The sequence below is a fragment of the Haliotis rubra genome, unplaced genomic scaffold, assembly GCF_003918875.1.
Source record: "Haliotis rubra isolate DU_JTF1 unplaced genomic scaffold, ASM391887v1 Scf176, whole genome shotgun sequence".
Classification (NCBI taxonomy): Eukaryota; Metazoa; Mollusca; class Gastropoda; order Lepetellida; family Haliotidae; genus Haliotis; species Haliotis rubra.
In genome coordinates, this window is record NW_025765736.1 from 621,878 (window position 1) to 766,056 (window position 144,179).

Sequence of the window (144,179 nt, forward strand, 5' to 3'; positions counted from 1 at the left end):
GTAACATAGACCCCGACTCCCGTACTGTAACATAGACTCACGACTCCCGTACTGTAACATAGACTCACGACTCCCGTACTGTAACATTGACTCACGACTCAGGTACTGTAACATAGACTCACGGCTCCCGTACTGTAACATAGACTCACGACTCAGGTACTGTAACATAGACTCACGACTCAGGTACTGTAACATTGACTCACGACTCCCGTACTGTAACATTGACTCACTACTCCCGTACTGTAACATTGACTCATGACTCCCGTACTGTAACATAAACTCACGGCCCCCGTACTGTAACATTGACTCCCGACTCCCGTACTGTAACATAGATTCACGGCTCCCGTACTGTAACATTGACTCATGACTCCCGTACTGTAACATTGACTCCCGACTACCGTACTGTAACATAGACCCCGACTCCCGTACTGTAACATAGACTCACGACTCCCGTACTGTAACATAGACTCACGACTCAGGTACTGTAACATAGACTCACGACTCAGGTACTGTAACATAGACTCACGGCTCCCGTACTGTAACATAGACTCACGACTCAGGTACTGTAACATTGACTCACGACTCAGGTACTGTAACATAGACTCACGGCTCCCTCCCGTAACATAGACTCTGTAACATTGACTCACGACTCCCGTACTGTAACATTGACTCACGGCTCCCGTACTGTAACATTGACTCATGACTCCCGTACTGTAGCATTGACTCACGACTCAGGTACTGTAACATTGACTCACGACTCAGGTACTGTAACATTGACTCACGACTCCCGTACTGTAACATAGACTCTCGACTCCCGTACTGTAGCACTGACTCACGACTCCCGTACTGTAGCATAGACTCACGACTCAGGTACTGTAACATAGACTCACGACTCCCGTACTGTAACATAGACTCACGACTCAGGTACTGTAACATAAACTCACGACTCAGGTACTGTAACATTGATTCACGACTCAGGTACTGTAACATAGACTCACGACTCAGGTACTGTAACATTGACTCACGACTCCCGTACTGTAACATTGACTCTCGACTCCCGTACTGTAGCATAGACTCACGACTCCCGTACTGTAGCATAGACTCACGACTCCCGTACTGTAACATAGACTCACGACTCCCGTACTGTAACATTGACTCACGACTCCCGTACTGTAACATAGACTCACGGCTCCCGTACTGTAACATAGACTCACTACTCCCTTAATGTAACATAGACTCACGACTCAGGTACTGTAACATAGACTCACGACTCCCGGACTGTAACGTTGACTCTCGATAGTCCAAGAGCGCTAAGGTCACTTTGTGCAATCCACCCCCGACAGAGATATCTTACTGACACCCTTTAATTCAGGGGGCAGTGGGGTAGCCTAGTGGTTAAAGCGTTCCCTCGTCACGCCGAAGACCCGGGTTCCATTCCCCACTTGGGTCAATGTATGAAGCCCATTTCTGGTGTCCCCCCACCGTGATACTGCTGGAATGTTGCTAAAAGCGGTGTAAAACCATACTCACTCACTCACTCAACTATAATTCAGCATACCTGTATCTGCGCAGTTCGGGCAAATAACTAGCATGATTCAATCTGTTCAAACATCACTTATGCATTCTTTAATGATATGTCTCATGTCACATAAGGCACTTTTATAAGGCCTTCACTGCCAATGGTTAAAAAACTGTGAAGCAGAATATCCCTTTAAATGACGTCTTGCCCGAGCTTCCTGTCTGACGCCACATGCGAAACATAACTATAAATACTGTTGGTTGAGATAACGCTCCACCCTGTGCAGGACATATCACTTCCTGGTAGAAGCGGTCGTCAGATGTCGGACAGAGCTCACCCTGACAGTAAGTATGTCATTACATCTAACTGCACAGCTAGCTACCTTCGGTCAGTCATACTCATATAGGTAACTGATGGTACTAGAAGCAATATGTCTTATTCGCGTCTACTCTGTGTTCAGTTCATAGTTTTATCTGTGGGTTAGCGTGCAGCCATAACAGACTGTCTGCAGCAGACCGTGTATCTGCCGGGAGTTGTGTAACATAGTCTACATGTCGATCGTCAGGTTATTACACAACTACAGGTATGGGATAAAACACGGGTAACTAACATAATCCTGCTTGGGGGCACAGATTCATTTAGGACGCGCATTTGACATGCTATCAAGCTGTCATATGGGGCTGAATATCAGCGGTCTTTCAGCAAGTGTTCCATTACGAGAAAGCTTTCTTCGACAGTTTAGCAGTAATAATGGGTACTGACAAGCTCTGTTGTGTCACTCGTCGAAGGGCGTGTTCTCAATCCAGCGTTTCCAGGAAGTCAGGATTTTTAATGCGAGAGTCGTTGTCAGCTGAGTGTGATATTGACATTGCTATGTTTGGTGGATGAAAACAACGTTACATCACAAATACTAGCTATTAAATAATTTGAAGGCTCTGAAATAGGCCTCGGGGGTGGTGGTGGTGGTGTGTGTGCACACTTCATTGTTGCCTTTAATAAACTTCCAGGACAAGGTGCATGTGTGTGGGTGGGGTGGGTGGGGGTGGGGGTGTTGTGGCGGTTGCGCACCCCCTGCAACACCCCACCCCCCTCTGGATCCGCCTACAGCTAGGTCTATGTTCGTGTGTGTTCGAATATGGTTATTTATTATTTATTGGTTTCCTCATTCATATATTGCAGCGAAATGCTAGATTATGTAGGTAGTTAGGGAAGTCTAGTGGTTGTAAGTTGTATACGGTAGTTCTCGGTATTACATGGTAATTCCGTTAATAATCGAATAATGGCCAGTGGCAAACGAATGCTTGCTAGCATGATCAAATATCCAAAATGTCGGATATTTTAATCTTCACATCTAATCGTCACTGACATCAAATACTAATGTCTGTCCCGTCATCAACGCGGAAAGAGTCATAACCATGTTATCGTTTTGGATAAACTCTACTAAGTGCGCAATTCTTCGTGGCGTTTGCAATGTCGGTCACGGTCATTGCGAAAGAAAACCCCAAAGATATTGTGTTAAATGCACTATAGGTGTCGTCATTAAAGCGGACAGGGTGTACATTGTTTCTGTACATACAGTTACAGTTTCCTGTTTGTCTTTAGTTATTAAGTGTTCCGGATTCCCTCCGTGTACTGCCGACCTGTATCACGCCTTTGTAACGTCACCTATATTCTAAATATAGTCAAAATATAATTCTGAAAATATGAGATAGTGAGTTGAAATTTACTAGTGTAAGAATTATGCAATATCATAGCATATTTTTAAAACAAAGTTGTTTTTTCAAATCAAATGTGATATATGTGCTTATTTCATTTTTGCTTGACATAGGGATACTATATGTGATGACATAAAATAAAAGTATACAAATAATGTTTGTATATATTTTATCATAATGTATTTGTGATCATCGCGTGTGCTGGAATGTCAGCTGAAGACGGGGCATGCATTCACAGGCACATTTCAGAGTTTGGTCGACTGGACATTAAACAAAGCAAAAGTATTACCATTTTATTTCAAGTGAAGTATCAGTTGTCCATTTTTATAACTTTATACCAGTATTTAGATGTTATATTTCTATAGCCGCCATATAGCTGGAATATTCCTGAATGCGACGTAAAACTTACCTCACTCACTCACATATATTTCTATAATTATAGCATGTGTGTGGTAGGTCAATTTCATATCTATTCACGTCTTTTCCGCGTTTGCTTCAAAGTTGAACAAATCCTCTAAATTTGGTCATAAATGCAAAGCAAACAAAATTTATTTGACGTCTTTTTTACTTTTACATGAACCAGGCATCCAAAAATGCTGTAATTTAAAAGCTGGCTACAGTCACATGTATGCTCCCCTTTTTATGTTGTCTTCATTTGTAACTTACAAATTCAATTCATTAGTGAAAAAACACATGTGGACACCATGTACGAGCACAGGCCCCCACTGCGGGTCAGAAAATCGATAAACTAGGCCCCGGTTTAGTATCAACACCCCCTACTATACCCCACTGCGGGTCAGAAAATCGATAAACTAGGCCCCGGTTTAGTATCAACACCCCCTACTTAGAAAACCGATAAACTAGGCCCCTACTAGTAGGGGGTGTTGATACTAAACCGGGGCCTAGTTTATCGAACACATGACCCAAAACATCGCTTAAATCAATCACATGTTGTGTTCACAATGCTCCGTTTTCAGTGCGCATGTTTCTCACTCGCGGAATGTGTTTTGATGTCATTGTAATGTCTTTGTGGCCTATATATAGTATGACCAGAAATTTTTGAGAATTTTAGGAATATGTTTAATTGGATTTTTAATATAAACAACCTTGACCAGCTATCAAGTGCTTGGTTTCATTCAAGAGAGACAACTCCGTTAATCCTTTTTCATTAGTTTGTGAAGAGTTATCCCCCTTTGTTTACTTGCTTGCAGACGACATTTTCAGTGATCCTCAGTATGGATGATTTAGAGAAGAGGAAGTTGATTTTAGAGTATTATAACCTGGACATCAGATCCGCTAAAGTGATTTCAAGTAGAACAGGCATCCCTTTGTCCACTGTTTATCGTGTTTTAAAAAATATTGCAAATGGATATGGCATTGAGCACCAGGGAGGCGCAGGTAGGCCCAGAAAATTGACTGTCGGTGACAGGAGGCGGCTTGGTATTCTTGTTTCTAAAAACAAACGAAGGACTTTAGAAAACGTAAGGCTGGATATGATTGATTGAGGAACTGTGGCTGTCTGTAAGGAGACAATTAGAACTGAGCTGCATGCAATGGGTTGGCAGAAAAGTCGAGGAATTCCATCACCGATCATGAAACCTGAACAAAAGGAGCGAAGGTTGAACTGGTGTTTACAGCATAGAAATTTTAACTGGGACAATGTGATTTTCTCAGATGAAAGTTGTGTGTGGCTGTTTCCTAATACACTGAAATTCTGGACCCAACAAACTGAAAAACATTTGTATCAGCGCCCAAAGTGCAGTCCGAAATTTAACGTGTGGGGTGGCATATCTGTGTTAGGGGCAACGTCCCTCTGTGTATTTGAAGGGAATATGAACAGTGAGCGGTACAAAGATATCCTCGAGGGACATTTACTTCCATCTGCTAATGTGTTAAATGGAAAGTTTTGGATTTTCCAGCAGGACAATGACCCAAAACATCGTTCAAAGCATTCACAGGCCTGGTTTCGGACCCAACATATGACATTATTAGATTGGCCAAGCTATAGCCCTGACCTAAATCCAATAGAAAATGTTTTGGGACTTATGAAGGAAAGCGTCAATAAGAAAAATCTGACAAATATTGCTGAAATGAAAGAAGAGGTGGTCCGATACTGGGACAGCATGGACCACGACTTTCTAACTTCTTTGATCAGTAGTATGCCCCGCCGCATTGAAGCCTGCATTGCTGCCCATGGTGACTTGACAAAATACTGTCACCTGTCTTTGAATCTGGAGTTATGTTCTGCTAATATTCACATTTAATACGTGAGTAATGTGTGAAATTAAAAAAAAAATTACAATCTTAAATTCTCAATAATTTCTGGTTGTACTGTACTATCTTGTAATTAAAGAAGTTTGTACGAGTGAGTATTGTTTAACGCCTCTTTTAGCAATATTCCAGCAATATCACGGCGGGGGACACCAGAAATGGGCTTCACACACTGTGCCCATGTGGGGAATCGAACCCGGGTCTTTGGCGTGACGAGCGAACGCTTTAACCACTAGGCGACCCCACCGCCCAGAAGTTTGTATGAAAAACCTGTCCCTCTGACTTCATATCCCGAGCAATTAAAGCATGGGCAAAGCTTACTCAAGTCTGTGCATCAGTCGCTGTTCCTGTAGGGTTTGAGCCGGATGGGCAGAACACGTCATGCGCTTCTGACTAATGTGGAAATAATGGATATTGAAACGAAACGTGATATATACGACCATGTATTTCAGCACATGGGTCACTGGCAGAGTTTGCAATGGCCTCCATACGCTGTATGTGCAGTAAGGTAGCTTCTGACAGCCAAGACACTGTTGACACAGTCCACACCCGGGACGTCATTTTGACGTCGATCAGTTTACACAGATTAACGCTGATCGGTTTGTGCCATGTACGCACACGGTTTCATGTCATGTAGGCACACGGTGTCATGCCATGTACTCAAACGACGTCATGCCATGGACGTACACGATTAGTTACACGGTGTTTTGAAAAGATGTAGGGACTGTAAGACCCCTGTAAATTCCGTATTCCCTCAGGCGCAGCCCTTTCAAAACACCGTCGGCTGCGTGTCAGGAAATACGGAATTTACTAGGGTCTTACAGTCCCGTACACCCTTTCAAAACACAGTGTAACTAATATTGTCATGTACGTACACGGTGTCATGCCATGTACGTACATGTTTTCATGCTGTAGGCACTCGGTGTAATGCCATGTACGTACAAGTTGTTGTCTCATGTTGGCACTCGGGATCGTGCCATGTACTCATACGGCGTCATGTCATGTATGTACACGGTGTCGTGTCATGTACGTACACGGTGTCAAGCCATGTACTCATACGGCGTCATGCTATGTATGTGGATGATGTTATGTCATGTACGTGCACGGTGTTACGTCATGTAAGTGCACGGTGTCTTACTGTACGAATACGGTGTTATGTCATGTAAGTGCACGGGATGTTATGTCATGTAAGTGCACGGCGCTTGTCATGTACGAACACGGTGTTATGTCATGTAAGTGCATGGTGTCATGTCATGTAAGTGCACGGCGTCATGTCATGTACGAACACGGTGTTATGTCATGTAAGTGCACGGTGTGATGTCATGTACGAACACGGTGTTATGTCATGTATGCACAGACTTACTGACGAGGAACTTAGTAAAGTCGTCGTGACACTAAAATGAAGTCCAGATGCCAGCTGAGAAAATCGTATACCAGGCGAACGACATTGTAAAGGGATCTCATACTCACTTCAAGTGCAGTCATACATAGATAAGGGATCAGATGGGATCAATATCAACAAGAGACATGGGTAAACATATTATTGGACTGATCAAATATTGAGCTGGTAACAGTTCTAACGTATGATTGAACAGAGGACATATGTTCGTAGTTATGTCTCAAGTCAGGAAGGAGGCCTCATTTCCTGTTGTTTAATGGATGTCAATCCAGAGTCCGCCGTTTTCTCTGGGAACAGTTATGAAACACAATGCCAGTGTGGTTATCAACATGCCAGATGCCAACGCCGCAGAATGACCAGTCTTTGTTATCCGGACACACAGGTTTCACAGGACGTAAAAGGGAAAATAGTGGCGAAATTTATGTGAATTGATCACGCAAAACTGGTGACGACACAGTGTGATAAGTAGACATAAATGCAGTCCTGGGGGTGAATTAAGTAATGACAGTAGTACATAATCACAATATTTGCTTTCAAGAAATATTGCGTTTCGCGAACACCCGATATACGGTATTTTGTCTCTTTTCCTTCAAACACAGGCATATTGAAGGGCAAATAGAGTTGCGCAACAAAGAGAAAATGACCAGTCTTCCCATATGCGAGCGAACCTAAGCGAGGGAAGTACGTTGCCAACCTTTGCTCGCTTCGCTCGCATATGGGAAGACTGGTCATTTTCTCTTAGTTAGGTGTTATGATATGGACCACATTGCTGGTTGTTCCGGATACTGCCTCTTATCTTACCTTCATGTAAAATGCTTTAATTGGTCAATGACGCTTTAACAATATAAGTTGTTACCACCAATATAACCCATCAATATGGGTGGGTTGATGTACGCTCGATGTTTGTTTATATTCCCTGACCCCGAAGGGCGAGGGCGAGGGAACATAAACAAACATCGAGGGTACATCAACCCATGGGCCCCGAGGGACCCATGAACCACGTATTTATCTTACCGAACACCACGAAGTACCAAATGAGTTGCCATTGACAGCGGGGTACATTGAAATGTTACTCGCTTGTAAGCGGGGTAAAAATAATAGCATTTCATGTGTGATGTGAGGTAAGATAAGTTTCCGTGTCACCCCTCCCAGGAGGGTGACAACTGGAAAAAATATTACCCGCTGCCACGGTAACCGCCAAACTCTCCGCCGAGCAGCTGTATCGCTTACAATCGTATGACGTCATAATATGACGCATGCAGTGCCCGGAGTTCGAAAACCGTTCGATCAGCTGTTTTTTAGTTCACTTTGTACAGATTTATTTTACCGACTTTCACTGCTAGATTTGAACTATGTTCTACATTGAGTGGTTTGCTTATCTTTATTTATTTCAGTTGATATTCAGGCCAACGGCCCATTACAACATAGAATGCATATACAATATAATAGCCTAATGCGCATGCGTAAAATATGCATATTCATACGTGTAGTAACATATTGGTACAATGATTCATATCTGTGGGGATAATATAGAAGTTCTCAAATTCATTGCATGATGTAAATACATTGATACATTTCTAATAATGCTTTCATTTTTATTTGACATTAGGTAAATAAACTGATCTATAGAAATCGTCCCGACATCGATATATTGTTTTCTAATGTGTGAAAGTGATCGGCAACCCAAAAGAAAATGGTATTCATCCTCTATATCTCCCGATTTACATAATTTACACAGTCTGTTTTCGCTCGATACCGTTCATCCTACCAATTTCTATTTCTAGTGGGAGTGTACCGCAACGAAAGTTTGCCAAAATACTCCTGAATTTATTTATTTGTATTGAATTGATATACTCTTCAGTTTCAAATTTATACTTAAACAATTTGTATCTATGTAGTTTAGATGTACTATTTATTGAATTAAACCACTCTGATATGAATACATCTTTCATTCTTTGTTTGAATTCCTGGATAAATAAGTTTATGTTTTGCACCCCTTGATTTACCCATACATACATAAATCCATTAGAGCATAAAATGTTTCTTAACTTGGTAACCCAGTTTACTTTTCCGTTAGTATCATAAAGAAGTGACATTCTGTAACATTTTTTGGCATATCTATGGTCAGGCATCCTGTTTATTTTAAGCCAGTATTTAATGACTCTTACTAAAGTGTTAACAAATAGAGGGAAGCGGCCACATTCACCAAGGACAGCATAATTTGGTGTCTTAACTGCCAGTTGTAAATATCTCTTACAAGCTGTTAACTGAATTCTTTCTGGTTCATCGTATTGTTTATATCCCCAAATTTCACATCCGTATGTTAGGATTGGTAATATTTTGGTATAAAAAATACCGAAGAATATCTTGCTATTTATAGTGCAGTTCATATTCAATGTCTGTAGAACACTATTTAAAGCTTGCTTCCCTTCCTGGGCTCTTCTACTAATAGCATATTTCCATGATAACTGAGGAGTGAAATATATACCAAGGTATTTATAATTATTCACAACTTTTAACTCGACTCCTTCAAAGTTCCATTTCTCATTTGTACCTAACACACCTCCCTTTCTGAATACCATTATATTTGATTTTGCCATATTAACTTTCAATCCAAATTCGATCGAAAATGAAGAAAGAATGTTTAACTGTTTTTGGAGGTCCTTACCCACATAAGAAAACAGCACAATGTCGTCAGCAAAAAGAAGTAAATATATATGTACAAGATCAGGCATAAGTTGTATCCCATAGCAGTCTGAACATTCAATACTAGTTGCTAATTCGTTTATGTATATTGAAAATATCAAAGGGCTCATAATGCATCCCTGTTTTAAACCGACATGACATTTGAAGAATTCTGAATACGTGCTGTTATTTCTTACACAAGCAGAGACATCATTATACAGATTATGTATTATTTGAAATAACTTGCCTTTTATTCCGATGCGATTGAATAATTTCCACAGATTTGGTCTCCTTACCGTATCAAAAGCCTTCTTAAAGTCTATGAACGCTGCATATAATTTCCCTCTTTTCTTCGTTATTTGTTTCTCTATCAATGCAATCAAAATAAATATGTTGTCAATAGTAGAATACTCACGTCTAAATCCACCTTGTGATTCAACAATTTTATCAAATATCTCTGTCCACATTCTTAGTCGGTTACATATGATTGAAGTAAATATTTTACTAAATATGCTTAAAAGTGATATCCCTCGATAGTTGTTTCGGATCATTTGACGGTCAACTCTTATGTAATGGAATAATAATGGACTTTGACCATTCATATGGTATGCATCCCGTGTCAAAAATCTTGTTGAATAGCTTACGGAGAGTTGGGGTTAAGACACCAGCACCATGTATGAAAAATTCAGCAATTAATTTATCATGACCAGCTGACTTATTCCTCTTCAAACCATTGATAGCCTTAGTTATTTCTGCCTCAGTTATTTCATTGTTTAAAATCATATTCGAAACTTCATCAATATCATTATAATCACTACTATCGTCCGTCTCCAGTGGAGTGGAAGTATTCTCGATTCCATCATTGAACAATTTACAAAAGTGTTCCTTCCATGTATATATGGATATGTTATTTTTATGTGGTAGTTTTTCGACTGTTTAATATGTCCTTTACTGTTTTCCAGAAACGATTTGGCTCATTAAGATTTTCCATCAAGTTATCCATGGATGCTGTGTCCCTCTGGATTTGCTTTTGTTGGCAAATGGATCTAAAATTTATTTTACTATCTAAATACCTGCTTAAATCATCATCATCATGCGTTCTCCTAAATTTCTTAAGATTAGCATATTTTTGTCTCTTGGCTTTATGGCAATCGTTATCGAACCAAACAGGTTGTTTAACCACTCTCTGTTGTATCCGCCGTTTCATTAACTGAACAGAATTCAGAATTAAATCATTCAATGAACTAACGGCTTGGTTAATATTCACATCTCTAATATTTTCTAGAATATCTCCTCCATAGATTTCAACATTTTCACTTAATGATTTTATAAAAATATCTTTAGCTGATACACACCATCTATATTTATATAACTCCGGGGCTACACATGGATCACCAACCTCACTGGCATATCCCTCTGATGCTAATGTTAAAGACAGAGGGAGGTGGTCAGATTCTGTTCGTTCATCGATAGTAAAATCTGCAATGCTTTCAAACATATTTGGGGAAACAATAAAATAATCAATAACACTTTTTCCAATATGCGATATAAACGTATACCCCCCAGGTGTCTTCTCACTTCCAGCTCTACCATTTACAACATGTAAGTCATTGCTAATGCACAATTTCACAAGATAACGCCCATAGTTATTCAGTGTGTCGTCAACGGTCACTCTTGGTATATCAAATAGTTTTCCATAATAGCTGGGTATATGCTTGTCATCATCTGAGTCATCAAAAACTATATAATCGTTTTCATTTCCCAAACGGGCATTAAAATCCCCGCATAATATTATTTCACATGTTTGATATCGATTGCTGAGTTCAAACACTTCTTGATCTAGTTCCTCATACCCTCCATACCGACCTCCTGGTACATTAAATGCAGGTGATGATTGAGGCTGGTATGTAAATTCCACCTAAGATAACATCACAATTCATAGGAAATACTTCCTTTGAAATTTTAAAGAACATAAAGTTATCATATTTACAGTTGAGTAATATTACATGTTTGAGGATAGTGTTTTTGATTAACAAACAGATGCCACCCATATACCTACCTGAACGTGCCATTTTTACACCAACTTTATCAAAATGTGTATATTCAGTTAATCCAATATCAAAGTCGCCGTTACCAATCCATGTTTCTAAAAGAAATATAACATCAAATGTACACAAGTAGGATTTGAAGTCCGGAAAAATAAGTTTAGACATAAGTCCAGAAACATTCCAAGTTCCTATTTTAATGTTGGAAGTACACACATTAGAACAAGACTGGCCGTGGCCTCCCCGCTATTTTCTTATCAGTGATGTTTGCCTGAGAGTTTTCCGCCTGCCCCGTGTCGCGTCAAGCGACCCAGCGACAGCATTGTGTGCACTGCCCTGTGGCGTATCCACGTTAGAGTTATCTGTCCCTTGTGAGGCGTCCCTAGCGACCGATCTCATCTCGTCATCAACAGACTTTTGACTCACAGCTTGCAAATCATGGAACGAGTCATTTACAAGTACACAACACCTGTCAGTAGCAGGTATGGGATCCACAAGATGAAATGACATACTGAAACCTACAATAAGCTTAGATCTTTAAACCAAATGTGACCCCACATGATAGTTTTCTGTTGAATCCATGATTTGATCCTTAGCAAAGTGTGAATAGCATATGTTTTATGTGTTTCGCCTAAATGGTGGCGAAATTACAACCAGAACTAATAGTTCTATACGTAAATGTAATCGGAACATGATTATTAGTCACACACAAAGTTCTCCACATAAATGATTAATCTACATACAAAGTTCTCGACATAAATGATTAATCTACATACAAAGTTTTTGACATACATCATTAATCTACATACAAATTTCTCCGCATGAATGATCAATCTACATACAAAGTTCTCCACATAAATGATTCCTATGTATACAAAATTCTTGAAATATATGATTGATATGCATGCAAAGTTCTCGACATGAATGATTAATCTACGTACAAAATTATCCACATAAACTATTGATATGCATTCAAGGTTAGAGCGTCCGCCCGGAGAGCGGAAGGTCGCGGGTTCGATCCCCGGCCGCGTCATACCAACAGACGTTAAAATATGGCGCTCTGCATTAATGGGCACAACAAGGACTGGTCGGCTGTGAGTCAGTATAATGTGTCTGAGTGGGGTATTCGTGCTTCACTGCGGCATGATATCTCAGTGAGCTAGCACTATAAAACCAGCGTAAGTCTTGGCTAGTACAAGAAGCCGCACATACATATACACACGCATGCACATCGTCATATGAGCGAAATATTCTCAAGCACGACGTTAAACCCAATTTCACCTCACCTCACCACATAAATGATTGATATGCATACAAGGTTCTCCACATGAATGATTGATATGCATACAAGGTTCTCCACATGAGTGGTTGATATGCATACAAGGTTCTCCACATGAGTGGTTGATATGCATACAAGGTTCTCCACATGAATGATTGATATGCATACAAGGTTCTCCACATGAATGATTGATATGCATACAAGGTTCTCCACATGAGTGGTTGATATGCATACAAGGTTCTCCACATGAATGATTGATATGCATACAAGGTTCTCCACATGAGTGGTTGATATGCATACAAGGTTCTCCACATGAGTGGTTGATATGCATACAAGGTTCTCCACATGAGTGGTTGATATGCATACAAGGTTCTCCACATGAGTGGTTGATATGCATACAAGGTTCTCCACATGAGTGGTTGATATGCATACAAGGTTCTCCACATGAATGATAGGTTCTCCACATGAGTGGTTGATATGCATACAAGGTTCTCCACATGAGTGGTTGATATGCATACAAGGTTCTCCACATGAGTGGTTGATATGCATACAAGGTTCTCCACATGAGTGGTTGATATGCATACAAGGTTCTCCACATGAGTGGTTGATATGCATACAAGGTTCTCCACATGAGTGGTTGATATGCATACAAGGTTCTCCACATGAGTGGTTGATATGCATACAAGGTTCTCCACATGAGTGGTTGATATGCATACAAGGTTCTCCACATGATTGATATGCATACAAGGTTCTCCACATGAGTGGTTGATATGCATACAAGGTTCTCCACATGAGTGGTTGATATGCATACAAGGTTCTCCACATGAGTGGTTGATATGCATACAAGGTTCTCCACATGAGTGGTTGATATGCATACAAGGTTCTCCACATGAGTGGTTGATATGCATACAAGGTTCTCCACATGAGTGGTTGATATGCATACAAGGTTCTCCACATGAGTGGTTGATATGCATACAAGGTTCTCCACATGAGTGGTTGATATGCATACAAGGTTCTCTCCACATGAATGGTTGATATGCATACAAGGTTCTCCACATGAGTGGTTGATATGCATACAAGGTTCTCCACATGAGTGATTGATATGCATACAAGGTTCTCCACATGAGTGGTTGATATGCATACAAGGTTCTCCACATGAGTGGTTGATATGCATACAAGGTTCTCCACATGAGTGGTTGATATGCATACAAGGTTCTCCACACATGAGTGGTTGATATGCATACAAGGTTCTCCACATGAGTGGTTGATATGCATACAAGGTTCTCCACATGAGTGGTGAGTGATATGCATACAAGGTTCTCCACATGATATGTGGTTGATATGCATACAAGGTTCTCCACATGAGTGGTTGATATGCATACAAGGTTCTCCACATGAGTGGTTGATATGCATACAAGGTTCTCCACATGAGTGGTTGATATGCATACAAGGTTCTCCACATGAGTGGTTGATATGCATACAAGGTTCTCCACATGAGTGGTTGATATGCATACAAGGTTCTCCACATGAGTGGTTGATATGCATACAAGGTTCTCCACATGAGTGGTTGATATGCATACAAGGTTCTCCACATGAGTGGTTGATATGCATACAAGGTTCTCCACATGAGTGGTTGATATGAGTGGTTGATATGCATACAAGGTTCTCCACATGAGTGGTTGATATGCATACAAGGTTCTCCACATGAGTGGTTGATATGCATACAAGGTTCTCCACATGAGTGGTTGATATGCATACAAGGTTCTCCACATGAGTGGTTGATATGCATACAAGGTTCTCCACATGAGTGGTTGATATGCATACAAGGTTCTCCACATGAGTGGTTGATATGCATACAAGGTTCTCCACATGAGTGGTTGATATGCATACAAGGTTCTCCACATGAGTGGTTGATATGCATACAAGGTTCTCCACATGAGTGGTTGATATGCATACAAGGTTCTCCACATGAGTGGTTGATATGCATACAAGGTTCTCCACATGAGTGGTTGATATGCATCCAAAGGTTCTCCACATGAGTGGTTGATATGCATACAAGGTTCTCCACATGAGTGGTTGATATGCATACAAGGTTCTCCACATGAGTGGTTGATATGCATACAAGGTTCTCCACATGAGTGGTTGATATGCATACAAGGTTCTCCACATGAGTGGTTGATATGCATACAAGGTTCTCCACATGAGTGGTTGATATGCATACAAGGTTCTCCACATGAGTGGTTGATATGCATACTCCAAGGTTGATATCCACATGAGTGGTTGATATGCATACAAGGTTCTCCACATGAGTGGTTGATATGCATACAAGGTTCTCCACATGAGATATGCATGGGTTGATATGCATACATGGGTCTCCACATGAGTGGTTGATATGCATACAAGGTTCTCCACATGAGTGGTTGATATGCATACAAGGTTCTCCACATGAGTGGTTGATATGCATACAAGGTTCTCCACATGAGTGGTTGATATGCATACAAGGTTCTCCACATGAGTGGTTGATATGCATACAAGGTTCTCCACATGAGTGGTTGATATGCATACAAGGTTCTCCACATGAGTTTGATATGCATACAAGGTTCTCCACATGAGTGGTTGATATGCATACAAGGTTCTCCACATGAGTGGTTGATATGCATACAAGGTTCTCCACATGAGTGGTTGATATGCATTCTCCACAAGGTTCTCCACATGAGTGGTTGATATGCATACAAGGTTCTCCACATGAGTGGTTGATATGCATACAAGGTTCTCCACATGAGTGGTTGATATGCATACAAGGTTCTCCACATGAGTGGTTGATATGCATACAAGGTTCTCCACATGAGTGGTTGATATGCATACAAGGTTCTCCACATGAGTGGTTGATATGCATACAAGGTTCTCCACATGAGTGGTTGATATGCATACAAGGTTCTCCACATGAGTGGTTGATATGCATACAAGGTTCTCCACATGAGTGGTTGATATGCATACAAGGTTCTCCACATGAGTGATTGATATGCATACAAGGTTCTCCACATGAATGGTTGATATGCATACAAGGTTCTCCACATGAGTGGTTGATATGCATACAAGGTTCTCCACATGAGTGGTTGATATGCATACAAGGTTCTCCACATGAATGATTGATATGCATACAAGGTTCTCCACATGAATGATTGATATGCATACAAGGTTCTCCACATGAGTGGTTGATATGCATACAAGGTTCTCCACATGAGTGATTGATATGCATACAAGGTTCTCCACATGAGTGGTTGATATGCATACAAGGTTCTCCACATGAGTGGTTGATATGCATACAAGGTTCTCCACATGAGTGGTTGATATGCATACAAGGTTCTCCACATGAGTGGTTGATATGCATACAAGGTTCTCCACATGAGTGGTTGATATGCATACAAGGTTCTCCACATGAGTGGTTGATATGCATACAAGGTTCTCCACATGAGTGGTTGATATGCATACAAGGTTCTCCACATGAGTGAGTGGTTGATGCATACAAGGTTCTCCATGAGTGGTTGATATGCATACAAGGTTCTCCACATGAGTGGTTGATATGCATACAAGGTTCTCCACATGAGTGATTGATATGCATACAAGGTTCTCCACATGAGTGGTTGATATGCATACAAGGTTCTCCACAGGTTCTCCATATGCATTGATATGCATACAAGGTTCTCCACATGAGTGGTTGATATGCATACAAGGTTCTCCACATGAGTGGTTGATATGCATACAAGGTTCTCCACATGAGTGGTTGATATGCATACAAGGTTCTCCACATGAGTGGTTGATATGCATACAAGGTTCTCCACATGAGTGGTTGATATGCATACAAGGTTCTCCACATGAGTGGTTGATATGCATACAAGGTTCTCCACATGAGTGGTTGATATGCATACAAGGTTCTCCACATGAGTGGTTGATATGCATACAAGGTTCTCCACATGAGTGGTTGATATGCATACAAGGTTCTCCACATGAGTGGTTGATATGCATACAAGGTTCTCCACATGAGTGGTTGATATGCATACAAGGTTCTCCACATGAGTGGTTGATATGCATACAAGGTTCTCCACATGAGTGGTTGATATGCATACAAGGTTCTCCACATGAGTGGTTGATATGCATACAAGGTTCTCCACATGAATGATTGATATGCATACAAGGTTCTCCACATGAGTGGTTGATATGCATACAAGGTTCTCCACATGAGTGGTTGATATGCATACAAGGTTCTCCACATGAGTGGTTGATATGCATACAAGGTTCTCCACATGAGTGGTTGATATGCATACAAGGTTCTCCACATGAGTGGTTGATATGCATACAAGGTTCTCCACATGAGTGGTTGATATGCATACAAGGTTCTCCACATGAGTGGTTGATATGCATACAAGGTTCTCCACATGAGTGGTTGATATGCATACAAGGTTCTCCACATGAGTGGTTGATATGCATACAAGGTTCTCCACATGAGTGGTTGATATGCATACAAGGTTCTCCACATGAGTGGTTGATATGCATACAAGGTTCTCCACATGAGTGGTTGATATGCATACAAGGTTCTCCACATGAGTGGTTGATATGCATACAAGGTTCTCCACATGAGTGGTTGATATGCATACAAGGTTCTCCACATGAGTGGTTGATATGCATACAAGGTTCTCCACATGAGTGGTTGATATGCATACAAGGTTCTCCACATGAGTGGTTGATATGCATACAAGGTTCTCCACATGAGTGGTTGATATGCATACAAGGTTCTCCACATGAGTGGTTGATATGCATACAAGGTTGCATCTCCCACATGAATGATTGATATGCATACAAGGTTCTCCACATGAGTGGTTGATATGTGGTTGATATGCATCAAGGTTCTCCACATGAGTGGTTGATATGCATACAAGGTTCTCCACATGAGTGGTTGATATGCATACAAGGTTCTCCACATGAGTGGTTGATATGCATACAAGGTTCTCCACATGAGTGGTTGATATGCATACAAGGTTCTCCACATGAGTGGTTGATATGCATACAAGGTTCTCCACATGAGTGGTTGATATGCATACAAGGTTCTCCACATGAGTGGTTGATATGCATACAAGGTTCTCCACATGAGTGGTTGATATGCATACAAGGTTCTCCACATGAGTGGTTGATATGCATACAAGGTTCTCCACATGAATGATAGGTTCTCCACATGAGTGGTTGATATGCATACAAGGTTCTCCACATGAGTGGTTGATATGCATACAAGGTTCTCCACATGAGTGGTTGATATGCATACAAGGTTCTCCACATGAGTGGTTGATATGCATACAAGGTTCTCCACATGAGTGGTTGATATGCATACAAGGTTCTCCACATATGCATACATGACATGAGTGGTTGATATGCATACAAGGTTCTCCACACGAGTCCACATGAGAGTGGTTGATATGCATACAAGGTTCTCCACATGAGTGGTTGATATGCATACAAGGTTCTCCACATGAGTGGTTGATATGCATACAAGGTTCTCCACATGAGTGGTTGATATGCATACAAGGTTCTCCACATGAGTGGTTGATATGCATACAAGGTTCTCCACATGAGTGGTTGATATGCATACAAGGTTCTCCACATGAGTGGTTGATATGCATACAAGGTTCTCCACATGAGTGGTTGATATGCATACAAGGTTCTCCACATGAGTGGTTGATATGCATACAAGGTTCTCCACATGAGTGGTTGATATGCATACAAGGTTCTCCACATGAGTGGTTGATGAGTGGTTCTCCACATGATATGCATACAAGGTTCTCCACATGAGTGGTTGATATGCATACAAGGTTCTCCACATGAGTGGTTGATATGCATACAAGGTTCTCCACATGAGTGGTTGATATGCATACAAGGTTCTCCACATGAGTGGTTGATATGCATACAAGGTTCTCCACATGAGTGGTTGATATGCATACAAGGTTCTCCACATGAGTGGTTGATATGCATACAAGGTTCTCCACATGAAGTGGTTGATATGCATACAAGGTTCTCCACATGAGTGGTTGATATGCATACAAGGTTCTCCACATGAGTGGTTGATATGCATACAAGGTTCTCCACATGAGTGGTTGATATGCATACAAGGTTCTCCACATGAGTGGTTGATATGCATACAAGGTTCTCCACATGAGTGGTTGATATGCATACAAGGTTCTCCACATGAGTGGTTGATATGCATACAAGGTTCTCCACATGAGTGGTTGATATGCATACAAGGTTCTCCACATGAGTGGTTGATATGCATACAAGGTTCTCCACATGAGTGGTTGATATGCATACAAGGTTCTCCACATGAGTGGTTGATATGCATACAAGGTTCTCCACATGAGTGGTTGATATGCATACAAGGTTCTCCACATGAGTGGTTGATATGCATACAAGGTTCTCCACATGAGTGGTTGATATGCATACAAGGTTCTCCACATGAGTGGTTGATATGCATACAAGGTTCTCCACATGAATGATTGATATGCATACAAGGTTCTCCACATGAGTGGTTGATATGCATACAAGGTTCTCCACATGAGTGGTTGATATGCATACAAGGTTCTCCACATGAGTGGTTGATATGCATACAAGGTTCTCCACATGAGTGGTTGATATGCATACAAGGTTCTCCACATGAGTGGTTGATATGCATACAAGGTTCTCCCACATGAGTGGTTGATATGCATACAAGGTTCTCCACATGAGTGGTTGATATGCATATGCATACATGAGTGGTTGATATCCATACAAGGTTGATATGGTTGATATGCATACAAGGTTCTCCATGAGTGAGTGGTTGATATGCATACAAGGTTCTCCACATGAGTGGTTGATATGCATACAAGGTTCTCCACATGAGTGGTTGATATGCATACAAGGTTCTCCACATGAGTGGTTGATATGCATACAAGGTTCTCCACATGAGTGGTTGATATGCATACAAGGTTCTCCACATGAGTGGTTGATATGCATACAAGGTTCTCCACATGAGTGGTTGATATGCATACAAGGTTCTCCACATGAGTGGTTGATATGCATACAAGGTTCTCCACATGAGTGGTTGATATGCATACAAGGTTCTCCACATGAGTGGTTGATATGCATACAAGGTTCTCCACATGAGTGGTTGATATGCATACAAGGTTCTCCACATGAGTGGTTGATATGCATACAAGGTTCTCCACATGAGTGGTTGATATGCATACAAGGTTCTCCACATGAGTGGTTGATATGCATACAAGGTTCTCCACATGAGTGGTTGATATGCATACAAGGTTCTCCACATGAGTGGTTGATATGCATACAAGGTTCTCCACATGAGTGGTTGATATGCATACAAGGTTCTCCACATGAGATGGTTCTCCATATGATATGCATACAAGGTTCTCCACATGAGTGGTTGATATGCATACAAGGTTCTCCACATGAGTGGTTGATATGCATACAAGGTTCTCCACATGAGTGGTTGATATGCATACAAGGTTCTCCACATGAGTGGATTGATATGCATACAAGGTTCTCCACATGAGTGGTTGATATGCATACAAGGTTCTCCACATGAGTGGTTGATATGCATACAAGGTTCTCCACATGAGTGGTTGATATGCATACAAGGTTCTCCACATGATATGGTTGATATGCATGCACAAGGTTCTCCACATGAATGGTTGATATGCATACAAGGTTCTCCACATGAGTGGTTGATATGCATACAAGGTTCTCCACATGAGTGGTTGATATGCATACAAGGTTCTCCACATGAGTGGTTGATATGCATACAAGGTTCTCCACATGAGTGGTTGATATGCATACAAGGTTCTCCACATGAGTGGTTGATATGCATACAAGGTTCTCCACATGAGTGGTTGATATGCATACAAGGTTCTCCACATGAGTGGTTGATATGCATACAAGGTTCTCCACATGAGTGGTTGATATGCATACAAGGTTCTCCACATGAGTGGTTGATATGCATACAAGGTTCTCCACATGAGTGGTTGATATGCATACAACATGAGGTTCTCCATACACTCCACATGAGTGGTTGATATGCATACAAGGTTCTCCACATGAGTGGTTGATATGCATACAAGGTTCTCCACATGAGTGGTTGATATGCATACAAGGTTCTCCACATGAGTGGTTGATATGCATACAAGGTTCTCCACATGAGTGGTTGATATGCATACAAGGTTCTCCACATGAGTGGTTGATATGCATACAAGGTTCTCCACATGAGTGGTTGATATGCATACAAGGTTCTCCACATGAGTGGTTGATATGCATACAAGGTTCTCCACATGAATGATTGATATGCATACAAGGTTCTCCACATGAGTGGTTGATATGCATACAAGGTTCTCCACATGAGTGGTTGATATGCATACAAGGTTCTCCACATGAGTGGTTGATATGCATACAAGGTTCTCCACATGAGTGGTTGATATGCATACAAGGTTCTCCACATGAGTGGTTGATATGCATACAAGGTTCTCCACATGAGTGGTTGATATGCATACAAGTGGTTGATATGCTCCACATGAGTGGTTGATATGCATACAAGGTTCTCCACATGAGTGGTTGATATGCATACAAGGTTCTCCACATGAGTGGTTGATATGCATACAAGGTTCTCCACATGAGTGGTTGATATGCATACAAGGTTCTCCACATGAATGATTGATATGCATACAAGGTTCTCCACATGAGTGGTTGATATGCATACAAGGTTCTCCACATGAGTGGTTGATATGCATACAAGGTTCTCCACATGAGTGGTTGATATGCATACAAGGTTCTCCACATGAGTGGTTGATATGCATACAAGGTTCTCCACATGAGTGGTTGATATGCATACAAGGTTCTCCACATGAGTGGTTGATATGCATACAAGGTTCTCCACATGAGTGGTTGATATGCATACAAGGTTCTCCACATGAATGGTTGATATGCATACAAGGTTCTCCACGTGAGTGGTTGATATGCATACAAGGTTCTCCATATGGTTGATATGCATACAAGGTTCTCCACATGAGTGGTTGATATGCATACAAGGTTCTCCACATGAATGATTGATATGCATACAAGGTTCTCCACATGAATGATTGATATGCATACAAGGTTCTCCACATGAATGATTGATATGCATACAAGGTTCTCCACATGAGTGGTTGATATGCATACAAGGTTCTCCACATGAGTGATTGATATGCATACAAGGTTCTCCACATGAGTGGTTGATATGCATACAAGGTTCTCCACATGAATGATTGATATGCATACAAGGTTCTCCACATGAGTGGTTGATATGCATACAAGGTTCTCCACATGAATGATTGATATGCATACAAGGTTCTCCACATGAGTGGTTGATCAGCTTACAATGTCCAGACATTTGTTCACGACGAAAGGTCGGATATTCCTTATGATTTGCCTTTGCTTCAGTATCAGTTCATAGACGAACACAACTCATTGTACGAAACTTCATGACATTAAGGACAAAGTATATCGACGAATACTTTTTTTTTTAAAATTACAATCACTGTCGACATGTTGTGTGACTCTCCAAAGAACAGTCGTTTCAGAATTATGTGATGCCTTGTGAATGATCACTCCGTCCAGGCAGTTAGTTCTACCTGTTTAGTTTCCCACGTTGAAATATAAGGGATAGATTTGTTCAAGCGTTGCCTATTGGTCGCTCTAGTTACACCTTTATGTTTTCAAACCTTGATATATTTTCACTTTAAAATGAAATTGTTCATGAAACATATTTTTTTCTTTTTGCAACGTAAACACAACTTTGCAGATTCTGATACCTTTCGGTATGGACTTACAGTAACAAATTACCAAAGATACAAATTCAACTTAATTCAACCGCGAAATCGGAGTTCAAACGATTCACTAAATTCACCCCAGCTGGGGTGAAAAGCGGTTTCAACAGCTGTGCTGCGCTGCGCTGCACTGCGCTCATTGCGCATGCGCAGCGACTAGGTTCGCGCAGCTTGAAGCGGGGATTCCCAGCTTCCCCCAGTCGTGAGCAGGAGTAGTCTAATCCACAGGCCCTCGTGTCTTTGCGAGGATTAATTAATAATTATTGTTTTTGAGATGACCCCCGACTCTAAATGTTTCACAGTACAATACATCATGACAAGGCCGGACACTTCGGTGCACCCCACCCGACTGCTTTGCCGATCGCTACGCTACCATCGCATGCAATCCATTAAAACTGAATGGAAACATAATCATGGATGATTGGCCTATCGAGCACCACTCATGACAACTACCAATTCTTTATGTTATTTCTGCAAGTCGATTGAAACCCGAGTTTGACTCTCAACTAACCGATCTTGACACAAATGGTTGACGATATATCCGCACAAAACGGGTGTGTGGTCGAAGCAAAGCCCTCTGGGCAGCAGTCTGGCCAACAAAAGGGTACTAATGTTCTGTGACAACCAGGCCGTGGTGAGTATTATCAATAGGCACACTGCCAAAGGGGAAAGGGTAATGAAACTGCTCAGGCGAATGGTCCTCATATGCTTTCAAAACAACATACACTTCAAAGCACGGTATATACCTACTCCCACCCACCCTTCCCTGCTAGAGTACATTATCCGGGGGGTGGGGGTGCTGGGCGCTGAGGTCGTTAAATGCACGACTTATATTAAGTCTTCACTGTACAGTCCACAGTAGGCATAACCTGGACCATAACCTTTGTGTTTTGCTTCTTTCTTAATAAACAGGTGCGGCGGTCATGGTGCCGACGGGACTAAACACTAAATCGGCTTAAAAAGGGGGATACTTGGCTTTTGCTTTCACAGTGGCAGCCCAAACCTTCCTGCCTGCTGTCTCCGCGGGAGGAAGTACAAAAAATTTCCAATGCCTGATCAGCCTGCTTTTCCTGCCTGCTGTCTCCGCGGTAGGAAGTACAAACTTGCCTATGCTTTGCCCGTCTGCTTTTACTTTTACGGCGGAGGGCTGCAAATAGCTAATATATATATCCGGTCCCGTCGGCGCCATCCACACCGCACACCGCTGCGTTGTGTAGTCTTTCATCTGGTAGACATACCATCCTAATGCCATCCCCATCATCCGCATCTTATCGTTATTACAGGCTAAAGGTCTGTATATAATAGGGACATAAGCCTTATCGGTAGGGACGCAAGCCCCAGGAGTAAGGACCTAAGTCCTAAAGTAGCCTTCATTACCTTTGATTTATGTTTGACAAACGTCGCTTCATATTTTTACTAGACGGAAGAATCAGTTGGCGCCATAATATATTTCCCCACAGAATATCACGCCATTTATCACGTACACGGTCCAGTCAACACTGGCTATATAGGATCTGTTCCTGATACTTCCTGAAACACCTGTGTGTAGACCGTCAATGTATTCAACGGTTGTTCGAATGATATCATTTACTTATATCAGTATGTGAATGCTGATACCGATCTCCACAGAATGTGACATAATGTTACGAGTGAAGTGACAAAGCTATTCTCATAATTTATGACTTTTCTAATAAAAGGAAAAACCTTTGAAGAAGAAGAATTTATTCAGGATAAAGCCAACAGGCCCAAGTACAATATGAATACAAGATATATACATTGTACATACAACGTGCTCAGGTTCTCAACGTATGTATAACATATATTCACAGCATATACGTTGAAGATATGTACAGATATATTTACATTAATGAACACAGAACACAAACGCTTCTTTGGTAAACTTTGCATGAAGAGTTATAGATTTAGGGTTGGCATTTTGAAGAGGACTTCCGTGATGAAATACTATGTAGTAACAGGGGACCTTATCGGTCTGCCAGCGTTGACACGATTGTCGTCATTTCAGTATTCCCATGGCGCCTTGTCAGTGTTTTACGTATGTTCCCATAACATTAGTGCAGACGGGAAACTAAATGGGAAATGAGTATATACAATAATATTTCCCTTTTCAGTGATGTGAGGCCTTCTCCACAAACTCCACACACTGTGTCAGCTGACCCGCGCCATCATGACTGACGACAAGCCGCCGGAAATTGTGCCAAGGTAGGAAGGATTGATGGATGGATTGACCAATTGTTGGAGTCACGTCGGGAGTGATTGAATTGGTGGAGGAGTACGTGACCTCATGGGCGATTATGTGGATGTGTGGGGAAGAGAGTGTGTCTGGAGGAAGGGTTCAGGAAGAGAGTGTGTCTGGAGTAAGGGGTGAGGACGAGAGTGTGTCTGGAGGAAGGGTTCAGGAAGACAGTGTGTCTGGAGTAAGGGGTGAGGACGAGAGCGTGTCTGGAGGAAGGGTTCAGGAAGACAGTGTGTCTGGAGGAAGGGGTGAGGACGAGAGCGTGTCTGGAGGAAGGGTTCAGGAAGACAGTGTGTCTGGAGGAAGGGGCGAGGACGAGAGCGTGTCTGGAGGAAGGGGTGAGGAAAACAGTGTGTCTGGGAGAAGGAATAAGGAAGAGAGTGAGTCTGGAGGAAGGGGCGAGGAAGACAGTGTGTCTGGAGGAAGGGGTGAGGAAGACAGTGTGTCTGGAGAAAGGGGTGAAGAAGACAGTGTGTCTAGAGGAAGGGGTGAGGACGAGAGTGCGTGTGGATGAAGGGGTGAGGACGAGAGTATGTTTGGAGGAAGGGGTGAGGAAGACAGTGTGTCTGGGAGAAGGGGTGAGGAAACAGTGTGTCTGGGAGAAGGAATAAGGAAGAGAGTGAGTCTGGAGGAAGGGGTGAGGAAAACAGTGTGTCTGGGAGAAGGAATAAGGAAGAGAGTGAGTCTGGAAGAAGGGGTGAGGAAGACAGTGTGTCTGGGAGAAGGAATAAGGAAGAGAGTGAGTCTGGAGGAAGGGGTGAGGAACACAGTGTGTCTGGGAGAAGGGGGAGGAAAACAGTGTGTCTGGGAGAAGGAATAAGGAAGAGAGTGAGTCTGGAAGAAGGGGTGAGGAAGACAGTGTGTCTGGGAGAAGGAATAAGGAAGAGAGTGAGTCTGGAAGAAGGGGTGAGGAAAACAGTGTGTCTGGGAGAAGGGGTGAGAGAAACAGTGTGTCTCGTCATCAGGCGTCGGCGTCAGGCGCGTCGCGTCGTGTCGGCGGCGCGTCGGTTTCCGGGCGTCAGGACAAGTCGGCGTCGTCGTCGGGCGGAGTGTGTATGGGAGAAGGGGAGTGGGGACGAGGTATGTGTGGAGGGAAGGGGTGGGAAGGGGTGTGTCTGTGAGAAGGGGTTAAGACGAGGTGTGTCTGGGAGAAGAGTGCAAGGGAGAGACAGTGTGTCTGGAAGAGAAGGGGTGAGGACGAGAGTATGTGTGGAGGGGAGGGTGGGGAAGAGGTGTGTCTCGGAGAGGGGTGTGGAGACAGTGAGTCCTGGAAGAAGGGGGTGGGGACGAGGGCATGTGTGGGAGGAAGGGGTGAAAGGGAGGGCAACTCTGGGAGAAGGGGTGAGGGAGGGAGGAACAGTGTCTGGAAGGGGGTGGGGAAGAGAGTATGTCTGGAAGAAGGGTTGAGGGAAGAGAGTGCTGTCTGGAGAGAAGGGGTGAGGATGAGAGTGTGTCTGGGGGAGAAGGGGTGAGGACGAGTGTGTCTGGGAGAAGGGGTGAGGAAGAGAGTGTGTCTGGGAGGAGGGTGGGTGAAGACAGTGTGTCTGGGAGAAGGGGTGAGGAAGACAGTGTGGGAGAAAGGGGTGAGGTCGAGAGTGTGTGTGTCTGGGAGAAGGGGTGGGAAGACAGAGTGTGTCTGGGAGAAGGGTGTGAGGAAGACAGTGTGTCTGTGGAGGAAGGGGTGAGGGAAGAGAGTGGGTGTGGGAGAAAGGGGTAGGGAGAGAGAGGTGTCTGGGGAGAAGGGGTGAGGACGAGAAGTGTGTCTGGGAGAGAGGTGAGGAAGACAGGGGTGTGTGTCTGGGAGAAAGGGTGAGGACGAGAGTGTGTCTGGAGAGAGTGGGTCTGAGGAAGGACGTGGAAGAGAGTGTGTCTGGGAGAAGGGGTGAAGACGAGAGTATGTCTTGAGGAGAAGGGGTGAGGAAGAGAGTGTGTCTGGGAGAAGGGGGTGAGGAGGGCAGGGTGTCTGGAGAAGGGGTGGTGGAGAAGAGAGTGTGTGGGGAGGAAGGGGTGGGGAAGAGAGTGTGTGTCTGGGAGAAGGTGAGGGAAGACAGTGTGTCTGGGAGAAGAGGGGTGAGGGAAGAGAGTATGTCACAGGAGAGAAGGGTTGAGGTCGAGGAGTGTCTGGTAATGGGGAGAAGGGGTGAAGACGAGAGTGTGTCTGGGAGAAGAGGTGAGGAAGGGAGTGAGGGAAAGGAGTGAGGTATAATGAGGAGAAGACAGTGAGGTCTGCAGAGAGATGTCTGAGAGAAGGGGTGAGGTCGAGAGTGTGTCTGGGAGAAGGGAGGTGAGACAGGTATGTCTGGAGGAAGGGGTGAGGACGAGAGTGTGTGTGGGAGAAGGGGTGAGGGACGAGTGTGTCTGGGAGAAAGGGGGTGAAGACGAGAGTGTGTCTGGGGAAAGGCAGAGGAAGGGTCTAGAAGAAGAAGGGAAGACAGTGTGTCTGGGAGAAAGCGGTTGAGGAAGAGAGAGTATGTCTGGGAGAGAAGGGTGAGGAAGAGGTGTCTGGGAGAATGGGTGAAAAGCAGAGTGTGTCTGGAGGAAGGGGTGAGGAAGAGAGTGTGTGTGTGAGGAAGGGGTGAGGTCGAGAGTGTGTGTGGGAGAAGGGGTGAAGACGAGAGTGTGTCTGGGAGAAGGGGTGAGGAAGACAGTGTGTCTGGAAGAAGGGGTGAGGACGAGAGTATGTGTGGAGGAAGGGGTGAGGAAGAGAGTGTGTCTGGGAGAAGGGGTGAAGACGAGAGTGTGTCTGGAGAAAGGGGTGAGGAAGGGAGTGTGTCTGGAAGAAGATGTGAGGAAGACAGTGTGTCTGGAGGAAGGGGTGAAGAAGGATAGGAGCCTAGAGGAATAGGTGAGGAAGGAAGTGTGTCTGGAGGAAGGGGTGAAGAAGAGAGTGAGTCTGGAAGAAGGGTTGAGGAAGAGAGTGTGTCTGGAGGAATGTGTGAGGACTGTTTTAGTTCAGTAATAAATAGTATCGCCGTTTGCACCGGTAAAGCCACTAGCTTACCTTGTCAAGAGGAGGCCAGTCCATGGTTACATGACTGAATGTGTTATCACAGATAACGATTCAGTTGCCATCTGTGTACAGACTTTCTTTAGTCAGGTATAATAATAGCCAGGAAGAGAATCGAGATCGATTCCATCTCGTCCAGTCAAGTCAGAACGCGGTCTCCGTCCTGGCGGCATCTACAGCTGGAGTACATGACTGTCACAGTAACCATGACAACGATGACCCCATTGCTGTATGGATGAACGTACTCGATGTACCTTGCATACACAGTTTACAGCTAGTTCAATAGTTGGGTAGACAAGAGAAATAAGAACATGATAACCAATATATGTCAAACGGATAACACGATAAGGGAGACAATCGATGTACATGTATGCAGTGGTGAACGACGATGGACAGAAGTGATTCTACTTGGAGATTTGGAAATTTTATTTTTGAAGTATTTACCAACACTTTTTCTTTACTCGTGCAGGCTATAAAAGACAAAAAGCTTGACTTGCAGGACGATATGGCTGATAGTGAATAGCATGGATTGCAACTTGTGAACTCGTCCAGACAATTTTACGATATATATTTGAAACTTTATCTCATTGAAGTAGAGCAGAAGAAATGGCATGTGTTGTCTTTACAACAAAAGTACCCCAAAAAGAGTGTTATTATTTCATTTTGTCAACCAACAGAGGCCGATTTGTACCTCAAATATTGCTCAACTCCAATGTGATGTTAACGTATCAGGACAGTCACGAATATTCGTACATATTTGCGAACAACGCATTGTAATGCAAGTGTTCTTGGGCTGTTTGGAGTGTTATCTGATGAATACATCCTGCTGACCCCGCGCGGTCGCCATTTTCTACTATTTTCATCTGAAAGTGCTATAGTTAAGAGATGCAGCCAAACAGGAAATGACGTCTGATTTGCTCAGAGTAGACTATGATAAAAGAAGTTTGCTTGTACTTGTCATGGCTATTACAGCCTAATTTTACGGTGACTGAGAGATTGAGCATGAGTCGGATGAGAAGAACTCGAGTCGAGACGTCATGGACTCGACCAGGGGCGATAACTCACAGGCACACGGACAGCTCCACTTCCCACACACGTTCAGAAAGAGATGCTGTCCAAACATCCGACGCACACTAACTTAAACGACAATGAAAGGTCTTCATTGTTTAGCATGCATCGTGTGTTTCCTGGTTTCTTGGCCCACCAAACACTGCGAGTTGCGCTGGAAATAGAGGCAATCTTTCGTCCCCCAGCAAAAGTAAAATGATTTTTTGCTAGATTTCCATGTTCCACTCGTAACTCGTGTGTACCGGACACACGCTGTCTTAAACCCTGCAGAAAACATTTTCAGATCATAGTTTCAACAATAAGTGAAGAGATGAAGAAAATAGGGTTAATGTTGGAGGAGAAGAATTATTTACAATACTCGAGTGCATCTCTGCCTGTCATTAGCCTAGTTAAAGGGATATGAAATGTGAACAGGTTCCTCCCAATAAAAAAGTTTCCCTGGCCAGGTATATGAGTTACAGGAGTTATGTACTCGTGGTCCAGTTAGTGAGGGCTTTTATTATTATCTGCTCGCTGTTATATGCCTCTTATCCTGCTGTTGATATATGTTACCCAAGTGGGTACCATTTGCTATATTTGGGATTACACTTCCTCAGTGAAGTACAAATTCGAATAGTTTGGGGTTGAGTTCCATCCGTGATTCGGACCCTCACTTGCAGAGTTAGGCACCTATTCGCCAGCACAAAAAAAAACGTACTTTGCGTACCCCTCTGACAAGAATAATTGGACACGGCCATCTCGGCTGAAGGTTTGGTCCTAATATAGCCAGCTGTTATCATTGTCCCTGGTCTTGGTATTGATAGCTGTTATCCAAGTGCCCGGTCCTATTATTGATAGCTGATATCCAAGTGCGTAGTCCTAATATTGATAGCTGTTTTCCAAGTGCGTAGTCTTAATATTGACAGCTGTTATCCAAGCGCCTGGTCTTAGTATTGATAGATGTTGTTATCCGAGTGCGTGGTCCTAGTATTGATAGCTGGTATCCAAGTGCGTGGACCTAATATTGATATCTGTTATCCAAGTGCAGTGTACCTAGCATTGATAGCTGGTATCCAAGTGCGTAGTCCTAATTTTAATAGCTGGTATCAAAGTGCGTGGACCTAGTATTGATAGCTGTTATCCAAGTGCGTAGTCCTAATATTGATAGCTGGTATCCAAGTGCGTGGACCTAATATTGATATATGTTATCCAAGTGAGTGGTCCTAGTATTGATAGCTGGTATCCAAGTGCGTGGTCCTATTATTGATAGCTGGTATCCAAGTGCGTGGTCCTAGTATTGAAATCTGTTATCCAAGTGCGTGGACCTAGTATTTATAGCTGTTATCCAAGTGCGTGGACCTAGTATTGATAGCTGTTATCCAAGTGCGTGGACCTAGTATTGATAGCTGTTATCCAAGTGCGTGGACCTAGTATTGATAGCTGGTATCCAAGTGAGTGGTCCTAGTATTGATAGCTGGTATCCAAGTGCGTGGACCTAGTATTGATAGCTGTCATCCAAGTGAGTGGTCCTAGTATTGATAGCTGGTATCCAAGTGCGTGGACCTAGTATTGATAGCTGTTATCCAAGTGAGTGGTCCTAGTATTGATAGCTGGTATCCAAGTGCGTGGACCTAGTATTGATAGCTGGTATCCAAGTGCGTGGTCCTAGTATTGATAGCTGGTATCCAAGTATTGCGGCTGGTCCTAGTATTGATAGCTGGTATCAAAGTGCGTGGACCTAGCATAGCTGGTATCAAAGCGTGCGTGGTCCTAGTATTGATAGCTGTTACTGGATATTGATAGCTGGTATCCAAAGTGCGTGGTCCTAGTATTGATAGCTGTATCAAAGTGCGTGGACCTAGTATTGATAGCTGGTATCCGTGCGTGGTCCTAGTATTGATAGCTGTTATCCCAAGTGCGTGGACCTAGTATTGATAGCTGGTATCCAAGTGCGTGGTCCTAGTATTGATAGCTGGTATCAAAGTGCGTGGACCTAGTATTGATAGCTGTTATCCAAGTGCGTGGTCCTAGTATTGATAGCTGGTATCCAAGTGCGTGGACCTAGTATTGATAGCTGTTATCCAAGTGCGTGGTGATATTGTGCTGTCCAAGTGCGTGGACCTAGTATTGATAGCTGGTATCAAAGTGCGTGGACCTAGTATTGATAGATGTTATCCAAGTGCGTGGTCCTAGTATTTATAGCTGGTATCAAAGTGCGTGGACCTAGTATTGATAGCTGTTATCCAAGTGCGTAGTCCTAATATTGATAGCTGGTATCCAAGTGCGTGGACCTAGTATTGATAGCTGATATCCAAGTGGGTGGTCCTAGTATTGATAGATGTGCGTGGACCTATTGATAGCCGTTATCCAAGTGCGTAGTCCCAATATATCCAAGTGCGTGGTCCTAGTATTGATAGCTGATATCCAAGTGGGTCCTAGCTGATGTATCCAAGTGTGCGTGCTGGACCTAGTATTGATAGCTGTTATCCAAGTGCGTAGTCCTAATATTGATAGCTGGTATCCAAGTGCGTGGACCTAGTATTGATAGCTGATATCCAAGTGGGTGGTCCTAGTATTGATAGCTGTTATCCAAGTGCGTAGTCCTGATTGTTTCCCATGTGTCTCTACCTGGTATTCTTGTCTGTTGTCGGGTCCCGTTATTGATGGCTGTTATCCTCCACATAATGGCCGCTGTTCAAGTGTCTGGCCCTGTTAATGATACTCGTTATCCACATGTGGGTCCTTGTCGGGACAGATGTTCCCCGTGTCTGCTCCTGATACTTGTGTCAGTCATCAGTGTGTCTCGTCTTGATGTATGGTTGCTCCATTTCTCTTAGTGGCGGTTGCCGTTATCCAAATGCCTAGTCTTGTTACTGATAACCGTAATGTTTTCGCTGTGTCCTGTTATTGATGATTGTATCTGGTTCTGTTCTGCAGAAAGAGGCCGCCGAAGAGGGAACAGGAGGTACCTCTTCGCTTCATAGAGGGGGACGATGACTACACCATGAAGGAGTTTTATGAGCAGTTCAGAAACTCCCTCCCCAAAACCGTGGTGGCAACACAAGGCAGCCTTGGAGACATCGACCTTGAAACCTTCTGCTCCGGCCAAGTAAGCCTTTCCTATTTATCCACGTCTATCAGGGACCAGGCATAGAGGTAGGGGTGTACTCGAGGTAGGTGACGGTTGTCTGTATCTCCATGGGTGGAAGTAGATAGGGGTGTACTCGGGGTGGGTGACGGTTGTCTGTATCTCCATGTGGGTGGAAGTAGATAATGGTGTACTCGGGGTGGGTGACGGTTGTCTGTATCTCCATGGGTGGAAGTAGATAGGGGTGTACTCGGGGTGGGTGACGGTTGTCTGTATCTCCGTGGGTGGAAGTAGATAATGGTGTACTCGGGGTGGGTGACGGTTGTCTGTATCTCCATGGGTGGAAGTAGGTAGGGATATACTCGAGGTGGGTGACGGTTGTCTGTATCTCCGTGGGTGGAAGTAGATAATGGTACTCGGGGTACTTGTCGGGGTGTACTCGGGGTGGGTGACGGTTGTCTGTATCTCCATGGGTGGAAGTAGATAGGGGTATACTCGAGGTGGGTGACGGTTGACATCTCAATGTCTGGGTGTAGGGGACAGGCTGTACCAGAGGGCGATATAAGTCGATATGTAGACGACGTGGTTTGAGGGGGGTGTAGTTTGGGTGGGTTCACTTAACATTGATGTTCCTTGTGTGTGACCAGGTGATGTACATTCACACAACCACGCAACAGACGCGAGTGGTGGCCCGAGACAACCTCGGCAGGACCTTTAGCATCCCGAGAGACTACTCCATGAAGTTTCAGGTGGTCAAGTCCAGAGGCAAAGGTACGCTTACTGACCCAAGATGTGGTTTGAACAAAAGACTGACTGACTGACTGAGTTTGGTTTTACGCCGCTTTTAGCAATATTCCAGCAACATCACGGCGGGGGACACCAGAAATGGGCTTCACACATTGTGCCCATTGAACAAAAGAAAGATGCCACAACAATGTAGGTTTTGGTCTGTTCAAGCACTCGCTCTACCAGAAATTGAAGACGTTATATGATTTGGCAATAATTGAACTTTGTTTCGACCGGTTAAACATTTGTTTGGCGTGATTGATTTTAGGTATTGTTGTCATGTTACTTGTAAATGTGTGGTCCGTAAAGCGACCATATTGCTGTAAAGTATCTCCGACATTGACATTGTCCTACGAAGGTAGAGGCACTGAATCCGTTTTGTCCAACCCTTAAACGCATCCGTTACAGTAACCTAGGCTTATACCGAACTCACGGATATACGAACTGGATTTTGTCGAAAAACGTACAACGGACCTGCATCAATTGATTACTACAAAACTCACCAGAATATATCTGAAACACTCTGCTGATGACACAACGACTATATATATATGTAATTGCAATAATGTATTTTGCTTCCTAGTTGGACCCGCGCAAAGCCTGAAGGAGCTACTGGACGAGAATGAATTGCCCTTACAGGTAAAGTTTGCCGTCCCGAAAGACTACACGTTCCATATCGGCTGTGACCAACAGAAAGTCCAAAACATCAGCAACTGGGCGCTGGTGGAGGAGTACGAGGAGTCCTACATGATCGCTAACTGTATCAATACAAGTGAGTGGGAATAGAGCTCAGTCAACGAACCCATGGGCATGTAAGCAAGTGAGTAAGTATGGTTTTACACCGCTCTTAGCAATATTCCAGCAATATCACAGCGGGGGACATCAGAAATGGGCTTCACATATTGTACCCATGGGGAAGCGAACCCGGTTCACGGCGTGACGAGCGAACGCTTTATCCAATAGGCTACCACATAGGCCCCGGGCACCCTCAAAGTAAGATAGGCTACGTAGCAGTAAGGTCGCTTTGCCGAACGAGGAACTGAGCAAGTAGGAGAGTGAGTGTGTGAGTGAGTGAGTGAGTGGGTGGTTGGGTGAGTGAGTGAGTGTGAGTGAGTGGGTGGGTGGGTGAGTGAGTGGTTGGTTGGTTTGGTGAGTGAGTGGGTGGGTGTGTGAGTGAGTGGATGGGTGAGTGAGTGAGTGAATGAGTGGTTTGGTGAGTGAGTGAGTGGGTGGTTGGGTGAGTGAGTGGGTGGGTGATTGGGTGAGTGAGTTGGTGGGTGGGTGGGTGAGTGAGTGAGTGAGTGGGTGGGTGGGGTTTTTCGGTGAGTGAGTGGGTGGGTGGGTGCTCTTTAACGCCGCACCATGAAGTGTGTAATTTTCATTTCCATGTCCACGTTAAACCTATTTTCAGCCTTGCGGATGCATTTTTTCATAGTTGAGTGTCTGATGCTGGAATACATTAAAAATATTGAAGGTCTCCAGAAACTGCTACTTGTCTTACATCTTTCTGTATTGTTATGCGTGTGTTGCAGGAACTATTGACAAGAAGTCGGTTCTAGTTCCGGTGTATCTTAAAGACCTGTTGATTGCCTTCGCAACGGGCCTTGAGGGGAAGACCGAGGAAGAGTGGAAGGAGTACGAGCTCTTCCTCGCAGAGGAGATGAAGTCTGTTCAAGTGGATCTCAACGTCGGAAACAAAGGTAAGTGTCACCCAGTGTTAAATACTAACCCAAACCCCAGCTGCAATGTTTTGGAAACCTCTCCCGTTTACTTTAAATCTTGAAGGACAATGATGTAGTTAGGATTGTGTATAGTACTATCTCCACTTTCTAAATAACCGGGGGCGGTGGGGTAGCCTAATGGTTCAAGCGTTGGCTCGTCACGCCGAAGACCCACATGGGTACAATGTGTGAAGCCCATTTCTGGTGTTCCCCGCCGTGATGTTGCTGGAATATTGCTAAAAGCGGCGTAAAACCAAACTCAGTCAGTCAGTCAGTCTAAATAACCGCCTGAATTTATCGATATACGCACCATCAGTTTCTATTACCATGGATTTCAGGTGTAACTAAGTTATGTACATTGTCCCTGAGTATCTGCATCTGCTGTTTACAGGTGATGTGGAATGGAGTTTAACGTCGTAGTGCTTGTACTAGCCCAGACGTACGCTGTTTTGTTATAGTGCTAGCTCACAGAGATACCAGGCCGCAGTTAAGCATGAATACCCCACTCAGACACATTATACTGACTCACAGCCGACCAGTCCTTGTTGTACCCATTAATGCAGAGCGCCATATTTTAACTAGTCTGTCTCACAGTCCCTGAACCACAATATTTTCACCAATGCTTAGCCCTCCCTGCAATGCTGAAGCCCTAAATGAAGCAAGTCTAGATTTCCTCTGGTCTCACTGGGGCTCCTTTTCAATTTAAATGGCTTTATTTGCTACTATCAAAATTATATGTATTCAGGGACTAAACGTTAGTCTATATTTTAACGTATGTTGGTATGACGCGGCCGGGGATCGAAACCGCGATTTTCCGCTCTGCGGGCGGACGATCTAACCAGCACTACGGAGGCGGCCGGCTCTTTACAGCTGAAATTCTTGCACCGATATATTGTTTTGACTGACTCGACCAATGTCTACTTTCAGATATAGCTTTCTATTCTGATGAGTCCCTTGGGTTGTCGGACAACGTTTATGACTACATCGAACCAAAAGAATTTCTGACATTCAAACGTTTGTCGGCAACAGACGATGATGGATATGGTGTGGTCGATGACGATGACAACATCTATACACCCATCAATGAAGACGACGTCTACATTCCACGGCCGCCTATCCCAAAACGGGAACCGAAAACTGCTCCTATGAAATCCAAGTCAAAATCGGAGTCGCCCGAAAAAGACCAGAAAAATGAACCCTCGTCGCCTACCGGAAGTGAAACAGCTCATGGATACGTAAATGACATTCCTCGAAAAGAAGTAGCTCCTTTTCGACTGTTCAAGGGCCTTTTAAAGGGTAAGCAGGATGGGGCAAAGTCCAGCGTAAAGGGAAATCCAGGGAATGTGGCTGTGAAAGACTTATCAATCGCTGAACTTGGCAAGAAGATGAAGGAACTTAAGCTTGAAAAACACATTGCCGCCTTCAAGAAACAGCTGATTGACGGCACCATCGCTTTGGAGCTCACGAAAGAGATCCTTCAGAATGATTTTGGGTTCAGTGCAGTAGACGCCATCAAGATGATGGGATACATCCAGTCAGGTCACATCCCTAAATAAGCCTCATCTCTCAGAACCTGCCCACACAGTTCTATGATGAAGTCCTAGATATGTCTGGGCCTTTTCAAACAATTCAGTACTTTGATTACTGTATTGTTGCAGCTGATTCGGGCTGTTATCCTATTTATGGACTAAGCTGAGTATTCCTTGTGGCCTGTTGTAAGAGTCCACAATGGTATTTTCTGTTGCGGGAGTATATTTGGCTTAAAATACAAAGAAATAAAAAAAATGTTTTATGTCCAGAAGATATTAATATGACGAAGAAACTTGGGAGGGTGATAATGAACATTTCATCGATTGTTTTAAGGTGTTGGAAAGACAGAGTGTCATTGGATATGGCGTCAATTACAACGACAATACACGGGTGGGTGGCTGGAACATAATGGTCACTTTGATATGCAATCTCTGCTCTTAAACCACTAGGGAAAGTTATGCCCATTGTTCTTGGAAGAGTTTTATAAGCATAACTGAATAACTGCCCTAGGGCAATTATTTCCATTTAAAAACTATAAACTTGTAGTCATTTTGATAATCTTTATCATGCCTAATACATTACACGCGTATTAAATAAGTATGTCCTCGTGGTGTAAGGTACGGTAGTTACTTAAACAAACTACCTTGTTGGGGTGATTAACCTATACATACACTGCTAGCTGTATACAACTCTAAAATGTCTCCTTGTTTAAGCTTTTATTGCAGATTAAGGTAGGGAGTAAATGTTTAGTCTCTGGCTGATACTTATTAATTGATCATCTGTTTTGTTACAATTATGGATGATTGTACCTTTAATGAATCTGAGCCAAATGCTACATGTCATGGCGCTGCACACGTCATACTGCAGACTACATACCTTACAGGGCTGGTTGTGCCAGACCGACAGCGCGAGGATGTTCCATATGAATGTGATGTCTACATATACTGCAAGGGGTGGGGCATCATTAACGTTGTTTAATAGATTACGTTATATTTTGCATCACCATATTTTTCTTCTAAAGTAAAACTGTCGTATTTCTGTTCGGCAAGTGTTGGCAATGTTGGAAATTAGTCAGTTCCTGGTGTATGAGGACATCCATTTTCTGGTAGGAATTCGTATTTTTCTTATCGATATTTTCTAATATCGAGGAAACTTAATGGCATCTTGGCGATAAGGATGGTTTTCTTGAATTGCATATATATCAGTTTGAACCCAGAGTGTTTCAGCCAATCATAACAGTTGTTGGCGGTGACGGTCCTAGAGTCGTTGTAATGGTGAACTTTGACCTGGACCTTGTGTCACGTGGTTAGAGTATCGTTGTTGTTGTTAATTGTCTGTGTCATGAATGACGTTTGATCCTGTTGGATAAGTGTAAGTTGCCATTGCGTGAGTAGTATCGCTGTTTCAAATTCACTTAGCTACTTGCGGGTTTTTTGTTGTTTTGTTTTTTTAAAGATTAAAACACACTTATTCTTGGGATACACAATAAATTATGTCTTAAATCTCGAATGTGCGGTGGGGTGGCCTGATGGTTAAAGCGAATGCCCGGGTTCCATTCACCACATGGTGACAATGTGGGAAGCCCATTTCTGGTGTCCCCCGCCGTGACATTGCTGGAATATTGCCAAAAGTGGCGTAAAACCCAACTCACTCACTCTTAAATCTCGTGTGACGATTCCAGGGTAGAATCGATCCCTGGTAACCATGTTGCCGTACTAATCCACAGACCGGCGTCATATATCTGGAACATTGTACTGGGTTAAACAACAAACAAACAACGAAACTGAATTTCATGATAGTGTTGTCCCAGATTCCCTTAATGTTTGTCTGATCAGACATTACCAGGCATCCGTGATAAATCTGGAATATTGCTGACAACGGTGTACAACAACATTCTCTTATTTACTTTACAGCAAGAGCATGATTGGTTCAAATTGAAGTATCAATAATAATTGCTTGCCAGGTTACAATGACGAGCGTTAAGCAACCCTCTTACGTAGTCCGACCTAATTCACTTACGACACTTCATAAGCTTCTCGAGACTTTAGTCTTTAGTATTTATTCTTTACTCTAGGGGAATTTGAATGTTCACCGTGCACGCGAAGACGTCTTGTCCTAGTTGGTTTGTCATTTCTGTATGTGATTTATATGTTAGTGAAAATGATTGAATAAAATGTAATCCTTTGTGCGTTTATGATTGTTGTTATTTGTAGGGGTCTATGTATGGATCTACGTTTGTTTCATACATTAAATCAACGTTACTCTGAGACCATCCGATACACTCCTAGTGTCCACATGTTACGGGTTCCCGGATTTCCTTACATTATGGGATATTTATTTCTGACCACTGGATGCGTGAGCTAAACGTGGCTTTGACAGTACGTTCCTTATACTCACGGCCTGAGGCGTTTTTTGCTTTTGCCAAACTCCCCAGCACGGTCTTTGGTGACAAATAAAGGCGAATCTGGGATTCGAACACACGATTATCGATTACTGGCAGTCACAAGGGGCGTTAATTCGATATCACGTATTCAATCGAGTTTGGTTGGTCAGAAACCAAGAGCCAACCAACCAACAAAAACAATGAATGAATGAGGAGTTCTATAGGCTTTCTTTGTCAAAGCAATAACTTCTCAAAGTGCCTATGATGAAGAAGAAAAATTGTTATGGATAGACAACATCTTTAGATGCTTGCAACGTTATCAAACAGGTTTTACACAACATTAAGCACAAGGAGAAATACACACACACACACACATGAAGCATATTTTAGTTATTGGTTTATGCAACAAAGTCAACCTGCACTGAGAGTGACAAATTCATATATATCTGCTTATATCATCATCAATGACCCTGTTGAGGTACATGACCAGTGCACATATCACAAGCACCGACCCACGTGTGACAAATTCAGATACTAGTATCTCTGATTATTTGATATGCACAACTTAGTAAGAATTAGTAGGTGAAGTGAGAACTTATAAATTTAAGAATTTTCATAAAATCTAAACGGGTAGAAAATAGAACAACACATAATCCTATTGTATCAGAGTAGAACGATTAGATTTCCCATTATCTTCAAAGATTTGCATTTAATCATTTTACTTATATAGATAATATTAGGACTGGTCAGTTAGCCCAACAGGTACATCACGTATGTTAAGACTAGCCATCTTTGCTCCACTGCCTAACAAAGAGGGTATAGTATGACCAGACAATATTGAGAATTTTAGGAATATGTTTAATTGGATTTCTAGTATAAACAACCTTGACCAGCTATCAAGTGCTTGGTTTCATTCAAGAGAGAAAACTCCGTTAATCCTTTTTCATTAGTTTGTGAAGAGTTATCCCCCTTTGTTTACTTGCTAGCAGACGACATTTTCAGTGATCCTCAGTATGGATGATTTAGAGAAGCGGAAGTTGATTTTAGAGTATTATAACAAGGACATCAGATCAGCTAAAGTGATTTCAAGTAGAACAGGATCCCTTTGTCCACTGTTTATCGTGTTTTGAAAAATATTGCAAATGGATATGGCATTGAGCACCAGGGAGGCGCAGGTAGGCCCAGAAACTTGACTGTCGGTGACAGGAGGCGGCTTGGTATTCTTGTTTCTAAAAACAAACGAAGGACTTTAGAAAACTTAAGGCTGGATATGATTGATAGAGGAACTGTGGCTGTCTTTAAGGAGACAATTAGAACTGAGCTGCATGCAATGGGTTGGCAGAAAAGTCGAGGAATTCCATCACCGATCATGAAATCTGAACAAAAGGAGCGAAGGTGCTTACAGCATAGGAATCTTAAATGGGACAATGTGATTTTCTCAGATGAAAGTTCTGTGTGGCTGTTTCCTAATACACTGAAATTCTGGACCAAACAAACTGAAAAACCTTGTATCAGCGCCCAAAGTACAGTCCGAAATTTAACGTGTGGGGTGGCATATCTGTGTTAGGGGCAACGCCCCTCTGTGTATTTGAAGGGAATATGAACAGTTAGCGGTACACATGCAGCATAGGCGCTCGACTCTGATATATTTAAAAGTATGACTTTTACTAGCCACATAAAGAAACTGTGCATTGTCAAAATATTATCCCAGTTGATAAGTACGATAACAATGTCAAAGGTACATATAAACTTTAATGGATCATGAGACCATAACAAGTCGGGAGAATTTCAATGGAAAAGTCAATCACAATGACGTCACGAGTCCACAAGCGGGACAGGGGTCAAACGACCATGTCACAAGCTCAATAACGGGTATGCCCACCTTCGGCATTGAGAACAGCAGTGCATCGACGACGCATAGGGCCTATCAAACGTGCAAGGAAGGCTTGTGGGATGTCACGCCAGATTCTCTCAAGTTCTGTTGCAAGGTCAAGGACGTTATCTGGCGGATGAGGAAGACGGCGTAGACGTCGATCCATCTCGTCCCAACAAGCTCTATCGGGGAGAGATCCGGTGAATTTGTAGGCCAAGGCAGTAAGTCAACGTTGTGGTGTTGCAAGAAATCCATAGCAACCCTTGCCGTATGAGGGCAGGCATTGTCCTGTTGGAATGTTAACCCAGGGACATGACGTTGCAGAAAAGGAATTGCCAGAGGTCGAACAATCTGATACCAGTAGCCCACACCAGTTAAGTTGCCCTGAACAATCACCAAAGGAGTTCTTTGGCGTGCTGTTATTCCACCCCAAATCATCACAAAACCACCACCAAAGCGATTCCTCTCGAAGACACAGGCCTGTACATAACGTTCTCCCACGCGTCTATAGGCACGTTGACGTCCATCACTATGGAAAATATTAAACCTGGACTCATCTGTAAAAACAACATTTCTCCACCAAAACAAGGGTCTGCGGACATGATTTCAGCACCACATTCGGCGAGCTTGTCGATGACGTTGTGTCAGGATAGGCCGTATGGCGGGACGTCGTGGTCTGATCCCGTGAAAGTCCTGGGATGGTCCGGGCAGTCATCACTGCAGTCTGAAACCTGTGGCGAAGATGGGTCACCCTTATCCATATGTCCTGTCATGGCGTTGTTACAATTGGACGTCCAAAACGTGGCCGATCGATGACGTCATTTGTGTTCTGGTAGCGTCTCACCAGTGCAGAAATGGTGTTCCGGTGGCAGTGGAAATGTGCAGCCACTTGTCGTTGAGACATTCCCCCACGGACCATCCCAATGGCCTCATGACGTTGTGCAGACGTGAGCCTTGGCATGCTATGCGTTTCAATAGCCGTTTAATTTTTTGAACGATCGCAAGGGCAGGGGTTGAGCTTTCCAAAATGACAGTTGTGTCTACACAGGTTTGATAAATTTAGATTTTCAATTTTTGTATGCACAGTTTCTTTATGTGCCTAGTATATATTGTATAAGATTTAAGAATATCTTATACATATAGGTCATACTTATAAATATATCAGAGTCGGGCGCCTATGACATGCAAATATTGCTCAAAGGGGCCTAAAACTAAACTAAACTCATGAACTCATGTTAGCCGGGTCTCGTAAGAAGCCTGGTGTGCCTTGAACCCAGTTTACCGTGTAGTGAATGTCACCTGTCGGGATGAGTTAGTAGTTGAAAAGTATCAAATAACAATGTAAGTAAAACCTGTTTGAGAATTGCATATTCATAATCCTGGGTCAGCTCGACCTGGGTCTGATAGGAGACTGTAACACATGGCAATCACAATCAGATTTGTTAAGCAAGCATGATGTCATAAGATATTAGATACGAAGGTCTGATCATGCGATCTCTCTACGTCACATTCCAGCCATATAGTGATTATTTCATGTGAAATATTGCCGAAATCACCCATTCTCAGTTCACTACACTCGTGGTCTGTTAATTGAACAAATATCGTGAATTGCAAAAACAACTCTCTCTCTCTCTCTCTCTCTCTCTCTCTCTCTCTCTCTCTCTCTCTCTCTCTCTCTCTCTCTCTCTCTCTCTCTCTCTCTCTCTCTCTCTCTCTCTCTCTCTCTCTCTCTCTCTCTCTCTCTCTCTCTCTCTCAACGTAATTCAGTAACACACACACACACACCGCACACGCATACACGCATATGCACATGCACACATCTACACATCTAGCTACCTATATACGGCCAAATGAATGTATTACACCAGGAAAATTTCGTACTTATTTACCCTTACTAACATTTTATCGTTTTGTGGATTCAAAAGAAAGAGGGCGATGCTGCTGTGGCCGATTAGCATCTTATTAGAGAGCCGGTTCTTCTGTGAAAACGTTACCGTCGTCCTGCATAAATACCGGCACTCAAGTGGAGATCTGTAGAGACAATACGGTATGTATATATCAGCAGGTTGTGGTGAGCGGGCCCACATTCCGCACGGTACAGCAGCCAGGTAGGTCAATCCCTATGTTTCTATGGAATCTACGTCACCAGATCGCCTTGAATGTTTGAATTTATGTGTATATCGTCATTTATAGTAACCATGATATAAGCTTAATCTTCGTCAATGCATTTGGTAGCACGAGGTCACCTCGCCCCAAAAGTATCAATGTCCAGAGGGTATCCAGGTTGATACATATCTGTGTCGTGTTGAAGGTACACAAACATTCAATGTTAACCCCATAAACATTTGAAATTTACACAGCCATATCAGATTAGAACATTCGACTAAACCCAAACCTGCCGAAGAGTATACACGAGTTCAGATCTGGACATAATCCAACTGAACTACTTCTAAAATTCGCATTTTTAATCTAACTGTTCATATCATGCTTGAAAGATATACACACCCTTTGAGCCCGTATATGCATGACACCATGGTCTTCAGTGAAAACAAATTACTACGTGTGCCGATATGCTGCATCAGGTGCACCTCGTGCATGGTGCACCCAGACTTGAATACCTGCCTGTTTGTTCCCGTCTTCTCAAGGTACTCCATTATGTGGGACAAAGGGCCTCCAGCGCACAGACATAGATTAATGTGTTCACCACGGCTCTGACAGGTCACGTAATACTATAAAGAAAGCGCTATGCAAATGATGGCTGTTTCAGAAATGTTTCCTTCTTCACAATATGGATGTTGATGTTTCTTCACGATATGGACAAGCTGCTTCACAAAAAGTATACACTGTATAATTTAATAAGTTATCAAAACTTTACTAGGCTTTAAGCAGAGTACGAACCGCAACAAACGTAAGGTCCGACACTCAACTATGTCAACCGTATGGAACACATTGCCACTGCAAAACATTCCTTGTTATGCATGGGTGTCTATGTCTTTGTCCTACAGTATATTTTTATCATATTTCCTTTCGACGGGTGTTAAATGTGAATCTTTGTGTTCATGGAATACTTTCAAATTCACACTGCTGGCAATTATTCAGCTTAAGTGGTTGTGTTATGGAATATGGAGTATTTTAGAATTACCACTATTGACAAAATAAGTGTTCATTGATCTACCAGCCATGATTGACAACTGGTGTTCAACAGAAGGGAGATAATTGGCAAGGAAATCTGTGAAGCTTTTAAAAAAGCCAGTTACGTCATGCATACCGTCAAACACCATTGTGTCGAAGTTGAAGGTACCTACGTAAATATACTAACTTTATTTAAACGTAGATTTATAATGTGAAATTGTATCCATTTAAAAGTGGATAAATAATAATATGGCAACCCTTCTTTAAGCAGACACCCACTTCATTCTAACCTAAAGCACTTGATACATGAGTAACCATAAAAATGGTTTTCATGGCACCAATCGACCATTTTGCACATCGTGGAACGAGTCACTGACAAATAAACAACACCTGTCAATAGAAGGTATGGGATCCATAAGATGCAATGACATACTGAAATATAGGAACCATGCTAACAATAAGCTTAGATATTTAAACCAAATTTGACCCCACATCATAGTTTTCTGTTGAATCCATGATTTGATCCTTAGCAAAGTGTGAATAGTATATTTAGAGGTACCCGCGGTTCGACACAAATGTGATGTGACCACGACGTACTGATAAATATGATGACTGAGTGAGGAATCTGCAGAAACCGTTCCACGCATAACAGTTCGATACACCCATGTTTGACTATATTAGAAAGTATTCATAATATCTCAGAAGGTACTTCTGGATCTTGCTGATGAGGCTCGACCATGGACTCGGGGGATGCATTCTTCTCGGACAATGGCGAGAACTACACTCTGAGGGAATTCTATGATAAACACCAGGACGACCTGCCCAAACTGATCCTAATTACTCAGGGTCAGTGTGGCCTGACGGACATGGAGACAGTCCCGGCCTATCAGGTGAGGGAGGGAAGGGGCGTGACACAGGGTGTGAGAGTAAATGAGAACAATGAGAAGAGAAGGGGAGAGAGAGAGAGAGAGGAGAGAGAGAGAGAGACAGAGAGTGAGAGAGAGAGAGAGAGAGAGAGAGAGAGAGAGAGAGAGAGAGAGAGAGAGAGAGAGAGAGAGAGAGAGAGAGAGAGAGAGAGAGAGAGAGAGCATGATCAGACATTCGTATCTAATCTCTTATGACATCATGCTTGCTTAACAAATTTGATTGTGATTGCCATGTGTGACAGTCTCCTATCAGTCCCAGGTCGAGCTGACCCAGGATTATGAGAGAGAGAGAGATGTATCGCGACAAAGCAGGCTTGTCTTACCATGTCTGTTGTTTTTACAATTCACGATATTTTGTTCAATTAACAGACCACGTGTGTTGTGAACTGAGAATGGGTGATTTCGGCAATATTTCACATGAAATAATCACTATATTGCTGGAATGTGACGTAGAACTCAACTCAACAATCAAATGAATTAGTGGATCCTAGATCTTATAGGTGTCCATGACTCGGTATGAGTAAAATAAATATTGTTGTAGTTTTACGGTATACCTGCTGTCTGCAGGTCATCCGATGTCACAGGTTCAGTCGACAGACACGAGTGATGGCGAAGGCCAAAAAGAAGGTTACAGTCAGCATACCTGTCGATTCTCAACACCTGTTCAAACTGAACCAAGAATACACACGTAAGATTAATTCTTCTTTGTCTTTTAACTGATGTTAGCTGGGGATGAGTGAGTGAGCTGGGGTTTAAGCCATCCTCGACAGGGAAACCAGAAATTGGTTCAGACAGTGTTGCCATGTGGGTAATGGACGTGACGAGCAAACGCCATAGCTAGGATTGAACTGTCTGAAACACATTTCTCCTGTGAGATATTACCAGACAAACATTGATGAATTCGAATTTCGAGCTCTTGTGAATTTGAAGGACAAAGCCACAGTACACGTGACCCGCAAGACACAACTTAGATCGCCCAAATCTAAGGAACTGACCTCTGTCCAGTTATTATGAAAGTGAGAGTATGTCAAACTCAAATCGGAGGAATAATTGGCAAGCATTTCTTTTACCTAAACTTTTCATTCGGCGTTAGATAAGAGACCTCAAGAAATGGCATCAACCGGCAGCCTTTGATATAGCATGTGTAATCTTTCATATAATCTTTCATATATATCTATCAAAAACATTCTGCTTGTTATTTTCAGCTGGGGATAAACAAAGCCTTCGAGATATATTGAGGGACAATGCTCTACCGGTAGAAGTAGAATTCGCCGTCGACGACGACAAGTCGCTTGCTCTGAACGGAGAGAAGACCGACGTCCCTGACCTTGGTCCACTACAGCTCACGGATGTTTATGATGTTACATATCTCGTGGGGCATGGCGTCAATGAAAGTAAGTATACGTAGTAGTCTTGAACAAAGAATGAAGAGGCAGAGTTCTGTTATATTACCGAGGAAATCTAGAATGCGCTTCCCTTTGTGCACTGAATGGAGTAGGGTCTGAAGCGTGACGAGTGAACGCTTATATAATAGACTGCACATTGCCGATATTAAGCGTCAATATATTTTACAAGTTTTGAAGAAGTGAGTATACAGGCACTTTCATCCATTATTTCCGACTATCATTCAACTCTAATATATATTTGGGATTGCACTGTCTCAGTAAAAGTTCAGATTCTAGTGTTTTGGGAACGAGTCCCATCCGGGATTCGAACCCACTCTCAACCACTCTTACTCATAAACGGCGTTTGTTGATCATCATATCTATAGATCAGGATGTTTTCGTAAAAAATAAATATATTCCGCCTATGTTGTATATTTTCCTTCATGGTTACAAGTACCAATAGAGTATTATTATCGAAACAACTGGGAACTAACCTAATTAACAAACCATTGTGTTCTGTTCAACACAGCCCAGCTTGACGACACGCCTTTTGTGGTCCCCCTGTATCTGAACGATGTCCTCTTGTGTACCGTTAGTGGCGTTAAGGGAAAGCCTGCAGGGTACTTCACAAATCTCATGGCCTTCTTTGACTCACGGATGGCCGCCATGGAACTTGACACAGTGGCACATGAAGGTGTGTATGACAGGTATAACACCCTAAGGATTCCCGGCAGAGTAGGTCACTTTCAGGATGGCCGCCAAATCACAAAGAGCGGTTGGTTGAAATGTGTGGCTTGACTCACGGTCATGGCTGCGCATGGTAAAACCACTTGTATGCCTGGTCAAGGCTGGATTATTTACAAGCCGTAACTGTACTATTGCTGACAGGGACGGCGTAAAACAATAGGACCCAAAATAATATGAGAGGTCACTTCGAAAGGGGTGGTTGATAGATATACTTTATTTCCTCCATTGTCATGGGGAAGATGTCGATTTGTTCATCTGTTGGTGTAACTAACTGTGTAGTTCAGTGTTCACAGACATTGGTAATCTGAAAGGACAGTTCATCCGGATATACACACACTGCCGGGCATACGAAGGTATACTACCTTGGGTGATACCGTTGGCGGAGATTTGGGCAAATCCAATTTTTAAATGTATTCTCTATTCACCAGGCAGTTTGTGACTGTGACATTTGCTGTCAAACCACGTGGACCCGAAGTCGTGAGGTTATCCACAGATTGAGACAAACAGTGTGGCAATTGTTTACACACATACTGATGTCTTTGCAATTAGGACGACTAAGTAGTATCGTCTTAAACGAGTTTTCGACTTATTGGAGTCCTAGTTAACAACACGTCACTAACATCCTAAGTAATCTCACTGTTTTGTTCTTGTCTGTCGTTATCTCGAATATGGTTACTACTTATTATGACCCAGTACCAATCGCACATAACAGAGATCACCTCAAGCCTTCACAGATTACCCCGTTGTAAGTCGGCATTGGAATAGGTTCCATAAACCAGTACTGGGACGTGAATTATTGGTTTTAATATCAATCACTAGATTGTCTGATGAAGAAGCTATTATTTACATGCCCTCGTGATGCTGCTGAAATATTGCTGAGTGCGTTGTTAAACAACAAAACCAAGTTGGTTATCAAACAAACCACGAGCTCTGAAAATTGGTGAATACTTGAATTACGTTATTGTTGTATTGCAGATATTGCCGTGTACGCCAACGAATCAGTAACGGCATCAGGAACCCCGTACGAATACCTCGAACCTTACGACTATGTCAAACTGAAGATGAAGAGAGTGAAGGCATGTGCTGGATCATCGACAGGAGAAAACCCACAGACAAAGGCTGATGATGAAGTATACGAGGACGTAGCCGTACCAAGCGAAGACGGAGAATGGTATGCTTCAGTTGCAGAGTCTCATGATGAAGATGACTGTGTGAACACGAAAGAGAGGTCACCCAAGACAGGACTACTGAGACAGGCTAAGGGACATTTTATCACGCTCAGGAAAAAGATCATCCCCAAGCGTGCCTCTATACACGTGGACACTGTAAGCAGTGACAAGAAGGGGGTACCCCGGTCCTGGCATTGGCCTTTAGCACGGGGGACCCAAGCTAACCTATACACCAGGTTGCAACAAAAACGGAAGTCTTGGACTTCCAGCTGGCAGACTCAAGCTCAGAGCCAGGTTCAAGATCAGACTGAAACTGATTGTGATAGCCCTCATGCCTTGGTAGGCAGAACTGATCCTAATACTCTTCCTACAAGGGATCTGAGCATTGATGAACTTGCCTTGAAAATGGAAGATTTACACTTAAGTAAATACGTGTCTTTATTCAAAGAGAATCAGATTGATGGTCACATTGCTGTCACTCTTACTGACCATGTGTTAAAGAAGGAGTTCCATTTTTCGGCCATTGAAGCAATTAAATTTCAGCATTTCCTCAGAACTGGTCACATTCCAAAATGAAAGAAATGTTCGTAAATGTGTGCACTGTTTATTAACTACCTGTCATTTAGGAATGGTTGTGGAGACTTCCAAACATGCGACTGAGGTAGTGGTCAACTGACGATCAGAACACAAGACCGCCATGGGAAGACCTCAAATAAGGTTACAGAATGTACTGAACGGTTCTCATTGTGAACATACATACCTCGTTTGGTTAATTTCTAAATGACCACATGGCCCTATGTAAGTGTCACCACATGAATGACCCGCCGCCATCAACGAATGTAACGAGAACTTGGAATGTTCAAATTAACATTACTCACGGAGTTTGAGGATTCACCATTTGTTATTGACTCTGTTAAACAGATACCACCACACTGGTTGAGATCTACCAAGGGATAGTGGAAAGTTTTGAGCCTGGTGTATCTGTGTTGCTGTGCCGCGTACGGAGACATATCTCAGTATTGACCAGGGTGCCGTTATACAAAACGATCTTAGCGCTAAGGTGACCGTAACTCCCATACCTTAACATAGACTTAAGGTATCTTAGCGCTAAGGTGACCGTAACTCCCATACCTTAACATAGACTTAAGGTATCTTAGCGCTAAGGTTGTGTTGTACAACAGCACCCAGGGGCTCCTTTCACAAAGCAACCTTTATTTAGTATAACCTTAACTCACATTCTTTAACAGTGTACTCATTTTTTTCCTTAGTGACTTACGATCATCTTAGTCCTTTGTAGCATAAGTAGGCCCTGTGCGATAACACTGAGCCAGGTTTGACCTGAGAACAAATAGACCCTAAATTGCCAAGGGCCAAATCCACGAAGGACTCAACAAATGTCATTGCAGACATAATTTATCATTTTTAATGTAAACGTGCATTTCTAAATGACAACGTGATCCGAGTTAGTTGTAAATACACGTGATACTATCTCTTTGACCGCACCAAATGTTCGTGTTACGCAAACATCAACGTATCATAGAAACACAGCCAGGGCTTGTTGATTCTTGTTCTGGGTAAGATATGTCATGACGCTCTGTGTACAAGGTGGGCATACATAATTTTCACATATCAGTACTGTGCTACAAGTCCCTATTCAAAACGCTAGCGACGGGTCTGTAGCAAGAACATTAACTAGCACATTATATCCTTCCACAAAGGCTTTTGGATGTCAATGTTGTTAACATTTGATCCAGGAAGAAATAGCTCTATGGAGAGCTCCGGTATGGGGATCTTGTTTTTCGGCTTGTTCACACTTATTCACTCTGCACATGTGAATTTTAGCAGAGATTTCTTATGGATGTGGAAAGGGTTTTGTCAATTCTATTTGATGGTTACTCCGACATGGCAGGTGACACAAAATCTAAAGCAGCTCCTGATAAATCGTTTTCTCCAATGCTTATCTCATCCAGTGATTTCAGACCAACTATGAAGAGTTATGCTCAAGATTTCATGGAAAAATGATGATACACATATCTAGGATTGAAAAGTATTGTCAGGTCACAATGTGTATTCATAGTGGACTAGTGTAAATGTACGAAGAAAGCATGGACGACAAGACATACACAATCCTCGCTCTTCCCTTCTCGCTTCTGCTTATCAATGAGGGCGAGATTTGAATACCTTCGAGGTTGTTCATAACAGATTGCAATTGGTCACTTTTGCACACATTAAGTGTTTGATGATCGTATAGTGAAGATGGTCAAAACTCATGCTGAAAACAAGGCATTCCACAGGGTGTTTTAAAAACTAAGCCATGGATATAGAACAAATTGCCTATGTTATTGACAGTAGGAATACCTACTTTTAACCCAAATGTCTTCTCATATAAATGTTATCAATGATAAAGTTCAGCATTTTACACAATTTCTTTCTGAGTAAACTTCAGGTTTCCTTTAATTCAAACAGATTATCGTGAAGTTTTGAAGATGAATAGATGGAACGACGTTTGCCCTTTGTTGTGGGGGATAAAGGTGTTCAAGGTAGAAAAATGAGGTCAAACATAACTGAAATTGTTTCTTTTGTCTGTCTGCAGAAATTCAAGTTGATCCTTGGAACTTTTGAGAAAGCACATGTTTTTAATAATATTTGTCTCAAATACTTTCTGTGAATATACAAAAAGTCCTTTCTTAGTTGTATTAAAGAATTTGGTTGTTGTTTAAGTGATGATTTGGTGAGTACTATATTGAGCTTATAGTCTTTCATTTGCATCAAGCTTTGGAATTTAGTATAAACTTTCAATGGATATGTCTTTAGTTTTCAGAGACAAGAGGAAAGGTGATAGTACTGTTTGCTAGTTTTAACAGACTTCCACCTCAGTTAACATACTGACCTTCTATGAGGCATGTTTATATCTTGGCCTTATAAAAGGTTCTTCTATCAATCGACTCATGTCGCCATGGTAACACATAAAGGTTTTTATTTGAGGCCATGGCAGCGGGAACGACGTTTCAATTGGCTGACAGATCGTTGGGACAGACTGGGTTGGTTTCCTGATAACTAGCTTGTGCATTCTACCGATGGCAATACACAAGCACCGACTTAACCCTCTCGGAAAGATGCTCAGCAGGTTGATCGTCCCTTTTTGATCCTTTGTTTGGCATATGTTTCGACTGGCATCCACAATCCTTAAAGTTGTGATCCTTGTTTGGCTGACTCTCAGGACGCTGCTCATAACATTTGGGGCATATTGGAATAACTGACAAAAGCTGTATTGCCAAAGACAGAGACTACCTGCGTTGTATGGTAACTAACCGGACATGATCATACCAGACCTCAGCAGCCACGACCGCCTCCGTGGTGTGGTGGTTAGAGCGTCCGCCCGGAGTGCGGAAGGTCGCGGGTTCGATCCCCGACCGCGTCATACCAAAAGACGTTAAAATATGGTACTTGTTGGTCCCTGCCTGGCGCTCGGCATTAATGGGTACATCAAGGACTGGTCGGTTCGGAGTCAGTATAATGTGTCTGAGTGGGATATTCATGCTTCACTGCGGCATGGTATCTCAGTGGGCTAGCACTATAAAACCAGCTTAAGTCTGGGCTAGTACAAGCAGCCGCACATACACATACACACGCATGCACGTCGTCATATGAGCGAAATATTCTCAAGCACGACGTTAAACCCAATTTCACCTCACCTCACCTCACCCATTAATGCCGAGCGCCAGGCAGGGTAACGAGGAGTACCATTTTTAGCAGGGTGTCGAACCACCGATCTTCCGCTCTCATGACATAACGAATTGGAGTTTCGATAAACGAACGGTGGACAATTATCTTTGCTTGGGAACTCCTTGTGAAGTCGGGTTGTCACACTTCGTCACCCCTCATGATTGTGTGTTATCGTCACCTGATATTTGTTCAGTGACAGGTGCTTTGTTCCCAGGTGATCATGATTAAAGATATCCACTCTTAGCTGTCTTGTAATGTTACTGAGGGGCACGAAAACCCAAATACTCTAAGGAATGCATGTATAAAAGATGCGCCGAATATGTATGGATCTGATATTCAGTCTATATAGGTCACAACTGCACATTGTAAATTGATAAGCTGATAAACGTTTCTATATAGCGCTTACGCTGTCAATAGTACATTACGCTGGCTCAGTCCATTCCAAGAGGAGGGGGGAATAGGTTGTGCAATATAGTGGCGCAGTATGACTATTGTACATAAGAGGAAAAGGCAGTTTTACATAAGACGTGTGTAAAGTTCAAGGGTAAATCATATAGAATCAACATCCAGTCCCACACCCGACACCCGACACCCGACACCCTACACCCCTCATCCGAGATCTATATTTAGACACCTGAGGACTGATATGCCAGGTATGATGACTGGGTCACACTAGGACTTCGGCGAGTGTCATCGACGTAAAGGTAAACTGTTTGTTTCTTATCATTTCCCTGTGTGTAGGCTGTAAATGGTAATTGAATTTCATATCTGTCCGATGATACCAATAAGCTGAAACAGTCGTAAACTACGCTCCATATAACTATCTATGGTAGTGGTATGGTATTTATTAAGGTAGTGGTATCAGCCCTTTGTAAAAGAGATTTCGTACTTTCAATAGTATTTCATTTCTTCCAGCTGCTGTCCTTACATGTGCATACCATAGTGTCCACAATGCATATTTAGTTACGTGTGTATGCATGGACATACAGGCGACACACTTCAGTGGGTTGAGCTTGTATAGGCTCCATACCATACCGACATCGGTCTGTGAGAGTGATGCAAGGTCGCGTTCGCTCGTCATCACCAAGACTCGTGTTCGATTCCCCACATGTGTACAATGTGTGAAGTTCATTTCTGGTGTCCCCTGCGTGACATTGATGGAATATTGCTCAAAGCGGCGTAAAACTCAACTCACTCAATTCCTTACTGACTATGCTACATAAACAGTGATGCCGGTATACTTACTGACTATACTACATATACAGTGATGCAGGTATACTTACTGACTATACTACATATACAGTGATGCAGGTATACTTACTGACTGTACTACATATACAGTGATGCAGGTATACTTACTGACTATACTATATATACAGTGATGCTGGTATACTTACTGACTGTACTACATATACAGTGATGCAGGTATACTTACTGACTGTACTACATATACAGTGATGCTGGTATACTTACTGACTATACTACATATACAGTGATGCAGGTATACTTACTGACTGTACTACATATACAGTGATGCTGGTATACTTACTGACTATACTACATATACAGTGATGCTGGTATACTTACTGACTATACTACATATACAGTGATGCAGGTATACTTACTGACTGTACTACATATACAGTGATGCTGGTATACTTACTGACTATACTACATATACAGTGATGCTGGTATACTTACTGACTGTACTACATATACAGTGATGCAGGTATACTTACTGACTGTACTACATATACAGTGATGCTGGTATACTTACTGACTATACTACATATACAGTGATGCAGGTATACTTACTGACTGTACTACATATACAGTGATGCAGGTATACTTACTGACTATACTACATATACAGTGATGCTATACTACATATACAGTGATATACTTACTGACTATACTACATATACAGTGATGCAGGTATACTTACTGACTGTACTACATATACAGTGATGCAGGTATACTTACTGACTGTACTACATATACAGTGATGCAGGTATACTTACTGACTATACTACATATACAGTGATGCAGGTATACTTACTGACTATACTACATATACAGTGATGCAGGTATACTTACTGACTATACTACATATACAGTGATGCAGGTATACTTACTGACTATACTACATATACAGTGATGCAGGTATACTTACTGACTATACTACATATACAGTGATGCAGGTATACTTACTGACTATACTACATATACAGTGATGCAGGTATACTTACTGACTATACTACATATACAGTGATGCAGGTATACTTACTGACTATACTACATATACAGTGATGCAGGTATACTTACTGACTATACTACATATACAGTGATGCAGGTATACTTACTGACTATACTACATATACAGTGATGCAGGTATACTTACTGACTATACTACATATACAGTGATGCAGGTATACTTACTGACTGTACTACATATACAGTGATGCAGGTATACTTACTGACTATACTACATATACAGTGATGCAGGTATACTTACTGACTATACTACATATACAGTGATGCAGGTATACTTACTGACTATACTACATATACAGTGATGCAGGTATACTTACTGACTATACTACATATACAGTGATGCAGGTATACTTACTGACTATACTACATATACAGTGATGCAGGTATACTTACTGACTATACTACATATACAGTGATGCAGGTATACTTACTGACTATACTACATATACAGTGATGCAGGTATACTTACTGACTATACTACATATACAGTGATGCAGGTATACTTACTGACTATACTATATACGGTACAGTGATGCAGGTATACTTACTGACTGCTAGGTATACTTACTGACTATACTACATATACAGTGATGCAGGTATACTTACTGACTATACTACATATACAGTGATGCAGGTATACTTACTGACTATACTATATATACAGTGATGCAGGTATACTTACTGACTATACTACATATACAGTGATGCAGGTATACTTACTGACTATACTACATATACAGTGATGCAGGTATACTTACTGACTATACTACATATACAGTGATGCAGGTATACTTACTGACTATACTACATATACAGTGATGCAGGTATACTTACTGACTATACTACATATACAGTGATGCAGGTATACTTACTGACTGTACTACATATACAGTGATGCGGGTATACTTACTGACTATACTACATATACAGTGATGCAGGTATACTTACTGACTATACTACATATACAGTGATGCAGGTATACTTACTGACTATACTACATATACAGTGATGCAGGTATACTTACTGACTGTACTACATATACAGTGATGCAGGTATACTTACTGACTGTACTACATATACAGTGATGCAGGTATACTTACTGACTATACTACATATACAGTGATGCAGGTATACTTACTGACTGTACTACATATACAGTGATGCAGGTATACTTACTGACTGTACTACATATACAGTGATGCAGGTATACTTACTGACTATACTACATATACAGTGATGCAGGTATACTTACTGACTGACTGATGCATATGCTACATATACAGTGATGCAGGTATACTTACTGACTATACTACATATACAGTGATGCAGGTATACTTACTGACTATATACTACATATACAGTGATGCAGGTATACTTACTGACTATACTACATATACAGTGATGCAGGTATACTTACTGACTATACTACATATACAGTGATGCAGGTATACTTATTGACTATACTACATATACAGTGATGCAGGTATACTTATTTACTGACTATACTACATATACAGTGATGCAGGTATACTTACTGACTATACTACATATACAGTGATGCAGGTATACTTACTGACTATACTACATATACAGTGATGCAGGTATACTTACTGACTATACTACATATACAGTGATGCAGGTATACTTACTGACTATACTACATATACAGTGATGCAGGTATACTTACTGACTATACTACATATACAGTGATGCGGGTATACTTACTGACTGTACTACATATACAGTGATGCAGGTATACTTACTGACTATACTACATATACAGTGATGCAGGTATACTTACTGACTATACTACATATACAGTGATGCAGGTATACTTACTGACTGTACTACATATACAGTGATGCAGGTATACTTACTGACTATACTATATATACAGTGATGCAGGTATACTTACTGACTATACTACATATACAGTGATGCAGGTATACTTACTGACTATACTACATATACAGTGATGCAGGTATACTTACTGACTATACTACATATACAGTGATGCGGGTATACTTACTGACTATACTACATATACAGTGATGCAGGTATACTTACTGACTATACTACATATATACAGTGATGCAGGTATACTTACTGACTATACTACATATACAGTGATGCGGGTATGCTTACTGACTTATGTACTACATATACAGTGATGCAGGTATACTTACTGACTATACTACATATACAGTGATGCAGGTATACTTACTGACTATACTACATATATGCAGTGATGCAGGTATACTTACTGACTATACTACATATACAGTGATGCCGGTATACTTACTGACTATACTACATATACAGTGATGCAGGTATACTTACTGACTATACTATATATACAGTGATGCAGGTATACTTATTTACTGACTATACTACATATACAGTGATGCAGGTATACTTACTGACTATACTACATATACAGTGATGCAGGTATACTTACTGACTATACTACATATACAGTGATGCAGGTATACTTACTGACTGTACTACATATACAGTGATGCAGGTATACTTACTGACTATACTACATATACAGTGATGCAGGTATACTTACTGACTGTACTACATATACAGTGATGCCGGTATACTTACTGACTATACTACATATACAGTGATGCTGGTATACTTACTGACTATACTACATATACAGTGATGCCGGTATACTTACTGACTATACTACATATACAGTGATGCAGGTATACTTACTGACTATACTACATATACACAGTGATGCAGGTATACTTACTGACTATACTACATATACAGTGATGCAGGTATACTTACTGACTATACTACATATACAGTGATGCAGGTATACTTACTGACTGTACTACATATACAGTGATGCAGGTATACTTACTGACTGTACTACATATACAGTGATGCAGGTATACTTACTGACTATACTACATATACAGTGATGCTGGTATACTTACTGACTATACTACATATACAGTGATGCAGGTATACTTACTGACTGTACTACATATACAGTGATGCAGGTATACTTACTGACTGTACTACATATACAGTGATGCAGGTATACTTATTGACTATACTACATATACAGTGATGCCGGTATACTTACTGACTATACTATATATACAGTGATGCAGGTATACTTACTGACTATACTACATATACAGTGATGCCGGTATACTTACTGACTATACTATATATACAGTGATGCAGGTATACTTACTGACTATACTACATATACAGTGATGCCGGTATACTTACTGACTATACTATATATACAGTGATGCAGGTATACTTACTGACTGTACTACATATACAGTGATGCAGGTATACTTACTGACTATACTACATATACAGTGATGCAGGTATACTTACTGACTGTACTACATATACAGTGATGCAGGTATACTTACTGACTGTACTACATATACAGTGATGCAGGTATACTTATTGACTATACTATATATACAGTGATGCTGGTATACTTACTGACTATACTACATATACAGTGATGCCGGTATACTTACTGACTATACTATATATACAGTGATGCTGGTATACTTACTGACTATACTACATATACAGTGATGCAGGTATACTTACTGACTATACTATATATACAGTGATGCTGGTATACTTACTGACTATACTACACATATACAGTGATGCAGATATACTTACTGACTATACTACATATACAGTGATGCAGGTATACTTACTGACTGTACTACATATACAGTGATGCAGATATACTTACTGACTATACTACATATACAGTGATGCAGGTATACTTACTGACTGTACTACATATACAGTGATGCCGGTATACTTACTGACTATACTACATATACAGTGATGCTGGTATACTTACTGACTGTACTACATATACAGTGATGCCGGTATACTTACTGACTATACTACCTATACAGTGATGCAGGTATACTTACTGACTATACTACATATACAGTGATGCCGGTATACTTACTGACTATACTACATATACAGTGATGCAGGTATACTTACTGACTATACTACATATACAGTGATGCAGGTATACTTACTGACTGTACTACATATACAGTGATGCAGGTATACTTACTGACTGTACTACATATACAGTGATGCAGGTATACTTACTGACTGTACTACATATACAGTGATGCTGGTATACTTACTGACTATACTACATATACAGTGATGCAGGTATACTTACTGACTGTACTACATATACAGTGATGCAGGTATACTTACTGACTGTACTACATATACAGTGATGCAGGTATACTTATTGACTATACTACATATACAGTGATGCCGGTATACTTACTGACTATACTATATATACAGTGATGCAGGTATACTTACTGACTATACTACATATACAGTGATGCCGGTATACTTACTGACTATACTATATATACAGTGATGCTGGTATACTTACTGACTATACTACATATACAGTGATGCAGGTATACTTACTGACTATACTATATATACAGTGATGCTGGTATACTTACTGACTATACTACATATACAGTGATGCAGGTATACTTACTGACTATACTACATATACAGTGATGCAGGTATACTTACTGACTGTACTACATATACAGTGATGCAGGTATACTTACTGACTATACTACATATACAGTGATGCAGGTATACTTACTGACTGTACTACATATACAGTGATGCAGGTATATACTTACTGACTGTACTACATATACAGTGATGCAGGTATACTTATTGACTATACTATATATACAGTGATGCAGGTATACTTACTGACTGTACTACATATACAGTGATGCAGGTATACTTATTGACTATATTACATATACAGTGATGCAGGTATACTTACTGACTATACTACATATACAGTGATGCAGGTATACTTACTGACTATACTATATATACAGTGATGCAGGTATACTTACTGACTGTACTACATATACAGTGATGCAGGTATACTTACTGACTGTACTACATATACAGTGATGCAGGTATACTTACTGACTATACTACATATACAGTGATGCAGGTATACTTACTGACTATACTACATATACAGTGATGCAGGTATACTTACTGACTATACTACATATACAGTGATGCAGGTATACTTACTGACTATACTACATATACAGTGATGCAGGTATACTTACTGACTGTACTACATATACAGTGATGCAGGTATACTTACTGACTATACTACATATACAGTGATGCAGGTATACTTACTGACTATACTACATATACAGTGATGCAGGTATACTTACTGACTATACTACATATACAGTGATGCAGGTATACTTACTGACTATACTATATATACAGTGATGCTGGTATACTTACTGACTGTACTACATATACAGTGATGCAGGTATACTTATTGACTATACTACATATACAGTGATGCAGGTATACTTACTGACTATACTACATATACAGTGATGCAGGTATACTTATTGACTATACTATATATACAGTGATGCAGATATACTTACTGACTATACTACATATACAGTGATGCAGGTATACTTACTGACTATACTATATATACAGTGATGCAGGTAAACTTACTGACTGTACTACATATACAGTGATGCTGGTATACTTACTGACTGTACTACATATACAGTGATGCAGGTATACTTACTGACTATACTATATATACAGTGATGCTGGTATACTTACTGACTATACTATATATACAGTGATGCCGGTATACTTACTGACTATACTACATATACAGTGATGCAGATATACTTACTGACTATACTACATATACAGTGATGCAGGTATACTTATTGACTGTACTACATATACAGTGATGCAGGTATACTTATTGACTATACTACATATACAGTGATGCAGGTATACTTACTGACTATACTACATATACAGTGATGCAGGTATACTTACTGACTATACTATATATACAGTGATGCAGATATACTTACTGACTATACTACATATACAGTGATGCAGGTATACTTACTGACTATACTATATATATACAGTGATGCTGGTATACTTACTGACTGAACTACATATACAGTGATGCAGGTATACTTATTGACTATACTACATATACAGTGATGCAGGGTATACTTACTGACTATACTACATATACAGTGATGCCGGTATACTTTATTGACTATACTATATATACAGTGATGCAGATATACTTACTGATTATACTACATATACAGTGATGCAGGTATACTTACTGACTATACTACATATACAGTGATGCAGGTATATTCTTACTGACCATACTACATATGCAGTGATGCCGGTATACTTATTGACTATACTACATATACAGTGATGCCGGTATACTTACTGACTATACTACATATACAGTGATGCCGGTATACTTACTGACTATACTACATATACAGTGATGCCGGTATACTTACTGACTATACTACATATACAGTGATGCAGGTATACTTACTGACTGTACTACATATACAGTGATGCTGGTATACTTACTGACTGTACTACATATACAGTGATGCAGATATACTTACTGACTATACTACATATACAGTGATGCTGGTATACTTACTGACTGTACTACATATACAGTGATGCAGGTATACTTACTGACTATACTATATATATACAGTGATGCAGGTATACTTACTGACTGTACTACATATACAGTGATGCAGGTATACTTATTGACTATACTACATATACAGTGATGCAGATATACTTACTGACTATACTATATATACAGTGATGCAGGTATACTTACTGACTATACTATATATACAGTGATGCCGGTATAATTACTGACTATACTACCTATACAGTGATGCAGATATACTTACTGACTATACTACATATACAGTGATGCTGGTATACTTACTGACTGTACTACTACATATACAGTGATGCAGGTATACTTACTGACTATACTGTATATACAGTGATGCAGGTATACTTACTGACTATACTACATATACAGTGATGCAGGTATACTTACTGACTATACTGTGTATATACAGTGATGCAGGTATACTTACTGACTGTACTACATATACAGTGATGCAGGTATACTTACTGACTATACTATATATACAGTGATGCAGATATACTTACTGACTGTACTACCTATACAGTGATGCAGGTATACTTACTGACTGTACTACATATACAGTGATGCAGGTATACTTACTGACTATACTATATATACAGTGATGCAGGTATACTTACTGACTGATGCAGGTATACTTACTGACTATACTACATATACAGTGATGCAGGTATACTTACTGACTATACTACATATACAGTGATGCAGATATACTTACTGACTGTACTACATATACAGTGATGCAGATATACTTACTGACTATACTACATATACAGTGATGCCGGTATACTTACTGACTATACTACATATACAGTGATGCAGGTATACTTACTGACTGTACTACATATACAGTGATGCAGGTATACTTACTGACTATACTACATATACAGTGATGCAGGTATACTTATTGACTATACTACATATACAGTGATGCCGGTATACTTACTGACTGTACTACATATACAGTGATGCAGGTATACTTACTGACTATACTATATATACAGTGATGCAGGTATACTTACTGACTGTACTACATATACAGTGATGCAGGTATACTTATTGACTATACTACATATACAGTGATGCCGGTATACTTACTGACTGTACTACATATACAGTGATGCAGGTATACTTACTGACTATACTATATATACAGTGATGCAGGTATACTTACTGACTGATGCAGGTATACTTACTGACTATACTACATATACAGTGATGCAGGTATACTTATTGACTATACTACATATACAGTGATGCCGGTATACTTACTGACTATACTATATATACAGTGATGCAGGTATACTTACTGACTATACTACATATACAGTGATGCAGGTATACTTACTGACTATACTACATATACAGTGATGCAGGTATACTTACTGACTATACTACATATACAGTGATGCTGGTATACTTATTTACTGACGCTACTATGCATACAGTTATGTAGGTATAATACGTTACTGACTGTATTACATATACTGTAGCGATAATTACTTACTACATATCTGTGTAGGTACTATGTACATCATTGCCGCGTTCTTTACATAAAAGAATGAAATCTGTTTAATACGTCGACTGTTTTGCAGGGCCAGATGGAGAGGATTTTACAGTTTGAAACCAATGAAGAAGGCTATCCTATGCCGGAGTTCTTTGACCGGTACTCGAAAAGGATGCCAGTGTTTGCTGTAGTCACGCAGGGTTGCCTTGGGGTAACCGATCTAGAGACATTCGCCTCTGAGCAGGTGAGACGTACATACCCTCTGCTAATACGCCTACAACTGACCTTTTAACAGATTAAATATGAACATATGTAGGATGAAAAGCCGACGTTTGGGAGGAAATAAAATGTATTAGTTTCCCAGTTTCCTAGAATTTGTCATCTTTTCTCAAAACGTCGTGTATTAATTTGTAATACGTGTGTTGTATCTTCAAAGGTTCTGGACATTGTCAAACTCGAAAGCAAAGTTGATACGTTCAGCTCTTTAAAATTTGCAGATTATGCATTTAAGCAAGCATAAGGCATAAATTGTGTTCCTTTCACCCCCCCTGTGTCCCCTTGAGTTCAAGCCCTAAATCTGTCAACTTTTATTTACTCATTTCTATCCCATACAGCCTCTGTTCTGCCACAGCTACGTCAAACAGAGGCGAGTGGTCGCGCGGGACTCACGTGGCAGGACAATCAGCATCCCCGAGGAGTACCCCATGAAGTTCAAGATCGTCATATCCAGAAGTAAAGGTGTGAAAGTCACTCTTGAACAATGAAAACAAAAACAGCTCATGCCAATAATTCAAATCAATGATTTATATATGATTCTTAACTTTGTCAGTAGGGTGTGGTCACGTATAGACAGCCGATATCAATGTCGACTTAACCGATCAATAATCATTCAATTATCGGAGCAATCATTCCACTCCCATCTCCACCCGCCTTTCCAGCTAATTCTTCTTCAGGGTGCCGATCCACAAAGCGTTCGTAGCACTGCGACATTCGTAACCTTAAGATAAACTATAGAGTTACAACAGGTCGTAACGTTACGAATGCTTTGTGGATCGTAACCCTGCTCCAGCAAGAAAACCGCAACTGTTTCCGACCTCACATATACGTCCACGGCCGCATCTTGCCTCACGCCCACAAGAAAGCTTTGATCCAAGTAAAAGATCAAACAGACAGCAGTGTAACTTGCCGGTAGTAATAAATGTTTGTTTCTAAAAATATATAATACTTCATTCTTGAGAGGAGGATATTTTTATCTCAATACACATATGTCAAGTATACATTTGAAAAGAATGACATGTTTTATGATACCTATAAAACGTGGAGAAGTATGTATCTGTGATTTATGAGGCTTTTGTTTCTTGCCTATATCAGCTCAACATCTTGGGGAATACTTACAATGATGACAATATTGGAGGAATTTTGATTCTGTGAATTCTTTTCAACGTGATCGGTTCCTGACATACATGTACATGGAAGTTAGCGACTTATTTCAATGATTACCTGATTCTGTTAAGTAGGTAAGGTCTCTGATTCACTGACTGTCCTGGTTTTTTAATGATTCATATGAATTTGAAAGGATTGAAAAACAAAACATTTGCACCAGATCACAAATTGTTATTTTTCCCTGATCAGTAGTTAAGTTTACATAAGCTACAAGCAATAACTCAATTTCCATGATATGATATCATAGAAAAGGTGGTGAAAAAATAACTAAAGCTATTTCTCAAGCGTAATACAGATTTAAGAAGACTAGACAGTTCCTTGTGAAACTCTTGTTGTTTCAGTGGGGCCAGAACAGACAATGAAAGAGATCCTGCGTGAGAACAAACTGCCAGTGCAGGTTAAGTTTGCTGCTCCCTCCAATGTTGCCTTCTATGTGGGGTCTAATCGACAACAGGCCAAGGACCTCAGTAATCTCGCACTGTCACGTATCTACGAGGAGACGTACATCCTGGCTAGTGGCGTCTATGGGCGTACGTCTAATTACTGCCTGCTGAAGAAGTATAAAACAGTTCCTCGAATAACGATTTTACTATCTTACGTTGACCATTCACAACACAATTATATGTACCGATAAAAAGGATCGCAAAATTCTAGATGTAGCATTTAAAAGTTTGAAAATTTTAACTCTTTACCTGGTTTCTTATTCCCGGAATAATAGATGTTTTAGTTAATATATCTAAAGATAATACCATGTCCATACTTACTTCTACACCTGAAGCTGCGGTAGTGTGGGCTAGTGGTTAAAGCGTCGCTCGTCACGCTGAGGACCCAGGTGTCATTCCCCACATGGACACAATATCTGAAGCCCATTTCTGGTGTCCCCCGCCGTGGAATTGCTAGAATATTTCCAAAAGCAGCGAAAAACCCAACTCATTCACTCAAAATCTGACTTTTCAAAAGACAGAAGACAGTTTCAAGAGCTTTTATTTCAATTGATCTTAGTTAAATGTTTTGAATATAGAGCTATAATGCAGCCCTCTCACCTGTCCAGGTACCGTGGATAAGCAGGTGTTGGTGGTGCCCCTATACCTCGGTGACCTGCAGGTGTCCACAGTGAAGGGCGTGGTCGGTATGAAGGATGCGGAGTGGAAGACCATGTATGCTGAACTAACACAGTCTCTGAAAGATGTCAAAGTTCCTCCCAACTTGGGAAATAATGGTAAGATACTATAAGCCTTCACTGTCGGAGCTCCCCAGTTGGATAAAGTGAGTGAGTGGGTGAGTTTAGTTTTACGCCGCACTCAGCAATATTCCAGCTGTATGGCGGCGGTCTGTAAATAATCGAGTCTGGGCCAGACAATCAAGTGGTCGACAGCATGAGCATCGATCTGCGCAATTGGGAACCGATCACATATGTTAATCAAGCCAGCGAGCCTGACCACCCGATCCCGTTAGTCGCCTCTTACGACAAGCATGGGTTGCTGAAGGTTCATTCTAACCCGGACCTTCACGGGTCAATTGGATAAAGAGTGTTTGAATGTGTTTGTCTGTTTTAAGACGCTTTTAATGCCTATTCTTTGAGAAGTAAAGGAGTTTCACGTTAATATTAACAGTATTCTGTTACCTCACTGCGTGTCAGGGGCGGTAGGGTAGCCTAGTGGTAAAAGTGTTCGCTCGTCACGCCCTAGACACGAGTTTGGATTCACCACATGGGTACAACATCTGCTGACGTCCATTTCCTCTCCGAATATTGCTAAACCAATATTTACCCAACTCACAGTGTGTCATACCCGTGAAGGTCCGGGTTAGAATGAACCTTGAGTAACCCATGCTTGTCGTAAGAGGCGACTAACGGGATCGGGTGGTCATTCTCGCTGGCTTGGTTGACACATGTCATCGGTTCCCATGCAATTGCACAGATCGATGCTCATGCTGTTGATCACTGGATTGTCTGGCCCGGACTCGATCATTTACAGACCGCCGCCATATAGCTAGAATATCGCTGAGTGCAGCGTAAAAATAAACTCACTCACTCACAGTGTGTCAGTTTACAGGCAAGGTGAGGCAGGTCGAAGATCGCTTGATGTCCCAGCGATGGGGCAGACCCAGGAGCGATTCATGGCACAAGTAGGGGGACCAACAGAATAGATTTGCGTCTCTTCATGCCACTCTATGCGTTGCTCTGCACAATTCGTCATCAGGTTGCTAACATTGCTAACCTTGTGTCGATTCATCATCATTGTATGTGTAGTAAAGCCTGTTCGGGTGTACCCCTTGGCGGCGTACACTAAAGAGGGTTTGACTGAAAGTCCAAAACTTGTCCATCGGGGATAAACGGCAAGACATCGTTGCCAAAACATTCTGTTTATTCAGATTAAAATTCTCTGTAACGACTCTGTATCCCAATGTTCTGCGTGTGATTCACGTGCTTGACCAAGGCGTTTTTATAATGGACATGTGGGGGACATTTCCAAAATTTACGCATTGATCAGTGACACAGATTCCCTATTTTGACCGTGGTTCAGGAGGAAAATGGAGGTGATTGTTTCTGATAGATTGGGCACTGAACGCTCATCCTTTGGTCTCACACACCTGATATTATCACTATTCGATTCATAAACACGTGATAAAGCAAAGCTCTCCTCTTAACAGACATTTTTATTACTATTTTATTGATTGGAGGGGCGGTGGGGTAGACTAATGGTTAAAGCATTCGCTTGTAACGCCGAAACCCGGGTTCGATTCCCCACATTGGCACAGTGTGTGAAGCCCTTTTCTGGTCTCCCCGCCGTGATATTGCTGGAATATTGCTAAAAGCAGGATAAAACTAAACTCACTTGCTCACTTTATTGATTGGATATGAAGAGAATCTCACCCGAGTGTCTTTTGATATCAAATATATCACCACGAGTTGATAAAGTAACAAATATCCGAGGCTTGCCGAGGATATTTTTACTTTTATCAACGAGTGTTGATATTTGATATCAGAAGGCACGAGGGTGAGATTCTATTTATCATAAAAACTCACTCTTCATTAGTTTTCAATGAAAAATGTACATCTCTGAGCACAGTACTGCCATTAGATTTGCAGTGCAGCGATGTCATGACATTGTGACGTCAACAAGTTCATGACGTCATAGCATTGTCAGGGCATTGTACAAAATCTGTCAAAACGATATCTCCTAGGAGATATCGTCTGATCTCACACAAGAGATATCTACTGTGGAACACAGTTTTGGATGATAAATTCACACATCTGAGTTCATGTTTTTACTTCTTCGTGTGGTCTTGTGTGTGTCGTTTTAAATGTTTTTTTAAAACCACATTTCAGAGATAGCAGTGTTTTCGGACAGCTCCGTGGTAGATAAAGAGGACCACATCTATTGCTACGTGGAGCCTGCAGAATATATCACCTACTCTCTCTCCTGTCACAAGACGGCGCCAGTGATGCTGAAAAGTACGCTACTCCATACTTCCACAAGAGACATCCACTCAAAGGATCCATGATATCCGAGCTACAGAAGAAATTAATGACCACAAAAACCGAAGAAAATACACATAGATGGAGTGTAACAAAGGCCACAAGGAGTATCAGTTCAAGCAGTCAGGATACCAGCTGCAGACCGAAACTTCCCCCACGATCGATCTCAGTACCTGATGCAGGCGATGTTAATATGAGCCGGCCACAAGGGACAGTGAGTGGTAATACCCCAGTGCCTGAACTACCACGGCGTAAAGGTAGTACCAAACAGGTGCCCAATCACTTGAAAGACCTCACGATAGAGGGGTTTTCTAAGGCTCTCAAGGAACTGAAACTGGTCAAACATGTTTCAGCTTTTCGAAATCAGCAGGTAGATGGCACACTCGCAAACGAATTTACAAATGATGTATTAAAGACCGATTTCAAACTGACAGGGTTTGAATCCGTTAAGCTTATGAAATTTATCAAGACTGGACACATACCACGTGAATGAAACCTCAAACAGGTTAAAATAGTAACAGATGGACAGACCAATTGCAAACGTTTGTATTTATGCATTTTTTATATATTTTTTTTCACTTAGATTAACATTGTCAAGATGTTATACATAGAATGTCAGTGCAAAAATACCAAGTCAGGTAAAGGGAATATAGCTGTGAATAATACATGAATGGATAATGGACACCTGGTGTCAATGATGACACCAGGTGTTCGGGAAAATCCCAGTAATTATGACATCAATAGAAGACAATGGGAGCCTCGCCAAATCCAAAGTTGCGTGATCCGCGAGTCCGTCATTCTGTGAAGGTTTTTGTCACACAGTCCTGTCAAACAGTCTTTCCGCCTTCACCATCTGTTGCGTATGCCGTTTTATTACCCACGTGGTCAACATATGGGTAGTCGTAAAGACTTGACCTGAGATTCTAACGACTTGATTGGATGACCTCTCAGTTAGGTCACGTTGTGACGGAACTACTTGTTCATTCATAACAAACACGTGAATTCATTCATTCCACAACTTACATGCATTGTGGGAATGTAAACATTGCGAACGTTGCCGTATCGCTGAATAATTGTGAGTCGAACTGAGACATTATATCCGTCGAAAAACATAAACGCAATGTTTCCAACCAGTGATGTTAGCCGAGTGAAGCAATTGCAAACCAGGAAAAGGGGTGCTGCGGAGTAGTTTACTGTAGGAGGCTGTACGAGGCGAGGACAACTGACATGCATCGTGACGTCCGTTAGCAAGGGGACAGACGAGACTGGCGTAGTGACGTCATTACAGTGTGACGTCATGCAAAAGTGACTACAGTACAAAATTCTTCCGCAACCTCTTTATGAAACCGCACACTCCGGCACAGCGATGACTTAACATAATATCACTGCCACAGGCTTATTTGCATATCACGTGACCGGACTTTTCTCTTGTTTATAATCAAACGCGCATATTCATAATAAGCACTGTCCTCAAGGTATTGGATGGACATAATAATATTGAGACATATTATTGATTAATTGAAGCGCTTACTTCGTACAATGCATTTATGCACATGTCTAAAGATATTTTCATTGATAGTATTTGACAGAGCAGGGTTGCCGTAAAGAATGGTATCAATGTCTAACTGAACTTTTGATAGTTCAAAGTCTTTCTTCAGATCAAAACGGCAACTGACAAATTTTGGACATTTTAAGAAGAAATGGTTAGCATCTTCCACCGGAGCACCACAATTGCAAGCTCTACTCTCTGATAGATTAACACGAAACAGATCTGCTTGTAATGAACTACACGAATGTCTTAACTTCGTGTGTAGTATATTTGTCTTTCTTTCACCAAATAGAAAATATTTTGGAACCTTGTCATTATTTCCAGATAACTTTGATTTAAACGATGATAATGAATTTGTACATTGTGTTGTAGAGGAGAGAGCATTCCATAAACTTGCAGAATCATAGATAAATGACTTTTGGAGAATTGAGGTGCGAAATTTAGGAACAGCCAAATCTGATTTGTTACGCCAGTTTCAGTAAAAGGTGGAAGTAAATCTATCAGGTAATCAGGAGCTTGCATGTTAAATTTTTTGAAGAATGTACAGAGTTTCCTTTGTGTTCGTCTAACTTTCAATGGTAACCAACCAGTTTCACTGTATAAACTATATCTTGAAGCGAATTTAGGCAATCCGGTTACAATTCGTGCTGCTTCAAGTTGTAACATTTCAAGTTTATCACAAATATAGCTAGGGCAATTATCCCAGACCTCAGATGCATATTCTAAAATAGGCCTAATATACATTTCGCACATACTAGTAAGGATATATCTAGGTAATACGTACTTTAGCGTCCGTAATGAGGAAACAATTTTTGCGGCCTTTTCTATTACAGCAGATACATGATGAGACCATTTTGTATTATCTGAAAAGATGACACCGAGGTGTTTATGTTGATGTACACGTTCCAAATGTTCATTATTGAAAATCAAGTCAGGAACTTGTGGACAATTTCCATTTTTAAAAAGCATGAATCTGGTCTTGTTCGGAACTCTGAGTAGGAGAGTGATCAGTTTGAAACCATAACAATAACAAAAATACGTTATTTTGTCAATTTAATGCATGTAATACGTGGGTAATAAATAAAATACCACACTCGGTCTCATTACATACGAATTATACATAACTCGTGACCTTCGTATGGTTCCTGACCTCGCTTTCGCCCGGTCAGATACCATAGGAAGGACACGAGTTTCGTATAATTCGTATGTAATGAGACCTCGTGTAGTATTCTCTATGTAGAATGTATGTGAGTAGCTGGCTAGACCAGTGGTCTGAGGTATAGAGGTCTTGTGTAATGGGTTGACGCCCTTTGATGGTGCATCCGGAGTTACTGAACTATCGAGAACTAAGGAAAATTTGCCGGTGCGTGCTACAATTATTTAAGAGCTTTGAGTGATATTGTACCACTCTCTTCCGTTGTCTGTGCTGTTATGATTGTTGAAAGTTATTAATAATGTTGGCCTTTGCACATACAGACGACCTGCGTGTAGACACGTTATAATGGTCTGTCCCGTAACTCGTACTCCAGTAGTTTGATGGAAGTTTAAATAAATATAATTCGTCTTTCTAGTTCGATTTCGTCTTGTATCGGATCAATCGATTGTGTCTTCTTGTCGTTGATCATTTTTGTTTCTTAGTCTGCTAATTACAGACAAAAACATTAAACATATTGGTCACCCAGTCCGACTTCCAGTTTCCAGCGCTGATTTAGCCCCTTGGTTTGTAAAATTTACCGTCCGGGAACGGAAACCGCATATCCGTCATTGACAGTCACTTTTATAACGTAAGAGATTGGGGTTTTTTGAAAACTGACCGGAAGGTGAGGTTTCCGGATATTTGGGGTCCGGGTAAACGGGGTCGCACTGTATGTCAACATCCTGTTGACGTTCTGCATCGCTAGTTTATACACAAACCATGAATGGAATCAAGTAAAACATAACTATATAATAAGAAGAATCAGTACGAGTAACAGAAATAACGATAGAAGAGTTTAATCGATATACCTTGAAAGCGTCAAAATCAGAAATTATCACTCTTGTACTCAAATCCAACATTTTCACGCAACCATCTTTGCGTGTTGATTGGCTGACAAACAGAAAACTTTGTAACATAAGCAGACGAATTTCTTGAATTCGTCACGATGTGTAAGTCAAAATATTTCGTAAAATGTAAATGCAAAACCGTACACGTTTTTTCTTGTCATAAATACCATTTAATGACTTGCGTTCTTTATATTCAATCTGTAAACATTTGGACACCTTGTGCACGCGTGGCGAAACAAGTTCTTCTTGTAACTTGTTAATATGAATGAGTGAGTTTAGTTTTACGACCCTTTTAGCAATATTCCAGCAATATTACGGCGGGGGGACACCAGAAATGGGCTTCACACATTGTACCCATGTGGGGAATGGAACTCGGATCTTCGGCGTGACGAGCGAACGCTTTAACCATTAGGCTACCCCACCGCCCCTGTTTGTATATGAATCACTATGTGGTTATTCGGTGCAGGCAAGGCCGTCTAGCATGTCGGATCAGGGAGAGATAGTTTTGTTGTCTTCCTTATCAACAGGCCAGGTATACTCCACCCTCTGTACACACAAACACACTGGCGAGCAACTTCCGCGTTGCACTGTTACGTAATCCTCTTTGGGGCTGAGAAGTGATTTGAACGTGCCCCTATTGAGTGCATGTATGATAATGAGCCAGTCTCACGCTCTGTTGTGAATATGTCAAATGGGTTTTGAATGCATGCACCCAAGGTGTATATTTGAGCTGTCCTACCGGTATATGCAGTAAACAACAACCAGTGAGCCATGTAGGCCCAGCCAGCACACTGGGAGATATGATCTGACAAGGGCAGGGGAGATAAGCATACAGAATAAACTGACGTGCAAAAGAAAGTACACAGGTGTAATTGTTGTTGCAATCCCACATATGCGTTCTAACTAATAAAGTTATTGAAAAACATTGATTGTATAGAATGCAACCGTCATGTTTCATTTGCCAAAATGCAACCAAAAACATGTGTACGCGTTTTGCACGAATTTTTGCAAAATTGTGATTATTGTCCCATGCACCAGCACTTTTCTGACAGAGACTATAAAACCTGTTTGTCGTGAAGACTGAACAATCACTTGACAGAAATCTCACGAGGAAATAAGATCGATGTCGGCGCAACGAGAACGGGCCAAAGGAATGACACAAATGGGTGCTTTCAACAGCGATATTGCAAGGACATTGGGTTGCACAAGACAAACCATAATTCGGCTGTTTAACCGTTTCAGTACGACAGGCCAGACATGTGATCGACCCAGAAGTGGACGTTCCAGAATCACAACACCCCAAGAGGATCGCTATCTGCGGGTTATTCACCTACGCAACTGGATGTTGACGGTGGCGTCATCAGCAGCCACATCATTGGGTCATCGCGTAAGCCGATTCACAGTGACAAGACGACTTCGTCCTGCTGGCATGTATGGGCCTATCGACCGCTGCGTGGAATGGCCTTGACCTTCCAGCATCGTAGGAACCGTCTGCAGTGGTCATCACTACATCGCTGTTTATTGTTACAATGTCATTTTGCTGATAAAACACGTGTATTGCAGTGTGGTTCAACATACATTTTCCATTTCATCAAAATGTTTTGTTATTTTTATCTTATTGGAAGAAACACAACCTGTGTGCTTTCTTTGCACATCAGTTTATATGGGCTAAGTGTACAGCTGTAGTTGTCGCTTCAATAGCATCCTGTAGTACAAGGTAATACTCCGTAACTGGAAATAATGTTGATGAGCATTTTAAAATGTGTTAACAACTGGAAAATTCTAAAACCTTTTAGAATGTATAATTTGATCTACATTACCTGGATAATGACCACATCCAACCTCAGATGTATCCAGGCCAACAACCATAATACCATGACTTCAGTATATACTGGATTGTGACAAGTTCATTAAAGTCATTCAGTGGTATATAATCACGTTATATACCCTCTGAGTTTCCAACACAGTACGTTTATCTCCTAATTGTAAGTATAATTGTATGAAGAGGCAGTTTTTATCACATGGAAGAAATTGTAAAGAGAAACAGTGCAACAGATTGGTCAGCTGACCTAGATTAAATCTTGTTAACTGTAGGCATCAAAACATCCTCCACGATAAACTTTTCTTCATCTCGGAGATGATTCAGATTGATAAACTATACACGCAAAGGACGACGCCTTGAAGGCGGGTCACTTTCCCTGAAGGGGAGGTAACTCGTGGAATGCTGTTATTAGGTCATCTTCTACCGTGTCAGTTTGAGATCTCAGATAAAGATAATCGATTTACTGAGTTTCTTTTCTCTTGTTTTAGTAATCCTCAAAATAAGCAAAAATGCCAAATGACTATCTTCGTTTCATTACTAATCTAATTAATACATTCGTCACAGTATCCACTCTTTCAAGTATTACATGCCCCTTTGTATTTATGTTCCGTGGATTGACTTCCCGTGTCTTCTCGGTTATTTCAAAACGGACGGTTGTTTGGGGCACAGGGAGATGGAGTTAGGTACTCGTATACTATGATCGGGGGTAAGAATCTTAGGTTTAACCCGGCTGTTAGGTTTCAAACTCTCTCACTCATGTAAATGTAAATTAACGCACGACTGCAGAGCTAAATAAATAATGGTACAAGAAAACAGCCTCTCGGCACTGACCAGTATGTTCCAGGAATGCCAGGTATACGGATAATGATACACGAGAGGAGATGATGGTGAATAACCTAATGGGGGCAAATACGGTGCAGTCCTCCCATAACGTAGAGGAATGAATATATGAGATGTGCCTGTACGTTTTTGTGTTGACATCTGTCGATTTGTGTATGGATGTGTCTCTGGCAGTCTTTGAATGTGTCTGTGTTTCTGTTGATGTGCACATTGATGTACCTATGGATTTGTGTATGGATGTGTCTCTGGCCGTCTTTGAATGTGTCTGTGTTTCTGCTAATGTGCACATTGATGTACCTATGGATTTGTGTATGGATGTGTCTCTGGCGGTCTTTGAATGTGTCTGTGTTTCTGTTGATGTGCACATTGATGTACCTATGGATTTGTGTATGGATGTGTCTCTGGCGGTCTTTGAATGTGTGTGTGTTTCTGCTAATGTGCACATTGATGTACCTATGGATTTGTGTATGTATATAATTATTCATAAATGTCTACACTGGTGAGTCTGTGAATGTGTCTGGGATATGGCTACCGATGTGCCTATGAATTGTTTAATGTGGCGGTGGATATATCCCTCAGTCTTTCTACGAATGTGTCTAAAAGTGTGTCTATAGATGTATCAATGGATGTGTCTAAAGATATTTCTATAAACTGGGACAATATAGACGAAACTGTCTACGAACGGATGAAGGGATGTGTCCATGTATCTGTGTCTGTCTATGAATGTGCCTTGAAAGGTATCTAGGGGTGTATTTATGAATGTGTCTGTGGACAAAAAAAAAAACAAAACAAACTAAAATATAAATAAATGAATGTATGTTCTGAAATGTTACCACGTATGACTAGGTAACAAACACAAAAGCGCATATAAACTGTAACATTCAAACCTCTGTTAGAATGTGCTAGTCGAATGAGCAGCGTTCAGTTTGTGATCCGTACTCAGACCCCATTTCACCCCACCCTATCAGGTACCACATCCGTGGTGTAGTGGTTAGAGCGTCCGCCCGGAGAGCGGAAGGTCGCGGGTTCGATCCCCGACCGCGTCATACCAAAAGACTTTAAAATATGGTACTTGTTGGTCCCTGCTTGGCGCTCGGCATTAATGGGTACAACAAGGACTGGTCAGCTCGGAGTCAGTATAATGTGTCTGAGTCGGGTATTCATGCTTCACTGCGGCATGGTATGTCAGTGGGCTAGCACTATAAAACCAGCTTAAGTCTGTGCTAGTACAAGCAGCCGCACATACACATACACACGCATGCACGTCGTTATATTAGCGAAATATTCTCAAGCACGACATTAAACCCAATTTCACCTCACTTCACCACCTTTTCAGCCCCTCACCCTCAAACCATCTCCACCCTACCGGGCGTCGGGGTAGCCTAGTGGTTAAAGCGTTCGTTCGTCACGGTGATGGACCGGGTACAATATCTGAAGCCCATTTCTAGTGTCCCGCGCCGTGATATTGCTGGAATATTGCTAAAAGCGGCGTAAAAACCAAACTCACTCACTCACTCCACCCTTCCCAGTCTCCATACCCCGACAACAATGGACGTCAAGTTGTTTCGGGTGCAGCCGAACCATGAAGAGCTGTGGGTGGACCCTTGAATGTGGACGTACGTTGGTGCAGAGCAGTACACACACACCACGTCTCTCCTAAAGAACCTATGTGCAGGAATGCATGAATATGAGGGGACTTTTCCCTGCGCTTTGTCCCGTGAATCATGTCACGAGAAGCTATATTTAACTCCTGCACACTACGCGATCCAGACTTCTCATATTGATGCGAGTGTCGTTACACGGTGTACCGGGAGGATAGTTACACGGTGTGACGGGGGGAGCCAAGCAACTGTCAAACGATACAGAACACAACCCGCTTCTTCGGGGAGAGGACGATCAGGTAAGGAATCTAGTCCACGTCACTGGTGGTGTTAGATATAGATCTGTAGAGTGTCTGTCTGTCTCTACCACATTAGCATGACAGGTGGATCTACTATCAGTCTGGACAATATTTCTTGGGCATGGACCCATTTGACCCTTTATATGCATTTGTGTCATAAATATACCTATATTGCAAGGGTCAGTTTATAATTATATTTCGGATAATCTCATAATACGATTGACTGGAAGAATGCGTGCAATACCTCGGCTAAAGGGGAACCCGGAAGTTCTTTCAGCCATTGGAGATCTCCATATAATCTCTCTTGCTTTTTACGTTTTGTCTGGCGTTGAGGATGTTTATAATAGTCAGATATGGTTCTAGGTAAAATGGTTTAACGACAAAACGACATCTAAGACTGCTAAATTGCTGGGTCATATTTCTATCCTTGAATCCGTGTAGATGTACACAAACCATTGAGTTGTACTCCGATAATAAAACATTGAGCATAGTCAAGTAGTGTACATGATAACCTCGGCAAAATGATATTCAGCAGCTCTACAGGCAAACCTGTTTGTGACATGATTGTGAGGAGAAGGTCCTGATAGTTTGATCATTACTTGCAGATGTGGTCAGCAGTCTGGTCATGTGTATCATAGAGGGTTACCTAAACCATTGCACCCGTGAAAATCCGGGTTAGAATTAGTCTTCAGCAGCCCATGCTTGTCGAGAGAGGCGACTAACGGGATCAGGTGATCAGGCTCGCGGACTTGGTTGACACATGTCATCGTATCCCGATCGCGTAGAACGATGCTCGTGCTGTTTATCACTGGATCGCTTGGTCCAGACTCGATTATTTACAGACCGCCGTCATATAGCTGGAATATTTCTGAGTGCGGCGGTATAAACAACAACCAACCAACACAAACCATTGCAAATATCATAGACGGTCATGATACTTGTCCTCTAAAAAGCATCGGATTCTCGAAAGGAACCTTTAAATTTCCTAAATTGTAGCAAATATTAGTTTTCTAGTAATTGTTGTATGGTAATAATGAACGAATTGGGAACCCATAACACCCGGTGGTATGTTATGAATGGCGATAAGTGTAAGATGAGAAGGACGGTGGGGGTAAGATGAGAAAGGCGATAAGTGTAAGATGGGAAGGACGATGGGGGTAAGATGAGAAGGACGATGGGTGTAAGATGGGAAGGACGATGGGAGTAAGATGGGAAGGACGATGGGGGTAAGATGAGAAGGACGATGGGAGTAAGATGAGAAGGGAGATGGGGGATAAGATGAGAAGGAGAAGGACGATGGGAGTAAGATAAGATGAGTAGGACGATGGGATAAGATGAGTAGGACGATGGGGGTAAAGATGAGAAAGGACGATGGGGGTAAGATGAGAAGGACGATGGGGTAAGATGAGAAGGACGATGGGGGTAAGATGAGAAGGACGATGGGGGTAAGATGAGAAGGACGATGGGGGTAAGATGAGAAGGACGATGGGGTAAGATGAGAAGGACGATGGGGGATGGGGACGATAAGTAAGATGAGTAGGACGATGGGAGTAAGATGAGTAGGACGATGGGAGTAAGATGAGAAGGGACGATGGGGTAGTAAGATGAGTAGGACGATGGGGGTAAGATGAGTAGGACGATGGGTGTAAGATGAGGACGATGGGGTAAGATGAGAAGGACGATGGGGTAAGATGAGAAGGACGATGGGGGTAAGATGAGAAGGACGATAAGGTAAGATGGAGAAGGACGATGGGGATAAGATGAGTAGGACGATGGGGGTAAGATGAGAAGGACGATGGGGGTAAGATGGGAAGGACGATAGGGGTAAGATGAGTAGGACGATGGGGGTAAGATGAGTAGGTGTTGTACACAGGCTGGAATGGCCCTAAATCCGCCATTTTGATTTTATGACGTCATCATCGAACACCTGGCTGACCTCATTTCACAAGGGTGTCAATGACCTTGTACTGAGTTGACCTTGGATTAAACAACTTTTCCAAGCGGTATTTTTAGATCAGGAGCATAGCAACCGAAAAAAAAATGACATCAGGGTAGTCATGTAGATTTACATGTGTAAGAGTGTGCAAACTCACTCCGGTGTGACTCACCCTGACCGAGGGGTCAATAACCGCGCGTCCCGTGGGAAACACATCATAGCATCACACCATGACATCATCCCATTAATTTAGACCAATCAGCGTAGAACAACTATCGGACTGACTGGACCACTGACCACAAACTAGTTTCATCCGGTTTCAATTTTACCTATTAAAAAAACCCTCTGACAGTCAGTTGAAGTTATCATTTTGTCTTCTTACAAAATGTTTATATTTTCTATACTCAATAACCTTTTCTGCGGCCTGTGGAGAAAATCTGTCATCTCAGAGCGCGCGCCGTTGAGGCATGGTGAATTAACAGTCGCAGCCTCCACACACTTCCCTCGTCTCACTCAGCCGAGGTGTAATATGATACCTCCTCAAGTTGTACTCAAAATCGTGGGTCTAACATTAGCCTGTCTCACGTGTCTGACCCATATTATTTTGCCTACAGCCTAGCCCTCCCTGCACTGCTAAGGCTCTAAATGAAGTCTAGATTTCCCCCAGGTCTGCCTTGGGCTCCTTGTCAATTTAAATAGGTTTGTTTGTTACTATCAAGATAATACATTCAGAGACTAAACATTAGTCTAGTCAAACATGTGCACTCATATGTGTAAAAAAGAAATTATACGGGTTTTATAACACATTTGTTCAATGCAATCAGCGTTCATTGCCACATGAAAATGATTTGAGTTTGTCTTGACCATCACCAGAACAACCCAACTCAATAGAATTTCAAATGTATTTCAAACTTACCGGTATTCACATTCCATATTTGAATATCCAATCCATATTGTCATTGTATCCTGCCTTGTAATGCGATAAATTTAGGAATCAGGGATGATATTGAGATGTTATACCCAAATCCCATATGTTTGTGATTGTATTGAATGAATCAACCACCAAAACACATGAGACTAATATTGCACCTTCCATGTAAATAGAACATATGTTATATCTGGGATTGTGTTGTGCAAAATACTCTCCCTCTCACAGTGCTAGCAGAGACGCGATCTGGTGACCCACATTTGCGTGTGTGGGACTATGCTGTGGCGGGAGGGGTAGGGGAGGGACGGGGGCACTGCTGTGGCAGAGGGAGGGAGGTTTCTGTCGACAGTTATAGCCTGACGACATTTCTCGTGAGTGTAAAACACCCATAAATATAAATGCTCGTTAGAATGAACGCTAGCTAGGGCGTGTCAGCTTTGAAATGTGCGTTCTGGTCATGGGGTTTTTGTACATCATATTTAGGAATGCAACTTTCAACTTTCTAAAATTCCATCAGGAAAGGGGTGTAATTGTATAGTGTTAGCATGAAAGAGTAATCATAAATGACAATTCACAGGTGTATATTATTTTCATATGGGTATTTATATAGCACTATAGTCCATACCGCATGCATGCTCAAAGGGCTGGTAACTTTTTCCTTGGATGTCAATCACCATTCTCAACTCCCCGGGGAGCATCTTGCTGCCACTAGGCGCACTAAGTTAATGTGGCTCCCAACGAGGTATACATCACAAAAAAACAAGATAAACTGATTTTCATTTTTTTATTAGCTCCGTTTCAAACGAGTACAACTACGGGATAGGAGCGCTCCCAGAAGTTTACTTTACATCTGTTGTCTTATCACCGTTCCTAATCGTCATGGCCTTCACTCTCTTCATCAGATGTTATGTCTGCATTATCATCTTCGGTCAAGCCTTCGACCCAAGACTTATATTGGTACAGATTGGAAAACACATCATGATACAGATTATTTGTGTCTCCTACTTGTTTCAGTATTCCTTGTGTCTTTGGACCATACTGCATATGGAACAGATAAGTAATAAACCAGGCATACGTCTCTTTAAACGTGCTCCACATGTATTTGTTCAGTTTGGCTTGAATCGTGTCTTCGTTTAAACCTCTTTTCATGTACAGCTGTCGTTTCTCATCCAAAAAGTCTTTATTCAGCTCACGTGTACGTGAATACATTTGTCTTATACCTTGCTCTTCGAGATCAGCCATCTTTTTTTTCCTGTTGTTTTGTGCGACTTCGTTTAATGATTCATCATCATCATCATCATTTTCCATTTCAGGACATTGTTTATCGTGTAAATGTCTTTGTAAGTTGTGGTTATTGCTAAACACTTGACCGCAATAGTCACAATCTGACAGTGTACGCGGTGCCTTCACAGGAGAGAAGTTGTCGTCTTCCTCCCTCTTCCTTTTAACTTGGGGTATTCCCGGTGGACACACTGAAGACTTTACAGGACACTAGTTTCTTCTGTGTTTTTGCAAATCATGCACGTCTTGAAACATGAGTCCACAGTCATCACAAGATGGCATGGTTGGGAGGTTTTCTTCACACGTCTGCTCACGCCGAAAGTCTAACTCGGACTGAATGGTCCTAGCTTGGTTGTCTCCTTTTAAGCTGAATGCATTGGGGCAAAGTCGCAAATGGGGAGGTGTTTGGGGTTTTAGATCAACCAACAAGTAACCATATGGTTTCTGGATAGCCCTTTGAAACGGCTCCATGAAACGGTCTGTGTTACCTGGATACATTTGCCTCGCCAAAGTCATGATGGGTTGTTGATCGATAGGGTTGTTGAACAGAAGCAGATAATGGCAGTTTCTTCGTTGTGTGGGATCCTTATAGTCTCTCGTACAGACCCTGAAGCAAATATATCCAAGAAAGCCCACACAAGTCTAGAGAATGTGGCAAGTCTAGATTTCCTCAGCTTCAGGAAGAAAGTCTCAGGGCTCCTTTTCATTATATTTTATTTTTTTTACTATGAACTTTTTTCAGTAAAATATGTTCATTTCAGAGACTAGTTGTTAGTCTAGGATCCTTACTGAAATACAAATTCTGGTTCAAGGCTATCACTGAGATTACGATGATGACTTCCTTCCGTAAACAGATCTGTAATGCGTGGATCTTTGCCCGCTGTCGACATTAAGTCGTCGAGGATCACCACATTCACCACATGGGGGTCCAGAAACGCATCCTTTTCGAGATCAGAAGGAATGCCTTGATGAAATTCCACATAGGGATAAACATGGGTTTGAATGGTGTTATACAAGGGCTGCCATCGTTTGTAGAGCCAAATAATACGTTCAGGATAAGGTTTAATGTTCATGCGTTCTAGAATCTGTTTCACTAAGTACGTTTTCCCACAGGAGGTGGGCCCTGAGACAATCATGGTGAAGGGGTGTATCAGTCTACATTCTTCCAAAGCACCCACATGTGGTTGCACTGGTTGCATCATAGGTGGTGGTGGTGGTGGTGCTCGTGGTGGTGGTGATGGTGGTGGTGGCGGTTGTGGTGGTGCTCGTGGTGGTGGTGGTGGTGGTGCTCGTGGTGGTGGTGGTGGTGGTGGTGGTGGTGGTGGCGGTGGTGGTGGTGCTCGTGGTGGTGGTGGTGGTGGCGGTTGTGGTGGTGCTCGTGGTGGTGGTGGTGGTGGCTGCATTGCTCGTCTGTGTTGATTCCTGAGATGTCTAAGCATGGCATCCCTTCTGGAAAACGTCTGATAGCACACGGGACACGTTGCTGACTGCATGGTGGTCCGAGTCTAAATGGCAAAGAACCTGTCTACTAGCTGCTTTTATCTAAAAACACGTCTTCCGTTTCTTTGTGCGACTCTGGGAGGAAGTCATTATTTTGGCTTCAGTTTCCCCGTTCTCCTGCATCTGAATACGTGCTCTGGCCTGTTGAACGACTTGTTGGGTTGGAGACGTGAGAGCAAACTTTTCTGTAGAAGGGTTAGGTCTATCTTTACCCCTTGTTTCTCATAATAGATCACATAATCATCCACGTTAGTAAAGGGATTGGGATATCCTTTAGCCTGCAAATAGTAATATTTGGTCCATTTCTTAGGATCGTCCAAATAGGGTCTCCAGTATCGTCTGTTCATTATCTTGTTCAGAATGAATACTGACTCTCACACAGAGGTTTCAGATGAAGTGTCACTATCACGGGTCCACGGCTAAATGAAGCTAAATCACCGTTTCTGTCCTTTATATAGATATCTGCTAGCCCTAATTCTAAAAACATGTTGTTAGCAGAGCGTGGTTTCGATCCACGGTCCTCTGGGTTATGAGCCCAGAGCGCTTCCACTGTGCCACTCTGCTCTCCCTTCACCTACCTTTTGTTAGGACTTTTATACACCACATCAACCAATGACAACCAAAATTGATTTATTCTCAAATAGTCACAAATACACACAGTATTGTACAATGAGCATCGCATTGAAGTCTGAATGACATGGGGACTGTTCGGGGGCCTTATATTGCCCACTTGAGTCTAAAAATACCTCTTGGAAAAGTTGTTTAATCCAAGGTCAACTCAGTACAAGGTCATTGACACCCTTGTGAAATGAGGTCAGCCAGGTGTTCGATGATGACGTCATAAAATCAAAATGGCGGATTTAGGGCCATTCCAGCCTGTGTACAACAAGTAGGACGATAGGGGTAAGATGAGAAGGACGATGGGGGTAAGATGAGAAGGACGATGGGGGTAAGATGAGAAGGACGATGGGAGTAAGATGAGTAGGACGATGGGAGTAAGATGGGAAGGACGATGGGGGTAAGATGAGTAGGACGATGGGGGTAAGATGAGAAGGACGATGGGGTAAGATGAGAAGGACGATGGGGGTAAGATGAGAAGGACGATGGGGGTAAGACAGGAAGGACGATGGGGTAAGATAAGTGGTAGGACGATGGGGGTAAAATGAGTAGGACGATGGGGGTAAGATGAGAAGGACGATAGGGTAAGATGGGAAGGACGATGGGGTAAGATGAGTAGGACGATGGGGGTAAAATGAGTAGGACGATGGGGGTAAAATGAGTAGGACGATGGGGGTAAGATGAGAAGGACGATGGGGGTAAGATGGGAAGGACGATGGGGTAAGATGGTAGGACGATGGGGGTAAAATGAGGGGACGATGGGGGTAAGATGAGAAGGACGATAGGGGTAAGATGGGAAGGACGATGGGGGTAAGATGAGTAGGACGATGGGGTAAGATGAGTAGGACGATGGGGGTAAGATGAGAAGGACGATGGGGGTAAGATGGGAAGGACGATGGGGTAAGATGAGTAGGACGATGGGGGTAAAATGAGTAGGACGATGGGGGTAAGATGAGAAAGGACGATAGGGGTAAGATGGGAAGGACGATATGGGGTAAGATGAGTAGGACGATGGGGGTAAAATGAGTAGGACGATGGGGGTAAGATGAGTAGGACGATGGGGGTAAGATGAGAAGGACGATGGGGGTAAGATGAGTAGGACGATGGGGGTAAGATGAGAAGGACGATGGGGGTAAGATGGGAAGGACGATGGGGGTAAGATGGGAAGGACGATGGGGGTAAGATGAATAGGACGATGGGGGTTAAGATGAGAAATGTTGTCGTTAGGTTGTCGCTTAATATTTCCGTAAAACATTCAGTCATTCACTAGGACCGACATGTATATTCCATATGTCTCCCAAATGACAATTTGAGGGAATCTGCACCACGTGCACCAAGTTCGGCGAAACGTGCTCGGCGACTTATGACATAGACACACACGCCTCCCTACCATGTCCCATGTGTGGTCTATGGAGGATAAGTCGATGTTCATTTATGACATGGACACTGAGTACACCATACTGCATGTAGACGATTTCTAATCGTCTGAGCAGTAACTCGTACTCAGTAGAGTGATGGAAGGTTGCAACAATTTGATCGACTCGGTATAGTTCAGTTTCGTGGAGCCTCGCTTCGGATCAATGGAATCTATACATCTGTCGTTGCCCTGAACACTTGAACATTGTTGACTGGTTAATCACATGCTCAGGAATGGCCGACAGCACGCTGTCACTGTGGTCCTGCCGAAGCGGTGGCCCAACGCCGTTGGTGCTGATGAGGCCACGGTGAGCAGCCAGTTAGGCAACAGAAAATGTGCAGATGATGGTTATCTTGTGGGTGTGGTCACTCTCGGTCTTCTGTTTGTGGGACTGTCAGATGTCTAGTAAATCCGGTTGAAGCGTCGCAGTAGTCAGATGACGGTCTGCCTTGTGCTTCCGAATGTTCTGGCAATGTGTCTGTTCGAAGCCCCCATCTGCGATATTCCAATGGCTCTTTGTCTGCTGATACACTTGGAATTCTGGTATGTGCAACGAACAATCTCTGTGTGAACTGTGTGATGAAAGTATGCTAAACGGTTAGAGAGAATACAATTTATGGACAACAAACTCCTTAATGAAAACCCAACGCGTATCATGAAGCAAGACCATCGGACGAAGGTCATAGGGGAGGAAGCTGTCATTGGACAGCAAAGAACCTTGTTGTTTGTTTGATCGGCGTTCTTGAAGTTGGGGAGTCAACAGTGTAGCAAACAACTTTATGATGCCAACTTCTTGTTTACCGATGTAAGAACCTTTGCATTCTACAAGAAGTTGTCATCCATAAAGTTGCATACTTCATTTTTTAGCAACGAACTTCGTTTTACGACCCTGTGACACAACGTCAACAGAAATATCCCCGTCCTAACAAACAGAGGATGTGAGGTTTGAGTATATATAAACAATAACACTATGCGAATTGCCGCTAACGTTTCAGAAAAGGCAGTGAAGAGACGGTAAAATCGGCCACTCTTTTAACTCGGTATTTTTGGTTCGTGGCGAAGAGTAAACATTTAGTCAGTAGAAGAGTAACAGTGGTATTGTTTGTTGCTTTGTCAGTCTGCGATTCCGATATTGTACAACTTGTCACCACGCTGTATGTACCACACCGTTTACACTTCACACCATGGATCACGCTGGGATATACCTGTGTTGTTGTTTGGGGTCAGGCTAAACAAACAGACTCGTGAAGCGTACATACAATCTTGGAACCGTGTTGCTGAGGGGCATTTTATTAAGAAATTCAGTGATCTTACTTAAATAGCCTTAATGTTTCTCGAAATCAGGAATGATTGCACGACATATGGCAATATTTTAACCCCTTTCATTTAAGACATACACTTTCACGATTCAATCTTAATGCATTTCACCGACATTCGCAGAAAACATGGCGTCGAAGGAATTCCTGTATAAGATGGTACAGTTTGAAACCAGAGAGGAGAACTACTCTATGCCGGAGTTCTTTGACCGGTTCTCACAGAAGTTACCAGTATTCGTTATAGTCACACAGGGGTGTTACGGCTTTACAGACCTCGAAACCTTCTCCGCTGAACAGGCAAGTTTCTGTTTCTGTAATTCTGTGGTTAACACGTTGGACGTCTATGTATTCTGTGCTGAACACGTAAGGCATTTATATATTAATGTGATTGTAATATATATGTTTGACAGGTAAATCGATATGTTTATACTACTGAACATGTAAGGTCTCTATACATTCTCATTTGAACAGGTTAATCGTCTTTACCTTCTCTGTTGAACAGGTAAGGCGTCTATATATTTATACAGCTGAGCATGTAAGGCATTTATACATTCTTACATGGACAGGTAGATCGTCTTTACGTTCTCTGTGGAACAGGAAAGGTGTCTGCATATTTATACTGCTGAACATGTAAGGCGTTTATACTCTTACATGGACAGGTAGATCGTCTTAACGTTCTCTGTGGAACAGGTAAGGTGTCTGAGTTAAGATTTTATCGGCAGTATTACTCGTATCGTGACTCAACGTTTGTTTGATCTCACGGCATTCTAAATGGCGTTTTGAGATACATTTTTCTATTGACTATTGAAACCTTATCATTTCTCTCCCCATTAGGCTCTGTTCTGCCACAGCTACGTCAAACAGAGGCGGGTGGTCGCGCGGGACTCACGTGGCAGGACAATCAGCATCCCCGAGGAGTACCCCATGAAGTTCAAGATCGTCATATCCAGACAAAAGAGTATGTGATAGACAGTGAATATGGATTTAAACCACTGTTAATAATATCATAATATAATACACCAACAATGTCATGGCGGCTGACGCCAGAAACGGGCTTCACGCACTCCAGTACCCACGTGGAGAATTCAACCCCAATTTTCGATGTACGTTGTAAGTGCTAGGCTACGTCATCGCCAAAGACGTAATGACGGTCACGGTGGGCTGTTTAATTACGAGTTTCCAGACCTTCGCCAGGTGGGAATCTGTGCGTAATATATATCTATGGACAACCGCGATGGTTTTAAAAGTCCAGTGCACCTAGAATCTAACGAATTCAACGAGATCCAGGTTCTGGGATTTAGACTCATGCTTACATGAATTATGTTCCTTCCAGCTATTCTAGTCGTCCATGCGAAAATGAGTATAATCATAATAGATAGTGAGTGATCTGGGTGTAACGCATTTTTTAACAGTTATATCACGGTTTATCAGCTGAATGTTGGGTAAAGGTATTGTTGGTGTGTTACATGAGCCTTCGATCTCATACCGGTCATAACCACAATATGATATTCCTGTTCTTCCATCGCACCAAGGGGCGGTGGGGTAGCCTAGTGGTTAGAGCGTTCGCCCGTCACGCTGAAGTCCCTGAGTTCGATTCCCCACATGGGTACAATGTACGAAGCCAATTTCTGGTGTTCCCCGCCGTGATATTACTGCAATATTGCTAACGGCGTAAAACGTTCCCGCATGCACTTTTACACAAATTCTAACATCCTCACAAACGATCGCACGCACACAAAAACAAACACACACATTGATACAAACACCAACGTTCAAACAAACACAAATCACGCACACAAACACACGTTGATTCAAATGCCAACATCCTCCCTCACGATCTCTAACGCACACACACACATACGCAGAATCGCTGATATACATGATAACATCCTGACAACCGTTCCAGCACACAAACACACATCACGCAAACACGTTGATACAAATACGAGCACTCTCTCTCAAACGATCGCAGGCACGCTCACGCACAGACACACATACGTGCGCGCGGGCGTGTCCACGTCCACATCCATATCCTATTTCCACGGCCACATCCACGTCCACATCCACGTCTATCAGGCCTTCTTCATTTTAATATCATGTGATGGTATCAAATGTGACACTATCAAATGATGTGTCCCCCCAAACCCTTGTTTCAGTGGGACCAGAACAGACGATGAAACAGATCCTCCTTGAGAACAAATTGCCAGTCCAGGTCAGGTTTTCCGCCCCAGCTAACGTCGCCTTTTACATCGGATCTGATGAACAGAAGGCCAAGGACCTCAGTAATCTCGCCCTGTCACACATCTACGAGGAGACCTTCATCATAGCCAATGGAGTCTACGGGCGTAAGTCTTAATCATTTGTTGAGACAGAAGGCGTCGGGAGAAGTCAGTAAGGAGGCATAAGACCCTGCAGACCAATACTGGTTGGCATCATCATGGCTTCTGTAGACGAGAGCCTTGATAGCAGCCCTCTGGATCCAGAACCGCCCCTGACAATGATAGAAAGAGTCAGGATTCCGAACTGTTACGGGACGTTGGCGCAGACGAACAACGTATCCCAGGGAGGTTCTGTTGAATAGAAGTTAGCTATCCATGGTAGTTTCCGACCATCACTATCATTAAAAACATTCAAATTGTTGACTACACGGAAAACGTACGTACGGGTGATAGTATCATCATGATGGTTAATTGTTGGTGAACAATGCTAGCATGGGTGAAGAGAAGATTTCTGCCCTTACCAGGTTTATGTACGTACGAGCATTCTGAATTTTCAAATCGAGAATAATTGAAATTTTGTTCATATGATCAGTGATTCAATACGGGTATTCCCAAGGCTAGGGGATGGTAGCCTAGTAGTTAAAGCGTTTGTGCATCATGCCACAAACCCGGGTTCGATTCCCATCATGGGCACTGTGCACGAAGCGCATTCCTAGTGTCCCCCACCGTGTAATAGTGGGATTATCGCTAAACGCGCCGTAAAACTCACTTACTCACTCATTCTCCAGGGTCCGTGGACATGAGTCCGGTGGTGGTGCCGCTGTACATTGATGATCTGTGTGTGTCCACGGTGAAGGGCGTCGTCGCGATGGGGGAGGAGGAGTGGAAGACCCTGTATTCTCAACTGAAAGCGTCGCTGAAAGACGTCAAGATTCCTCCCAACATGGGGAATAAAGGTAAGAACATAATCTGTCACTGATGGTGCCACCAAGAAGCCAAGCTCTGATTTAAACTATGCAGTATATACAATTCAGTCCAACACCACTCGAGAAGTTGTTGAAAGAGAACCCATACTTGTCGTAAGAGGCGACTAACGGGATCGGGTGGTCAGGCTTGCTGACTTGGATGACCCATGTCATCTAATCCCAACTACATATATCTCATGATGGTGATCACTTGATATTGCTGGAGTATTGCTGAGTGCGGCGTTAAACAAGAAACAAACAGAATGTTGTAAGAGGTAAGTGCTTCTTTTAATTAACTGAATTCAAGTTAGGACCTGAATAACTAAAATCACTGAGTTGGTTCAAGTTTAACCAAGGCAGATGTCAACCTATAACGAATATGCACGCACTATGTATTAGATTAAATGAAGTTTGTAGTAAATGTTGGTATACTGTACGGGGTTATTATGTATTTCAGAGATAGCAGTGTTTTCGGACAGCTCCGTGGTAGATAAAGAGGACCACATCTATTCCTACATAGAGCCTTCAGAATACATCACATTCTCTCTCCTGTCACAAGGCAACGCTACTGATGATGAAAAGTATGCTGCTCCATACTTCCACAAGAGATATCCACCCAAAGGATCCATGATATCCGAGCTACAGAAAAAACTAACCAAAACCAAAACCAAAGATGATGCACAAAGATGGAGTGTAACAAAAGTCACTAGGAGTGTCAGTACAAGCAGTCAGGATACCAGCAGCAAACCGAAACTTCCCCCACGATCGAGTTCAGTTTCTATGGATGCAGGCGCCATCAATGAGAGCAAAGTGCAGGGGACAGAAAGTGACGACGCCTCTACTCCTCAGCTTCCACCGCGCAGTGGTAAAACCAAAGTACTGCCCAGTCATCTAAAAGACCTGACAATAGAGGGTATGTCAAAAACTCTCAGGTCAATAAAACTGGACAAACATGTTTCAAAATTTCAAAAGAAACAGGTAGATGGGCTAATCGCCAACGATTTTACTGCAGAAATGTTGAAAAGTGAATTTAAGTTCACAGATTTTGAAATTGTCAAACTTATGTCATTCATTGATACTGGCCACATTCCACGGTGAATTTTGTCTTCTGTCAAGTCATTCTTCAGTTTTCAGATATGAATTTGGTCTTCTGTCAAGTCATTCTTTAGTCTTTTAGATATGAATTTCGTCTTCTGTCAAGTCATTCTTTAGTCTTTCAGATATGAATTTCGTCTTCTGTCAAGTCATTCTTCAGTCTTTCAGATATGAATCTAAACTTGTGTCAAGTCATTCTTCAGTCTTTCAGATATGAATTTGGTCTTCTGTCAAGTCATTCTTTAGTCTTTTAGATATGAATTTGGACTTGTGTCAAGGCATTCTTTAGTCTTTCAGATATGAATTTCGTCTTCTGTGAAGTCATTCTTTAGTCTTTTAGATATGAATTTCGTCTTCTGTCAAGTCATTCTTCAGTCTTTCAGATATGAATCTAAACTTGTGTCAAGTCATTCTTCAGTCTTTCAGATATGAATTTGGTCTTCTGTCAAGTCATTCTTTAGTCTTTTAGATATGAATTTGGACTTGTGTCAAGGCATTCTTTAGTCTTTCAGATATGAATTTCGTCTTCTGTCAAGTCATTCTTCAGTCTTTCAGATATGAATCTAAACTTGTGTCAAGTCATTCTTCAGTCTTTCAGATATGAATTTGGTCTTCTGTCAAGTCATTCTTTAGTCTTTTAGATATGAATTTGGACTTGTGTCAAGGCATTCTTTAGTCTTTCAGATATGAATTTCGTCTTCTGTCAAGTCATTCTTCAGTCTTTCAGATATGAATCTAAACTTGTGTCAAGTCATTCTTCAGTCTTTCAGATATGAATTTGGTCTTCTGTCAAGTCATTCTTTAGTCTTTTAGATATGAATTTGGACTTGTGTCAAGGCATTCTTTAGTCTTTCAGATATGAATTTCGTCTTCTGTGAAGTCATTCTTTAGTCTTTTAGATATGAATTTGGACTTGTGTCAAGTCATTCTTTAGTCTTTCAGATATGAATTTGGACTTGTGTCAAGGCATTCTTTAGTCTTTCAGATATGAATTTGGACTTCTCAAGTCATTCTTTAGTCTTTCGGGCCGGTTGGGTAGCTTAGTGGTTAAAGCGTTCGCTCGACCCTGGTTCGATTCCCCACATGGGTACATTGTGTGAAACCCATTTCCGCCGTGATATTGGAATATCGCTAAAAGCGGCGTAAAAACAAACTCTCTCACTCACATTAGTCTTTCGTATGATTATGCTTTAGTCTGATTAGCACAAATACAAAAGACTGTAAGGTAATGCCGACTTTTCCCGTGTGTTTTATAGTGTGATTATGTTAAATTATCTAATTAGTACAAACACATGAACATACATCTCATCTGACATTATAGCATCAATAAGCACATACAAGCACAGATCCGTCTTGGTTGTACATGACACGAACGTTTAATTCTAATTGCCTTGACAAGATAGAATCACAATTAACAAGAAACCAAGGGCGCAGTTTAGTCTTCCCGAGTCATTTCAATCCACATCTTTGTGGTGCGAACACAGTTTCACAATTAAATCTTGTTGATGTATGTGGTTGTTTTTCAGCAAATGCATCGACCATTAAGCGTTCCGCTCACACGAATTAAAGGTCTGTTTGGTTGAACAAATAGACAAACATTAATGGCTTGAGCAGGAGATAAATTGTGTTCATATAATTAAGTAATAAATATAATTATTGTCAACGCTTTTCATTTTTTTATATGTTCTGTAAATAACACATTATTATGTTGAACGAGGCAATCAAGGTAAATGGCTGTCTGCTTTGTATTGAGAAACATGACAAATAACACTACTCACACAATGTGCATGCTGAAGAATGTAAACTCTTCAAAAAAAAGAAACGCATAGGCCAAAAATATGGAAATGTATTAAACGTATTTAAGTGACTGTACATAAGTCGATTAAGCTTGAACATAGCTAAAGGAAATTCGACACACGGCTGAACATATGTATTTTGTCATTGTGAGCATTAATTCAGTTCACTCACTGCACGTGTGAACACATGGGGGCGTTCAGGTCAGTACATGGTGACGCCACACCTTGCAGCCGTCAATGCTCGACACAGATATTTGCTTGGTCGCCATTCCTCCTGCAAGGCGTTGGCAAGTACTGCAAGTGTCTGAGGATGATGATGACGTTTACGGACACATCGATCAAGTTCGTTCAATAGATGCTCGATCGAGTTCAGATCAGGGGATTTGGAAGGCCTGGGAAGGACAATGACGTTTGCATTGGCGAGATAGGCACCTGTTACACGAGGTTGAATTTTCTTTATGTTGTAATTTCATTATTTCAGGCCGACGTTTATACGTATACACTCCGATGAACTTAATCACCGGACATTTTTTCAAAGTAAAGTAAAATATAAAACTTCAGCATGTTAGATCTGCTATCCGAATATGTTGGAGCATCGATGTCACTCGCGTACTGTTCTAAAGCAGATTCCCAGCGGTAACTCTCCTAGCCATGCCATCTATCTAGTAGTTCATAATAATACTCATGAATATTCTATGACACTAAAGAATGCTTACTGACTGTGACACGATTTGTATATCTGATCATTGTGATTCACGATGCAGAAAAACAAAAAGTCAATGGTCGCTTTCCCATATATTAAATAACTTAATAAAAGGATATCAACATATCAATGAAACGTTTGAGTGGAACACCGATATCAAAATGCCATCTGATTGCCATGTTCGTCTACAGAAGCACTTCCTCGGCGCTGACTTGGTAGTCCCCAAGCTTCTATCTTGCCTGATTCCTGTACAACGTAAAATCATGGACATTCGTTATAATTTTCTAAATACCTTAGACGTTTATATTTACAGCTGTAGATGGGGGCCTTTTCTGTATGGCGTATATTGTCAGCAGTTCTTCCTCAATCTTGTAACCTACGGATGTTTCATTTCTACGTGTATGCGAGAAAAGCAGGTTTTGTATAAATCGGCTCAATAGGCTATGAATAGAATACATGTTCTCCATTGGATTGTTTGTATGTTTAACGCAGCACTCAGCAATATGTCAGTTATATGTCTATACATAATCGAGTCTGGACCAGCCAATACAGTGATTGACATGGAATGCATCAACCAAGTCCGCGAGCCTGACCACCCGATCCCGTCGGTCGCCTGACCAATTGTAACCCGGATCTTCAGTAACCCATGCTTGTCCTAAGAGGCGAGTAATGGGATCGGGTGCTCAGACTCGCTCACTTGGTTGATGTACAGACTGCCGCCATATAGCTGGAATATTGCTGAGTGCGGCGTTCAACACCACGCCAAACCAAACCATAAGCACGACTCAGTTTGTTAGTTTATATTGATCTATATTTGATCGTATAACAGCAGATCTCTTAAAAATGAAAAAGCGTTTTAAGGTCTAAATTAAGTCACGCTCGAACTTACCAACATGATACAGAAAAATCTTCATAGAGCGCGGTTGAGGAAAATTTTGTACATAGCAATATTTTCGAAAAAATGATAGTTCATTTTTTTTTAAAAACAATTTTCCAGTGATGAAACAGGCTTAATGTATTACACAACAAGCCTGTGTAACGGATTGTTAAACTGTTAGGCAAAACACACACACACACACACACACACGCACACGCACACGCACACACACACACACAGACAGAGTTCAGCAACTTCAAATGATACGTTTGTAAATGTTTTGGTCAGATCCACTTTTCAAAGGTGTACTTTCTTCTGGCCTGCAATGTATCTACATTGTATGATCTGTCATAGTGTTAGGAACATCTCTCGAAGTCATATATTTCCGGTGTTGTACCTGTACATTTATACTAGAGTATCTATAGCGTATCTTCTTCTCACATATACATCCACATTTGTATCTATATCTTAAGGTACCTTCGATTTTCTAAAAGCATGACATGCAGAAAATGCATATATCACCTCAATCTGTATGGCCTTTGATCTGTAATATACGTGTGACTGAATCAATGGTAGATCCATGATGCTCTTTCTGAATATTATAGCATCTAGATTACAGCAACATAATGGAAAACTCGAAAACACCATGGGCAACACAGGGCTGGATGCAACAGAATTTATCTTTCAAGCGCATACATGATGAATGGCATATTAATGACAACATGCTGTAATAAAGGCAAAACAGCTCAGGAATCAAAACGACTAAGAAGTGAAAACGATCAATCGTCAAAGCCAAAATGACCCAAACGGTATCCCCTTTTAAATTTTCCAAACCTGTTTGTTATATTATGCGACGGCCTCACACCTGACGTATTTTGCGCTGTGTACAATACTAAATGTAGCAGAGTATGTAGTAATAAATACTTTGTTCTTTCAGTTCACCTGACAACTATAGCTAGTTCATTAGAGAGAAAATGAAAGATGTAATATAAGTTCATTCTCAAACATTTTACTGCAAAGGATGAGTTTGACATGTTCGCCTTTTGAACGTGAGTCAGGAACTACGAAAGAGACCTGTTTTCATTTGTCATTACAGTATAAGAAGTAACACTGTAACATACCAACCAACCAGTTACCCCAATATAGGACAACTAAGGCAGAGAAGCCTGTAGTTCCCTGTAGCCGTTTTTACGACTTCTACTTGCCGTTTTGACTTTTTTCTATTGGCCGTTTTACCTTTAATTACTTTCAGTGGTCATCTTGACTCTACTCCAAGCAAACACACGACTATGCAACTTTATATATACACGTGCACCGACGCACCCCATTGTGCGGTTCTTCTACATAATGCCGGTCTGCCAATTTCCACAGACCACGGGATTCCAGGTCAGCTAGATTTGCTTTCATCACGTCGGTGTCGAAGATGTAGTCATAGTGGTTGATCAGGATGTAACCACCTGCAGGCATAAAGGAAAACCTTGTTGAGAGTGGATGAGTTCGGATGAACCCGGATATCGGATGATATCTCAGAAATAAATAGTCAGATTGCTGTTGGACGAACACTAAATCGAGGCGTATGCTTCATAGTTGAGAAAAAGTGTTGGTTTGGTGAAGTTTAACATGGCACTATTAGGCCACCTAAAAATAAAAATTCTCATCACTTTTTAAAAAAATATGGGTCGGGCGAGCGGATTATATTTGTATATTTTATTTTATGTCTAAATTTTTGATTTATGTGTAAATTTAAACCTTTTCTCCAATAGAAAATTTTAAACTTAGAAGTGTGAAAAATTCATGAACATTTTGAGAGTCAAAATTGCATTTTCTCTATTGTAAAAATTCAAAAATATCTTAGGGTCGGGTCGAATGAGAAACAAGAATATTTTTATATATGGCCTTATCGTGCCATTTTAGAGCATTGGTTTGTGTAACGTAACTCCTGGCTTTTGAGAAACCCAAAACACCATGGTGTTTTGAAACGTACTGGTTATAGGCCAAAATACCTGATATTATGGGTAGTATGAAACGTGATGTTTATGGTTCACAATACCTCCATGAAATTATGAAATGTAAAGGTTTATGAACTGAAATATACGTCATTATGAAACGTAAGACTTTTGGTCGCGTAAAATATATGATATTATCAAAAGTAATGACTTAAAGCCCCAACAGCTAGTGATTTGTGAAACGTAGTGGCTTATAACGGTTATTACTCTGCGATATATAGATGTAATGTTTAATACTCTATGATCTGTGGTTGTTATGAGACGTAATGCTCTATACTCTAGGTCCTTGATCTCCATGGCCTATACTCTATGATCTATGGTTGTTATGAGACGTAATGCTCTATACTCTATAGTTGTTATGAGACGTAATGCTCTATACTCTATAGTTGTTATGAGACGTAATGCTCTATACTCTATAGTTGTTATGAGACGTAATGCTCTATACTCTATGATCTATGGTTTTTATGAGACGTAATGCTCTATACTCTATGATCTATGGTTGTTATGAGACGTAATGCTCTATACTCTATAGTTGTTATGAGACGTAATGCTCTATACTCTATGATCTATGGTGTTTATTAAACGTAATGCTCTATACTCTATAGTTGTTATGAGACGTAATGCTCTATACTCTATGATCTATAGTTGTTATGAGACGTAATGCTCTATACTCTATGATCTATTGTTTTTATTAAACGTAATGCTCTATACTCTATAGTAATAGTTTATGCCCCACAATACCTGATATTATGAAAGGTAATATTTTTTGCCGTTTTGTATATGTCATAAACTGTTATACTGCAACAAGTTAACATAAGGTATTAGACCTTTTGGGTCAAAGTGAAAACGCATCGGAACTGTCGATGTCGTTCTACCAACCTGACTTCGTGACTCGCACTAGCTCCTCATAACACTTGACGGACAGTTTCTTCAAGATCTCGGACGTCAGGCTGACTAATGTGAGCACCGTGTATGTGTCTGAAAGTACCAGAAATAAATGCACATGTTATACACAAACACGACTAAAATAAGCCTGTGTTCGTAATAAACACCCTTGGAAACATTATATGTTGATATATAATATACACAACACATATCACGTTCATACAAACAGTTTCAACAAACTGACAAAACATGCATAAACCCTAATATAAAATTATCATCGTGAAAAACAGGCAGATAGAGATTAATGCCAGAATATTTGTGGTTCATTTTATCTACAGATGACTACTTTCTTAATCAGTTGGGCGGTGGGGTAGCCCGGTGGTTAAAGCGCTCGCTCGTCACGCCTAAGACCCAGGTTGGATTCAACACATGGGTACAATGTGTGAAGCTTCCCAGTGTTCCCCGCCATGATCTTGCTGGAATATTGCTCAAAGCGGCGTGACTCTAAAGTCACTCACTCACTCTTCCACACTCACATTATAAGCACTGTAGCCATTGTAAACTCCAACAAGTCTTCCCTTACCGTTAGCAATATCCAGTGTGTTGTCGCCTATAACGTCACAGATGTACCTCTGGTAGAGGTTATTTTTCCTGGCCTCTTCCAACATTCCTTCAGACGGATCCAGGGCGTCGATCTGTACAAACCCACGCTTCCTTGCCTGAAACAGAAAATCACAAACTGTTTCAACACGTCACCGGTAAATATTCCATTCGAGGATGCACAAAAGCTGGCCATAGTGAATGTGGGTATAAGATTATATAATTTTGTAATCTCTACACAGTGTTTGGATACTGGAACAGTCAAACAATATTTCAGCTATATCCCGTAGACTGCAGGGGCGTACACACACACACACACACACACACACACACACCAAAGACGAAACGAAATCTACCTTACCATAACTACAATGTTATTTTGGTTTTCAATACTTTTCGTAAATTAAGCCCAACCCAACCCCACCCCACACCCCCAACCCCACCCCACCCCAACCCCACCCCCACCCCACAGAGAAACCATTAGCCGAATTAGCCAACACTTGACCCTAATATGACTTGGTTCTTGGGAAAACATCGGGTACTAGTTATCTGTTATCAAATGCCCTCTACAACGCCACCGGCCCTCTGACAACGCCGTCTAAGATGTACACAGACTCTGCATGTATGACAAAACCTACCTCTACGGACACCAAACCAGTGCCTGCAGCAGCATCCAATATCCGAACATTTTCTCGGTTGCTGGGATACAGAGCAGACAGGGTGTCCGCAATCGAAGTTGGTGCCATGTAACGACGAACAATCTGCATCTGGAACAATACGTGGAGTAATTTGAATACATTGCTTTAACTGCTGTTTTAACAGATTACCTAACATCAAACTTATGAGCAGCTCTGGTTTAACATCACCCCCGTTTGAAGAAAAGATATAGCCATAGTACTGCAGTTATAAAACGGAAAGAAATACTCTGATAATAGGTACCACGACAACAAAATTAATAACACTTCCGTGTCAATGTCATCACTTCCGGATTGGGAAGTACCTGTTTAATGAAACGAGAAAAGATATAGTATATAGATTTCTAAGATACCTAGCGGTTAGAACAATCGAAAAAAAATACATTATCAGACATTCTAAGATGCCTAGCGGTTAGAACAATCGAAAAATATACATCCTCAGACATTCTAAGATGCCTAGCGGTTAGAACAATCGAAAAAAAATACATTATCAGACATTGTATACCAAAAGTCACTGTGTTCTTTAATCTGATTGGTTGATAAACATGACCAAATGGTATTCGATTCCCGGAAATTCGCTGCGTATTAATACATTCAAACATCGCTCACACCATTGTATTGTAACGTCGTCAGCGGAGATGACGTCATTCAAATCATATTGTGACATAAAGTCCGAATGACGTCACAAATGAGCAGTTCCAGATGCCGAAACGGCCGGCTGATGACATTGCACTGCTTTACCCGTACTCTATGTCAATGAGTGCAGACACAAAAACGTGTGTGGACCTTTTGGTTTACTTTTGTGTTTACAATGTCGATAAACATCATGTGTTGGCCAATTTCCGGGTGTTATTGAGTATTTGAAGCACGGGAATACTCAGTAACACCCGGAAATTGGTCAACACATGATGTTTATCTCCTAAATAAAGGTATAGTTTTTTGATGACGTAACAATTGAATGACGTTATCCCGTCACTGCGCCATTCTAGTGTGCCCCCTCGTAATCGAACCATTTTACATTACGTCACAATGTAAGCGACGTCACGATGCATGTCCGTTGTCATCGCCTCGTACGGCCTCCTACACATGTGCAGGAATCATGACCAAAGGCATCTTAGAAAAGAAATACAGTTCGCTCTACCACCATGTATAGTGTAATAAAGCACACTGTCCTCGTACTTTAACTATAATAGTTCAGGGCGAAAGTGTGCTTTATTACACTATACATGGTGGTAGAACGAACTGTATTTCTTAAATAAGGCCTTTAGTTTCTGGTTCAGGGCCACCTACAGATGACAAATCCTTGACCTTCGGTCTGTGTGTTTTATGTGGATGGCTATTGAATATAATATATTGTTAGCGATCGTCTATACCTTGTTGTACTCCTCGCTTTTCTCGTCGTACCTCTGGACGAGACTTTCATTATCTAGACCCTTTTCAACCAGGAATTCCAGTAGTCTCTTCCCGTCATCCAGGGAGTAGCTAGTCCCATCCTTCTCTGAAGCTTGTCTAATGAGAGAACAAATTGTTTGAAAATATAACTACTTGATTTTTGTTTGTTTATCTTTGTTGTTTAACGCCACGTTCAGGCAGTCTGCACCAGACAAACCACTGACTGGTACCATGAACATTGATCTTTGCATTCAGGAGACAAAACATTATAAACCATTCAGAGAGCCTAACCTTCTCATCCCGTTAGTCGCCTCTTAAGGCAGGCATGAGTTGCTGGAGACCGATCTTCATGGATCTAAGCTATAGTATTCGATGGGTGCGAGTAATTCAAAGTCACCTCGGCAATATTTCAGCCATATAGTGGCGAAAAAGGTTATGCATAAACAATTTTTAAACAACAAGTCATCGAAACATGTGTAAAACGCTTGGTATATATGGATGTCAGTTAAAACAATTGCATCTGAATACTTACGTCACTTTATGTCTGTTATTTTAACTTACGAATAGTTTTAACGAAATTTAATGTCGGATGCCGTTAACATATCAGTGTGTGTAGTGTACACATGTGTTTGTAAATCAGCATTTGATAAACAAATAAATTATTTTCTTCTCTTCTTCTTCATAGAACGGCGCATGTACATGCCGATGTTATTGAGCGCTAGCCCATAAAGATACCATGTCCCAGTTTTCCATGGATGCCCTAGTCATACACAGTTATTTAGTGACTGAATAGGAGACGAGTAGTCCTATGCATATAAACTAAAACGGGTATCGTCTTTTAACGTCTTCTGGTTTGATGCGACAAACAATCAAAACTTGACTCCTGAAAAAATCACCAGACGATATTATTTAAGGAAAATCGATGATATTATAGTGAAAAACGCTTCATTTTTAAACCTGGTTGCGTCATTTACCTGTTCGTGTCCTCCATCTTGAAAGCAAATAACCCATGTGCCTATAGACTTGCAAGCTGACCCATATCGTTGAATCTTGTTTGCTGAGTATCGGAGGGTGTGACCCAGGAAACATAGACTTCAACAGGCTCTTGCCTCAGCAGAGAAAACATATTTTATCACATTTGTATACTTGTCACACAAATATTATACTTTGAGCTGATTATTATTTTTCAACATTTAAAAAAGAACCAAACTTCAGTCTACACAGAATGGAGTCTCAGAGCCTTCCTAATCTTTTATTCTATATTTCAAAATACCTGTTTATACACGATAAGGTGACTTAATGGTAGTCTAAGTAGCATGTTTGCTTTATCTAGGTTGTTCCTTGGCGTAATATTATCTAGACACGTGAAGAATCCGATAGCTAATGTCACTGATCTTCGTGCTTTGGGCTCACATTTTATTCACACAGACATCATACTTCCCTACAGTTGACGGAGATAGCTTACAGAGACCAACACACAGCCACCTGCAACTTCTTGCTGCTTCTTAATGATTCTATGTCTTAAGCAGTCGGATTACTCCAGGTCAGGAAATAACAAAGCAGAATAAATAACACACGTTCTAAAAATCGCCATGGCATATTGACTACATTTATGCATAAACAATATCCGCAACAATAGACATCGCATATCATAAATATCTTAATATCTCCGACCACACAGTACTTCGACTTGCTAACCTTGCACGCTATTTCTCAATAATATTGTGATGTGTCAATTTCCCAATTGGAACAACAGTTGATGCCGAAATCTTCATCCCACAAAAATTAGTCTGAATCAAAACTGGAACAAAGAAAGGTTAAACAATTAACAACGGTTTTATAATATTAACTGAATTTACAAATCAATACAAATTATTTCAAAGTACACTGACAGTGCACAAGAGACTACAGTACATTTACAGTAGCTGTATTGAACAAGCCAGTGACAAAAGTATTCACCTTGCAGCAATAGTGGGCAAGCTTCCCAAATAAGCTTTGGCGTGATGTACGGGGTGAAAAAATAATCCTCACACAACTGCTGTCTCTAGGCGACAATAGAGGCATTACTTGCCTCTTATAAAGTCCATCCTGTGCTGGATTAATCTATGTTGCCCTAGAAGATTCCCTTGAGACCAAAAGCACGTAAATAGAGAAGCTTCCATAACACTGCTTACATCAGATAGTTTCACATTCTTGACACAAAACTATTCTTAAAACGTTATGCACTCAACTGAAACAATGTTATACAAACAATATTGTAAATTCCACTGCCATATACCCCCAACTACCCTTCGGACAGGGGAACGTTTCTGATTATATGTATTAATTACAAAATCTGTCAAGTGCAGAACAAAGAGTGAACATTACACATGATAGTTGTGAGATATATTTAACAAAATGCAAATCATGCATGGGTCAAACTGACCGTATTCAAGCAACTTGTGGTAATGCACTAGCAATAATGTTGTCTTTGCCGTCAATATGCTTGACATCTAAATCAAATTCTGCAATAGCGCAGTAGGCAATGGTTGCTGTTGTTCATTTTGTGATTGTGGGTAGTGCTTGAGTAGCAAACAAAATAGTAGGAAACAAAGTACACTTCAAATTGTTGCAAAGCTACCAACAGAGCAAGAGTTCCTTATCCGTGAATGACAAGCGGGCTGTTCAAAGCCTGAAACATGTTCTTACAACAAGAGAGCACCAATGTCGCTTGCAACTGAGATTTTCTTTTAAAAGAACGTACTTGGAAAACAGGAGAATTAATGAGAAAGACATTAATATTTCTTTAAAGCAACCTGATAATTTCTGTCCCAGACATATTTCACTCTTTGCCCAGCATCGTATTGAGAGTGGCTACCACGTGTGACAAACTATGGGATAGGAACCAGCAATGCAAAAATTGGTATTTAACTAGAAATGTTACTTAAACCCATTGACCTTCATTTCACGAACTCTGTACTGATACGTTCAGAAGTGTAATCAGACCCATTCCGTTGTTTTCAGATAAGCTGAAATTGCTGACATACCAAAGACCTCTGAAACATTAAGAAACCATGGTTTGATAATGAGAGCAAACGGGCAAGGAATTGAGGAGAACATTTCGCAGACAACCAACTTGAAAAACAACAAATGTATAGGTAAAGAGAACACAATCGAGTGTCCAGTGAGTGAGTGAGTGAGTGAGTATGATTTTACGCCACTTTAAGCAATATTCCAGCAATATCGCGGCGGGGAACACCAGAAATGGGCTTCTGTTCGTTTGCTTTCAATCGTGGGTGGAAGTTTCCATGTACGTGAAATGAATTCAATTGATTATGTCGTCTAGACGTCGAAAGTGGTCGATTTCTCGGCTTTTCCGATTCGCGCCGAAAGACGTGTCAAGAAAGGCTTCAAATGTAAACAAAATATAACGTGCTATGACCAAATGATATAGGTGTTATAATCCATGACCATTCAGCTTATAAGACAAGTCGATTTCATAAACATTTACTACTTGGAAATATCAAAATCTTACAAAGTTTGGGACTCTCTACCGGAATCGACTGTCTATGGAGGGAATGGTAGTTGATGACGACCAACTTCTGGTTGAGCATAGACAGGGCTTACCCCCTATGAACATGGTCCTCATAAACAATGAATGTTTTTAACATCGGAAGCAACTGTTCGACCTCATGATGAAACATGAACTTTTTAAAGTGTTCTTATTCTGTCTTTGTGTGCATGGCAGGGTGTCCTGATTCTGACATTGTGTTCATGAATGCTGCCTTGATTGTGACATTGTGTTCATGAATGGTGTCCTGATTCTGACATTGTGTTCACGAGAGGGTGTTCTGATTCTGACATTGTGTTCATGAAGGGTGTCCTGATTCTGCCCTTGTGTGCACGAGAGGGTGGTCTCATTCTGACATTACGTGCATGGCAGGGCGTTCTGATTCTGTCATTGTGTGCATGGCAGGGTGTCCTGATTCTGACATTGTGTTCATGAATGCTGCCTTGATTCTGACATTGTGTTCATGAATGGTGTCCTGATTCTGACATTGTGTTCACGAGAGGGTGTTCTGATTCTGACATTGTGTTCATGAAGGGTGTCCTGATTCTGCCCTTGTGTGCACGAGAGGGTGTTCTCATTCTGACATTACGTGCATGGCAGGGCGTTCTGATTCTGTCATTGTGTGCATGGCAGGGTGTCCTGATTCTGTCATTGTGTGCATGGCAGGGTGTCCTGATTCTGAAATTGTGCGCACGAGATGGTGTTCTGATTCTGACATTGTGTTCATGAAGGATGTCTTGTTTCTAACATTGTGTTCATGAAGGGTGTCCTGATTCCGACATTGTGTGCGTGGTAGGCTGCCTTAATTGTGATATTGTGTTCATGAAGGCTGCCTCGATTCTGACAGGGTTGTCTGATTGTGTTCATGAAGGCTGCCTTGATTCTGACATTGTGTTCATGAGGGGTGTCCTGATTCTGACATTGTGTTAATGAGGGGTGTCCTTGATTCTGACGCCGTGTTCATGAAGGGTGTCCTGATTCTGACATTGTGTTCATGAGGGGTGTCCTGTTTCTGACATTATGTTCATGAGGGGTGTCCTTGGTTCTGACGCTGTGTTCATGAGGGGTGTCCTTGATTCTGACGCTGTGTTCATGAGGGGTGTCCTGATTCTGACATTGTTTCATGAAGGGTGTCCTTGATTCTGACACTGTGTTCATGAAGGGTGTCCTGATTCTGACATTGTGTTCATATCTAAACACTCATCTGAATTGTTTCAGAGGTGTGCTTTTTCACAACACACTGGCTAAACTAAAGTATTGCCTTCGCATGCAACTTCTCAATTTAACTGTTATTATGGAAGCATCATTATTTATATATTTGTATCTATAGAATCTATGTGTTAAGCGGGTTTCTTTTGCCACTAACCATAAATGCATACCTGTGAACATTGTACAGAGGGGACCCACCCTTGCTGACACTGGTCTAAAACCAAATGGTAGTCAGTACAGTCAGTCAATGTCTAGGTGGTGGGCGAGCTGGCTAAGGCGTCAAGCTAATGATCCAGCGAGCTTGTGGTGCCGGTATCGAGCCCACCTGTGACCGGGTGTAAAAACCTTGGAGTCAACTTTGTGTGCAGACACTTTCAATGTTGTCACACAAAGTTTGTACTTATAAGAACCCACGATTCCGTTGGTAAGTGACCAGATTGTGGCCACATGCAAAACGTCCAAACACCTAGTCGCGGGTACAGCAACGTGAAGTAAACTTGGACAAAGTACTGCGACTATGTGTACCAGTCCACCCAGCTGTGAATGGGTACCCGTGAAGGATGGGAAAGCCACATTAACTCGGTGCGACTAGTGGCTGCAAGAGTTGTATAATCCTCAGGAAGTTGAGAATGATAATACGAACCAATGATCGAAAAAACAAGCCCCTTTGAGCAGCTGAGCTGGATATTAGCGCTAAGCAAATATTAGCATAATAATAATAATAATGATATTTGACTTTACAGCCCTTCATTGGTCATCATTATTTGGTACAGCAGTGCCCGATTGCACTAAACAGTGTGCAATCCATGTTTTCGAGGTGTACAAAAACGCCCATGTGTATCTGAGATCATGATAAAAAAGTGTAGGTGTATCGGACAATACAGCTACACCGTCTCAGAGAAAGGTGTGGGTATATCGTACACCTACAGTTTTACCCTGTGTGTAATGAGAGGATGTTCTGGGGAAGTGAGCGGTATATCGCACACCTACAGTTTTACCCTGTGTGTAATGAGAGGATGTTCTGGGGAAGTGAGCGGTATATCGTACACCTACAGTTTTACCATGTGTAATGAGAGGATGTTCTGGGGAAGTGAGCGGTATATCGTACACCTACAGTTTTACCCTGTGTGTAATGAGAGGATGTTCTGGGGAAGTGAGCGGTATATCGTAAACCTACAGTTTTACCCTATGTGTAATGAGAGGATGTTCTGGGGAAGTGAGCGGTATATCGTACACATAAAGTTTTACCCTGTGTGTAATGAGAGGATGTTCTGGGGAAGTGAGCGGTATATCGTACACCTACAGTTTTACCCTGTGTGTAATGAGAGGATGTTGTGGGGAAGTGAGCGGTATATGTACAGGCCACATAAAACAAGCCCTGAACATGGGGGTTTCCGTACTGAGCAATCTAAAGATACTGGTACAAAATACTGACTAAAGTAAATAGATAACCACGCATATTTAATTTGACAGTTTACTCGTCGTTTACATAGTAATTTCGACAAGTTCCTCAACCAAATTAATGACAAAATTCCTAATTACAGGGGGTTATGAAACAATGAGGAATTTGCTAAGGCACTTTACCAAAATACTATTGTCAACATATCGGCGAGGGATGGATGGATGGGTGGGTGGATGGATCGATGGATGGATGGATGGGTAAGTGGGTGGGTGGATGGATGGATGGATGGATAGGACGGCTGAATGGATGGATGGATGGACGGGTAGGTGGATGGCAAGGGCGTAGCTATCATTATAGAAAAAAGGACCGGGCTTACACATGATTGTTGCTAAAAAGGTTGGGCAAACCCTCAATACTATCTGAATATAAAGTTTTGCAATCTATCGGGCTTACGCGAAAAACATGGCTTGCTATGCACCTGGACGAATGAACAACGGCAGGGCAAATGGGCTAACAGCACTGATTGGTGAGTGAGTGAGTGAGTTTTGTTTTACGACGCTTTTGGCACTATTCCAGCAATATCACGGCGGTGGATACCAGAAATGGGATTCACAAATAGTGCCCATGTGAGGAATCGAACCCGGGTCTTCAGCATGACGAGCGAACGCCTTAACCACTAGGCTACCCCACCACTGATTGGTGATAGTGAAGAAGTGGAAGCCAGCACATAACCATATAACTCTCCCTGTTGTACAGACAAATATATCATACGTCCCGAGCACACCTATACAGGTGTGTTCTCTGTGTCACGGTGAAACCTACACCTGGAAACTGGTGGAAAATAACTACAAATGTAGAGTCAAGAGATGCGGTTAGCTCAATTTATTATACTAAGATAAACAATCAGGTGAAACCAAAGTGCGCTCAAGGACACCTCAAAACACACTTCTACTTGATGAACTGACTGGGGTACTTAGTCTAAACACTCAAGGAGAACAACTGCCGTCGTGCATTGAACAAGAGACAGATGGACCACCCGGTCTAAATACTCAGGTGGACAACAATCCAGCCAGTGACGGGTAGAATAGGGTCAACACACTCAGTATGTTTTTCATATTCTCCCTATCTACAAGCATGGGGCGACCCCGACCCCAAAATTAGGGTTCGTAAAACCAAGATACTGAGTGACCGGGGTCAACTCTTCCAGTGACTGCTAGACCACGCGTGGTCGGCATGCTACTGTTTTTTCTCCTGATGACGCAAGTGAAGTCTTGACCTGGAAACTTGGGTGTAGATTGTGTGAGATGGCTCTGCTGTCTGTACTGCTGGTGTTATTGCTTATGCATGTTTGTCATACATTGTGTGTTTTATAGCAGTTTACCAAGAGTAACTTCTGGTCATGTGCCTGTGTGTATGTATAGTAGGCTAACGTTGTCTTACTGAGATCATCTACTTACTCAGCCAATGATATTCAGTGTCCCTTAATTCTGTAAGCAATTATCTGAGTATTAAGTGTATTTGTATTCACCCAAGTGATGATAGTTCTTGTAGCTTCCATCTGGAGCCTTTCCAGTTTTAAACTTAGTTCTTTTCCACAGGAATCCCACAGTTTGCATGCGTAGTGAGGGCTTATTACAACTGTGTGAATATTTAGAAGCATATTTCTCTTAAGAAGGTGTTTAAGTTTTCCCATTGAGTAGCTCACTTTCGAGGCTTTGGGGGGACCATTTCCCGTTCGATGAGAGTATTATCCCTAAATATTTATGATTTTTTGCTGTTTTAGGTTAAACGAGCAAATATCACCTTTAAGTTAGAAAAGTACTGATTCTGTCATATTTGGATTTTAAGATATCAGCCACGTGTTTGCCCAATCATTTACCCTTCTGAGATTTACGTTTAATGAGGTTTCTATTCTGTTACGATTTTCAGAAGCCTTCCCTAATGATGTGTCATCAGCAATCTAAAAAATTAGCAATATCTTTCACATAAACAATGAATAGAAAAGGACCAACACTGAACCCTGTGGGACGCCACAGACAGGGCTCCATTAACAAAGACTTTTTGATAGCGATTACATGTGTAATTACACAACCACTTTAACAACCTACCTTAATACCATACATTTCTAATTTATGCATAAGCCCTCTGTGCCGAATTCGATCAAAGAGCCTTAGAAACATCCAAAAAGACCATACAATATTCGTCTTTATCATCTGGAGCCAGACATTTCAGCAACGAGTGGAGATAAGGATGAACACATAGGCATGCGTGCGTGCTTGCTTGCGTGTGTAAGTACGTGCGTGCATGTATGCGTTGGGTTGAGTTGAGTTGAGTTTTACGTCGATCGGCTTTATTTCAGTCGCAACGGCTTTATTTCAGACATAAAGCTGCATCTGTATATATTTTAAGTACATAGAGTTTAGTTTAAACGAATCTCTTAAAATAAATTTATTTATATATTTATTACTTTATTTCATTATTATCCACAAAGAGACAATGTCATAGCACCGAATTTTAAAACAAGCAATTTGTCTCAAACAAACAGTTACAATTTATAATTCAGATCAAACTCTCTCAAGTCGTTTACAATAACATGTCCGTTCGCAGTTGAAAAGTCTACAGTGTCGAGCAGAATATGCTTCATGGTGAACACTTCATCGCGAGAGACACACTTAGGAGGCTCATCTCCATCCGCTTTGAGCAGACAGTTACGAGTAAACCGACAGTGGCCAATACGACATCGTCATAGTCTTGACTGACAAAACAAATAGGTATAAACGAGTTTGGGTTTCAGTTCACTTTCTTCCTACCTGGGCGTCCCACCAATTTTGCATTAGGTCCTGAGTATAACTTTTGAGAGTGGGTTTGAAGTCACATACGTGATCTGCAGTGGAGCTGACTTCACTGCAGCATCGGCTTTTGTGTTACCTGCAATGCCTACGTGACCCGATAACCAGCCGAGGACGTTGTCACATTGGCCAGTAGAAAGATCGTTGTAAAGTTCTAAAATGTCCTGGGTGATAGGGTGACTCGAAGTGACAATGAAAGTGAAAGGATTATGAAGTTCTTAATGTTTACAAATCATGGTTTGCGCATGAGCTGGTTTGCAGAGGAATTGGTTTCGTCTCCAATAGCATTTAATAGGTCTGAAAATAGTTCCATGGGATCAGGAACATTCATGGAATTGTCAGGTTTAGCTTTTTCGGAGCATAGGGTTTGGAATAATCGGCAATTGGCCTTGGTAAAATTCCACCTTGTTCATGGTGGTTCATCAGCGGGATTGATAGGAGTAAGAGTTGTTAGGAATTTGTCGCTTCCTCAAAGGTCATAGTTCAAACTCGTTCAAAATATTTGAAACCGCGAGTGATAGATCAAGAGCACTTAAGAGCACATACTGGCAAACAAGGATAAGTTGAGCACCGACCTGACAATTGACCCGTATCAGCATGTATCAGTGCCGCCCACTGGCGCTTGCTATTGTGACAGAAGGGGCCCCAGGTTGTCCGGGGTCAAGTGTAGTGCTACACCGACCACGTAAGAGTCTTATGAGCAAGGCGTGTGCAGCTACGTGCGGAATCAATTTCATTGTCATGTACTCCTCCACGTGCACTAGCCTGCGTCTCGTCTGCTCTACCTTTCACAAACCAAATGGGTTTGCTCATTGCCGTGCACCGCCTACTTCTCGTAAACGCGTTCTCTGCGCCGGTCCAACTTATCTTTGTTTGCCAGTAAGTGTTTGATCCATCGTTGAAGATGCACAAAGCATTATTTAAGAAAAAATCTCCAAGGACCTTTCCCTTATTGTTTGTATCAGTACTCCCCCAAAGAGGGTTATGGCCGTTTAAGTCGCACATGACTAAGCAGGGAGTTGATGAAACAAGTTCTGAAGATCTGATAGGCGGACAGTTAGTTGAGGGCGGAGGAAGATAGAGTGAACATAGAGTAAACCCTGTGGTCAGAGTCATACGGACAGCAGCTGCCTGTAGGTTTGTGTTAATGTTCTTTGGAGGGTGCCCTGCCTCACCAGGATAGAAGTGCCTCCTGTGAGTCAGAAGTTTTAACTATTGGTTTTGAAGGTGTCACAGTTTTGTTTTGTTTTTTCAGTGAAGCAGTAGCAAATGGTTGAACAGATTTTACCCATGTGAGGTCAGTCTGGGCCGAGTGAATACAGCAGAGTACGAGGTCGTTGATGGGGTGGTTAAAGTCAGAGTTTTTTCTTAGCCTCTTGAAACGAGATTTTTTGCTGGTGCTTTATCTACAAAATTTGAGATTCTCTTTGCCACATAGGGCAGGATTTCGAAGAGGCCATATGGTTCCCACCGCCGTTTGCATACTTCACGCCCTTCCCGCAGTCAGTATAGCTCCCCGATATGGACCCGGGGTAGAATAGGACCCTTAGCATCCCATTGCTGGTCGTAAGCGGCGACCAAATTGGACAAGATGTTTGCTGTCTGCTGCGTCCAAGTGTCGGCAGAGAAAGATAGTCTGGTGGTTGATGATGACGAAACCTGCAAGAGTGTTCCAATACCAACTCACCACTTCGACCCTAACTTTGCCAAAACGGGTGGTAGAATACGCCCGATTCTACCAGGGATAATCGACATCGTCTTCTATTCTCCCTGATTCTACCAATCGGGTGGTCACGCCATGCCCTGTGCATGTATTGTACTATACAGACATTTGATATTTAAAACATCTTTCAGCATGTTCAGAATGTTAATTTCTGTCAAAATACAAATTAGCTTAGAACCCCATTATGTACAGAAGACGGTGGCTAATGGACCAATCTGGTGATGCTCACCTCCGATTTCCGTACGTCTCCAAGTGACTGCCATGGGCCGAACTATCCTGACCTTTGATCTGATAGACAGCTACAGCTTTTCGTGTCAACCATGCTGGAGTATAACACCAGTTTAACTACGGAAGCGTAGTAGGGCCACGGTGAAATTTTTTGGGTCTTACTATCTCCTACGTAGTACTTATATCTCCTACGTAGGACTTAGTATCTCCTACGTAGGACTTAGATATCTCCTACGTAGGACTTAGTATCTCCTACGTAGGACTTAGTATCTCCTACGTAGGACTTAGTATCTCCTACGTAGGACTTAGGACTCCTACGTAGGACTTATCTCCTACGTAGGACTTAGTATCTCCTACGTAGGACTTAGTATCTCCTACGTAGGACTTAGTATCTCCTACGTAGGACTTAGTATCTCCTACGTAGGACTTAGTATCTCCTACGTAGGACATAGTATCTCCTACGTAGTACTTAATATTTCCTGTAGGAGATGATCGATATACGTTTATATGGATTAATCTGAAACGGTCGACTTAAAGCCCCAGACACGCACACAATCTCCTGTTTCACTGTTTCAGTCACTGTAAGAGTCTACAGTCATTCGTTTCATTCACTATTAGAGTCTACAGTTATGTGTTTCATTTACTGTTAGAGTCTACTATCATGTGTTTCAATTTACTATTAGAGTCTACTGTTTCCTTCACTATTAGAGTCATGTGTTCAACTAATTGTTGCACATTAGTACTGTGTTGGACCGACTGTTATACTTTACTGCCTTGCGTTCAGTTTGCTCTACTATTACGCGTTGCAGTTAGTTCACTGTTATATGTTGCACTTTGTTACACTTTACTATTATGCATTGGATATTTCAGAGGTCGTTGCACATGAATCATAATCTGCGTGTACAGACGTGTCTTAGACTATAGGTGGCAATCTATGTGTACGTATCCCCTTATATTTATACAAATAACTATAATGACAATTCTTTGCCTTTTTGAATTTCGTATTGTTTTACGCCGCACTCAACACTTGTCCACCCCAGTCAAGTCAACCTGTAAACAATTACGAATAAAACCGCAAACGAGCGTTGCATCCGATCCAACCTAGCCCCATCAAGACAAACAACAACTTGCGGAGGTCGTGTTATAACCCGAGTTTCATATCACAACCTCACCCCAATCACATCCCACCCAACCATCCCTGTGTGTGTGTGTGTGTGTGTGTGTGTGTGTGTGTGTGTGTGTGTGTGATAGATGTATGTATGATAGATTAAACATAACCATACCCAAACCTCCATAACTGCAATTAGAACAGGGTCCACGTCACCCTAACGTAATACACACACAATAACACTGTACAGTAACACTGCGTTAGTGTCATGAATATTCACTGACTCACATTTCGACTATCTAACGTCCTGCATAGCCAAACATTTCTCAACTTAATAACCATCCTTAAAAGGATATATTAAGTCCTACGTAGGAGATACTAAGTCCTACGTAGGAGATACGTCCTACGTAGGAGATACTAAGTCCTACGTAGGAGATACTAAGTCCTACGTAGGAGATAGTATGTCCTACGTAGGGAGATATTATGTCCTACGTCCTACGTAGGAGATATACTAAGTCCTACGTAGGAGATATTAAGTCCTACGTAGGAGATATTAAGTCCTACGTAGGAGATATTAAGTCCTACGTAGGAGATAACAACAATGTAACAATGAGGATGAAAAATAAAAGGTTATAGAATATATTTTGAAATCGACAAAACCTGAGGACAATTATAATGATTCTAACACTGGTCTGAAGACAAAACAGTGGAACAGATCGGTAAACGCACCATGCTTTGCGGCAAACCGAGGAGCATGACTTTTCACGTGCGGTCAGACCACGTGGTAAACGATCGAATCTGTCAGTTGTGTTGAGGTTATGCTTGGGTTAAGGTCTGACTTGAGTTGAGACTTTAGTTGAGTTCAGGTTTCCCTTGAGTTCGGTTGTTTCTTGAGTTGGGTGACAGCTCGTCAAAATAGGATTTAGATAGACTGATATAAAGACTGTATAAGTGCATCCAAATAGAAGTTCCATATAGCTAGCTGCTATAGAGCTTGATATTGTAGATAGTAGACTTACGCTGCAATAGAGCTAGATAGTGTAGATAATAAAATTTAAGGTATCACATTAAGTTTCTTGCCTCATTAGCATTTGTTATAAGAGTTCCCCATTTGTATTGTTTGAATTATTTCATCAGTTTAATCAAGAGAGTCACGTTTAGTTCCCCAAATAGCATATTTCGATACTTTAAGGTTTAGTCAGTTTAAGAACAAAGAAAGACACATCACGAAATACTAAGACCAAAGTATCACCCATGCATATATATTTCCAAACCCCATGAATTACTTATCCAATAAATCTCTCAAAACCAATGACAGTATCATTAATTAAATTGAGATCGTCTGCTTACAACAGTAACAGCAAATCCTCAGTTCTGAAACTACAATATACACCTAAGATCCGAGTTCTGCAACCTTCACCCTGTCAATCTTGCTCTCCTGCAGTACTTCTTTGCTGACTCTACCCTCTCCTGTATTGCTGCTTCACGCCACCAGATCAGACACCTTCACCCTGTCAATCTTGCTCTACTGCAGTACTTCTTTGCTGACTCTACCCTCTCTAGTATTGCTGCTTCACCCCACCAGATCAGACACCTTCACCCTGTCAATCTTGCTCTACTGCAGCACTTCTTTGCTGACTCTACCCTCTCCTGTATTGCTGCTTCACGCCACCAGATCAGACACCTTCACCCTGTCAATCTTGCTCTACTGCAGCACTTCTTTGCTGACTCTACCCTCTCCTGTATTGCTGCTTCACCCAACCAGATCAGACACCTTCACCCTGTCAATCTTGCTCTACTGCAGTACTTCTTTGCTGACTCTACCCTCTCCTGTATTGCTGCTTCACCCAACCAGATCAAGCACCTTCACCCTGTCAATCTTCCTCTCCTGCAGTACCTCTTTGTTGACTCTACCCTCTCCTGTATTGCTGCTTCACCCATCCAGATCAAGCACCTTCACCCTGTCAATCTTGCTCTACTGCAGTACTTCTTTGCTGACTCTACCCTCTCCTGTATTGCTTCTTCACGCCACCAGATCAGACACCTTCACCCTGTCAATCTTGCTCTACTGCAGCACTTCTTTGCTGACTCTACCCTCTCCTGTATTGCTGCTTCACGCCACCAGATCAGACACCTTCACCCTGTCAATCTTGCTCTACTGCAGTACTTCTTTGCTGACTCTACCCTCTCTAGTATTGCTGCTTCACCCCACCAGATCAGACACCTTCACCACCCTGTCAATCTTGCTCTACTGCAGCACTTCTTTGCTGACTCTACCCTCTCCTGTATTGCTGCTTCACGCCACCAGATCGACACACCTTCACCCTGTCAATCTTGCTCTACTGCAGCACTTCTTTGCTGACTCTACCCTCTCCTGTATTGCTGCTTCACCCAACCAGATCAGACACCTTCACCCTGTCAATCTTGCTCTACTGCAGTACTTCTTTGCTGACTCTACCCTCTCCTGTATTGCTGCTTCACCCAACCAGATCAAGCACCTTCACCCTGTCAATCTTCCTCTCCTGCAGTACCTCTTTGTTGACTCTACCCTCTCCTGTATTGCTGCTTCACCCATCCAGATCAAGCACCTTCACCCTGTCAATCTTGCTCTACTGCAGTACTTCTTTGCTGACTCTGACTCTACCCTCTCCTGTATTGCTTCTTCACGCCACCAGATCAGACACCTTCACCCTGTCAATCTTGCTCTACTGCAGCACTTCTTTGCTGACTCTACCCTCTCCTGTATTGCTGCTTCACGCCACCAGATCAGACACCTTCACCCTGTCAATCTTGCTCTACTGCAGTACTTCTTTGCTGACTCTACCCTCTCCTGTATTGCTGCTTCACGCCACCAGATCAGACACCTTCACCCTGTCAATCTTGCTCTACTGCAGTACTTCTTTGCTGACTCTACCTTCTCCTGTATTGCTGCTTCACCCAACCAGATCAAGCACCTTCACCCTGTCAATCTTGCTCTCCTGCAGTACTTCTTTGATGACTCTACCCTCTCCTGTATTGCTGCTTCACGCCACCAGATCAGACACCTTCACCCTGTCAATCTTGCTCTACTGCAGCACTTCTTTGCTGACTCTACCCTCTCCTGTATTGCTGCTTCACCCCATCAGATCAGACACCTTCACCCTGTCAAGCTTGTTCTCCTGCAGCACTTCTTTGATGACCCTACCCTCTCTAGTATTGCTGCTTCACGCCACCAGATCAGACACCTTCACCCTGTCAATCTTGCTCTACTGCAGCACTTCTTTGCTGACTCTACCCTCTCCTGTATTTCTGCTTCACGCCACCAGATCAGACACTTTCACCCTGTCAATCTTGCTCTACTGCAGTACTTCTTTGCTGACTCTACCCTCTCCTGTATTGCTGCTTCACCCCACCAGATCAAGCACCTTCACCCTGTCAAGCTTGTTCTCCTGCAGCACTTCTTTGCTGACCCTACCCTCTCTAGTATTGCTGCTTCACCCCACCAAATCAGGAACCCTCACCCCGTCGATTGTGTTCTCCTGCAGCACTTCTTTGCCGACTCTACCCCCTCTAGCATTGCTGCTTCACCCCACCAGATCAGGCACCTTCACCCTGTCAAGTTTGTTCTCCTGCAGTACTTCTTTGCCGACTCTACACTCTCTAGTATTGCTGCTTCACCCCACCAAATCAAGCACCTTCACCCTGTCAATCTTGCTCTCCAGCAGCACTTCTTTGATGACCCTACCCTCTCTAGTATTTATTGCTGCTTCACCCCATCAGATCAAGCACCTCCACCCTGTCAATCTTGCTCTCCTGCAGCACTTCACTCATGTCTCTACCCTCTCTAGTACTGCAGCTTCACCCCGCCAAATCAGGCACCTTCACTCTGTCAATCTTGCTCTCCTGCAGCACTTCTTTGATGACCCTACCCTCTCTAGTATTGCTGCTTCACCCCACCAGATCAGGCACCTTCACCCTGTCAAGCTTGTTCTCCTGCAGCACTTCTTTGATGACTCTACCCTCTCTAGTATTGCTGCTTCACCCCACCAGATCAGACACCTTCACCCTGTCAATCTTCCTCTACTGCAGTACTTCTTTGCTGACTCTTCACTCTCTAGTATTGCTGCTTCACCCCACCAGATCAGACACCTTCACCCTGTCAATCTTGCTCTACTACAGCACTTCTTTGCTGACTCTACCCTCTCTAGTATTGCTGCTGCACCCCACCAGATCAAGCACCTTCACCCTGTCAAGTTTGTTCTCCTGCAGCACTTCTTTGATGACCCTACCCTCTCCTGTATTGCTGCTTCACCCCACCAGATCAAGCACCTTCACCCCGTCGATTTTGTTCTCCTGCAGTACTTCTTTGCTGACTTTACCCTCTCCTGTATTGCTGCTTCACCCCACCAGATCAGACACCTTCACCCTGTCAATCTTGCTCTACTGCAGCACTTCTTTGCTGACTCTACCCTCTCCTGTATTGCTGCTTCACGTCACCAGATCAGACACCTTCACCCTGTCAATCTTGCTCTACTGCAGTACTTCTTTGATGACTCTACCCTCTCCTGTATTGCTGCTTCACGCCACCAGATCAGACACCTTCACCCTGTCAATCTTGCTCTACTGCAGTACTTCTTTGTTGACTCTACCCTCTCCTGTATTGCTGCTTCACCCCACCAGATCAAGCACCTTCACCCTGTCAATCTTGCTCTCCTGCAGTACTTCTTTGCTGACTCTACCCTCTCTAGTATTGCTGCTTCACCCAACCAAATCAGGCACCTTCACCCTGTCAATCTTGCTCTCCTGCAGTACTTTTTTGCTGACTCTACACTCTCTAGTATTGCTGCTTCACCCCACCAGATCAGACACCTTCACCCTGTCAATCTTGCTCTACTGCAGCACTTCTTTGCTGACTCTACCCTCTCCTGTATTGCTGCTTCACCCAACCAAATCAAGCACCTTCACCCTGTCAATCTTGCTCTCCTGCAGCACTTCTTTGCTGACTCTACCCTCTCCTGTATTGCTGCTTCACCCCACCAGATCAAGCACCTTCACCCTGTCAATCTTGCTCTCCTGCAGTACTTCTTTGCTGACTCTACCCTCTCCTGTATTGCTGCTTCACCCAACCAGATCAAGCACCTTCACCCTGTCAATCTTGCTCTCCTGCAGTACTTCTTTGATGAATCTACCCTCTCCTGTATTGCTGCTTCACGCCTACAGATCAGACACCTTCACCCTGTCAATCTTGCTCTACTGCAGCACTTCTTTGATGACTCTACCCTCTCCTGTATTGCTGCTTCACCCAACCAGATCAGACACCTTCACCCTGTCAATCTTGCTCTCCTGCAGTACTTCTTTGCTGACTCTACCCTCTCCTGTATTGCTGCTTCACGCCACCAGATCAAGCACCTTCACCCTGTCAATCTTGCTCTCCTGCAGTACTTCTTTGATGACTCTACCCTCTCTAGTATTGCTGCTTCACGCCACCAGATCAGACACCTTCACCCTGTCAATCTTGCTCTACTGCAGTACTTCTTTGCTGACTCTACCCTCTCTAGTATTGCTGCTTCACCCCACCAGATCAAGCACCTTCACCCTGTCAATCTTGCTCTCCTGCAGTACTTCTTTGATGACTCTACCCTCTCCTGTATTGCTGCTTCACCCCACCAGATCAGACACCTTCACCCTGTCAATCTTGCTCTACTGCAGCACTTCTTTGCTGACTCTACTCTCTCCTGTATTGCTGCTTCACCCAACCAGATCAGACACCTTCACCCTGTCAATCTTGCTCTCCTGCAGTACTTCTTTGCTGACTTTACCTTCTCCTGTATTGCTGCTTCACCCAACCAGATCAAGCACCTTCACCCTGTCAATCTTGCTCTCCTGCAGTACTTCTTTGATGACTCTACCCTCTCTAGTATGTATTGCTGCTTCACCCCATCAGATCAAGCACCTTCACCCTGTCAATCTTGCTCTCCTGCAGTACTTCATTGCTGACTCTACCCTCTCTAGTATTGCACCTTCACCCAACCAGATCAAGCACCTTCACCCTGTCAAGCTTGTTCTCCTGCAGCACTTCTTTGATGACCCTACCCTCTCTAGTATTTATTGCTGCTTCACCCCATCAGATCAAGCACCTTCACCCTGTCAATCTTGCTCTCCTGCAGCACTTCACTGATGTCTCTACCCTCTCTAGTATTGCTGCTTCACCCCGCCAAATCAGGCACCTTCACTCTGTCAATCTTGCTCTACTGCAGCACCTCTTTGCTGACTCTACCCTCTCTAGTATTGCTGCTTCACCCCACCAGATCAGGCACCTTCACCCTGTCAAGTTTGTTCTCCTGCAGCACTTCTTTGATGACTCTACCCTCTCTAGTATTGCTGCTGCACCCCACCAGATCAAGCACCTTCACCCTGTCAAGTTTGTTCTCCTGCAGCACTTCTTTGATGACCCTACCCTCTCTAGTATTGCTGCTTCACCCCACCAGATCAAGCACCTTCACCCTGTCAATCTTGCTCTACTGCAGCACCTCTTTGCTGACTCTACCCTCTCTAGTATTGCTGCTTCACCCCACCAGATCAGGCACCTTCACCCTGTCAATCTTGCTCTCCTGCAGCACTTCTTTGATGACTCTACCCTCTCCTGTATTGCTGGCGATACGACTTTTAGGAAAGCTTTTAACTTTGCCATTCAAATGTTCATGACAGTTGGAATGTTTTAGCAAATGATAAGTCTGATCTCAGTCTTGATGTGTTGCTGCAGTTCAAGTGGAAAAAAATATATTTCTGAACCAGTGCTAGACGGTCAAATCAAAGGAAATGAACACGAACTGTAACATTTCGGAAGCATTTATGATCAGCTGTTAGCTAACTTTCTCTTACTCTGGCTATACAACCTTATCAAACTTGCCCCGAGAAGATCCGGTTTAGAACTGATACATTTTTGTATTCAGTAACCCATGCTTGTCCTAAGAAGCGACTAACGGGATTGGGTGGTCAGACTTGCTGACTTGGTTGACACATGTCATCGGATCCGATATGCGTAGATTGATGCTCATGCCGTAGATCATTGGATTCTCTGGTCCAGACTCTATTATTTACAGACCGTGGCAATATAGCCGGGGTAAAACTGAACTCACTCACTCACTTATCAAACTTGTATAATATGACCAGCATGTTATATTGCCATCGACTTCCTTTCAAATTCAGACATGAGGTCTCGGGTTACTAGTAAATACAGGGGCAGCTCGCCACCTGTTATTCCTGCTTTGGCTGAGATCCTGTTAAAATGTTTTTGAACGTAAGTAACTTTTATTGTTACTTTGTCATTTGGTTAAAATTGCTTGAAAACCTTCTAACCGTGATGATGAAATCATCTTACTTAAATGTAAAATGCTGTTCTAATTTACCCTGCGGTTACTGTATGTTAATTTCGTATAGTGAGTGAGTAAGTATGTTTATATGCTGCTCAGAAAGTAGCGATTTCAGACATACTCATGTGAACTGTTCGAAATATATTGAGAGTGAGTGAGTAAATATTGCTTATTATTACTCGCCCATGGAAGAAAATGCAGTGTAATATTTTTATGGCAATATTACATGAGTGTAATACCGCTAGACATATGACGTCATAATGGTTACAGTTATAATGTCACAATGCTAATGCCTCTGTCGCAATGGTTATTAGACCTTGCTTGACTCTCAGAAAATGAATCCTCACACTGTAGGCAGTTTCTATGTTTTTATGTTGGAAAGTAATAAACAGAATACTAAACTCGCTTCCGTGAAATACCATTTTATTAAACGCTCGTTTGATATTAGATCCTTAACTAGTTTAATAAAATTGGTATTACATGGAAGATCGTTTAGTATCCTCTATATGCCACATTAGCAATGCTGCACATATTCACAGGGAGAAATAAAATGAGAAACCCCTGGCCCATAGAAAAGCTGTATTATCACCTGACATTCTGTTAAACATATATTAATGAACTACTTTTACTACTTTGTAAATGACAAATATTTCCAAATGGCTATAAAATCCCAATACGAGGTACCTGTGATACCTGTACTCCCTTGATCCCGTTAGTCGCCTCTTCCGACAAACATGGGTTACTGAAGACCAATTCTAACCCAGATCTTCACGGGTCTCTGATTTAATGAACATTTTAATATACTATACTATATAAGTTAGCTAAAGGTTTGGAAATATGCCTAAATAACAACAAAACATGGGGCCAACTGAATTATCAGTATCTAACAGAAGTGATGTTTAGGAAAGAATGTTAGTAATCTGAACAATGGAAAAAAACAATACTTAAACAAAATATGTATACAGATATCACATTTTAAGCATCATTATGAAACTTCATCAACGTTAGTGCAAAATGAGTTTAGCACACATAAGTAAGACAAAGGGCATTTTTAGCAGTCATTGGAAAACAGGAATGTCTGATACCAAATAGAAAGTACTCATTTTCACATGCATGAAGCAGAAAGTACACAATTTCACATGAAGGCAGTAGAAAGTACACATTTTCACATGAATGCAGAAGAAAGTACATATTTTAACACAAAGGTAGTAGAAAGTACATATTTTAACACGAAGGTAGTACAAAGTACACATTTAGTGCAGCCTAGTGGCTGCAAGAATTGTATGATCCCCAGGGAGTTGAGATTGACAAAAAGATGTGCTGTTGAGAGTGACATCCAATGATCGAGGGGGAAAATACCAGCGCCTTGAGCATGCACTAGTGTATGGATATGTGCACTAAATAAATATCCAATAATAATAATAATAATAATAATAACCTCAGATAGGCAACATATATCAATTTCATTGCCATTCCAGATCAAGAAATTTGTGGATTAGCAAAAACAATGTATCAGATTTATATCCCCCCTCAGAGTGAAAATCATTTCAATGAAAGACTGCCTGTAGCAAAAGATGATTTCCTCATTCTTATTGAACCAATTGCCTCCCTCACTGCTCATTCTGAAGTAGCAGGTGGTAGGACCCTTTCAAAAGCAGATAAGAAAACTGCTTATGAATCCTTCCAGGAAGAAAAGGTTTTAGACAAGGGTACATGTACAGTTGTAGGCAAATTTAGTTACACTGACAGCCACTCTATCTTTGAAATTGAGTGTGACCAACCTTTCATAACTTCGGTTAACACTGACATTAGTAAAACAGACAACAACACTAGGGATTATGTCAAAATTGCTCTAGATTTAGGATTTGACTTGACCAAGACACAACTGACACCAGACCAACTACAAAGACTTCTTAGATTTTTAGGACAAAATAGAGAAATGTTTTTAACATGCCTTGCAGGTGTAGGAAAAACTGACATGCACAAACATGTTACTGACTCTGGTAGCCATCCCCATGTTAAGTGTAGGTCTTATCGTCAATCTCCTCTTCTCCAAAAAGTCACTGAAGAACTTGTAGGAGATTTTATCAGGTATGATTTAATTGAGGAGACCACTTCAGACCCCATCATCTTAGAAGAACTGGAGCATTACAGAAAAAGAAGGCTTAGCTCTTGTTGAAGCCATCAGATCCTTTGTCCATATCTGGCAAACTCTAAATTCACTGTCTACACGGACCACATAGCATTGAAATGGTTCAAATCCATCAAGGATGCCACAGGTCGGTTAGGGTGATGGTCTTTAGCACTGTCTACCTATTCTTTTGATATTGTTCATCGCAGGGAATATGAGCAAAATATTAACCGACAGAAACAAATAGAAAAAGATGCTGTCTTTTCAGTAACTTCACTTGGGCAAAGAAACTTAACAAGCAATATCAAACTTTCAGCAAGCCCACATTTATCCTCACAGGTCACCCAATCAACTCAGGCTGAAGATGGTTGCAGACCTATTGTTAGTCACATAGATTCAGAATCACAAACAACTTATTGGTCTGACACGTACACGTGGTCTGTGAAACGTATGTACAGACAATTAACAAAATGATGTGAAATGGTATTGCGACTTACAAATAATAGACTTAAAAATCATCAAAAGCATGTACCCGTGAAACATTCGTGCAAAAGGTGCTGCATCGATGGAGCAAAGTGTTAAGATTAAAGATTAAGTCAGTTTTGGACAGTGAAGCCATGTTTAGTAATGCGTATGACCACCATGAGCACAAATGCAAGCTTCTACTCGACATTGACAAAATGAGCCTGTGAAGTTGCTGTTGTGGAATGTTCTGCCATTCTCTCTGTAATGCCTGCTCAAGTTATTCCAGAGTGCGGGGGCGAACATGGAGACCATATACACGACTCCCAATAATGTGCCAAGCATGTTCAACTGGATTAAGTTCAGGTGACCTTGCAGACCAGTCCATATGTGTGACGGTGTTGACCTAAACAACATCATTAACATCTCTTTCTCGATGTGGACGGGCATTATCATCCATAAAAATGAAGTTAGGCCCTGCTTGTTGTGCCAGAGGAATGACTACAGGTAGGTGTTAACTGATCAGAGTGCATGTGTGAAGTATGGGGCATGTCATGCCCTACATTTTGCATGTTGTTTCTGAGGGTGCTTGTGTTCGGGTGATGTTATCAATGTTATCAGATAAATCAATCTGACAGTCCCTAAAGGTTATGTATTCGTTGAATCTTTACCTTTCAGTAACATGCCGGCAAAATCGCTATAGAGACTGATAAAGACATTACACTGAAAATACTTGTTGCTTAATTTTTTGTGAGGAGTATATTAATGCACACTCCAACTTACGTCACCTACAAAGGATTTGTCCAGATTTTACACAGATTTTCGACTACAAAGAAGATGATGTCCTTCCAGAAAGATTCTATTTGAAGCCACTACATTTGAAATTGATGAAGGAATTTTATACAGATTTGTCCCACACTGAGATGGAAGGGTCAAGCTGACAAATTCATTAAACAGCTGGCAGTTCCAAGAACTCTCACGAATCAAGTCTTGAGATGCTACCATGATTCCAAGTTTCGCGGTTGCCACCATGGAAAGGTTAGGATGCACAACACTGTGAGACCAAAATACTACTGGTCAAATATCTACAGCTATATTGCAACTTATGTCGAGACATGTGAGGGGGTATGTCAACAGACGAAGAGGCATTACCTCAGCAAAAAGGCACCCCTATGTCCCTACCTGTGGAATAGGTCTTCACCCAGTAGCATGTTGACATTCTTGGTCCCTTGCCAACACCAGATAAGTACAAGCACACATTTTGGTCATCACCGATGCATCATCTAGATGGTGTGAAGCCTTTCCCCTGAGAACCCAAGAAGCCACAGAGGTAGCAGATGTTCTTGTGAGAGAAATATTTTGTCGGTATGGCGCTCCAAGGACCTTAATTTCAGACAGAGGTCAGAACTTCATGTCAAAATGAATGAAGGCTATTTGTGAACTTTTGGCTATCAAATTCACTCATACTAACCCATACCATCCCTAAACAAATAGCTGTGTGGAAAGGCTCAATTCCTACATCAATTAATCACTAAAAGCCTATTGTAACAAAACTCAAAATGATTGGCCCCGGTTTCTTCCACGCATCATGATGGCCTATCAGATGGCCTCAAATTCATCAACTCAAAAGTCCCCTTTATAATTATTATTATTATTAATATTATAGGATATTTATATAGCGCACATATCCACACACTAGAGGTTTATTCAGAACAATACAATTGCATGGCCGGATCCAGGAATTTTGAAAGGAGGGGGTTCAGGGGGTTCAAACCCGCTGAACCCCCACATGAATCCGCCAATGCATAAAACGAATCTTCAATGTGATCTTAAGTCTTTTTTTGTCTTTTTTGGGGGTGGGGGGTGGGGAAGAAGAGAATGTGTGTGTGTGTGTTGTGGGGTTTTTATAACCCACCCTCTGGATCCGCCAATGAGTTGTACAGCTAGCGAGCCAGATATTTCCCCAGGTCAAAGATATTGGCGATACTGTAAAAGAGTGGAAAAAGGCCTTTGCAACGAATTAACTAAAAAGTGGTATGGCGGTTACTACATCATTCATTCAGGTCCGAATTTCACCTACAGACTATGCCGAAGTTCTGACAATAAATTACACAAACCCCTGGTCCATGCCAACCGCCTGAAGCCATATTTTGGTTCAGCTGATCGTCCACAGCATCCAACAGAACCATACCTCAACAACAACAACAACAACAACATGGATTCAGGGGTCATAGATGACAATTAGGAACAAGTCAACGACCCACACCTTGACAGCAACAATGCTCAGGCAACAAGTTCAACCAATGACCAATCACCAGTCCAACAAAAAGGTAGGAAAGTCAATTAAAAAACTAAGGCATGCAATCCAAGGCCTCCAACCAAAAAGAAGTGCAGTGCAGCAGGACTTAGTACAACAGTTACAAACCAGAAACAGAACACCCCAGGTCCAAGTAATCCCACCAAGGAGAAAAGAAATACAAACAGGGGAAAAAGAGGATTAAACAGTAAGCATCATCAGATTCAGATTAAGTTTATTCGGTAATTCTGGACTTAAGGCCTACATTACAATTGTTGATGTTACAAAATACTATGCAAGTCATGTGAATATATGGTCACATTCATGGTTACATTTATGGCTACGCACAGTGAAAACATGTTTGAGATACATTGCAACAGACTTAAAGGTCATAATATTCTTAGAATTTAACAACTTTGACAGTGAATGTTTGTCTAATACAGTGTTTGAAAGAAATGGCATATACTTTTTTCGCAAATTTAGATACTTGGTGCATACAAACATGACATGGAACTCATCCTCTATATCGCCTGTAGTACAATTAGAACAGATGAAAACATTTTTACATTCTGTAGAAATACCATGTTTACGTGCCCTATTTAAACAGAAATCATGAAAACCAATCCTTAATTTACATAAAGCTCTTATCAAAGATTTATCATGAAAATTTAAGATATACGATTCTGGTTCTAGCAATGACTTATGAGAGGCATAATATTCTAAATATCTAGAACTTAATGGATATAGACCACTCTTGAATGAAAATTTCACATAGGTGCTGTTTGAAAAGAGATATAAATCAGTCTTCATTGCCAACCCCTTGGGCAAGCCATACATAGGAAAATCCAGTAGAAAAGAGTAATAGTCTAACATTAGACACCCAGTTAACTTTACCAATATCATCTTGTGATTTCCCCCAAAAATGACACTGTTTAGGGTACCTTTAAGTAATGCATTTTTAACAACTTTAAGCAACTGTTCTTATTCTGCTGAAAACAAACATATTACATCTACCAGTTTCTCCAAATATAGCCTTATTAGGGGCAAATTTACCTAGATTTAGAAACTGTTTAAAAAATGTAGTTTGTACCTTTTCTGTACAATGAAAATAAGTCATACCCCAAATTTATGATCCATATAAAAGAATAGGCATTATTTTACAATCAAAGATGGTACAAGCATTTTGGAAAGTAATAAAAGAGTTAGTTTTGAATAAATTATAAACAGAGTAGGTGCTTAGATGCTTGTGTTGCCAAACTTTTACACGCTGTTGACCAATTTAACCTTGAGGAAAATATCAAGCCCAGGTATTTATAATATGAAGCACAGAGCCAATACAAGCTAGATTCCACATACAGACACCCTGATGACAGCAGAAAGAACCTGTGCCCCTATTCTAGAGAGACAATTATATATTTAATTATCATTTACCATTCTACCAGTTCAATATGATTGTTGATTAACTAAAAGTTTGTACATTGTCCATCCAAGAAATTATTTTCCAAGCTTGGGGACCAAACTTTTTCAGACAGAGGGGAAGTTTTCATGGAAAAAATTTCATACGAAAGTTAATTATTAATTATTACCACTACAAGCGATATATATTAGGATTCAGATATTAGGAAAATATAAATATAGATTATTAGTGTCATCATGATCAGTAATAGCTTAGAGAAAGACTCCCGTCAAAAGTAATAAAACTCATCTCACAGACATACTATTGAAAAAGGTATAAGTTATGACTGCACAATTTCACAGATGTTTCTAGTTAAATCCTAGACTAAGGTAATAAGGGCTCAACCCCTAGACACATCAATTTAGGCTTGTTAAGATCTAGCCCAGAGTACGTATCCAAGCATCCAGTAAATGTGTCAACAAGATTAGTGCCAGTTGAATTAGAATTGCTGGGATGCTTACTCCCCACTGTCTGGTCATTTCATTGGTTATTATAGGGCACACCCATTTTGTATAATCAACAACCCATAATCCTTGATTCTGGTATAAATTACTGCATACATTGCTTGTGCAAGCATTGGTGCAGAAACACAACTTTCCAAGGGAAACCTAGAGCAAGGTATACTGAATATGTTTGATTGTACTTTCTTTAGCATTAAATGCTGAAACTTTATTACATGAACATCCTTTTAAGTGTGTGAATGTAACACATGTTCTGCTGAATAACAAATAAAGATCCAGTCATTTTATCTATCATATATGTCCTATTTTTAGGATTGTAAAGTATCGGGATAAGTATCGTATCGCCATCACTGTATGATAATCGTCTCGCAGGTTCCTTGCCAATACTTTCATGATATATCGTCTCGCCTCATTAAACTAGTATCGGGATATGTCGTCTCGCCCCTTAGGCCACGATACACAGCTTTAATATGTGTCTAGGTGCACCAAAGGCCAATAACACACAATCACACCTAAACAACAACAAAATATGTTCTACATATCTGACAATGTATTGACATAATGAAGATTCTGAAGCTGTGACCTTCACCTGACCTGGTCAGCCTGCACAACTAGTAAGTCAGGAAATACATACATCCATACAGTATAGTTCTCCATTTAACCGTCATTAACCATTAAATATTTCCTTTAAACTCTTTATACAACTGTAATCATGTTGTTTTTGAAAAATAAATGAGTTCTAAATCACACAGACGTAAAAGTATCAAGGCTGATCATCCTTACAAAACTGACACAAGACATTGCTGAAGGTTCCGGGCTACATAACAGAGCAGACATTGGACTTCTTGTTCCTTCGCACTACCTCCAACATCTGCTTCTGTAGGTCCTGCAGCTCATTTGTCTTCTCCATCAGCTTCACCATGACTTCTTCCCGGCCTTCCTGAGACTTCTCCCTTTTCTGTGGAGTTAAGTATCATGGAATAATAATTCATGCAAAATTCATTATTCATTATTACCACTACAAGCAATATATTAGGATTCAGATATTAGGAAAATATAAAAATAGAATATTAGTAATAGCTTAGAGAAAGACTCCAGTCAAAAGTTGTAAAACTCATCTCACAGACATATTATTGAAAAAGGCATAAATTACGGCTACACAATTTCACAGATATTCAAGATAAAATCCTAGCCTAAGGTATTGAGGACTCAAGCTGTTAGCAATCCTTTCAGTAATTCAGAGTTATGACCAGACGATTAAATACATCTATTGTAATCCAAGCACCTGTAATTGACACATCAGATTAGGCTCGTTAAGATCTAGCCCAGGGTAAGCATCCAGTAAAAGTGCCATCGAGATTAGTGCCAGTTAAAATAGGATTAACAGGATTAAGAGTAATTGCCCTGTCTGGTCATTGAAGGACACACCCCATTTTGTATATTCTGTATTTGATAGGCTAATGTAGGTTACACCCATTTTTGTATCAGTGAACCAATCGTAATCTCTTTATTGTTTTAATTGTAGATAAAATGTCTCTAACTGCATTTGTCCATCAGTAGGGTTTAGACTCCCAACACAGGTCAGCTCTAGCCCTCAGCCCAGAGGGTTGTACCGACTCTCTGTGGCCACCCCAAGTTACTCCGTTCTTGTAAATAAAAGTGTGATTAGCTTCTTGTGACTTCGGACTCTTTTGCTGAGTTAATTCCCCCAAGCAGACCAGCACGCCAGTTAGATAAGGGGTTTCACCGGAACCATCACTGGGACCCAAGACCCTTATCATAATATAAGTCAGACAGATGAACACGGAAGAACAAACCTTGTTCTGGAATACATGTAGTAAGGGACAGTCTTGAAAGGGACTAGACTGAATTACACAGCAAACTATAGAAACAATTCTTCAATGCTCGTAATCATCACTATGCGATCTCTGTAATCTTATTCAAAGGGAGATAATTCCACTTCATTGTATAACCATTATAAAGAAAGTCATGTAAAGACAGTGATGAGATCACATGCCTGATATTCATGGCGTTAGTACTAACACAGAAACATTAAATCTGAATTATCTCCCTTGTTTATAACATGTACCACCTTCTAAATGCCTTGACACAAGTTTGTTCACTCTTCTGTGATCTACAGTGATATGAGGGCTGGTCAAAAAGTTCTCAGCCTAACACAGACAACCAACGATTTGGTCAGATTTTAATATTTTATTTTTCCACATAATCACCCTTGATTGCAATGCACTTCTCGGTGTTTCAGTTGCTCAATTCCATGTGAGTAGAACTCTTCTGGAAGTCCTGTCAAATAGTCGTTTACAGCAGATTTGAGCTCGTCATTACCGGCATAGCGTTTTCGACGGAGATGTTCCTTCAATTTTGGAAATAGGTGAAAGTCGCTTGGGGCCAGGTCAGGTGAATATGGAGGATGAGGAAGTTCTTCGAAGCCACATTGATGTACTGCAGACTTTGCCAATCGAGAGGTGTGAGACGAAGCATTGTCATGTAAAATCAGAACTCCATCCCTCAACAAACCACGGCGCTTTTCTTTGATAGATGCTCTCAATCTGTGGAGTAGATCAGCGTAGTAGGCACCAGTGATAGTCTTTTGACTCTCCAGGTAGTCAACATGGATGATGCCCTTCGCATCCCAGAACACTGTGGCCACAACTTTCTTCACTGACCTTGAAGACTTGAACTTCTTGGGTGGAGGAGAAGTGGGGTGGTGCCACTCTATGGATTGACGTTTTGACTCCGGATCGTAATGATAAATCCATGTTTCATCCCCTGTTACTAATCTACTTTTAAAATTTTCAAAATCATGCTCCATGCTCATGTGTCAAAATCTTGGTAACAGCACAGTGTTCCATCTCTCACGTTGAAGGAGATATGTATACCCCAGTCGGCTTCAAGGACCTGTTGCTTTCGAACTAGTTGATCTATTTGAGTAAAATGACTGGAAATGCTGATGAAGAACACTGTCCAACAACACTCCTAAGATTAGTTGGTGTCACCAGTCTAGAAGTTATGTAGGCTTAGAACTTTTTGACCAGCCCTCGTATTGTGATAGGTGATCGTATAAAAACTGACAAGAAGTAGTAAATTTGGCCTCATCCCAACCGTATTGCCCATCATGGTTTTACATCCAATATATATATGAACCACCTGGCCTCGTATTCACATCAACTGAAATAACCAACTTGATATATCTGGAGTTGACAGCATACCAACATTTTGTTTGACTGGTCTATATGATCACTTCATGTTACCACTCAGTATGACCCCTCTACATGGCCACCCAATATGGGACCCATGAAGATCCGGGTTAGAATTGATCTTCAGTAACCCATGCTTGTCATCAGAGGCGACTAACGGGATCGGGTGGTCAGGCTCGCTGACTTGGTTGACACCTGTCATCGTATCCCAATGGCATAGATTGATGCCCGTGCTGTTGATCACTGGATTGTGTGGTCAAGACTCGATTATTTGCAGACCATCGCCATATAGCTGGAATACTGCTGAGCACAGCATAAAACTAAACTCACTCATTCACTCCATATGGCCACTCCATTTGGCCAGTCAGTATAGCTGATCTACATGACCACTCAATATTGCTGCTCCACTTGGTCACTCAGTATGACCACTCCATATGACCACTTTGCAGAGCTACAGATTTTTAGGTAATTGAGCTATGTACTCGCTTGTGTTCATCTCAATTGGGTATCCTAATTTTCCTTTGAGTAACCAAATTAATTTTCCATTAATTTTAAAAATCTATTTCTAAAGAAGTTTAATATTAGTGTTTGTTATTTATATTTGATCTGTCATATGAGAAATGATAAGAAAGACTGCAAGTTGTCAAGTTCATGTCCTGAAATAGAACCTCTCAATATACCTCAGTTATTTTATCTATCAACCGCTATGATTTGACATTTAGTGTGTACGCATGTAACATTGTAAGATATTGAGTATTTACAAAATTCAAGCGTACTTGTACGCAATAGACTTAATAGGAATTGAGTTTTGACATCAATATTGCGTTATTTACACAGATACGCAGCTTATCTGTACCTCTGACTTCATATGAAGACTCCATCAGACCACTGCACATGCCGACTCCATATGACGACTTGCACATGACCAATGCATATGACAACCCAATATGGTCATAACGGATACATACACAATTGGAAATAGAATGTTATGATAAGAATCATGCTGTTTTCAAAATATCAATACAGTATGTCATCGTATCATAGAAAAAAACATATATCTGGCATGATATAATACCATATCTTTAAATTACGCATGACCATCACCTGTCTCTCCCAGTCTCGTACTTCCCGGGCTTTCAGCATCTGAATACTGCCATCCCGACGCAGAAAGGCCTCACCATGGTACAGGTACAGCTCACCATGATCATCTGGGTCCTTCACCTTCACCTCTAGGACCTTTAAATTCGCTGCAACACAGATCACATCTAAGATCGGTTCTGACAGTCAGTTCTAATTGTCATTTAATCATGATTTAGTAGTCACAGATATGCAAATGCGAAAGCATTAAGGTGCAAGATGTGAGGTGAGGTGAGATGGGGTTTAACATCCTACTTTAGAATATTTTGCTCGTTTAAGGTGCTTAGATCATTTAGTATATCCTAATCCGATTACTTTGACATAGATGTTAGTATCAAACAAGTGTAAATGTGAGCACTGCTCACATACCCCTGCTTCCCACTCTGGTACTTGGAAATGGCTGATATTGGTAAATACAATGTGACTAGAATGTATAGCTTCAGAGATACGCTCTGGACAAGATAACCATCAAACACATTTTGCACCAAGTCCTGTTTCCATAGAAAATATAAAATTCTGATAAACTTCAATATAGCAAAAGGCATCAATGGTTAATGATCAACATGTGTGTGAAGTTTGGCTAACCTTGCATGTAAACTTTAAGAGATACACTCCGGTCAAAGTTTCTAAGAACTGAGGTTTATATAGTGAAAGAAAACAAAAAAGGGAATGCCACTTCATGGCAGTGCTCCTCTATTTGTTTCTCACATTTTCTCCCACAGTGATATTCAAAGCTAGTGATGAAAACTGGAAAATATTAAAGGAACACTTGAATTTTCATGTGATCCTTCATTTGTTTCTCTCAGTATATCATCAAACATATATTTATTACATCAACATACTTTACTTGCATATGTTACAGAGATTGAAAGTATGTAGCTTTGTGATACGTTGCATTTCAATACGAAGTAGCCCTGCAAGGTTTATTTCTTCATACATAACTGTTATGTCATAACAGACGTAACTCATTGTAAATTGTTGTTGTTTCATGCACTCAGCAACATCCCAGTTATATACCAGCAGTCTAAATAATCTAGACCAGACTATCCAGTGATAAACATTATGAGCATCAATCTATGCATGGGTTGCTGAAGACCAATTCTAACTCGGATCTTCATTGTAAGTTATCTCATTTCAAAATGCCGCAAGACAATGACTGTGAATAGAAAGAAATAGCTTTTACTAGATAATAGCACCTGCAGTGTTCCAGATGTAAAATCAGCTGTTTACATCAGAGGTGGTTATGATGATTTGAAACCTCTGATGGACCAATCAGAATCAGAAGGGAGAGGTGGGATTTTAGATATTCATCCATCAAGGGTATGGATGTATAATACACAATTAATAACAAAAAATGTTTTCACAAAACATGTGAAAGACATGCAGAGAGGACCATGCACCTATTCAATCATTCTCACTATCACTAAACTAAGATCTCAGGGCATTCCATCACAGAACCTTTCTTCCAGTCAATCAGAGTGTTGATAACTATATTAAGTAAGTGACAGAATGTGTTTACTATTCATGCAACCTCAAAATGGTTAATATGGAGTATTCTGAATGACAGTTACAAGCTATATGAGATTCCATCAAACTATTCGTCTATTACTTGCTTCAGTGGGATAAACAATGGATATGGAAGAGACATTTCCTCTGGTATGTACTGCCACACAATCTAGGCTATGTATTAGACATGCTAACATTTTCTACTGATCAGATTGAAACTTCTAAAGCATAGTCTGGAATGGAAGTGATCAGTCTTAACTACTGCTTGACAAATCTGCTTTCTGATCAGTCAATGTCGACTTCCTGTCAGTCAAAATTTAAGGTCCTGTAATAGGATCTTCTTAGATCTTTGCTAAGAGGTAATTGAGAACAAAGATATGAGTTAAATTAGAATGACTATTTAGCATGTCCAAGATTAGTAGTGTCATGTTTTCTATGTTGTCTGTAGCACAATCTGGTGTTGTAACATCATAACAAACATTCAGCTGTTCAAAATTTCAAATTACATATAAAACATTCTCTCATGTATTTTATATGTTTTAGCATTCCATACACAGGTTGGCAAACTGACTCACAGGAGAAAGAGTTGGCTTTATCCAGGACTGGTACAAAGTCGACAGTGTACAGGTTGGGTAGCAATGTTGGACTTATGGACTTGATGGCATGATCTATGGACAGTCGGTGTTTGTCCTCATCTTGCTGGTTGCACACAACACCAACTACATAGCCTGTGGACAATAACATCACATGAGCACAACACAACCACATTTTGGCCTTAATAAATGATATTTTCAATATGGCCGTATGGCCAGCCATGTCTAACACAACACTCAGTATCATGTTTCAAACAAGTAAAGATGCACACTTTTATGACAGAGACATTAACCAAGGTTTAGATATTGCTATTTATCTGTTAACAAAATGCCAACTGCCAAAAAAAATATTAAAACATTTGACTTTGGTGAAAACACACATTTTCTTTGTTTCTAATGTCCTTGAAGATTCACCTACCATCATTGTCTACACCGATGAACAATGTCCCACCATTTGTGTTGAGAAATCCACATACATACTTCCCAATAGTTTCCTGTAAAATGTGTTCACTTGCAACAAACCCTCCCTGTTTGAACTCAGCAGTCCGAGTCTCATTGCCTAAAGTTTCCCGGTAATGATAGAAACGCTTTGGTGCATTGGGACCCAGTCCACTGACTGATGTAGCCATGGACACCTGAACACTTTCAAGTGGTGGTAAGACTGGTTTTGATGTTTGTTTCGCCAGACCCTTGGTTGAAGTCTGTGCATGATTGCCCTGATGAGTCGGACTTGAGAATGGAAGTTTCTTGACCTTATCAGCCAATGAGAACTGTGGTTCGGTGCCACTGTAAGCACCATTGTGACTGCGGTCAACTATTCGCCGTGGGGGTTGTTTTGGTGGTTTCTTCTTCTCAACCTTGAGATGCTTGTATGGGTCTTGTATTGAGGTGAAGTGAAAATTGACACCTGCTCGGTTAGTCTCAGAACTCAAGCGATGAAGAACGTACTTCACTGTGTCAACATGTTGCAGATCAACAAATGCATAGCAGTAGTCTGTTTTCTTGTTGTTGATGACGTCTATATGGAGTCTTCTGATGTCGAGGGAGCGGCCGACGCCGAGGCCGAGGCATGTGAACAAGATGGTTAGGTTACCTTTCAACTCATGAGGTGGCAGGTCTCTCCTTAACCCTCCGACAAAAATACATGTGTCATCATTGTCAACTAGCAAGGACATGGCCAGCTACCTGAAGTAACAGAGAACTATCAGTACATGACAAACAAGACCTAGTTCATGTGCAAAGTCATCTAGCTCTATGCTGGACTATCATGGGAAAGATTTCTGCCCATAACCCCCATTTGCTATCATTCTATGCTTAAGAACAGATTGTTTTTATAGAAAGCCTGCCTTACCCTAAACATAACCCTATACCCTCACCCCTCTATGTAAACATAACAAGAAGACAAAGTTATGAATATCCCCCTCAACGGCAAAATAACCTTTATGAATATGTCTACTAGTTATATTTATGTCAAATGTTTTGGAGTGTATACAGCAAAGTGGAAGGAGAGTATTGAAAGGTTTTTTAGATCTGTTCCAGAAAGGAGCACTACCAGTTGAAACCTAACTTGTTGCCATGGAAATGCAACAAGATGACATCCTCATAGTCACAGCCTAAGTCACGTTTCCATGGAAACCACAAAAAATAAAATTCATATCTGGGTCTAAACCCCAAAAGGCACATCTTAGGATCATGCTTGACATATGTACCAAGTTTGATGAAGCTAGCATGTATAGTTTGGGAGATCTGCACCGGACAAGATGACATCCTCATAGTCACAGCTTAAGTCACGTTTCCATGGAAACCACAAAAAATAAAATTCATATCTGGGTCTAAACCCCAAAAGGCACATCTTAGGATCATGCTTGACATATGTACCAAGTTTGATGAAGCTAGCATGTATAGTTTGGGAGATCTGCACCGGACAAGATGACATCCTCATAGACACAGCCTAAGTCATGTTTCCATGGAAACCGAAAAACAACATTCGCATCTGGGCCTAACCCCACAAAAGGCACATGTAGGGATTATGGATGACATGTGTAGCAAGTTTTGGTTAAGCTATCACGGATAGTTTAGGAGATATGCTTCGGACAACGTGTGACGGACGCACGGACGGACGGAACTCGTTTCTATATCGCCCGCAACTTCGTTGTTGCGGGGGGATAATAAATAGAATACATTTCAAGCGGGGGTTACGGGCGGAGCTCTTACCAACAAAATCTCTGTACGTAGACTGCCGTTTCTTATGAATGAAGATATATGGCGACTGAAAAGCGAGTTGCCACGTTAATAATTTATGCATTTCCAAGAATACGTAGGATATACCAGGAATATGGTACCAATGCTCAAGGTAAGGGCGGATAACTCATCCCGACCTCAGTCAGTGAGGGCTGAAACCCAGGTCATGAGGGTACCCTCAGTTTACGTTGATTTGAAGCAAATTCCATCTACAATGATGGGAAATAGTATGTGCACTACAGGCTGTGGTAAATGGAAGATGTGTAATAACTATATTTAGAGCTAGACTTGGTTTAATAGTTTTGTTATGATGAAATATGTTTTTGAAAATTTGATTTTGTGGGGAAAATGTCTTATTACTCTAATGAAACTTTCTTATTTTAAAGAAAAAAGGAAATGCATAATAAATAATACCTTGCAACATATTACACAAAACAGGAAACTTGTACTCTCACTCACTGCATATGCAACTATTCAATACAAACACATCTTCCACTTAGTTCCTTCAACACTTCTCCTTTGAATTTGTGGTTGACATACTGAGTGCAAAGACATTAATGCATGTTTTGGGAGAATGTATTCCATATCGGGCTCTTTTTTCTCCACTATTTTTTTATTTATAAAATCACTATGAACACCCTTGACCTTAAATTTTGTTTCCACCAATCAGCATTGATAAGGACACATTTGTGATTTAAGGATTTCATTTTTTCCACCAAAAGTGAATATTTTATGTACGGTTGTCACTTTATCTGTTTTGTTTGTTTCTTTGGGTCCTGACGGTGCCATTTTTGTAGGATTTTTCACATGAGATGTATGGACAATAAAGATCAATAAAAAATAATTAAATTTTTATTGTGTTCATTAAAATTCTGGCAATCTGATTGGTTAACTGGGAACATTTCTTTTGATTTCATTTCCCAATGAATCTAAAAGAATAAGCCACGCCCACCGAACCGGACTACTTTCGGACCTGAGGAATGTCGGGGAATACCTTTACACAGCGAGGGAATTCCTTTGCACTCGGGTACCTTAATGAACTTTGGATAAACATTGAAGTGGTACATTGTGGTTAACATAAACAAACAACTGAAAATTATCCATGAACGTTAATAAAGTGTTTATTTAATAAAAAAGTGTTTGTCATAATACATTATTTGACTGGTTACAGTGGTTACCACGTGCAGTCAGCGAACAGTCGTCTGCAACTTGTCTTGTTTACATTCCAACAAGATGGCCGATTCCAAGTACGGAAGTTTTGATCTGGGCCCCGTTTCACAAAGCTCTCGTAAGCCTAAGATCTCGTAACTTTTCTCGTAGCAGTCGTATCTCATATGTTACAGTATAGGAGATACGACTGCTACGAGTAAAGTTACGAGATCTTAGGCCTACGAGAGCTTTGTGAAACGGGGCCCTGGGGAATAGACCGATCCAGTCCCGTCCGATAAGCCCCGCCCACTTCGTTTTTGACGTTAGTGGGGACAACCACGGACTAATCACAATGGCGTCACCGCCGGCGAAACGTACATGATTGAGAATGTTGTTGGTGAATTCTGTTTGTTGTACTTTGGTATCCGTCGTTTGTGAATGATATTTAAAAAGGAAAGTTACACGTATTTTATTTTCAATATATTTTAGTTGACAGGTTGTATACATTGGCGAGTGAAAATGTAGTTAGATCTACATGCCCGATGAAAAATCGTCTCAGCCAGCTACTGAGATTGGGAAGCGTATTTTCTACCAAATAATCTATCCGGCAATTCACGTACGTCTAAGATATTAGCAGGGGCAAGGTAACTGAATTATGTTGTTTTTTCTAAACAATTCCCATCGTAATATTATAAAAACCGTGAACACAACCACATGTTCAAGTTGCAGATCGTTTCGGTATCTATAAAAGATTGTCAAAACTGCGCATGCCACCTTTATTTATTTATCCGTTGTTCAAATTTAGTTAAATTAGAAGTTTGTGAAAACATTGGTTTCTACCTTTCAAGGAACAACGCAGGAAAACAGTATCCCGTCTTACTTCGTCCACCTTGTTTGTCTGTATCTATATATTATCTGGAAAACGTTACTGGACCTGTTGACACAGTATGTTTCCATGGATGTATCAGGACATACCCAGAAGCAAATATTCAGCAGCTAATCTGCAGCTATTCTTAGTAAAATTTCTCTCTTCAAAATCTGTACACCATCCTAAAATGACATTGAATATAAGGAAATCCATTTTTTAATAATCCTTTCCAATTTATTTTTCTATGTGTACTTTCTTGTGGAATCCTAATCTACAAACCTCCACTATACTGGACTTCATGAACTGCCAGCATTTATCTACAGGTATGTCACACCACCATAAACACAAAGAATCCAAGATACAGTCTGCGCCTGTACACTGACACATCTTCCATAAATAGGAAACATGTGATGCAAAATCTTTGAACAGAGGATCCACAGTTATCCGACCAATTAACTAGCATTGAAATAAAATGTTACACAACATACAAATATACTGCTTTTTCTTCAGATATATTGAACTGCTAACTACTAATGTAAATAAGAGGCAAAGAATATATTCAAAGTTTAAAGCTTTTTGTCAATAAAATTACATATTGACATTATTGCTTCTTAAACAATGATAATCTTATAGATCTGAGACCATATCCCTTAGGGACATAACACTAATTGTGATCTACATGTATTTCCTTTCCTGAGATACTTACTAGTGTCATCAAAATTATATTAAAGTTGCTTAAAATTTGGTAAAAGTCCTAACAAAGTTAAGGGAAAACATACTGTTCAGAAGGGATTCGCCAAAATGCATCCATGTTTGAAACTGTTCATGTACATATCATAACGTGACACCCAAACGCACCAAAAACGGCATGCATATCAAAAATGCACGGGATCCACATGGGATAGGACAGGGGACAAACACATGTGGTCAGTTAGTTTAGTTGGGTCTTAAAATCTCAAGGTGAAAACTTGTGTTGACAGTATCGTGATTGTCTTAGTTTCTTGAGCCCAATTGTTAGACATTCAGCATTTAGAAATTTAGTATTAAGACAATTAAACATTAGTTGAGCATATTTCAAACAGGCCTGAAATTTACTGCATTTTGTGAAGACATTTCTAGTTCAGTTTTCTGGGTCCCTTCAGTTCATTTAGTTGATTTTCAATGTAAATAATATTTACCATAATTTAGTTTTGGCCTAAGGTTGAAATACTACCTAAAGCCACCCAGTTTAATTTTACTTGCACATAGTTTTCTAGGACCCTTTCAGTTCGTTTAGTTTGGTGTGTTTCCTTTTAGTCTATTTTTTTCAATAAAGACTTCCACTGTGCATTCCTCCGCTACATTTTGGTAGCAGAGCGTGGTTTGAAACTCATTTTAGCCCATATATTTAGGTGTTTAGATCACATTGTACATTAGGTTGTGAAACAATATAGCAATGTCTTTAGTCAAAGAAGAAGTGCCAGTTAGTAAACTTGAATCTGATTCAAAGATAGCCGACCTTAAAAGAAAAAAAGGGGCTGCTAAAACGGCTTTAACGAAGGCAACAAACAAACTGTCAGATTTGTTGGAACAAGAGTATCCCAGTCGCAAGACTATTAGAGGAGCAATAGATCAGGTTTGTTCATTACAAAGTAAAGTCGTAAACATTATCTGTGACCTAGCACTTGTCTACCACTCAGCTGGAGATCTTGAAAACTGTAAGAAAACAAACAAAGAAATAGACACAATTGAGACGATTGATGAAGTGGTCACTAAAGCGCAAGTGTTTTTAAACAACACTTTTAGTTCTACTGCGTCGTCACACAGTGGCTATTCAGGTGTTGCAAACTTGTTCAAGGATAAAGCAGTTTCAAAGCAAGTGAAGCAAGGCAGTCAGTCTGTATTAAACAATGTAGATACTGCAAATGTAAAACCTACAAATGTAACTCACGAGAATACCTCTGCTCCTGTTCAATTAGACCAAGAAGTAGGTATTGGCAACAAGAGTCCACAGATTGGGCAGGACTTATGGCGTCAATTAAAGCGGGTTTCTATCCCGACTTTCTCAGGTAAGGTTCAGATGTATGACAGTTGGCGTGCTGCATTTATAGCATGTGTAGACAGTGCACCTGTCACAAATGAGTACAAACTCCTCCAATTAAAACAGTATTTGTCAGGTGAAGCAGCACAACTCATCTCAAAATTAGGTCATAGTTCTTCTGCTTATAATATTGCCCTGGAAAAACTTGACAGAAAGTATGGGGGTAAACGTAGGCAGATATCTTTGCAGCTGGAGGAAATTGCAAATTTCAGACCAATACGTCAGGTAAGATTAAAGACTTTGAGAGATTTGCAGACATGTTAGATGTTGTGGTTGTTAACCTTAGGGAAAATGACAAGGTGGAGGAACTCAGTGACGGCTGTTTGTATGTAATTTTAAAGCAAAAGATGACTGAGTCGATGCTCGTGCAGTACCAACGGTTCATTTTGAACAACAAAGACAAGAGTCTGTTGAAACCCTCAGGGAATGGGTGTTGCAGGAATTTGAGTTTTCACAATTGCCAGTGAAACAAAACATGGATTATCTGACAAGTCACGATCTGAGAATAAGGGTTGGTCAAAATCTGATTCATTCTTTGGTGCTGATCAAATGTTGTCACCTTTCGTTGTCACATATGCCAGGGCACAAATCATACTGCACAAAACTGTATGAAATTAAAAATTTAGATGTTGCCAGTCGTTGGGCTAAGGCCAAACAACTAAGACTCTGTTTTCGTTGTTTGGGGCCAAATCATGTAGGGAAAGCATGCAGTATGAATGAGACTTGTGGTATTGATGGATGTAAAGCTAACCATCATCATTTGTTGCATGCTTTCAATAGAAAGTCATCTGATCAAATATTGGAAAACAACGACAGTACTTTGCTTAAAAGGAGAGTGATCAAAACAGGATACTGTCACCATGTCAACCAGCAATGTAAATCGGCATTTCTGTGCATTGAGAACAATTCCAGTTGTACTGAAGAATGGTAACAGAAGAATAACTGTAAATGCATTGTTAGATGATGCAAGTACGCAGACATACATCAACGATGACATAGCTGCAGAATTAGGTCTTCATGGAACTCAGGAAAAGGTATGTGTTAATGTGTTAAACAACCGGAAACAAACCTTTGATAGTTGTTTAGTTGAGTTTGGTTTGGAGAGTGTTGATGGCTCTGTTGACATGATGATGACAGGCTTGACAGCTTCAAGGTCACTGGTTCATTAGAAGTGATTGATTGGCAGCAGTACAAAACACATTACCCTCACTTGAACGACATACCATTTCCAAAACTCCCTTCACGTCCAAAGGTAGATATTTTGATAGGCGTTGATTATGCAGTCCTGCATTGTTCCAAAAAGACGTCAGCGGACGTCCAGGTGAGCCTATAGCCAGACATACGCCACTGGGTTGGTGTTGCATTGGCAGCATAAATCAGTTAGCTGGATCAACATCGAACTCCTTCTTTGTCCAAAGAAATGAAGATAAACAAGAGAGTTCTTTAGAAGAACTTATGCATACATTTTGGGAGGTTGACTCACTTCCACATCCAGGTAAAAATATCAGCATTGAGGATGAAAAGGTTGTAAAATCTGTAGAAAACAGTCTTTGTTACAGCAATGGCCGGTATCAGGTGAGTATACCATGGCGTGACAATGTTCACACTCTTCATAACAATTTTAACATGGCACAGAACCGCTTGATTCACACTGAGAAGAAATTGAGTAAAGATGAGGCTATTGCAGAGGCTTATTCAGATGTGATAGAGCAGTATGAAGCTAAAGGGTACATCAGGAAGGTGTCTGAAAAAAAGCTGAAACACAATGGTACTTACCTCATTTCCCTGTTGTAAAGCTTGATAGGGATACAACAAAAGTTAGAATAGTCTTTGATGCTTCTGCAAAGAAAGGTGTGTCATTGAATGATGTTATACACGCTGGGCCAAAACTACAAAACGATTTGTTCGCCATTTTGCTTAGATTTAGTAGACATGCAGTAGCAATTGTCTGCGACATTGCCGAAATGTATTTGCAGATTGAAATTTCGGAAGAAGATCGAAAATTCTGTAGGTTTCTTTGGCGAAAAGATAAAGTAGACCACCCGAGGTATCACGAGTTTTCTAGGGTCATTTTCGGAATGAACTGTTCACCATTCCTAGCTCAGTATGTAACACAGAGACATGCAAAACATCATGTAACTGAGTTTCCTCTTGCAACAGAGACTGTTAATGCCTCAACGTACATGGATGATAGTTTGGATTCAGTTGAGACAGATAGCAAAGCGGTCAAACTGTATCACGAACTCATGGAACTTTGGAATTTGGCAGGCATGCACGCAAGAAAATGGGTATCCCAATTCCTTGATTGTCATGGAAAACATTCCTATTGAAGATAGACTCAAAGAAGTCAATATTTGCATGTCCAAGCTGCCTCAACTCAAGACACTGGGTCTTATTTGGGATCCTGAACGGGATCTTTTCAGATTTGCTCAAAGTAGCACTACAGAAGTGCAATCTTTTACAAAGAGAAGTTTCCTTAGAGAGACAGCTCGGCTGTTTGACCCTTTAGGCCTTCTTGCTCCTTTTACTGTCCGAGCAAAAATGCTGTTGCAAGATATGTGGCTACTGGGTGTTGATTGGGATCAAAGCCTTGACCAAGACATTGACAGCAGATGTTGTCAGTGGTACGATGAAATGAAAGACTTGACATCTTTATCATTCAAAAGGTGCATCTTGACAAGAAACAACATTGATGATGTAAAATTTCATGTTTTTGTCGATGCCTCAGAGAAAGCATATGGCGCTGTGGTGTATAGTGTTGATGCAAACGCAAAAAACATTTGTGGTCATCTTGTTGCTTCAAAAGGTCGAGTAGCACCTTTAAAAGCTCTTAGCATACCACGAATGGAACTACTAGCAGCTGTTCTTGGAGTTAAGTTGGCTTTGGCAGTGGCTGATGCTTTGAAATGTGAGCTATCATCTATGGTCTTCTGGTCAGATAGCCAGAACGTCCTGAGTTGGATAAGAAACCAAAGCAGATGCTTTAAGCAATTTGTTGCTAATCGGGTTGGTTTTATTCATGAGAACACAATGCCTTCCCAGTGAAATATATTCCAACAAGTATCAACCCAGCAGATGTTATCTCTAGAGGTTCAATACTTCAATTTTTGAACAGCAAAACTTGGCAAAATGGACCAGATTTCATTAGCCATTGTGAAGATGAATGGCCTGAACAACCAGAAAGGTTTCACAACACTGAAACTTCTGAATGCAAACTACCCAGTTTGCCTGTCTCTGTTACGTTTTTGACAGAGATTGACAGATCAAATTGGAGATTAGACTCTTCCAATTTTTCAGACTGGAAGAGACTTTGCCGCATAATGGCTTGGACATGTAGATTCCTCAACAATGTTCGTTTGACCAGCTCCAAAAGAACATTTGGAGAATTAGATGTTGAGGAATTACAGGATGCAGAGACTCTGATTTTGTTAGATTGTCAGAAACAATCATTTCCTGATGAGTATGCAGCTTTGTCAAAGGGAAGGTCTGTATCAGCAAAAAGCAAGTTACTCAGTCTCAAACCATTTCTTGATGAAAATGGTCTGATTAGATCAAGTGGGAGACTGCAGTTTTCTGATGATATGCCTTATGAAGCACGATGTCCCATCATCCTTCCAAGGAGACACTGGACAACAAAGTTGATTGTCAAACACCACCATGAAAAGAATTGTCATTTGGGCACCAATGGCACTTTGGCAGCTTTGGCAGCTAGATTTTGGGTAATCTCTGCTCGTGAGGAGATCCGCGAGTGGGAACGTGAATGTGCCTGGTGTAAACGGAGGTACACCAAGCCGTCTACTCAGATAATGGCAAATCTTCCCAAGGCTCGAGTAAGATCGTCCAAAGCTTTTGAACAAGTAGCTGTAGACTTTGCTGGTCCCTTCATTACCATTCAAGGGAGAGGCAAACGTCGTACAAAGAGATATTTATGTTTATTTACTTGCCTCACAACAAGGGCAGTCCACCTAGAAATTGCTTTTGGCTTGGATGCAGATTCTTTTCTTAATGCATTCTTTCGAATGACAAGTCGACAAGGAATACCTAAAGAGGTACTTTCAGACAATGGCACCAACTTTGTTAAAGCTGCAAAAGAACTAAAAGCATTGGTTCAAAGCAATCTGGACTCTGATAAGGTGAAGGGTTCCTTGGCTAACAGAGGTATCAATTGGAAATTCAATCCACCTTCAGCTCCTCATTTTGGTGGAGTGTACGAATCCCTTATCAAATCAGCAAAACGAGCCATATGTGGAATTTTAGCAAAAGGAGACCTTTCAGATGAGGAGCTTATGACTGCATTTATTGGTGCGGAGGATCTTCTCAATTCAAGACCTCTGACTTATCAGAGCTCTCATCCAGATGACAATGTTCCCCTCCGCCAAGTCATTTCCTTCATGGATTGCTTGGAGGAAGTTTAGCTCCTGACATTGATTGTTCTCCATACAACCCAAGGAAACGTTGGCGCCGCATTCAAGAACTTCTCAGACACTTTTGGAGAAGATGGATGCGTGAGTGGTTGCCAACATTAAATCTGCGCCCGAAAATGGTGCAGGTCCAGCAGAGATTATCAAGTTGGTGATGTTGTAATTGTAGTGTCGCCTGAAACTCAACGAGGATGTTGGCCACTTGGAAGGATTGTTGGAACTCATCCTGGTGCAGATGGTCATGTCAGGGTGGTGGATGTCCAGGTGGGAAGGAAGAAATTCACCAGACCAATCACCAAAATCTGTCCATTAGAATGGAATGGTGAATAAAGAATCATGACAGAATTTCAGGAACATTCTCAGGTTGTAAATAATCTGAAATGTAAATAGTTTTGTTAGTTAAAAATGTTGTCTCATGATAAACAGTATGTTATCATGGAGGGGGATATGTTCAGAAGGGATTCGCCAAAATGCATCCATGTTGGAAACTGTTCATGTACATATCATAACGTGACACCCAAACGCACCAAAAGGCATGCATATCAAAAAAATGCACGGGATCCACATGGGATAGGACAGGGGACAAACACATGTGGTCAGTTAGTTTAGTTGGGTCTTAAAATCTCAAGGTGAAAACTTGTGTTGACAGTATCGTGATTGTCTTAGTTTCTTGAGCCCAATTGTTAGACATTCAGCATTTAGAAATTTAGTATTAAGACAATTAAACATTAGTTGAGCATATTTCAAACAGGCCTGAAATTTACTGCATTTTGTGAAGACATTTCTAGTTCAGTTTTCTGGGTCCCTTCAGTTCATTTAGTTGATTTTCAATGTAAATAATATTTACCATAATTTAGTTTTGGCCTAAGGTTGAAATACTACCTAAAGCCACCCAGTTTAATTTTACTTGCACATAGTTTTCTAGGACCCTTTCAGTTCGTTTAGTTTGGTGTGTTTCCTTTTAGTCTATTTTTTTCAATAAAGACTTCCACTGTGCATTCCTCCGCTACAATATTATTTAAAGACTAAATATATCTTAAAACAAACTAGCTATCTTAGTACCAAGTGGTTGTTCAGCCATGATATGTATATAGTGTTTGTTTGCCTAGTTCTGCCTTAAATTCACATGAATCTGATATGTGAGTCAATTAAGTAATTATTTATAATTGATTGGATTATTATCTATTTTATTACCTTTCCATGTTTCTTGAAGGAGGCAAGATTCTTAGAACATACCTTGCTATCATTTCCAGTGAATTATAATTAAAATAACAGAACTATGTTATTACTCCTAAAATGTACCAATGTACCCACCCCCCACCCCAACCCCTATCCTACATGTAAAAAAATTATGCTGTGACAAAAAAATCAAAACAAATAATGTTCTCATAGTTAGGAAAAAAACTTATATTTCACTCCGTCCGATATTCCAGAAAGTCACTATTCTTCTCACATAGTTTTCGTCTCCGATCCACATGGAGTAAGCTAAATCAATTCAAGGTCCAATCTCTTTATAGAAATTCTGAAATATTTAAGACATGGTGCTATAGACACTCATTTGAACTAATTTTGATGTTTGGATATTGCGTGATAGGCAACTGCTGACACTGACAATATTTCCGTTTGGATAAAAAAATATTACTCCTCGAATATTTTGCACTATTAGCAGTTACTGTACTGTACAAAGGCCTTCAGATTGTGCTTTTGAAACTTTAAAACATCCTAAAATGTGTGACAAACTTAAGAATATCTAATCGCGAATGCAACCATATCCACCACATTGTTCTTTAATGTAACAAGTTTTGCTATTTCGGTTGACCCTAACCGAAATCAGCTCGCTGTCAGATTTGTTTACATTGTGTCACGGCTTTCTCGCCTGTCTCGTTTCAGGTTTATGGTGTACCAACTCAATGCCCAGTAGTGAGTAAAAACGTGAAGCAAAAACAATTTTGTAGTTACAAGAACTGTCCGTGTTTATAACACTTGCAAAATCCTAAACTGCTATTTGTTGTCATCTATTGGTAATGCTTTTGCATATGTGCGAAAGTGTGTAAATTCGTGTAAATTCTCACCTTCGAGCAGACGTAGGTTTCGTCAACGACGGTGCCGACATTTAAATGCTCGATAGGCCTATCGCATTCCTTGATCCGCCTCAATTTTTTGGTCTTGATCGTAATGGTTTTGTTAAAGGTACGCATCAAATCACAGCAAAATGTAATAGATATAGCGAGTGTAAATGGCATAATTCGAAGCACATCGCTTCGGAGGCATCGTTTGACCCCGGAAATAAGTCTGACAAATCCACGCAGCGCGCCCGGCCTGCTGATTGGCCAAAATTGACGCATGCGCCAGTTTTGATTGACAGACTGGATCGGTCTATTTTGAGTCGATTTTCGTAGATCAATCTACGGAAATGCAAACGTTGCAACTCTTAGCACGGATAACATTGATTTTCCGGATGATTTAGACCTGGAAGAAATTGAAAGTTTGTTAGAGATAACAGCATCAACCAGATCTACAAAAACATCGGCAAATCACGAGATAACGTGTGCAATGCAAGTCGCTGATAAGCCATCCCAAACACATCGTTTCAAACGTTTATCAAATAATGATTTACTTCGAATGGACGACTACAAGCAATCAACATCACAAAAAGAAACACAAAATGGGATGTTAAACTATTCCAAGGTTGATATACACAATTCTTATAAATATTATTTTCAAATTCCATCCTACGTATATTTTCTCAAAACGAAACACAGTTCATCAGCACAAAGTTGTATTTTTAAAAATGGAACAATTATCAGAATGAGATTAAATTATGTAGATCTAACCGAGAAAAATGATTTGCTATAAAGTTACCTAGTTCATAGTTTACATAGTTGGGTCTGTCATAGTCAGGTTTCTAGATATTGTTTTCGTTCTGTTTATTTAGATTGGTCGTTCGAGAGCGAGGGGAGGACTGTGGATTTTTCAACAATTACACCAGAGGAACTTAACACAAAGTTGAGATTTTTCTACACTGAGGCACAGCCTAAAAACCAGGAAACAAGATGTGAAAATATGCCGGCTGCACATGCTGCCGAGTATCACAAGAACACTTTAAAAAATGTTCGTTCTGCCCTGAAAAGACACATAAATGACATCGGGAGAGATATTGACATTGTAAGAGATAAGCAGTTTAAGTCTGCAAATGATATGTTTGATGCTAAATTAAAGTACAATGTACAACATGGCTTGTCACGTCCCACACAACACAAATCAATCATTGAAACAAGTGATCTGATGAAAATTGAATTTCACCAGCAGCTTACGCCCACATCCTTTGAATTTGCGGTAGATGGTAGCAATGTTGAATATGACCCACTGTCCCACGAAACTAAATAAAAAAACATCCAGGATGGTCTCAGCAGCGATGAAGCGACAAACGAATGTACGCGACGAATGATAAAAAATTAATGTCCCGT

The 144,179-nt window shown here is 41.3% G+C and overlaps 6 protein-coding genes across 9 annotated transcripts; 4 read left to right on the forward strand and 2 right to left on the reverse strand.

The window, feature by feature from the left end:
- Positions 1-1,765: 1,765 nt before the first annotated feature.
- Positions 1,766-38,431, forward strand: LOC124273062. Its single transcript, XM_046708274.1, has 7 exons — positions 1,766-1,863; positions 24,936-25,026; positions 32,052-32,223; positions 32,850-32,973; positions 33,572-33,760; positions 34,521-34,688; positions 35,637-38,431. The coding sequence occupies exons 2-7, from the start codon at positions 24,992-24,994 to the stop codon at positions 36,263-36,265; spliced, it is 1,317 nt and encodes a 438-aa protein (XP_046564230.1). The 5' UTR covers positions 1,766-1,863; positions 24,936-24,991; the 3' UTR covers positions 36,266-38,431.
- A 4,102-nt stretch (positions 38,432-42,533) lies between these two features.
- Positions 42,534-48,450, forward strand: LOC124273064. Its single transcript, XM_046708276.1, has 6 exons — positions 42,534-42,603; positions 44,330-44,517; positions 45,121-45,241; positions 45,759-45,947; positions 46,468-46,632; positions 47,661-48,450. Exons 2-6 carry the CDS (start codon positions 44,365-44,367, stop codon positions 48,428-48,430), a joined length of 1,398 nt encoding a protein of 465 aa, XP_046564232.1. The 5' UTR covers positions 42,534-42,603; positions 44,330-44,364; the 3' UTR covers positions 48,431-48,450.
- Positions 48,451-52,062: 3,612 nt separating this feature from the next.
- LOC124273065 lies at positions 52,063-67,759 on the forward strand. Its single transcript, XM_046708277.1, has 6 exons — positions 52,063-52,284; positions 62,057-62,212; positions 62,583-62,706; positions 63,753-63,941; positions 64,463-64,630; positions 66,743-67,759. Exons 2-6 carry the CDS (start codon positions 62,063-62,065, stop codon positions 66,916-66,918), a joined length of 807 nt encoding a protein of 268 aa, XP_046564233.1. The 5' UTR covers positions 52,063-52,284; positions 62,057-62,062; the 3' UTR covers positions 66,919-67,759.
- A 7,049-nt stretch (positions 67,760-74,808) lies between these two features.
- On the forward strand, positions 74,809-88,643 carry LOC124273066. Of its 3 annotated transcripts, none has more exons than XR_006897534.1 (7): positions 74,809-75,046; positions 84,167-84,339; positions 84,877-85,000; positions 86,199-86,387; positions 87,050-87,217; positions 87,684-88,383; positions 88,470-88,643. XR_006897534.1 is itself a non-coding variant. In XM_046708279.1 (7 exons), exons 3-7 carry the CDS (start codon positions 84,172-84,174, stop codon positions 88,322-88,324), a joined length of 1,290 nt encoding a protein of 429 aa, XP_046564235.1. In that variant the 5' UTR covers positions 74,955-75,046; positions 83,125-83,269; positions 84,167-84,171; the 3' UTR covers positions 88,325-88,463. The 3 variants fall into 3 exon arrangements, 2 of the variants coding, with proteins under 2 accessions (XP_046564234.1, XP_046564235.1); XM_046708279.1 differs by lacking the exon at positions 88,470-88,643 and adding an exon at positions 83,125-83,269 and having other exon boundaries at positions 74,955-75,046; positions 87,684-88,463; XM_046708278.1 differs by lacking the exon at positions 88,470-88,643 and having other exon boundaries at positions 87,684-88,463.
- Positions 88,644-92,359: 3,716 nt separating this feature from the next.
- Positions 92,360-98,373, reverse strand: LOC124273042 (methyltransferase-like protein 27). The gene is made up of 6 exons (XM_046708257.1): positions 98,250-98,373; positions 97,257-97,392; positions 95,827-95,955; positions 95,172-95,307; positions 94,583-94,681; positions 92,360-93,154 (listed from the first exon to the last, which is right to left on the reverse strand). Exons 1-6 carry the CDS (start codon positions 98,264-98,266, stop codon positions 92,985-92,987), a joined length of 687 nt encoding a protein of 228 aa, XP_046564213.1. The 5' UTR covers positions 98,267-98,373; the 3' UTR covers positions 92,360-92,984.
- Positions 98,374-124,178: 25,805 nt separating this feature from the next.
- On the reverse strand, positions 124,179-132,319 carry LOC124273068. 2 transcript variants are annotated; one of them, XM_046708280.1, is made up of 5 exons: positions 132,168-132,319; positions 130,372-131,138; positions 129,936-130,088; positions 127,822-127,964; positions 124,179-124,460 (listed from the first exon to the last, which is right to left on the reverse strand). In XM_046708280.1, the coding sequence occupies exons 2-5, from the start codon at positions 131,126-131,128 to the stop codon at positions 124,320-124,322; spliced, it is 1,194 nt and encodes a 397-aa protein (XP_046564236.1). In that variant the 5' UTR covers positions 131,129-131,138; positions 132,168-132,319; the 3' UTR covers positions 124,179-124,319. The 2 variants fall into 2 exon arrangements, with proteins under 2 accessions (XP_046564236.1, XP_046564237.1); XM_046708281.1 differs by lacking the exon at positions 132,168-132,319 and having other exon boundaries at positions 130,372-131,375.
- Positions 132,320-144,179: the final 11,860 nt, after the last annotated feature.

What these genes read in the sequence shown, in the direction of transcription:
- LOC124273062 (XM_046708274.1), top strand. Translation starts at nt 24,992, where the DNA reads ATGACTGACGACAAGCCGCCGGAAATTGTGCCAAG. An exon ending in GGTCAAGTCCAGAGGCAAAG is followed by an intron (nt 32,974 to 33,571) that starts GTACGCTTACTG and finishes TTTGCTTCCTAG; the next exon opens with TTGGACCCGCGCAAAGCCTG. An exon ending in TCTCAACGTCGGAAACAAAG is followed by an intron (nt 34,689 to 35,636) that starts GTAAGTGTCACC and finishes GTCTACTTTCAG; the next exon opens with ATATAGCTTTCTATTCTGAT.
- LOC124273064 (XM_046708276.1), top strand. Translation starts at nt 44,365, where the DNA reads ATGGACTCGGGGGATGCATTCTTCTCGGACAATGGCGAGAACTACACT. An exon ending in AGACAGTCCCGGCCTATCAG is followed by an intron (nt 44,518 to 45,120) that starts GTGAGGGAGGGA and finishes TGCTGTCTGCAG; the next exon opens with GTCATCCGATGTCACAGGTT. An exon ending in TGACACAGTGGCACATGAAG is followed by an intron (nt 46,633 to 47,660) that starts GTGTGTATGACA and finishes GTTGTATTGCAG; the next exon opens with ATATTGCCGTGTACGCCAAC.
- LOC124273065 (XM_046708277.1), top strand. Translation starts at nt 62,063, where the DNA reads ATGGAGAGGATTTTACAGTTTGAAACCAATGAAGAAGGCTATCCTATG. An exon ending in AGACATTCGCCTCTGAGCAG is followed by an intron (nt 62,213 to 62,582) that starts GTGAGACGTACA and finishes TATCCCATACAG; the next exon opens with CCTCTGTTCTGCCACAGCTA. An exon ending in TCCCAACTTGGGAAATAATG is followed by an intron (nt 64,631 to 66,742) that starts GTAAGATACTAT and finishes ACCACATTTCAG; the next exon opens with AGATAGCAGTGTTTTCGGAC.
- LOC124273066 (XM_046708278.1), top strand. Translation starts at nt 74,824, where the DNA reads ATGCATGAATATGAGGGGACTTTTCCCTGCGCTTTGTCCCGTGAATCA. An exon ending in CGTCATATCCAGACAAAAGA is followed by an intron (nt 85,001 to 86,198) that starts GTATGTGATAGA and finishes CCCTTGTTTCAG; the next exon opens with TGGGACCAGAACAGACGATG. An exon ending in TCCCAACATGGGGAATAAAG is followed by an intron (nt 87,218 to 87,683) that starts GTAAGAACATAA and finishes TATGTATTTCAG; the next exon opens with AGATAGCAGTGTTTTCGGAC.
- LOC124273042 (XM_046708257.1), bottom strand. An exon ending in AAAGCGAGGAGTACAACAAG is followed by an intron (nt 95,956 to 97,256) that starts GTATAGACGATC and finishes GTATTGTTCCAG; the next exon opens with ATGCAGATTGTTCGTCGTTA. An exon ending in AGTGCGAGTCACGAAGTCAG is followed by an intron (nt 93,155 to 94,582) that starts GTTGGTAGAACG and finishes TTATGCCTGCAG; the next exon opens with GTGGTTACATCCTGATCAAC.
- LOC124273068 (XM_046708280.1), bottom strand. Translation starts at nt 131,128, where the DNA reads ATGTCCTTGCTAGTTGACAATGATGACACATGTATTTTTGTCGGAGGG. An exon ending in CATCGGTGTAGACAATGATG is followed by an intron (nt 130,089 to 130,371) that starts GTAGGTGAATCT and finishes TATTGTCCACAG; the next exon opens with GCTATGTAGTTGGTGTTGTG. An exon ending in TACGAGACTGGGAGAGACAG is followed by an intron (nt 124,461 to 127,821) that starts GTGATGGTCATG and finishes TTAACTCCACAG; the next exon opens with AAAAGGGAGAAGTCTCAGGA.